This window comes from Amphibalanus amphitrite, unplaced genomic scaffold (genome assembly GCF_019059575.1).
Source record: "Amphibalanus amphitrite isolate SeventyFive unplaced genomic scaffold, NRLGWU_Aamphi_draft 001271F_arrow, whole genome shotgun sequence".
Lineage (NCBI taxonomy): Eukaryota > Metazoa > Arthropoda > Thecostraca > Balanomorpha > Balanidae > Amphibalanus > Amphibalanus amphitrite.
Genome location: NW_024882764.1, coordinates 1501 through 144577, shown reverse-complemented (window position 1 = coordinate 144577; position 143077 = coordinate 1501). Strand labels below are relative to the sequence as shown.

At 50.3% G+C, this 143077-nt stretch overlaps 6 protein-coding genes and 1 long non-coding RNA gene across 7 annotated transcripts; 3 read left to right on the top strand and 4 right to left on the bottom strand.

Annotated features, from left to right (window-relative positions):
- Positions 1 to 29057: 29057 nt before the first annotated feature.
- Positions 29058 to 32184, bottom strand: LOC122371716. Its single transcript, XR_006254774.1, has 2 exons — positions 32137 to 32184; positions 29058 to 29898 (listed from the first exon to the last, which is right to left on the bottom strand). It is a non-coding gene; the product is annotated as an uncharacterized LOC122371716 (long non-coding RNA).
- Positions 32185 to 36419: 4235 nt separating this feature from the next.
- Positions 36420 to 48287, top strand: LOC122371717 (carboxy-terminal domain RNA polymerase II polypeptide A small phosphatase 1-like). Its single transcript, XM_043348281.1, has 5 exons — positions 36420 to 36578; positions 43461 to 43708; positions 45014 to 45163; positions 46019 to 46204; positions 47170 to 48287. The coding sequence occupies exons 1-5, from the start codon at positions 36509 to 36511 to the stop codon at positions 47383 to 47385; spliced, it is 870 nt and encodes a 289-aa protein (XP_043204216.1). The 5' UTR covers positions 36420 to 36508; the 3' UTR covers positions 47386 to 48287.
- A 10-nt stretch (positions 48288 to 48297) lies between these two features.
- Positions 48298 to 54220, bottom strand: LOC122371715. Its single transcript, XM_043348280.1, has 9 exons — positions 53987 to 54220; positions 53521 to 53721; positions 52585 to 52768; positions 52309 to 52438; positions 51745 to 51936; positions 50418 to 50640; positions 50009 to 50204; positions 49680 to 49897; positions 48298 to 49290 (listed from the first exon to the last, which is right to left on the bottom strand). Exons 1-9 carry the CDS (start codon positions 54026 to 54028, stop codon positions 48298 to 48300), a joined length of 2379 nt encoding a protein of 792 aa, XP_043204215.1. The 5' UTR covers positions 54029 to 54220.
- A 716-nt stretch (positions 54221 to 54936) lies between these two features.
- LOC122371711 (pancreatic triacylglycerol lipase-like) lies at positions 54937 to 70842 on the bottom strand. Its single transcript, XM_043348275.1, has 10 exons — positions 70687 to 70842; positions 63866 to 64303; positions 62319 to 62599; positions 61475 to 61621; positions 59424 to 59649; positions 58860 to 59107; positions 58482 to 58614; positions 57196 to 57322; positions 56330 to 56530; positions 54937 to 55989 (listed from the first exon to the last, which is right to left on the bottom strand). The coding sequence occupies exons 1-10, from the start codon at positions 70703 to 70705 to the stop codon at positions 55665 to 55667; spliced, it is 2145 nt and encodes a 714-aa protein (XP_043204210.1). The 5' UTR covers positions 70706 to 70842; the 3' UTR covers positions 54937 to 55664.
- Positions 70843 to 78497: 7655 nt separating this feature from the next.
- LOC122371714 (troponin C) lies at positions 78498 to 83012 on the top strand. Its single transcript, XM_043348279.1, has 5 exons — positions 78498 to 78669; positions 80054 to 80231; positions 81231 to 81350; positions 81786 to 81917; positions 82367 to 83012. Exons 1-5 carry the CDS (start codon positions 78646 to 78648, stop codon positions 82390 to 82392), a joined length of 480 nt encoding a protein of 159 aa, XP_043204214.1. The 5' UTR covers positions 78498 to 78645; the 3' UTR covers positions 82393 to 83012.
- Positions 83013 to 92684: 9672 nt separating this feature from the next.
- Positions 92685 to 109744, bottom strand: LOC122371713 (acid sphingomyelinase-like phosphodiesterase 3b). Its single transcript, XM_043348278.1, has 8 exons — positions 109498 to 109744; positions 100541 to 100661; positions 99215 to 99431; positions 96658 to 96799; positions 96319 to 96459; positions 95553 to 95681; positions 94444 to 94630; positions 92685 to 93984 (listed from the first exon to the last, which is right to left on the bottom strand). The coding sequence occupies exons 2-8, from the start codon at positions 100650 to 100652 to the stop codon at positions 93305 to 93307; spliced, it is 1608 nt and encodes a 535-aa protein (XP_043204213.1). The 5' UTR covers positions 100653 to 100661; positions 109498 to 109744; the 3' UTR covers positions 92685 to 93304.
- A 235-nt stretch (positions 109745 to 109979) lies between these two features.
- LOC122371712 (mitochondrial GTPase 1-like) lies at positions 109980 to 113835 on the top strand. The gene is made up of 2 exons (XM_043348276.1): positions 109980 to 110035; positions 112497 to 113835. The coding sequence occupies exon 2, from the start codon at positions 112589 to 112591 to the stop codon at positions 113624 to 113626; it is 1038 nt and encodes a 345-aa protein (XP_043204211.1). The 5' UTR covers positions 109980 to 110035; positions 112497 to 112588; the 3' UTR covers positions 113627 to 113835.
- Positions 113836 to 143077: the final 29242 nt, after the last annotated feature.

Genomic DNA, 143077 nt, shown 5'->3' with positions numbered 1-143077 from the left:
CAAAACCCCGTTCACTTAACATGGGGAAAATGGAATCGCACGTGCCACGTGCCACGAGGTTTTAAGCGAGTAGCGACCGGTGCCATCAGTTAGATCGCCTCCGGGAGCCCATACACTGAACTTTTTACGAAGATTGTACATTTCGTCTAGGCCCCCGTCAAGATGTCTCGATTCGCGGCCAGACTTGCAAAACATAGCCCGGAGAACGACCGCTCCGGTTGTTTTTCAATAGAAAAACACAATTCTAACGAATAGTGTTTGTCTTTTCAAACAACCTGCGGTTACGTGGGTCCCAATTGACTTGTTCACGGCACTCTATTCGCCGGTTTCTAGCGATGTACCAAATTTGAGCTCAATCGGCCCAGCCGTTTCCAAGATCTGGAAGCGACCCCTACACGTGCGCACGTGCAGCTGCACCCCATCCGTGGCACATGAAAATACATACTAACTGACTTGTTCACGGCACCCTTCTACCCAGTCTCTAGTGGTATGCCAAATTTGAGCACAGTCGGTCCAGCCGTTCTTTAGATATGGAAGCGTCAGCCTGCACGTGCGCACGTGCAAACTGGATCCCATCTGACTTGTGCACGGCACCCTACTAACCGGTCTCTAGCGGTGTACCAAATTTGAGCTCAATCGGCCCGGCCGTTCTCGAGATCTGGAAGCGTCAGCCTGCACGTGCGCACGTGCAGTTGCACCCCAACCGTGACACATGGTAACACATTGCCCGGTGGGTACCTACATCCTTGTGTAGTTTCAGCAGAATCTCCTCAGGAATTACCGTGGTATTGTCATCACAACAAAAGTGACACCTCTCTGTTTTACACGTGTCACGTGCAGTAGGGGTCACCCGCTTGCATCGTGCATAGTCAAATACTTGTAAGAAGGGTATACGCTACCCAACACAAAAAACCTGAAGTGTATCGGTCCAGTGGTTGCGGAGAAATAAGTCCTGCAAAAACGTCCCCACGGCAGCCGGCCGCTAAATATTTAGCATTAAATTCGTGTCGCATCCTTCTTTGGGAGGTATCCCTGTCACCTGTTCGTAACCGCAGGTTGTTTGAAAAGACAAACACTATTCGTTAGAATTGTGTTTTTCTATTGAAAAACAACCGGAGCAGTCGTTCACCGGGCTATGTTTTCCATATTTGGCCGCGGATTGGGGCACATTGCTACCTGCCCAAACTACTGCAACGATTTTCGTAAAAATTTCAGAGCATGGGCTCGCGGAGGCGATCTAGCTGCTGGTACCGGTCGCTACTCGCTCAGAATTCTTTTGCGCGTGGCACGTGCGTTTCCATTTTCCCCATGTTAAGTCAATGGGGGTTTGGGGCACTTTTTGCGCCATCGCTAATGGCGGAAAAACGAGCCAAGAAAGGGCTGGTTTTCTTCCAGGCATTTAATGGCAAACACGTTCCGGTACACGCCAGTGTGTGCCGTATACCCGTCAGAATCTCGGAACGTTTCTTTGCACGAGGTCAAAGTTGGAATTTTGCTGTGTCCCATGTTAAGTGAATGGACAGTTTTGCAGAGATATTTTCATTCGCGCATTGTAAAAAATTATGTGTCACGATTTCGTCCAAACTTTCGAGAGTTGTTGAGAAAGGAGCATAGTATATGCTGTTGTGTTTCGTTAAGCTGTGCAAAATCGTTTTTTCTTTAAAAGCTTGTTTAAAAATTACAATTTTTAACATGGAAGGTCAATGGGAGCGTCTTTGTTGCTTAATAAGTTTTTACGTTGCAGATATATAACAGTGAAAAGTTCATACAATATACAACTTTCGATGCTCTTTCCAACGATGTATAGCCCGTCACTGCACGATGTGCCCTTTTTAAGAAAAGTTGTAAAAAAGCAGGGCTCGACTGTGACTTGAACCCAACCACAATGAGCATACGAACAGGTGACGGCGATACCTCCCGCACGGAATATATAGTCTACGACATGGAATGGACAGGAGCTTCGATTAGCATTGCCACGTGTGTAACCAAAAATCAAGGATTTTGCCGGATGAATATCCGGAGATCCGGAGGATGCGGATGAATTTCTTTTCACGTGGGTTTACATTTTCATATATTATCTTAACATTTCATACATTTTTTCTTAACAATCGTCGAATGATTCGTCTTCAAGGGCCAAGTTGTGACTGTGACTTTGAAATGGTAACCTATATTTTATTGGAAACTTTTAGCACACATTGTTACGGGAGCATTTATACATATTCATTGCATTAGAGTTTTAACATTGGTCTAAAATTAAATGAAATTCGATGAAATTCGTCTAAAATTTGATGAAGATGAGGAAGTGCGAGCACTCGCGCTCTACTTTCAGGGTCCCAGGATTATACATATATGGCCTTGGTCCCAGGGCGTATCGGTTCCTACAAGAACGGTACGTCCTTCCCCATCCTCGAACTCTGCGGAGGAAGATGGAAAAAATACGGATGCGACCTGGCTTTCATGACGCTATCTTGGCTCTCATAAAAGAGAAGTTCGCCGGAGCAAGTGCCAAGGACAAGCTTTGGGACAAGCTGTGCATCATTTCGTTCGACGAAATGCAGCTGAAACCAAGGTTGGCCTACCAGCGGGGTGATGACGTCATCGAGGGCTTCACTGATCATGGCTCTCTCTGCCGCGCCAATGCCTGCGCCGACCACGCCTTGGTCATGATGGTGCAGGGCGTCAGTGTCACCAAACGCTGGAAACAGCCCATCGGTTTCTTTCTGAGTTCCGGAACGACCAAGGCCGTTGTGCAGCAGCAGCTGTTAAAGAACAACCAGGCGACCTACAGACTGCTCGGAGCTGCGGAAACCGGCTTGTTCACCGTGGACGGGCACGAGGTTGCTGCTCTGTATGACGTGCCTCACATCTTCAAATGCATACGAAATGCATTAATGAAATACGATATTGAAGTAGACGGTGAAGTAGCCTCTTGGAGTCATTTAGAAACACTCTACGCACTGGAATGCGCTTCTTTCCCACGGGCTGCTCCAAAACTAAGCCATAAACACATCAGGCCAAACAGCTTTGAAAAATGAAAGTCAGCTATGCCCTACAGGTGATGAGCCGGACAGTAGCAGCAGCAATCACATTGCATGCGAGTCGACCCACGGCAAGCTCCCGCGCACTGCACACCCGACCAGGGTATATTGAGCTCCCGATTGCTACTCTCCTGCTGCGCCTCAACGACCTGCTAAACTCTTCCGCTCGGTTCGACCCCTGCTCAAAGCGACGCGCGATATCCAGCCTCCATCCAGCAACGGCGGGAGAACACATGCAATTTCTTCAGGAGAGCGACGCCTGGCTGCAGCGGTGGACGGTCGGTGGCGGCGCCAGCATCGACTCCATTCGAGGACTGCGACAAACGATAAAAGGCGTGGTGAAAATCTGGGACTTGTGTCAGGCTGCTGGGTGCACGTTCCTGTGCACTCGCCGCTTAAACCAAGATCCAAGCTACTGAAAATGAAAGAGTTTATCTCGGCAAAAATATATATTAGGCACATACACGGTGCCTGTGTACCTACTTATAATGAAGAAACATTGTGACAACGTTTGAAACGTTTAACACAACCCCTCCTCTAAATGCATTTATGAAACGTGAGTGGGTCAATAAAGGCAACTAGTTTTAACTGTAACAAAAAAGCACTTCTGGGCACGTAAATGGGTTAAATGTGGTAAAATGTGGTAAAATTCACCGCCCCATATCGCCTCTACCGGAAACCCGTTTTAACCCCCGAAGGACATTGGCAATAGAGCAGGATCGTTCATGTGTATCAAAACAGCCGGCAACTTTCTATCGCAGCGAAAGGTTGGCTAGGACGAGAGTCATTGCTTTCACTGACTATGACAAACCTACTCGAACGGATTTTCACCTAGGAAGTTACCAAACGAATGTTGAAAAATACATCAGCACCATGAAAAACCTTACCCACCATGCTCAGCAACGCCGCCTCCCGCCGGCGTCCACCGGAAAAGGGCGGCAAACGAGCGAAGCTTAAATTGTCAGAAGTGATTCCAGACAGCAACACCTGATTAGAATAAAATGCACCTTCTCATATTGCCCCGGTACCCCGTTATGCCCCACCTTCCCCTATTATAGGTCTGGCAACTATACTTTCATCCTCGTAAAGGAAGTAACCACAGCGAATCCGCACGACTAAATCATCAGGTCGCCAAAAACTCGGCAGTTACAGGAAATCTCGATCGTGTCCATTCCATGTCGTAGACTATATATTCCGTGCCTCCCGTGTGCGGAAGCGACACTGATTATTGCTAATTATTAGCCGTCGGCCGCTGCGAGAGCGCCTTTGCAAAGCTTATATCTCCAAAACTGCTTGACCGATTCACTCGCGGTCTTTTGTGTGGGACAGCTTCTTCCTTTCTTACACGTAGTGTGATATTCTCGATGCGTTTGGGTGACCCCTAATGCACGTGCCACGTGCAAAACGAAGAGGCGTCAGTTTGGTAACAAGTCTAATAACTCTGTAGTTAGTTTGCCGATTGCGCTGATACTTGGCATGGATTTAGGCACCCGCCGGGCAATGCATTTCCATGTGGCACGGTTGGGGTGCAGCTGCACGTGCGCACGGGCAGGGTGACGCTTCCAGATCTCGAGAACGACTGGGCCGATTGTGATCAAAGTTGGCACACTGTTAGGGATCGGCGAATAGGGTGCCGTGCACAAGTCAGATGGGACCCATTTGGCACGTGCGCACGTGCAGGCTGACGCTTCCAGATCTCAAAAACGGCTGGACTGACTGTGCTCAAATTTAGCATACCGCTAGAGACTGGTTAGTAGGGTGCCGTGCACAAGTCAGTTAGTATGTATTTTCATGTGCCACGGTTGGGGTGCAGCTGCACGTGCGCACGTGCAGGGGTCGCTGCCAGATGTTGGAAACGGCTGGGCCGATTTAGATTAAATTCGGTACACCGCTAGAGACCGGCGAATAGAGTGTCGTGCACAAGTCAACTGGGACCCAGGTTGCACGTGCGCACGTGCAGGGTGTCGCTCCCAGATCTCGAAAACGGCCGGGTCGATTGCACTCAAATTTGGCACACCGCTATAGACCGGCGAATAGGGTGCCGTGCACGTCAGTGCGTAGCACACCGACTCCAGTCTGCACGTGCAAGGCTCATCCTCTCGTTTGGCGGCGGGCGTTTTTGCTGGGTTTACAGAGGTGCTTGCTCAAACAACCTGCGGTCCCGCGATGCGGAGCCCAGCATCGCAGATGCTGGTATACTGTCTGAGTCAAGGCCATATATAGGTCTGAGCTCAAATCTCGGTAAAGTCGTGCTTTTTTACTAAATTTCTCAAAAGCGGCACGAAGCGCAATAACGTTCTATATATCATTGGAAAGAGCATCAGAAGTTGTATAACCTATCAACTTTTCACTTAAATATATCTTTATCGTAAAAAGTTATTAAGCAGCAAATACGCTCCCATTGACTTTCCATGTTAAAATTTTTCATTTTTAAACGAGCTTAAAAAGAACAAACGAATTCTGACAGCTTAACGAAGCATAACAACATGTTCTATGGTCTTTTCTCAACAAATCCTGAAAGTTTAAACAAAATCGTATCATATAATTTTGTACAATGAACGAATGAAAATGTCTCTGCAAAAACGCCCATTGACTTAACATGGGGAGCGAAAAAAGTTCAACTTTGACCTCGTGCAAAGGCACGTTACGAAATTCTGAGGGGTATACGGCGCACACTAGCGTGTACCCAAACGTGTTTGCCATAAAATGCTGGGATGAAAACCACCCCTTTCTTGGCTCGTTTTTCCGCCATTCCCGATGGCGCAAAAAGTGCCCCAAACCCCCATTGACTTAACATGGGGAAAATGGAATCGCACGTGCCACGTGCCACGAGGTTTTAAGCGAGTAGCGACCGGTGCCATCAGGTAGATCGCCTGCGGGAGCCCATACCCTGAACTTTTTACGAAGATTGAGGGATTCGTTTAGGAGAGGCTCAACTTGTACTGATTCGCGGCCAGACTTGCAAAACATAGCCCGGAGAAGGACCGCTCCGGTTGTTTTTCAATAGAAAAACACAATTCTAACGAATAGTGTTTGTCTTTTCAAACAACCTGCGGTTACAGCATCTGCGATGCTGGGCTCCGCATCGCGGGACCGCAGGTTGTTTGAGCAAGCACCTCTGTAACGCCGCAAAAACGCCACCCGCCAAACGAGAGGATGGGCCTTGCACGTGCAGACCGGAGTCGGTGTGCTACGGACTGACGTGCACGGCACCCTATTCGCCAGCCTATAGCGGTGTGCCAAATTTGAGTGCAATCGGCACGGCCATTTTCGAGATCCGGAAGCGTCACACTGCACGTGCGCACGTGCAAGCTGTGTCCAATCGACTTGTGCATGGGACCCTATTCGCCGGTCTCTAGCGGTGTACCAAATTTGAGCTCAATCGGCCCAGCCGTTTTTAAGATCTGGAAGCGACCCCTACACGTGCGCACGTGCAGTTGCATCTCCACCGTGACACATGGAAATACATACTAACTGACTTGTGCAAGGTACCCTATTAAACTGTCTCTAGAGGTGTGCCGAATTTGAGTGCAATCGGCCCGGCCGTTCCTGAGATCTGGAAGCGTCACCCTGCACGTGCGCACGTGCAAGATGGGTCCTATCTGACTTGCGCACGGCACCCTACTAACCGGTCTCTAGCGGTGTACCAAATTTGAACTCAATCGGCCCGGCCGTTCTCGAGATCTGGAAGCGTCACCCTGCACGTGCGCACGTGCGGTTGCACCCCAACCGTGACACATGGTAACACATTACCCGGTGTCTCTAGACATTAACACATTACTACATTCTTATTAGGATGTAGTTATTGTCATTACAGTCAAGTTGTACCGTGTTATTGTCATTACAACAAAAGTGACACCTCTCCGTTTTACACGTGTCACGTGCAGTGGGGGTCACCCGCATGCATCGTGCATAGTAAACTGCTTGTAAGAAGGGTATACCCTACCCCAAACAAAAAACCGCAAGTGAATCGGTCCAGTGGTTGCGGAGATATAACTCCTGCAAAAACGTCCCCACGGCGGCCGGCCGCTAATATTTAGCATTAAATCGCATCCTTCAATGGGAGGTATCCCCGTCACCTGTTCGTATACTGTTTGAGCCAAGACCATATATAGGTCTGAGCTCAAATCTCGGTAATGTCGTGCTTTTTTACTAAATTTCTCAAAAACGGCACAACGTGCAATAACGCTCTATTTATCATTGGAAAGAGCATCAAAAGTTGTATATCATATTAACTTTTCACTTAAATATATCTTTAACGTACAAAGTTATTAAGCAGCAAAGACGCTCCCATTGACTTTCCATGTTAAAATTTTTCATTTTTAAACGAGCTTAAAAAGAACAAACGAATTCTGACAGCTTAACGAAGCATAACGGCATGTACTACGGCCTATTCTGAATAAGTGTTGAAAGTTTGGTCAAAATCGTATCATATAATTTTGTACAATGAACGAATGAAAATGTCTCTGCAAAAGCGCCCATTGACTTAACATGGGGAGCGAAAAAAGTTCAACTTTGACCTCGAGCAAAGACACGTTACGAACTTCTGAGGGGTATACGGCGCACACTGGCGTGTACCGGAACGTGTTTCCCATAAAATGCTGGGAAGAAAATCACCTCTTCCTTGGCTCGTTTTCCCGCTATTCGCGATCGCGCAAAAAGTGCCCCAAAACCCCATTGACTTACTATGGAAAAAATGGAATCGCACGTGCCACGTGCCACGAGATTTTAAGCGAGTAGCGACTAATGCCATCAGGTAGATCGCCCCCGAGAGCCCATACCCTGAACTTTTTACGTAGATTGAGCGATTCGTCTAGGCTGCGACCAAGTTGTACTGATTCGCGGCCAGACTTGCAAAACATAGCCCGGTGAACGACCGCTCCGGTTGTTTTTCAATAGAAAAACACAATTCTAACGAATAGTGTTTGTCTTTTCAAACAACCTGCGGTTACCGCAGGTTGTTTGAGCAAGCACCTCTGTGAACGCAGCAAAAACGCCCGCCGCCAAACGAGAGGAAGAGCATTGCACGTGCAGACCGGGGTGGGTGTGCTACAAACTGACGTGCACGGCACCCTATTCGCCGGTCTATAGCGGTGTGCCAAATTTGAGTCAAGTCAGGTCAGGTCAACCGGTAGGGGTCGTGACGGGTATTCGTAGTACCTGTCATCCGCCTCTGACAGCTTCGTAACATGTTACGAAGGCACCAAAACTAACCTCTGTGAACGCAGCAAAAACGCCCGCCGCCAAACGAGAGGAAGAGCATTGCACGTGCAGACCGGGGTGGGTGTGCTACAAACTGACGTGCACGGCACCCTATTCGCCGGTCTATAGCGGTGTGCCAAATTTGAGTCAAGTCAGGTCAGGTCAACCGGTAGGGGTCGTGACGGGTATTCGTAGTACCTGTCATCCGCCTCTGGCAGCTTCGTAACATGTTACGAAGGCACCAAAACTACTTCGTAAACTTTCAAATGGTTGCTAAATTCGAATTCAGCTCCAAAAACTAGTCTAGATACATGTAAAACTCGAAAAAGTGAACCGAGGTCACCAAAGGTCAGTGACCTGACCTGACCTTCAGATGACCTTGACACCCACCCTAATAGACACCCCCTAGGAAGCAACATCATATCACATGTTTGGACGTTTGAAACCACGAAAAGCTTGCAAACGCGCGGCTAATGCGAGCCGACATAGGACGCAGAATCGCGATTCCGGCCAAATATGGTCTCGGAAAAGAGGTCACAGGTCAAAGGTCATTTGGGTCAAGGTCATGAAATTTTGAGGGTAGGTGTAAAATTGACCAATGCGAGGGTACTGAAAGTTTCGTCGCGATTGGCCGCTTTTTACGCGAGTTATTCGCGAAAAACCCTGGGGGGGGTGCATCAACCCCCCTCCCCTGTGCCGGCGAGGGTTAAGGTCTCATGTCAACTAGTGACCTCTGAGGTCACGTCAATTGACCCAAGATACGGGTTTGGTTTTCGCTAAATGACTTCGCAAAAATGGCCTCAGAGCAGCGATTTCTGCATCATCGTGCTTACCTTGCTAAGGCGCGTCGAATGATATACTTTTTGTTTGGTTGAGGTCAACCTAAGGTTGACCTGACCTGCCTTGACCTCGGGTCAAGGGCAGGTCAGAGCCCCTCATGTCATGAGGTTGGTCGAATGAGGTCATATCGCATATCAAGTTTCAGCACTTTATCGCCGGCGTGATTCGAGCTATCACGAAAAAACCATATGGGAGGAGGCGGGTGCTGCCCCCTCTGCCGGCGAGGGTAAATCAATATTGACGCAATGGTGACGTCACGGTCGCCGTCGACGTCACCATTCAAATCAGAGTCATTGACTTGTGCCGACTATCAAGTTTAATATTGATGCTTCAACGGATCTGATCTTATAAGCCGAAAACACATTACATTCCTTTTTACTCGCTAGATGGCAGAAGCGTCAAACGCCTGAATGTATGCTGTGCCGCAATGCCGGCTCTATTGTATATAACCGCCTAAATGAATGGCGGAGTAATGAGGGATCCGGGAAAACCACTATCTCTTTAGAACTGATGAGTGATGACTCGCACGAAACTGAATCTTTTGAAGACGATTACCGAGTGTGGTAAATGCGTCTGGCATTTCAGCCAAACATTTACTCGCTAGATGACGCAGAAGTGTCAAACGCCTAAAAGCAGGTTGCGCCGCAGTGCCACCTCTTCCGTATGTAGCCGCATGAATGAAGATTTAAAGGGACCCTCCCACCTTCCAAAAAGTTTATGAATTGGCATGAAAGTGATGTCGCTCGGTTCAGAAAGAGCGAAAACGAATATCTACCAAATTTCACCAAAAAATATTCACCGGTTTTCAAGATATTAGACTTTTACTTTTGTTTACTTTTTTGGGATCTCCGCTGTTTCTAGCGACTTTATTTTAGAAGTGCGGCGTTTGCGGCAGATGTTGCGCGCAAATAGCATATCCACCGCGTGCTACAAAACGTTTTAGTCAAACATTTAAAAATCGTTAGATATTTGCGCTGACGTCACACATTCAGAGGGGTATTCCTAAGCATTAGCCCCTCTGAATCAAAATGCTGCAATTTTGAAATTCAATATTTCCGATTTAAGGCATTTCTCGATGTTGTGAGTGCCGAAACCGGTAATTGTGAGCCAGGGACCCCATTTTGGCTATCTCAACTCAAATCTAATGTTAAGGTGGGAGGGTCCCTTTGCGCAATTGGCTCAGCCGTTGTCGCCAATGTGTACCTACATAGAGGTCCAACCATGCCGCTGAAATTGATCTACCATACAAAGCTTCATAACAATGCGCGTGGTAATTTTCTTAACAAACGCAAAAAAACTAATAGGTGTGGCTAAAAACGCCCCCGCCCCACTCGGGCGGAGGTTAATGTGTTTTGGTAGCAAACTCATTGATTGTTTCCTGGTCTAGTCTTCTATTTCTATTCGCGGCCAAGCATGCAAAACATAGCCCGGTGAAGGACTGCTCCGGCTGTTTTTTCAATCGAAAAAACACAATTCTAACGAATAGTGTTTGTCTAATGAAGAAACAGCCTGCGGTTTAACACCGCCAAACGAGAGGATGAGCCTGGCACGTGCAGACCGGAGTGGGTGTGCTACGAACTGACGAACATGACACTCTGCTAACCACTCTAGCGGTGTGCAAAATTTGAGTGCAATCGGCCCAGCCGTTCCTGAGATCTGAAAGCGTCACCCTGCACGTGCGCACGTGCAACCTGGGGCCCAGCTGACCTGTGCAAGGCACCATACTGCGCGGTCTCTAGCGGTTTGCCAAATCTAAGCACAATCGGCCCGGCCGTTCTCGAGATCTGGAAGCGTCACCCTGCACGTGCGCACGTGCAGTTGCACCCCAACCGTGACACATGAATATACATACTAACTGACTTGTGCACAGCACCCTACTAACAAGTCTCTAAAGGTGTGCCGAATTTGAATGCAATCGGCCCAGCCGTTCCTGAGATCTGGAAGCGTCACCCTGCACGTGCGCACGTGCAAAATGGATCCCATCTGACTTGTGCACGGCACCCTACTAACCGGTCTCTAGCGGTGTACCAAATTTGAGCTCAATCGGCCCGGCCGTTCTCGAGATCTGGAAGCGTCACCCTGCACGCGCGCACGTGCAGTTGCACCCCAGCCGTAGCACATGGAAAGGCATGGCCCGGTGTGTGCCTACATCCTTGTGTAGTTTCAGCAGAATCTCCTCAGGAATTACCGTGGTATTGTCATTACAACAAAAGTGACACCTCTCTGTTTTACACGTGTCACGTGCAGTAGGGGTCACCCGCATGCATCGTCCATAGTAAAATACTTGTAAGAAGGGTATACGCTACCCCATACAAAAAACCGCAAGTGTATCGGTCCAGTGGCTGCGGAGATATAAGTCGTACAAAAACGTCCCCACGGCGGCCGGCCGTTAATATTTAGCATTAAATTCGTGTCGCATCCTTCTATGGGAGGTATCCCCGTCACCTGTTCGTATACTGTCTGAGCCAAGACCATATATAGGTGTGAGCTCAAATCTCGGTAATGTCGTGCTTTTTTTTACCAAATTCCTCGAAAACGGCACAACGTGCAATAACGCTCTATATATCATTGGAAAGAGCATCAAAAGTTGTATATCCTATCAACATTTCACTTAAATATATGTTCAACGTACAAAGTTATTAAGCACCAAAGACGCTCCCATTGACTTTCCATGTTAAAAATTTTCAATTTTAAACGAGCTTAAAAAGAACAAACGAATTCTGACAGCTTAACGAAGCATAACAACATGTTCTATGGTCGTTTCTCAACAAGTCCTGAAAGTTTAAACAAAATCGTATCATATAATTTTGTACAATGAACAAATGAAAATGTCTCTGCAAAAACGCCCATTGACTTAACATGGGGAGCGAAAAAAGTTCAACTTCAAACTCGTGCATCTCAAGTTAACGAATTCTGACGGGTATACGGCGCACACGGGCGTGTACCTGAACGTGTCGGTCATAAAATGGTGGGCAGCAAGCCATACCTTGTTCCGCGATTTTTTCCGCTATTCCCGATCGCGCAAAAAGTGTCCCAAAATCCCGTTGACTTAACATGGGGAAAATGGAATCGCACGTGCCACGTGCCACGAGGTTTTAAGCGAGTAGCGACCGGTGCCATCAGGTAGATCGCCTGCGGGAGCCCATACCCTGAAATTTTTACGAAGATTGAGCGATTCGTCTAGGCTGCGACCAAGTTGTACTGATTCGCGGCCAGACTTGCAAAACATAGCCCGGAGAACGACCGCTCCGGTTGTTTTTCAATAGAAAAACACAATTCTAACGAATAGTGTTTGTCTTTTCAAACAACCTGCGGTTACCAGCATCTGCGATGCTGGGCTCCGCATCGCGGGACCGCAGGTTGTTTGAGCAAGCACCTCTGTAACGCCGCAAAAACGCCCGCCGCCAAACGAGAGGATGAGCCTTGCACGTGCAGACCGGAGTCGGTGTGCTACGGACTGACGTGCACGGCACCCTATTCGCCGGTCTATAGCGGTGTGACAAATTTGAGTGCAATCGACCCGGCCGTTTTCGAGATCTGGAAGCGACACCCTGCACGTGCGCACGTGCAGCCTGGGCCCCAATTGACTTGTGCACGGCACTCTATTGGCCGGTTTCTAGCGATGTACCAAATTTAAACTGAATCCGCCCAGCCGTTTTTGAGATCTGGAAGCGACACCCTGCACGTGCGCACGTGCAGCTGCACCCGAACCGTGGCACATGGAAAAACGTACTAACTGACTTGTGCACGGCACCCTACTAACCAGTCTCTAGCGGTATGCCAAATTTGAGCACAGTCGGCCCGGCCGTTCTCGAGATCTGGAAGCGTCAGCCTGCACGTGCGCACGTGCCAAATGGGTCCCATCTGAGCTGTGCACGGCACCCTACTCGCCGATCCCTAACGGTGTGCCAACTTTGATCACAATCGGCCCAGCCGTTCTCGAGATCTGGAAGCGTCACCCTGCCCGTGCGCACGTGCAGCGGCACCCCAACCGTGACGCATGGAAATGCATTGCGTGGCAAGTGCCTACAACCATGCCAAGTATCAGCGCAATCGGCAAACTAACTACAGAGTTATTAGACTTGTTACCGAACTGACACCTCTTCGTTTTGCACGTGGCACGTGCATTAGGGGTCACCCATACGCATCGAGAACAGCACACTACGTGTAAGAAAGGAAGAAGCTATCCCACACAAAAGACCGCGAGTGAATCGGTCCAGTGGTTGCAGAGATATAAGGTTTGTAAAGGCACCCCACAGGCGGCCTACTGCTAATATTTAGCAATAATCAGTGTCGCATCCGCACACGGGAGGTATCGCCGTCACCTGTTCGTATACTCTAATGCGGTTGGGTTCAAGTCACAGTCGAGCCATGCTTTTTTACAACTCTTCTTAAAAACGGCACATCGTGCAGTGACGTTCTATACATTGTTGGAAAGAGCATCGAAAGTTGTGTATTTTATTAACTTTTCACTTTGATACATCTGCAACGTAAAAAGTTATTAAGCAACAAAGACGCTCCCATTGACCTTCCATGTTAAAATTTGTCCTTTTTAAACAAGCTTTTAAAGAAAAAACGATTTTGCACAGCTTAACGAAGCACAACACCATATACTATGCTCCTTTCTCAACAACTCTCGAAAGTTTGGACGAAATCGTGACACATAATTTTTTACAATGCGCGAATGAAAATATCTCTGCAAAATTGTCCATTCACTTAACATGGGACACAGCAAAATTCCAACTTTGACCTCGTGCAAAGAAACGTTCCGAGATTCTGACGGGTATACGGCGCACACTGGCGTGTACCGGAACATGTTTGCCATAAAATGCTGGGATGAAAACCACCCCTTTCTTGGCTCGTTTGTCCGCCATTCCCGATGGCGCAAAAAGTGCCCCAAACCCCCATTGACTTAACATGGGTGAAAATTCAAACGCACGCGCCACGCGCAAAAGAATTCTGAGCGAGTAGCGACCGGTGCCATCAGCTAGATCGCCTTCGAAAGTCTATACCCTGAGATTTTTACGAAAATCGTTGCAGAAGTTTTGGCTGGAATCAAGTTGTACTGATTCGCTGCCAGACATGCAAAACATAGCCCGGAGAAGGACTGCTCCGGTTGTTTTTCAATAGAAAAACACAATTCTAACGAATAGTGTTTGTCTTTTCAAACAACCTGCGGTTATAGCCCGGAGAGGACTGCTCCGGTTGTTTTTCAATAGAAAAACACAATTCTAACGAATAGTGTTTGTCTTTTCAAACAACCTGCGGTTACACCTTTGTAAACGCAGCAAAAACGCCCGCCGCCAAACGAGAGGATGAGCCTTGCACGTGCAGACCGGAGTCGGTGTGCTACGGACTGACGTGCACGGCACCCTATTCGCCGGTCTATAGCGGTGTGCCAAATTTGAGTGCAATCGACCCGGCCGTTTTCGAGATCTGGAAGCGACACCCTGCACGTGCGCACGTGCAGCCTGGGCCCCAATTGACTTGTGCACGGCACTCTATTCGCCGGTTTCTAGCGATGTACCAAATTTAATCTGAATCGGCCCAGCCGTTTCCAAGATCTGGAAGCGACCCCTACAGGTGCGCACGTGCAGCTGCACCCCAACCGCGGCACATGAAAATACATACTTACTGACTTGTGCACGGCACCCTACTAACCAGTCTCTAGTGGTATGCCAAATTTGAGCACAGTCGGTCCAGCCGTTCTTGAGATATGGAAGCGTCAGCCTGCACGTGCGCACGTGCAAACTGGGTCCCATCTGACTTGTGTACGGCACCCTACTCGACGAGCCCTAACGGTGTGCCAACTTTGATCACAATCGGCCCAGCCGTTCTCGAGATCTGGAATCGTCACCCTGCCCGTGCGCACGTGCAGCGGCATCCCAACCGTGACACATGGAAATGCATCGCCTGGAAAGTGTCTACCTCCATGCCAAGTTTTAGCGCAATCGGCCCAGTAATTACCGAGCTCTTGCGCTTATTACAAAACAGGCACCTCTTGGCTTTGCACGTGGAACGTGCGTTAGGGGTCACCCATATGCATCGAGAGTAGCACACTATGTGAAAGAAGGGAAAAAGCTACCCCACACAAAAAACCGCACGTGTATCAGCCCAGTGGTTGCCGAGATATAAGTCGTACAAAAACGTCCCCACGGCGGCCGGCCGCTATTTAGCAGTAAAATCGTGTCGCATCCTTCTATGGGAGGTATCCCCGTCACCTGTTCGTATACTGTCTGAGCAAAGGCCATACGTTACGGTCCAAACTCCATAGTGAGGCGGACATACGAATTTACGAGAGTTTAGCGACGAAATGATTCACTTAATTGTTAAGTAATCGGTACCATTAGGTAGACCATAAATTTTATCTAGCATCTCACCGTAGATGCAGTAACAAGTGCTTTACTTTTCAATGTATATAAAGACTTGCTCAGCTCAATCAGTTCACTCTGTATTGGCTCAAGCCGTATCATGCGAACGCAATACAAACTAGAGCACCAGACAGCGCAGCGCTCCCCAACTCACTGCTCGCCCAGTCCACCCGGGCCGCCGCCACGACGGCCACCCGCAAGTAGGCATCCCGCACTGCAACGACAGCCGCGGGCGACCAGCTGACCGGCCAGCTGACCGGCCAGCAGCCGGCGGGCGGCAAGCCGCGGATGGCCGACCCGCCAGCGCGGCGAGGGAGGGGAGGGACGCAGCTGAAAGATCCGACTACATATATATCAAAGAAACATTATATGTAATCATCGATGACGCGACATAAATCTGCTTTATTGGGGTTAGCGGTGTAGTCTGTGATGCCATCACAATGAAAATAGCCTAGTTTTGTAGAGCATCAAATTCTGATTCCATAACGACTCGCGCTAGTCCATTTTCAATTGTAAATAAGCCTTTTATTGCGATGCAAAGTCCCGAAATGGTGCCGACGGCGGCCGGTCCCCCGATGGTACCATACCATAGATGGTAAACAGGTTAGTTCACATTCCCGCCGCTATGCGGGCGGCGGCGGCGCCACCTGTCCTCGTGTCCGCCTGACAGCGTAACGATATAGGTCTGAGCTCAAATCTCGGTAATGTCGTGCTTTTTTACTATATTTCTCAAAAACGGCAGCACGTGCAATAACGTTGTATATATCATTGGAAAGAGCATCAAAAGTTGTATAAAATATCAACTTTTGACTTAAACATATCTTAAACGTAAAAAGTTATTAAGCAGCAAAGACGCTCCCATTGACTTTCCATGTTAAAATTTTTCATTTTTAAACGAGCTTCAAAAGAGCAAACGAATTCTGACAGCTTAACGAAGCATAACAACATGTTCTATGGTCTTTTCTCAACAAGTCCTGAAAGTTAAAGCAAAATCGTATCATATAATTTTGTACAATGAGCGAATGAAAATGTCTCTGCAAAAACGCCCATTGACTTAACATGGGGAGCGAAAAAAGTTCAACTTCAAACTCGTGCAACTCAAGTTAACGAATTCTGACGGGTATACGGCGCACACTGGCGTGTACCAGAACGTGTTTGCCATAAAATGCGTGGAAGAAAATCACCTCTTCCTTGGCTCGTTTTCCCGCTATTGGCGATCGCGCAAAAAGTGTCCGAAACCCCGTTGACTTTACATGGGGAAAATGCAATTGCACGTGGCACGCGCAATGATTTTTGTTGCGAGTAGCGACCGGTACCATCAGGTAGATCACCTGCAAAAGTCTATACCCTGAAATTTTTACGATCCTAAACGCAAAACTCTAGGCCCCAATCAAGATGTCTCGATTCGCGGCCAGACTTGCAAAACATAGCCCGGAGAAGGACCGCTCCGGTTGTTTTTCAATAGAAAAACACAATTCTAACGAATAGTGTTTGTCTTTTCAAACAACCTGCGGTTACCCAGCATCTGCGATGCTGGGCTCCGCATCGCGGGACCGCAGGTTGTTTGAGCAAGCACCTTTGTAAACGCAGCAAAAACGCCCGCCGCCAAACGAGAGGATGAGCCTTGCACGTGCAGACCGGAGTCGGTGTGCTACGGACTGACGTGCACGGCACCCTATTCGCCGGTCTATAGCGGTGTGCCAAATTTGAGTGCAATCGACCCGGCCGTTTTCGAGATCTGGAAGCGACACCCTGCACGTGCGCACGTGCAGCCTGGGCCCCAATTGACTTGTGCACGGCACTCTATTCGCCGGTTTCTAGCGATGTGCCAAATTTAATCTGAATCGGCCCAGCCGTTTCCAAGATCTGGAAGCGACCCCTACAGGTGCGCACGTGCAGCTGCACCCCAACCGCGGCACATGAAAATACATACTTACTGACTTGTGCACGGCACCCTACTAACCAGTCTCTAGTGGTATGCCAAATTTGAGCACAGTCGGTCCAGCCGTTCTTGAGATATGGAAGCGTCAGCCTGCACGTGCGCACGTGCAAACTGGGTCCCATCTGACTTGTGCACGGCACCCTACTCGCCGAGCCCTAACGGTGTGCCAACTTTGATCACAATCGGCCCAGCCGTTCTCGAGATCTGGAATCGTCACCCTGCCCGTGCGCACGTGCAGCGGCACCCCAACCGTGACACATGGAAATGCATCGCCTGGAAAGTGTCTACCTCCATGCCAAGTTTTAGCGCAATCGGCCCAGTAATTACCGAGCTATTGCGCTTATTACAAAACAGGCACCTCTTGGCTTTGCACGTGGAACGTGCGTTAGGGCTCACCCATATGCATCGAGAGTAGCACACTATATGAAAGAAGGGAAAAAGCTACCCCACACAAAAAACCGTAAGTGTATCAGCCCAGTGGTTGCCGAGATATAAGTCGTATAAAAACGTCCCAAGACTCCCCACGGCGGCCGGCCGCTATTTAGCAGTAAAATCGTGTCGCATCCTTCTATGGGAGGTATCCCCGTCACCTGTTCGTATACTGTCTGAGCAAAGGCCATACGTTACGGTCCAAACTCCATAGTGAGGCGGACATACGAATTTACGAGAGTTTAGCGACGAAATGATTCACTTAATTGTTAAGTAATGGGTACCATTAGGTAGGCCATAAATTTTCTCTAGCATCTCACCGTAGATGCAGTAAAAAGTGCTTTACTCTTCAATGTATATAAAGACTTGCTCAGCTCAATCAGTTCACTCTGTATTGGCTCAAGCCGTATCATGCGAGCGCAATACAAACTAGAGCACCAGACAGCGCAGCGCTCCCCAACTCACTGCTCGCCCAGTCCACCCGGGCCGCCGCGCCGCCACGACGGCCCCCCGCAAGTAGGCATCCCGCACTGCACCTGACCGGCCAGCTGACCGGCCAGCAGCCGGCGGGCGGCAAGCCGCGGATGGCCGACCCGCCGGCGCGGCGAGGGAGGAGAGGGAGGCAGCTGAAAGACCCGACTACAAACATATATACCAAAGAAACATTACATGTAATCATCGATGACGCGACATAAATCTGCTTTATTGGGGTTAGCGGTGTAGTCTGTGATGCCATCACAATGAAAATAGCCTAGTTTTGTAGAGCATCAAATTCTGATTCCATAACGACTCTCGCTAGTCCATTTTCAATTGTAAATAAGCCTTTTATTGCGATGCAAAGTCAAAACTAAGCCCGAAATGGTGCCGACGGCGGCCGGTCCCCCGATGGTCCCCCATACCATAGATGGTAAACAGGTTAGTTCACATTCCCGCCGCTATGCTGGCGGCGGCGGCGCCACCTGTCCTCGTGTCCGCCTGGCGGCACCGTAACGATATAGGTCTGAGCTCAAATCTCGGTAATGTCGTGCTTTTTTACGAAATTTCTCAAAAACGGCAGCACGTGCAATAACGTTGTATATATCATTGGAAAGAGCATCAAAAGTTGTATAAAATATCAACTTTTGACTTAAACATATCTTAAACGTAAAAAGTTATTAAGCAGCAAAGACGCTCCCATTGACTTTCCATGTTAAAATTTTTCATTTTTAAACGAGCTTCAAAAGAGCAAACGAATTCTGACAGCTTAACAAAGCATAACAACATATTCTATGGTCTTTTCTCAACAAGTCCTGAAAGTTTAAACAAAATCGTATCATATAATTTTGTACAATGAGCGAATGAAAATGCCTCTGCAAAAACGCCCATTGACTTAACATGGGGAGCGAAAAAAGTTCAACTTCAAACTCGTGCAACTCAAGTTAACGAATTCTGACGGGTATACGGCGCACACTGGCGTGTACCAGAACGTGTTTGCCATAAAATGCTGGGAAGAAAACCACCTCCTTCTTGGCTCGTTTTCCCGCCATTGGCGATCGCGCAAAAAGTGTCCAAAACCCCGTTGACTTAACATGGGGAAAATGCAATTGCACGTGGCACGCGCAATGATTTTTGTTGCGAGTAGCGACCGGTACCATCAGGTAGATCACCTGCAAAAGTCTATACCCTGAAATTTTTACGATCCTAAACGCAAAACTCTAGGCTGCGACCAAGTTGCCCCAATCTCAGGCCAACTTTGCAAACATAGCCCGGAGAAGGACCGCTCCGGTTGTTTTTCAATAGAAAAACACAATTCTAACGAATAGTGTTTGTCTTTTCAAACAACCTGCGGTTACCAGCATCTGCGATGCTGGGCTCCGCATCGCGGGACCGCAGGTTGTTTGAGCAAGCACCTGTGCAACGCCGCAAAAACACCCGACGCCAAACGAGAGGATGAGCCTTGCACGTGCAGACCGGAGTGGGTGTGCTACGAACTGACGTGCACGGCACTCTACTAACCGGTCTCTAACGGTGTGCCAAATTTGAGTGCAATCGGCCCGGCCGTTTTCGAGATCTGGAAGCGGCACCCTGCACGTGCGCACGTGCAAGCTGGATCCCATCTGACTTGTGCACGGCACCCTACTAACCGGTCTCTAGCGGTGTACCAAATTTGAGCTCAATCGGCCCGGCCGTTCTCGAGATCTGGAAGCGTCACCCTGCTGAGCTCAATCGGCCCGGCCGTTCTCGAGATCTGGAAGCGTCACCCTGCACGTGCGCACGTGCAGTTGCACCCCAGCCGTAGCACATGGAAAGGCATGGTCCGGCGGGTGCCTACATCCTTGTGTAGTTTCAGTGCAATCAGCCAAGTAATTACCGTGTTATTGTCATTACAACAAAAGTGACACCTCTCCGTTTTACACGTGTCACGTGCAGTAGGAGTCACCCGCATGCATCATCCATAGTAAATACTTCTAAGAAGGGTATACGCTACCCCACACAAAAAACCGCAAGTGTATCGGTCCCCTGCTTGCGGAGATATAAGTCGTACAAAAACGTCCCCACGGAGGCCGGCCGCTAATATTTAGCATTAAATCGCATCCTTCAATGGGAGGTATCCCCGTCACCTGTTCGTATACTGTCTGAGCAAAGGCCATAGGTCTGAGCTCAAATCTCGGTAGTGTCGTGCTTTTTTACTAAATTTCTCGAAAACGGCACAACGTGCAATAGCGGTCTATATGTCATTGGAAAGAGCATCAAAAGTTGTATAACCTATCAACTTTTCACTTAAATATATGTTTAACGTACAAAGTTATTAAGCAGCAAAGACGCTCCCGTTGACTTTCCATGTTAAACTTTTTCATTTTTAAACGAGCTTAAAAAGAACAAAACGAATTCTGACAGCTTAACGAAGCATAACGGCATGTACTACGGCCTATTCTGAATAAGTGTTGAAAGTTTGGTCAAAATCGTATCATATAATTTTGTACAATGAACGAATGAAAATGTCTCTGCAAAAGCGCCCATTGACTTAACATGGGGAGCGAAAAAAGTTCAACTTTGACCTCGAGCAAAGACACGTTACGAACTTCTGAGGGGTATACGGCGCACACTGGCGTGTACCGGAACGTGTTTCCCATAAAATGCTGGGAAGAAAACCACCTCTTCCTTGGCTCGTTTTCCCGCTATTCGCGATCGCGCAAAAAGTGCCCCAAAACCCCATTGACTTACTATGGAAAAAATGGAATCGCACGTGCCACGTGCCACGAGATTTTAAGCGAGTAGCGACTAATGCCATCAGGTAGATCGCCCCCGAGAGCCCATACCCTGAACTTTTTACGTAGATTGAGCGATTCGTCTACGCTGCGACCAAGTTGTACTGATTCGCGGCCAGACTTGCAAAACATAGCCCGGAGACGGACCGCTCCGGTTGTTTTTCAATAGAAAAACACAATTCTAACGAATAGTGTTTGTCTTTTCAAACAACCTGCGGTTACCCTACCGTGGCACATGAAAATGGATCGCCTGGTAGGTGACTACCTCCATGCCAAGTTTCAGCGCAATCGGCCCAGTAATTGCCGAGTTATTGCACTTATTACAAAACTGACACCTCTCCGTATTACACGTGTCACGTGCAGTAGGGGTCACCCGCATGCATCGTCCATAGTAAAATACTTCTAAGAAGGGTATACGCTACCCCACACAAAAAACCGGAAGTGTATTGGTCCAGTGGCTGCGGAGATATTAGTCGTACAAAAACGTCCCCACGGCGGCCGGCTGCTAATGTTTAGTATTAAATCGCATCCTTCAATGGGAGGTATCCCTGTCACCTGTTCGTATACTGTCTGAGCCGAGGCCCATATATAGTTCTGAGCTCAAATCTCGGTAATGTCGTGCTTTTTTACCAAATTCCTCAAAAACGGCACAACGTGCAATAACGTTCTATATATCATTGGAAAGAGCATCAAAAGTTGTATATCCTATCAACTTTTCACTTGAATATGTCTTCAAGGTACAAAGTTATTAAGCACCAAAGACGCTCCCATTGACTTTCCATGTTAAAATTTTTCATTTTTAAAGAAGGCTAAAGACAACAAACGAATTTGCACAGCTTAAAAAAGCATAACAACATGTTCTATGGTCTTTTCTCAACAAGTCCTGAAAGTTTAAACAAAATCGTATCATATAATTTTGTACAATGAGCGAATGAAAAAGTCTCTGCAAAAACGCCCATTGACTTAACATGGGGAGCGAAAAAAGTTCAACTTTGACCTCGTGCAAAGACACGTTACGAAGTTCTGAGGGGTATACGGCGCACACTAGCGTGTACCCAAACGTGTTTGTCATAAAATGCTGGGAAGAAAACCACCTCTTCCTTGGCTCGTTTTCCCGCCATTGGCGATCGCGCAAAAAGTGTCCAAAACCCCATTGACTTAACATGGGGAAAATGGAATCGCACGTGCCACGTGCCACGAGGTTTTAAGCGAGTAGCGACCGGTGCCATCAGGTAGATCGCCTGCGGGAGCCCATACCCTGAAATTTTTACGAAGATTGAGGGATTCGTTTAGGAGAGGCTCAACTTGTCTCGATTCGCGGCCAGACTTGCAAAACATAGCCCGGAGACGGACCGCTCCGGTTGTTTTTCAATAGAAAAACACAATTCTAACGAATAGTGTTTGTCTTTTCAAACAACCTGCGGTTACCAGCATCTGCGATGCTGGGCTCCGCATCGCGGGACCGCAGGTTGTTTGAGCAAGCACCTTTGTAAACGCAGCAAAAACGCCCGCCCCCAAACGAGAGGATGAGCCTTGCACGTGCAGACCGGAGTCGGTGTGCTACAAACTGACGTGCACGGCACCCTACTCGCTGATCTATAGCGGTGTGCCAAATTTGAGTGTAATCGGCTCGGCCATTTTCGAGATCTGGAAGCGTCACCCTGCACGTGCGCACGTGCAAGCTGTGTCCAATTGCATTGTGCATGGGACCCTATTCGCCGGTCTCTAGCGGTGTACCAAATTCGAGCTCAATCGGCCCAGCCGTTTTCAAGATCTTGAAACGACCCCTCCACGTGCGCACGTGCAGTTGCATCTCAACCGTGACACATGGAATTACATACTAACTGACTTGTGCACGGCACCCTACTGATCGATCTCTAGATGTTTGCCGAATTTGAGTGCAATCGGTCCAGCCGTTCTTGAGATCTGGAAGCGTCACCCTGCACGTGCGCACGTGCAAGATGGGTCCAAACTGACTTGCGCACGGCATCCTACTAATCGGTCTCTAGCGGTGTACCAAATTTGAACTCAATCGGCCCGGCGGTTCTCGAGATCTGGAAGCGTCACCCTGCACGTGCGCACGTGCAGTTGCACCCCAATCGTGGCACATGGAAATACATACTAAATGACTGCAACCTACTGATCGGTATCAAGCGTTATGCCAAATTTGAACACAATCGGTCCAGCCGTTCTCGAGATCTGGAAGCGTCGCCCTGCACGTGCGCACGTGCAGTTGCACCCCTACCAAGACACATGGAAATGCATCGCCTGGAAAGTGTCTACCTCCATGCCAAGTTTTAGCGCAATCGGCCCAGTAATTACCGCGAGCTATTGCGCTTATTACAAAACAGGCACCTCTTGGCTTTGCACGTGGAACGTGCGTTAGGGGTCACCCATATGCATCGAGAGTAGCACACTATGTGAAAGAAGGGAAAAAGCTACCCCACACAAAAAACCGCACGTGTATCAGCCCAGTGGTTGCCGAGATATAAGTCGTACAAAAACGTCCCCACGGCGGCCGGCCGCTATTTAGCAGTAAAATCGTGTCGCATCCTTCTATGGGAGGTATTCCCGTCACCTGTTCGTATACTGTCTGAGCAAAGGCCATACGTTACGGTCCAAATTCCATAGTGAGGCGGACATACGAATTTACGAGAGTTTAGCGACGAAATGATTCACTTAATTGTTAAGTAATAAGTATCATTAGGTAGACCATAAATTTTATCTAGCATCTCACCGTAGATGCAGTAAAAAGTGCTTTACTTTTCAATGTATATAAAGACTTGCTCAGCTCAATCAGTTTACTCTGTATTGGCTCAAGCCGTATCATGCGAACGCAATACAAACTAGAGCACCGACAGCGCAGCGCTCCCCAACTCACTGCTCGCCCAGTCCACCCGGGCCGCCGCCACGACGGCCCCCCGCAAGTAGGCATCCCGCACTGCACCGACAGCCGCGGGCGACCAGCTGACCGGCCAGCTGACCGGCCAGCAGCCGGCGGGCGGCAAGCCGCGGATGGCCGACCCGCCGGCGCGGCGAGGGAGGGGAGGGACGCAGCTGAAAGACCCGACTACATATATATCAAAGAAACATTATATGTAATCATCCATGACGCGACATAAATCTGCTTTATTGGGTTTAGCGGTGTAGTCTGTGATGCCATCACAATGAAAATAGCCTAGTTTTGTAGAGCATCAAATTCTGATTCCATAACGACTCTCGCTAGTCCATTTTCAATTGTAAATAAGCCTTTTATTGCGATGCAAAGTCCCGAAATGGTGCCGACGGCGGCCGGTCCCCGATGGTACCATACCATAGATGGTAAACAGGTTAGTTCACATTCCCGCCGCTATGCGGGCGGCGGCGGCGCCACCTGTCCTCGTGTCCGCCTGACACCGTAACGATATAGGTCTGAGCTCAAATCTCGGTAATGTCGTGCTTTTTTACTATATTTCTCAAAAACGGCACCACGTGCAATAAAGTTGTATATATCATTGGAAAGAGCATCAAAAGTTGTATAACCTATCAACTTTTCACATAAATATATCTCAACTGTAAAAAGTTATTAAGCAGCAAAGACGCTCCCATTGACTTTCCATGTTAAAATTTTTCATTTTTAAACGAGCCTAAAAAGAACAAACGAATTTGCACAGCTTAAAGAAGCATAACAACATGTTCTATGGTCTTTTCTCAACAAGTCCTGGAAGTTTAAACAAAATCGTATCATATAATTTTGTACAATGAGCGAATGAAAAAGTCTCTGCAAAAACGCCCATTGACTTAACATGGGGAGCGAAAAAAATTCAACTTTGACCTCGTGCAAAGACACGTTACGAAGTTCTGAGGGGTATACGGCGCACACCAGCGTGTACCCAAACGTGTTTGCCATAAAATGCTGGGAAGAAAACCACCTCTTCCTTGGCTCGTTTTTCCGCTATTCCCGATCGCGCAAAAAGTGTCCAAAACCCCGTTGACTTAACATGGGGAAAATGGAATCGCACGTGCCACGTGCCACGAGGTTTTAAGCGAGTAGCGACCGGTGCCAACAGGTAGATCGCCTGCGGGAGCCCATACACTGAAATTTTTAAGAAAATCGAGCCACAAGTTTAGGCCTGACCCAAGTTGCCCCAATTCGCGGCCAGACATGCAAAACATAGCCCGGAGAAGGACCGCTCCGGTTGTTTTTCAATAGAAAAACACAATTCTAACGAATAGTGTTTGTCTTTTCAAACAACCTGCGGTTACGCAGCAAAAACGCCCGCCACCAAACGAGAGGATGAGCCTTGCACGTGCAGACCGCAGTCGGTGTGCTACGGACTGACGTGCACGGCACCCTATTCGTCGGTCTATAGCGGTGTGCCAAATTTGAGTGCAATCGACCCGGCCGTTTTCGAGATCTGGAAGCGACACCCTGCACGTGCGCACGTGCAGCCTAGGCCCCAATTGACTTGTGCACGGCACTCTATTCGCCGGTTTCTAGCGGTGTACCAAATTGGAGCTCAATCAGCCCCGTCAATTTCAAGATCTGGAAGCGACCCCTACACGTGCGCTGGTGCAACTGCACCCCAACCGTGGCACATGAAAATACATACTAACTGACTTGTGCACGGCACCCTACTAACCAGTCTCTAGCGGTATGCCAAATTTCAGCAGAGTCGGCCCAGCCGTTCTTGAGATCTGGAAGCGTCAGCCTGCACGTGCGCACGTGCATAGCGGGTCCCATCTGACTTGTGCACGGCACCCTACTTACCAGCCTCTAGCGGTGTGCCAAGTTTGATCACAATCGGCCCAGCCGTTCTCGACATCTGGAAGCGTCACCCTGCCCGTGCGCACGTGCAGTTGCACCCCTACCAAGACACGTGGAAATGCATCGCCTGGAATGTGTCTACCTCCATGCCAAGTTTTAGCGCAATCGGCCCAGTAATTACCGCGAGCTATTGCACTTATTACAAAACAGGCACCTCTTGGCTTTGCACGTGGAACGTGCGTTAGGGGTCACCCATATGCATCGAGAGTAGCACACTATGTGAAAGAAGGAAAAAAGCTACCCAACACAAAAAACCGCACGTGTATCAGCCCAGTGGTTGCCGAGATATAAGTCGTACAAAAACGTCCCCACGGCGGCCGGCCGCTATTTAGCAGTAAAATCGTGTCGCATCCTTCTATGGGAGGTATCCCCGTCACCTGTTCGTATACTGTCTGAGCAAAGACCATACGTTACGGTCCAAACTCCATAGTGAGGCGGACATACGAATTTACGAGAGTTTAGCGACGAAATGATTCACTTAATTGTTAAGTAATGGGTACCATTAGGTAGACCATAAATTTTATCTAGCATCTCACCGTAGATGCAGTAAAAAGTGCTTTACTTTTCAATGTATATAAAGACTTGCTCAGCTCAATCAGTTCACTCTGTATTGGCTCAAGCCGTATCATGCGAACGCAATGCAAACTAGAGCACCGACAGCGCAGCGCTCCCCATCTCACTGCTCGCCCAGTCCACCCGGGCCGCCGCCACGACGGCCCCCCGCAAGTAGGCATCCCGCACTGCACCGACAGCCGCGGGCGACCAGCTGACCGGCCAGCTGACCGGCCAGCAGCCGGCGGGCGGCAGGGCGCGGATGGCCGACCCGCCGGCGCGGCGAGGGAGGGGAGGAACGCAGCTGAAAGACCCGACTACATATATATCAAAGAAACATTATATGTAATCATCGATGACGCGACATAAATCTGCTTTATTGGGGTTAGCGGTGTAGTCTGTGATGCCATCACAATGAAAATAGGCGCCTAGTTTTGTACAGCATCAAATTCTGATTCCATAACGACTCTCGCTAGTCCATTTTCAATTGTAAATAAGCCTTTTATTGCGATGCAAAGTCCCGAAATGGTGCCGACGGCGGCCGGTCCCCCGATGGTACCATACCATAGATGGTAAACAGGTTAGTTCACATTCCCGCCGCTATGCGGGCGGCGGCGGCGCCACCTGTCCTCGTGTCCGCCTGACACCGTAACGATATAGGTCTGAGCTCAAATCTCGGTAATGTCGTGCTTTTTTACTATATTTCTCAAAAACGGCACCACGTGCAATAAAGTTGTATATATCATTGGAAAGAGCATCAAAAGTTGTATAAAATATCAACTTTTCACTTGAATATGTCTTCAAGGTACAAAGTTATTAAGCACCAAAGACGCTCCCATTGACTTTCCATGTTAAAATTTTTCATTTTTAAAGAAGCCTAAAGACAACAAACGAATTTGCACAGCTTAAAGAAGCATAACAACATGTTCTATGGTCTTTTCTCAACAAGTCCTGAAAGTTTAAACAAAATCGTATCATATAATTTTGTACAATGAGCGAATGAAAAAGTCTCTGCAAAAACGCCCATTGACTTAACATGGGGAGCGAAAAAAGTTCAACTTTGACCTCGTGCAAAGACACGTTACGAAGTTCTGAGGGGTATACGGAGCACACTAGCGTGTACCTGAACGTGTTTGCCATAAAATGCTGGGAAGAAAACCACCTCCTTCTTGGCTCGTTTTCCCGCTATTCGCGATCGCGCAAAAAGTGTTCAAAACCCCATTGACTTAACATGGGGAAAATGGAATCGCACGTGCCACGTGCCACGAGGTTTTAAGCGAGTAGCGACCGGTGCCATCAGGTAGATCGCCTCCGGGAGCCCATACACTGAACTTTTTACGAAAATCGCAATGCACGTTTAGGCCCCGGTCAAGTTGCCCCAATTCGCGGCCAGACTTGCAAAACATAGCCCGGAGACGGACCGCTCCGGTTGTTTTTCAATAGAAAAACACAATTCTAACGAATAGTGTTTGTCTTTTCAAACAACCTGCGGTTAGGTCATGACATGACCTCAAAAACAAGGTCATATCTCCGAAACCAAAAATCACAAACTTGAAATTTTCAGTGGACATCAAGAAAGGATAGAGGAGCAGCTATACGAAAAATCGGCCTTCTAGCTCTAAAAATGTTGAGTGCAGAGCAGAAAGACTACCTGGGGGGATGGGTGGCAACCACCCCCCCCCCCCCATGTGCGGGCGAGAGCAGCACAGGGCTCGAGAGTGTTTTAGAGCCCACCGGCCTTGACAGAGGTGACGGCCGACGTCCCGATGGGATAACGCTCTTCCCTTTCAGCCGAGGAATGAGCCTGATATGGGACGCCACCTGCTGCGACACCGCTTCTCTGCAACTGCTGTCATCAGCTCTGCCTTGAGCCCTGGTAGCGCCGCTCGCTTTGCGGAAGAACGCAAGCGCGTCCGATATGCCGCTCTCCGTAAGAAATACGTTTTCGTACCTTTCGCGGTTGAGACACCTGGTGTCCTGGGTCCAGCGGCCACACAGGGGGGGGGGGGGGGTCGGATGCGACCCCCCCCCCAGGCTGTCGTGGGTACGGAAATAGCCCAGGCGGTGCCGGGTTAAACTAATAGTATTACCGCAGGGAACACGACGCATTTATAGCCGATACATTTGCTTTTTTTCTTAAATAAGATTGAAACATTGCGAGTACTGGCTTTTCGCCTAGCAGTTGGGCGTGAGGTGAGTGACGATAAAAATTATTTCGCTCTCCCTTGCTCCTGCACCTGCGGAAAGTGGATGGATGGGCATTGGATACTTACTGGAAGGGTGTAATAAGGGCAATACACCACTTCATGCTCCGATAATTGCATTACGTCTATGACGGTGTAAAGTAAAGAATAAAGATGTGTGAAGAAATAGACATCTGACAATTGGCTGACTTCCCTGCCTCCCGGCCGCTACTCAGGTCCACCACTCGCCGTTGTCAGTGCACGGTTTTTCTAGCAAGCTCCAGCCTAGTATTGATCTTATTCAGTATTTACGGTACGAAGATTTGATAACGGAATGTGACGTTTCCACATCATGCTTGATGGTTGAAGTTTGCACCGTTAACAACTACCAAGTCAAGTCGCAGCCCCAGTCATCTGGCACGTCTCTGTCATCGAATAAAGCCAATGAACAAGAAAGTTATTATTTTCCAGCATAAATGAAAATATATAACACTGCTACAGGCGGTACGCGGATGTCATGCACATTACACACAACGATTCAATCGAATAAAAACTGGATTAACCATAAATCAGCACTGGATTAACCATAAATAATAACAGTACAGCACCAAACACTTGAGATGCACATTATAGTACTTTAGAATGCACAGAGGAGTAATGAGACTAAAAGTTTTAACACGCCCTATCTTAAAAAAATATTGAACGAGATATTTCCACAGTGCAAAAACAAAACCGAAATCCGACAAAAAACCGATTCCAGGTTCAATGTCCACAGATTTAAAAACAAAACTTTCAAGTGCCCCCATGGTAAAAAAAAAATGACCAAAGACGGAATTGTAACAAAGAATAAATAAAGATATGTGCGGCAAACGAAGGGCGGCACTGGACGAGCGTCTGCACAAAGTAGGCGCACAGAGTTACTCCTTAGCCCAGCGGGCAGCAGCAAATGAATTACAACCAAAGGAAGAATATGCATTAGTCTATTAAGGCTCATCGCACCATGACGAGGCACAGCTAGGATAACGCGATTCGCCTGCGTCCTCCAGGCGAGAAGCACCTCGAGTAGGCTGCCGTGTCTTGACCAACTGCCGCATCCGTCGTCCGCGCCGCAGGCCTCCCAGTAGTGCCTCGGAGTAGTGCCTCCATCGCATCGGCCGTCGACCGGCGTGGGGCCCGGATGTGACTAGTGCAGCTCCGTGGGGTGCCCTGCCGCGCTCTGCCGAGTGTGCAGAGAGCAGGTAGACTGGTGGCGGTGAAGAAAACAAGCAGTTATCTTCTTTCGGGATCTGTAAAGAAGCATTCTACTAAAAACTACATCCAAAACGTTTTCCATATTTTTTTTTTACAGAACACAATGCAGTAGCCAAAATAGATATGAAGTATGTGAAGACAACAGTCTACTGCCATTAGATAACTGATCCTGATGGACAAATACATTAGATACTAGTAAATCATAAGGTGGTTCAAAGGCACACTTTGCAGCTCCAGTAAAAAATCACTGTTTTTCATACTTCATACTGTAAGGGGAAAGGGTGGGGTGGGGATGCAGCCAAGAGTGCATCATATGGGGTTGTAGTGGTCGGACCATCTGGAGCAATAGCCTGTTTTTGCCGTTTTTAATGTTAACCCTATGGCGCACATGAGCACGCGCCACGGGCGCACCCCCGGCCGAATCGTGCCCAAAAGCTAATACGACCTGTTGAATTACATGACCCACGAGTCGTGAAAATTTCACCCTCGTGCGTCAATCGACGGCGCCGCAATATCCGTTTTGGGGCATCACGCCGCCTATAAGCCTCGCAAAAGCGTCCGCACGGCCGGCCGGCCGGCCGGCCGGCCGCTCATACTCAGAAATTTCCGTTAATCTAAGGAAAGACTTCGCTCGCTTCGCTCGCTCCGTAACAAAAGTGACACCTCTCCGTTTTACACGTGTCACGTGCAGTGGAGGTCACCCGCAAGCATTGTCCATAGTAAATACTTGTAAGAAGAGTATACGCTACCCCACACAAAAAACCGCAAGTGTAACAGTGTCCGTCCCCCTCCCCGGCGCCGTTTTCCTCCAGGGGAGGCGCCCCAGCCGCCGTACTGGGGCGTAGCGGAGTCCGTGCTTTTAGCACAGCAAAATATCCACCCAGGCTAGATTAACGTCACGACAACCTAGGATTAAGAGTGGCTAGACTTCAGACTTCATGCAGACTTAACATTGAAGTATTATATATGCAACTAAATGACACACATGGTGTTTGTTCTAACCTTCTCAACAGAAAGTGAACGTGTCAGGACAGCACCCCTTGGTGACCATTATATTCAAGGGGTGCAGGAACTGATTCCCCAGGGGTGAAGCGATAGAAGCAAAAACATGAGTCACTAGTTCCCTCCTGTGTCTTCCCTCCTGCAGAAAAAAAAATACATGTGTGATGCCCAATGTGACTGATAACTGCATATTATAAAGCTGGAAATATTGTACAAAGTTGTGACAACACAAGCAAACTATGCATGTCACTGCTCTTGTATAACTTTTCTATTTTTATTGCTATATGAGACCTCACAAGACACAAAAATATGCATGGTTAGAAAGTGGGTAACAATACATTTCAAATGAACTAAGCAGATTATTTCTAAGCTCCTTTAAGTCCCAATTTCTGCTATATTTCGCTTGTTGTCACTTCATATTTTGAACTCAAGGTGCCTTGTGGATTTACCTCAGGTATGTAGGTAAATCCACAAGGATTTATGGGCTTTACCACAGTTGAGTAGCTGCTCCCTCAATTTAAGTTTCTCGTTAAATTTCATTGAGGCGTTGCAAGATGGGCTGAAGCCGAATCCTCTTCCCTGTTTAGCTGATGCTCATAATACCTGAACATTTTTAATTCCAATTTTTATAGCTGTTAACAATTGGTAAAGGCCCATGTACCTAGACAACAATGACTTTACAGAAGAAACCCCTGGCTGTGTTTCATGGGCGCGCTGCCAGCCGCTGCCAGCGCATTCCGCGTGAGCTAGCGTCAACCTCCGGTAGTGTTGGAGGTATAGGCTTGTTGATGTCTCTATGGAAGCCAAAAGCGGCTGGCAGAGTGCTGTGATATGCTGTGATACACCACCCTTATTTTTGCACAATAATGCTGTGATAACTGTTCCTGCAAAAAATATAAGGTGAAGTGAAGTAAAATCAGGTCAAACATTAATATATACCCGAAAATAGCAGTGTTTGGAGTACCTATATTCACATTACCAATAATATAAAATCAGGTCAAACATTAATATATACCAGAAAATAGCAGTGTTTGCCGTTTGGAGTACCTATATTCACATTACCAATAATATGATACACAACAGGCCATAGAAAACCAGTGAATCAGAATGTTGAATTGTACCCCAATTTCAATATCAATATGGCACTTGGCAATAACAGTTAAACACACCGTTTTTGATGTTAAATCAACAGAGAAAACTCCTGAACATAAAAAATGATCAGAATGTATAATAAGGATAACAGTATAAATAAAAATCGACGACATCAGCACCTATCATCGCCGTTCCACATTCACCACTCCCCATTCCACGCACAGATTGTTTACTCCTTGGTTTACCCCGTGTTCGCAGTCTCCCTGACGACGGAGATTCTTTACGCCCACCGACCAATCACGTTCAAGATCAGCGGGGCTTGGCCGCAGTTCTCGAACGCTATTTGCCAGATTAAGCAGGACCTTCGTCGTCAGTAAACTGTGAACACGGCGTTACATATTTCGCTATGGTAACAAAAGCGCCAGAATTGACTACCAGAATTGGATCCGAAGGTCAAATGGGTCACGTGACTGACAAGTTCAGATGGACAACACCAGGAAAACGGAACAACGTGCAATAACGTTCTATATATCATTGGAAAGAGCATCAAAAGTTGTATAAAATATCAACTTTTGACTTAAACATATCTTAAACGTAAAAAGTTATTAAGCATCAAAGACGCTCCCATTGACTTTCAAAGTTAAAATTTTTCATTTTTAAACGAGCTTCAAAAGAGCAAACGAATTCTGACAGCTTAACGAAGCATAACACCATGTTCTATGGTCTTTTCTCAACAAGTCCTGAAAGTTTAAACAAAATCGTATCATATAATTTTGTACAATGAGCGAATGAAAAAGTCTCTGCAAAAACGCCCATTGACTTAACATGGGGAGCGAAAAAAATTCAACTTTGACCTCGTGCAAAGACACGTTACGAAGTTCTGAGGGGTATACGGCGCACACCAGCGTGTACCCAAACGTGTTTGCCATAAAATGCTGGGAAGAAAACCACCTCTTCCTTGGCTCGTTTTTCCGCTATTCCCGATCGCGCAAAAAGTGTCCAAAACCCCGTTGACTTAACATGGGGAAAATGGAATCGCACGTGCCACGTGCCACGAGGTTTTAAGCGAGTAGCGACCGGTGCCAACAGGTAGATCGCCTGCGGGAGCCCATACACTGAAATTTTTAAGAAAATCGAGCCACAAGTTTAGGCCTGACCCAAGTTGCCCCAATTCGCGGCCAGACATGCAAAACATAGCCCGGAGAAGGACCGCTCCGGTTGTTTTTCAATAGAAAAACACAATTCTAACGAATAGTGTTTGTCTTTTCAAACAACCTGCGGTTACATAGGCCGAATGACACATAAAAACACGACAAGAAACGACGTCGACATAGGATAGAAAACAACAATCAAACGCGTGGGAACGTGATAAAATACTATACCTAACAGGCGTGACAAAATATCTCGGAGCTTTACATCAGGAAAGATGGTGATAAATGTGCAGTAATTTTAAAAATAAAAATTCAGCACAATCATACATATTGTGTTGAATTATACAATCATACAAATATACAATTATTTAATAATGTGGTGTAGACTAGACAGTTAGTGTGTACGTGTATAGGATGAGTATGGTACAGGGTTTAGCAGACGCCAAGACAAAGTATTTTTGTTAAGAGCTGGATTTCGGTTCCTGATTTCGATACTCTGTGATCCTTAGATTTGCCTCATCTTTGCAGGTGTGGAGGATGCCTATACTAAAGTCACCATTGCCTATGTGTATGGTCGAGTGTTCAAAAAGTACATGATCCCCCAAGTCTGTGCCTCGCCTACTGTTTCGAGCGTCCCCAAGATGTTCCATGAATCTGGTGCGAATCATTCTTCGTGTTTTACCGATATACGTTTTACTACAAATTTTGCACGTTATTTGATAAACTACGTTTTTGAAGAATCAGATTACGAAGAATGATTCGCACCAGATTCATGGAACATCTTGGGGACGCTCGAAACAGTAGGCGAGGCACAGACTTGGGGGATCATGTACTTTTTGAACACTCGACCATACACATAGGCAATGGTGACTTTAGTATAGGTATCCTCCACACCTGCAAAGATGAGGCAAATCTAATGATCACAGAGTCTATCGAAATCAGGAACCGAAATCCAGCTCTTAACAAAAATACTTTGTCTTGGCGTCTGCTAAACCCTGTACCATACTCATCCTATACACTTACACACTAACTGTCTAGTCTACACCACATTATTAAATAATTGTATATTTGTATGATTGTATAATTCAACACAATATATATGATTGTGCTGAATTTTTATTTTTAAAATTACTGCACATTTATCACCATCTTTCCTGATGTAAAGCTCCGAGATATTTTGTCACGCCTGTTATAGTACTTTATCACGTTCCCACGCGTTTGATTGTTGTTTTCTATCCTATGTCGACGTCGTTTCTTGTCGTGTTTTTATGTGTCATTCGGCCTATGTATCTGAAGACGAGCCGTGCTCGAAATATTATACAACTCTTCTCTAAAATATATATTTCATATAGCTTACTCATGAGCATCAGACTACTATATTTATCTAACTTCACCATAACATGAATATCATACACATTCACTGAATCATAGGCTGTTACAGAACAAATGTTTCGGCAAAATTCGTCCGTTTAGCTGTTTGGCCTCTGTGGTACACAAGCCATAGACCCGAAGTTGTATCTGAGGCGATGTTGGCGAAAGAGCTTTAATTAAAAAAGCTATCGAATACGCTTTCTGTGTCGCTGTAGCTCTTATTCGTGTTTTACGGGTCGCTAAAGTAAAACGTTTACCAACGTAACGCTAAGGTATGCTTACGGCCCCTGATCGAGGTACCGGAGGTAGAGCTTTGCGGAAAAGCGAGGATGCTGCCCGTGATGAGAGAAAGCCCAATTTCAAGGTCTTGGCCGGGTCATCATAGGTCAACGCCCAAAAGTAGGAAAAATCTGGCCTGCTAGAACTTTGTAAGCCGTAGCTGTTATCGGGGTCCCGTCCCGAGTACGAGTTCTATGTTTGTTTTGAACAAAGATGATGACTCCATGCATTTGGGGTAGATCGGTTCGGGTCAGGTCAGGTCAACCAGCAGGCTTAATGCGGCCATCTATATAGAATGGGTGACAACCACCATTGATAGCTTTGTAACATGTTACATAACCACGATTTATCAAAACTACTTCTTATGTTCAAACGGGCCGCGGGCGCTAAACTCGAAATCAGCTCGGAAAACTACACTCGTAAGTGGAAGCAAATAAACCTAAAAAAGTGAACCAATTTCATCCATATTCGAATCAGGGCCAATAAATTTCTAGAGTAGGTATGTGTAAATTCATTAACTCGAGGGCACTGGAAGTGTCGTTGCAATATGCTCCTTTTTGTGCGTCTTATTAGGAAAGCCCGAGAGGGGTCCGCTATCTGACTTCGTTTCCCCTATACAGGCAGGTCCGAGGGTAGTCAGGGCTGAGGCTAGCTATAGGTACCTCGTAGTTACTGATGCGTCATTCATGATCCGACGAATCGACTGCAACCATTATTTTGAAAATCAGACGAACGATTGGGTCAGTTTTGGCTCGCTCACTCATTTGAGGGATAAAAAGGGACTAGAAAAGTGGCTACGTTAAAATATTGCCATGCTGATGTTCCACGTCCACAGCTTATTGACATATTAGCAATAGGGACAAGGGAGCTCTTGAAAGGATTTGAATCTGACTTTGTACCTATTTGTTGATGTTGCTGACGCCAACTTAACTGACATGATAGCTCAAAAACCCATACTCAGCATCGTCAAAAGTGGTCGACCCCCCGGTTCTGACGAGTGGTGGGGGTTCGCGACCCCCCGTCGGCGACGCCCCTGTGCTCCTTGAGTCTCTACCCCCCCCCCCCCCAGTGAAATTCCTGGCTGGAGGCCCTGGCATTCATGGAGTGACAATAAGGGGACGGTGTATTGTGTAATCAATCTATGAATTAGTATTATGCCCGCAAACTCAAAACCCGCAAGCTCGCAACCCGCATGCGAGGTCCAGTGTGGGGCGGCCTTTACTTGAAATTCGTGCTCGATGGCGCGGAAGGCTATGTAAACCGGTTGGTAATGGGAATGGGTACGTCAGGGTGGGTACTGGAATAGGTGTGAAGCGAATATTTTCCAAGTGATCTTCACCTGAATTCGAAAACATATAATTCGAATTTTTTTTCATTTGTTCTCTTTTTTATCTAGGAGGAAATCTGAGCTGATTTCTAGCCTTGTTTCTATGATTTCTAGGAGGATTTGTTATTATTTTTCGCATTGAATCACGGTAACATAATTTAGTGATGGCCTGCTTCTTATCCATTATATAGTTTTATTTATTTTGGAAATTTTACCTAAATAATTCAAAATAATTTTGAAAGTAATCATCAAAATATATCCTTAATTAGTTTGAAAATCATTGAAGAACGTTGCTCATTTTGTTGCTTGAAACGAATTGAAATTCCAAACAATCTTGCCAAAGGACGACGCCATCTTTATTCGTGGCGGGGTTGGGCTCGGGGTCAGTGTGGAATAATGGATTTGTGATCGATTTAAATTCAAATGGACCCTTCATCTGTGATTACCCAAGTTAGTAGAGAGGAAGAGCGGCTGAATGTTCAGCCAGAGAATGGTAAGTTTGTCCAAAAGTAGCTTTTCTTTGATTGTGACGTTTATGGCGCAGTTGTTTTGTGTTTACGTTGCACGAGATTCTGTTTTTATATTGAATTTTATGGAATAATGCTGTTTTGTCTCGATTCCATGTAGCTTATGTGCAAGGAATAAATTCTTGAGCATGATATCTGATTTCATTAGGGTTGGAATCAGTGAAAAATGATGATAACAATGGGTGATAGCAATTACAATTTGTTCACATCATAGACCAACATCAACATTGCCATCCAAGATATCAGATAATTTTACCGATATCAGCATCTGGGTTTGGTGCTGGAGATCATATGAATTATCATTTTTGTGACATATGCAGCAATGAAATTAATAAACATTTGTGTTGCCACAATTGCATAATTGTTCGGGCATTTATTGTCCTTTCAAGGTGGTTGTTCAGTTGGGCAAACTAGGCTTTTGAATCAAAATATGGAGGCATCTGATCTAATTTCTAATTTGATTCTGGTAAGAGAAGCCATGACCATATATGGGCATGAAATCAATCTTTTGATTCATTTTGGTACACTTAACTTCAAATGCATCATTACGGTTGAAAAAGGGCCCATGACGGTGAGAGTTGTGTTTGAACTTTGAATAGGTAGAAAAATGTAGCAGGCATGTAAAAAGTGTTACCTCCAAGCCAAGAAACTGTCACTTTGGCCTTGTGCCCTTGTGAATGGCAAAAAGACAGAGCCACTCTCCATTACGTCAAAGCTGTTTTGAGAAAATCTCCACAGTGTATGCTGTTTTTGTATCATGAATCTCATACATATCAATAGGTATTTGTTTAAAATAAAATTAAATTTTGAAGCCCTTACATTTAATTGTTATTATGCAATTATATTTATTGTAAGGGTTTTACCTGTTGCTTCTGTTTTTGTATTCTTGACATTTAAAAATTGTGAAATGTGAATTGTTATCAAATGTAGTGAAGGGAAAGAGCAACAAGGCTATTGGCATATGTTGTGATGAGAATGCTACTAAATGCAAGTGATAGCAAAATAAATGCTGTTTTCTTGGAAGCCATTGCTGCATACCTGTTTACATTACATGTGACTCAAAAAATTGATTAGCCAGCTGATGGGGAATCAATATTATGAATATCTGTTCACAGTGAATCAATTTGTTGATTGCCTTTTGCTACCTATATAATTCAAACTGTTATGATAGGAGCAATATTATTTTGCTTAGTAGATAGTTCCAGCATTTCTGTTCAAGATCAGGCATGCTCCTTGAAACACTCACTAATTTTTATATGATTGGTAATTTAGAAATGATCTGCATTTATGCCCAAATATGGTTATAAGGAATCAATTTTTTGATGCCTCCATATTTTGATTCCAAAGGTCTAGTTTGCCCAACTGTGTTAGGTTGTTGTTACGGAATGGTGGTGGTTGCTTTTCAAGGTTTCTTGTGTCCTCCAATAATGGAATGGAAGAGTAAGACAATGTATGTTCTGGAAACCTAGTTACAATATTAGTGAATACATTGAAAGTTTAATGTATGTTGAGTGTTACTTTGGTACTGTGCTCAGTTCCATTGAAATGTGACCTACTAGCTAGAACAGAGAGCAACTGACCTGTTGCCTGTGAATCCCTGTAATTTTCAGGTTTTTTTGTGAATTATCTATGCATGCCAACCTCATTTGAAAAACTCCGCTACATATTCATTTATTCGATGATTAACTGCTGAAGTGACTTGAGCGAATGCTAAGCCATTTGACTCAAGGCCGAAGTTATTGCAAAGCTGAAGTGTCTAACAATATTTTAGAGCATTCATTTCAGTGTTAGGTCAGTTTTGCTGAACAGCTGAAATAAAGCAAACAGTGCTAGGTTAGCAGTGTGCAAGGCCACTATATTGTCAAAATATTTTTTCCTATGGCTATGGCCAATAGCGGAATATGAGTGCAAAAAGGTGTATTTTGTTGTGCTACCTGCCTGAGGCCATTGGCTGTGGGCGTGGTCATTGAGTAAGAGCCTTTCGGTAAGGCCTGGTTGTATTGATTTGCTTTACCTTATTTGGTTTACCTCATTTATCTCTTTTACCTCATCTAGGTATGATCTAGCTGTACCTTATCTAAGTACTTTAATTTTTGAGCTCATTTTTCCAAAAGATTTCTTTTTGATATGACAGGTCATGTTTTTGAACCTGGGTAAGGAGCCCTGAAGTCTGAAGGTCTGAAGATCTTAGCCCAGTAAATTATCTGATTGCCCAGCAAATTACCTGATTACTCAGCAAATTATCTGATTGTAGCACTAGGACTAACTTTTGGTGTAAACTACTTTGTTTTCTTCTTGTTTGATAGCAGAAAAGTTGTTTATTGTTATGCTTCCAGGAACCGTAATTGTAAACATAACTCTGGCCTAGGTACCAAGTGATGATGAACACTTATGATGTGGTGTTTTCATGGTTATGAAATAAATATATTTTTGCATCTACTATTAACCCGCGCCCCGTAGGGCTACCGGCGGACCCTACCACCCGTAGGGTAGGGGGGGGGGGCGTTTCGGCCCCCCCCCCTAAGATCTCGGAAAGTTACCGGCCGATTTTCAAAATTCAAACGGCGTTCGATAGCCCCACCCGGGAACTACCTTGTGACCAAATTTCATTGACCTAGGTCAAACCGATGACGTCACAGGTCAGGTCAAAGGTCAGATTTTCACCGTTCACAGGCATTTCAAGAAATGTGTTGTGAAATCGAGTAAATTGGTAATTTATTGAAAACCATCGATGGTACATTGTTGGTCAAACACATACTTTGCTATCTGAGGTCACTGATACCAGGTCAGGTCACAGCGAGGTCAGGTCACCGGGGGTCACATTATGAAAGTGTCGTGTGATACATGTTTTATGGTCTATTTTACATGACAAATGCGATTATGTGGGTTAGGTAGCCTTTGGGGCCAGCCTAGGTCACGTTTTGGTGAAGGTCAGGTCAAGGTCAGGTCAAATTAGGTCAAATTTCAAAGTTGATATTTTTGCATAAAATGGGTATCGATTCGATGCAGCTCGTCACGGGGAGTCCAATGGTGGTCTTTGTTTTGCTCTACGAGGTCTAGAATTGCCAAAAATTGAGTTTGAAAATTTGACGTCATCATTTTTGAGCAGGTTTTTCGCTATAACTTGGCCAAAAAACGAGGTATCGATCTGAAATTTGGTTTGTAGATAGAAGGCGGTAGGTACTATCACTTATGTTCCGGTTTTTTTCGAAAATCAAAAAACTTTTTGGATTTTTTGGCTTATATATCCAAAAAAAATGCATTTTTAATTTTTGGGGGTCAAAACTCAAAAATTTCAAAAATCCGAGATAGCAGTTTTGTAGCCCTGTCAATTCTACACCTTTTGTGTCTTGATCATTTTTCTGTATCTTCAAAGCTGTAGGCCTGACAGGTCTTCTCGCGAAGGTCTTTTTTCGGTCGAAAATGACAGAACACGTCATTCTGACGTCATTTGTGGCCAACCTATCATAGCCTCTGGAAAATTTTTGGTCACAATGTGTAAAATCGATGCCCGGAGGGGTCCTGAAAGTTTGGTGGCGATATCTCCAGCCGTTTAGGAGATATCGACCGAAAAGGACAGGGGGGGGGGGGCGTTTCGGCCCCCCCCTACGGGGCGCGGGTTAACCCTCGCCCGTAAACGGCGATCTGCCACCTTCGCCCATGCAGGGGGGGGGGGTTGGTGCGACCCCCCCTTGGCGTTTGAAAACGGAGCGTCGTAGAGCTTAGCGGAAAAGACCAACGGATTGCTCTCGCCGAGATCTCGCGATTGGTGGTATATTTTTTGGTCCTAGGTCAACATTTGACCTACTTTTGACCGGTCAAAGGTCAAATTTTCGGAAAATAGACTTTTTCAAATTTTCCGCGGCGATTGCGGCAAAACGGTGGGAGATATCGACTTGAAACCTTCACTATCGTGTTCCTTGATCAATTCTCTATCGTTTGGTATGTATTTCGTTTCCCTAGCTCTAAAAATGGCGCGTTGGGAGCGCCGGAAGTCGGCAAGGTCACAGTCGGCGGCAGAAATTCGAAAAATCAAAATTTAAATTTTTGAAATCTGATTGTATTTTTGGATTTGGGATGTCCATTTGCTCCCTATAGAAGCTAATATTGCTGCATATTCCCATTGAGGTGACAAGAATTAGCAAAATAGTGGTTCGGGCGCTTTTCAAAAATAGTACCGGACGCTGTTCCCCTTGTGACGTCATAGCTCCGTGACCTGACCTGACCCGGTCAAGTTTCTGATACCATATGATAGCCAATACTTGCCCCAACATGCATGGGAAGTTTCATCACGATCCATCAACCGATGTCCGTACCACCGGCAGGAAACCTCGGGCGTTGGCACTCAGTTTGTGAAAATCCGGCCTGAGGCTGTTCCCTTTGTGACGTCATAACTCCGTGACCTCACATGACCCGGTCAAATTTTTTTTATTAAAAGATGCGCAAGGTTTGCCCCATAAGGTAGGTACCCAAAGCCGCCGTTTTTGCGCTATTTCCGAAAAACCTCAGGGGGGGGGGTTGCACCAACCCCCCCCCCCCCCCTACATGGGCGAGGGTTAAAGGTAGTGTGCCACCTTCCAATGATTTCTCATTTTATTTTTCCTAGGATAAGAAGCTTCTGTTTTTACCTAATATCACAAAAAAAAATCAAAAATGGGCCTAAAATAGTGCCTTTTTCGCCTAAAAGTTTATCGGTTTTTCGATATGTATAACAACTGTAGTGGGCTGACCTGTAAACATGCGTCGGCAACAATCGCGAATGCGGCGCACATGTGACAATAAGCATAGGTCATTATAGAGTTACGACGCACGGGAATGAGTTATCAGCTGTCTAATCGTATACAACACAATGTCGAATTTAAACTGTAAGCCTGTATTGGTATTTTTTCTTTAATTTGGCTGTCGAACATTAATTTATGGTTTGAAATATTATTTTATGTAAAATAATTGATATGAAACAGCCGTCTCTAAAGTTATGACCCCATCTCACCACATGAAAGTGGCAGAAATGACAATGATCAGCTGACACATTTTTCTTGGCCGAAGTCAGAGCGCGCGGCCCGACGCACCACCACCGCACCACAAAGTATGAGCAGAAGCCACCTGCGGTAGACCGCGCCCAAAGCCAGGGCCCCGGTAACGTGAGGTAGCCGAGTCGGGGCAGCGTGTGTTGGCCCAAGCCGGGGCCGCGGCTTTGGGCGCGGTCTGCCGCATCCCCGGGCTATCACATGATACCGGGAGGACGCGCGGCCCCGGCTTAGGTCAGCGCACGCTGCCCCGACTCGGCTACGTCACGTTACCGGGGCCCTGGCTTTGGGCGCGGTCTACCGCACCACCTAACAGGCGTGTTCGAAACCGCAGGAGATGATGATGAACGGGTTTATCGAAACTTGATTGGATGAGCCTATCGGTAATAGCGATTTCAGTGTGTGCATTTATTGTTCATAGTGGTGTGAAATGTGGTTGGGGTACGACCGACAACCCGTCAGGGCGAATTTCGCACTGGGGTACTCAAAATTTGAAGAATTTAAGACGTTTCCATGAGTTTTGAAGGTATGGATATTAAGTTATAAAAATCCGGTTCTTCTTATCTGGGCCATTAACTCCATACGGTCCAGGAAAGCTGGCACCTACCTTTAACTTTCATTTTCACTTGTTACTTACATGTCATTAGTTTAGTTTGGCAATTCCAAAATGCCTCAGCTGCTTATATACTTATATTTATGAATGTCTCATGCTCCTCATCAGTCATCTCCTTTTTGTATTCTTTTGTTTTCTTGTCTTTCCCCTCCTGGCTCATCCCTCTCCCTCTATCTATCACCCATTTATATTTCATTTCATGTTTTATTTTACTGTGTAGTTCCTTGATTGGGATATGTTGGAAAACAACAAAAATTGATATTGTGGCATGCTAGAAATGGGCACATAAAGGTAGGCTAAATATAGGTAAAAAAGAAATAAAAACAAATCACCACCATTAAAAATTCATGCTTCTGGGTGTATTTAACTATAAAATGTTTACCTTAAGACAGCCACTCCTTTTTTCCATTCAAACTCGCTAGAATATTTTCTTATTGAATTTTGGTCGATCAACTTTCGAGACTTGATGACAGTGGAATGATGAATAATCCATGCACTAATTGGTATTAACCCTCACCTTATTGGTGTTTAACCAGACTACTTGTCTACAACATGCCTTCTTATATCGGGGTGCATTGGTCGCCCCCCCCCCCCCCAGTTGTTCTGCTCATGGCAAGAGGAAGCCTATGATACCTACTCAGTTTTAAGGTCCTGGGTCATTTGTTGACTTTCATGTCAATGAGTAATGACCCCAAAGTTGGGATACTTGGGGTCTGCTAGAATTCTTACAGAGAAGCTGCGATGTTTTTTTTGGGGGGGGGGCTGATTTCATATTTTGTATTTGTGTTGATCAAAGATTATGTTATCATGCATTTGGGGTAGGTCGGGTTAGGTCAAGCCTTGCCAACCAGATGACAGCCCCCATCTGACAGGCCCCCACTGACGGCTCCCCTCTGACCTCTGACCTACTGACGGCTCCCTCTGACCGCCCCCTCTGACCTCTCCCCTACTGACGGCTCCCTCTGACCTCTCCCCCACTGACAGATCCCCTCTGACCTCTCCCCTACTGACGGCTCCCCTCTGACCTCTGACCTACTGACGGCTGACCTCTGACCTACTGACGGCTCCCCTCTGACCTCTGACCTACTGACGGCTCCCCGCTGACCGCCCCCTCTCTCACAGCACCCCCCCCCCCCCCCCCCGACAGCACCACTGCCCGCCCCTCTGCCCGCTCCTCTGACCCCCCCCCCCCCCCTGTCGGCCCGCAGGCCAGGTGCCGGACGCCCGGGTGAGTAAGCCGCGCAGCCTGCTCCGCTCGCTGCTCTGCTGCCTGGGACGCCGCGACGGCTCCCGCTCACCGTCCCCGACCCCGGCGCCCGAGGAGAATGGCCACGTGCCGGTGCCGGCCGGCCACCCGGCGCCGGGCGTGCTGCTGCCGCCGGTCACACACCACGACATGGGCCGCGTCTGCCTGGTGGTCGACCTGGACGAGACGCTGGTGCACAGCTCCTTCAAGGTGGGTGCGGCTGGACCGGCCGGCCGGGCCGCGTTATACTTCGCCGCACTCTCAGGCCCTGAAGCCAAGCTAAGGTGTTGAGCACAGGCCTGTTCCCAGCGTCCATTCCCTGTTGTATCTTTCGAAAAGTGTGCCGTCTGACCGATTGCGGGTGGGTGGGTGCGGCGCACACTCGAGAGCTGGAGGTATTGTGAAGTGTGGTAACTGTGTGACATTAGACATACGCTGTTACGGACGCTGTCGAGTGGGTGACAAGTTGATGGTGTTTGTCCGCCGGTCGGCGATATTTGTACCGCACGTCACTGACGGTCGGCGGCCGGGTTCGAGTACCTATGTCCGCTCGTCGGCCGGTTATCTCTCTCCCGGTTCACTGTGCGTCTCCCGGGTTAGTGTGTCCGCTCGTCGGTCCACTGTGCGTCTCCCGGCCGGCGGTGCGTCTCCCGGCCGGCGGTGCGTCTCCCGGGTTAGTGTGTCCGCTGGTCGGCCGGTTATCTGTCTCCCGACCCGCTGTGCGTCTCCCGGGTTAGTGTGTCCGCTCGTCGGTCCGCTGTGCGTCTCCCGGGTTAGTGTGTCCGCTCGTCGGCCGGTTGTCTCCCGGCCCGCTGTGCGTCTCCCGGGTTAGTGTGCCCGCTCGTCGGCCGGCTGTCTGTCTCCCGGTCGGCTGTGCGTGACCGGTGGGCCGGCAGCGGTGCCGCCGGCAGCTCCGGCCGGCCGGGCTGCTGCTGCCGTCAGCCGGTGACCGCTGGGCCCGGCTGTGGGTGATGGTGCCGGCCGCCCGCCCGACTTGGCCCGCCGCCCGGCTCTCCCCGGGGCGGTATGCGCACCGATACTGCTGCAGGGTGGCACGGGCCGGCCGGGCGCCGGGTACGGCCGTGTGTAAATAATGCACCACCGCCCGCCCAGCCGCCGGGACCCGTGGGAGGATGGCCGGGCCGCCGGCGACGGGTGAAGTGCGCTGTGGTAGTGGTCCCTCGTCCGCTGTTTACGTTTCTCCTGCCCTGGCCGTATTGTGCGTGCTGTGTCTGCGATATGCGTGCGCCGTGTGCGTTACCGACTGGTTTGCCGTGTGCGTTACCGACTGGTTTGCCGTGTGCGTTACCGACTGGATTTAACTGGATAGTTTCGCTCGTCAGCTTAGATGGTTGTTTTCGTCAGTCCACTGTCAGACACTTAAGATTTTGACTGCAGCTTTTGGCGTCCTCTTTGATGCCCCACTGGCGACCAATGATAACATAACCACTGCTCGGGTAAGGTGACCTCCGACCCCAGCCAGCCCTCTGACGTCTGCTGTGTTCCCACCCGCAGCCGATCAACAACGCCGACTTTATCGTGCCGGTGGAGATAGACGGCACCGTGCACCAGGTGTACGTGCTGAAGCGGCCGCACGTCGACGACTTCTTGCAGAAGATCGGACAGATGTTCGAGTGTGTCCTCTTCACCGCCAGTCTGGCCAAGGTCGGTCGGTGCGAGCCCGCCCGCCGGTGGTGGGGGGGGGGGAGGTGCACCCGCCGCGGGGGAGAGAGGTCGGTGGTCGCCAGGGACCCGCCTCTGCCCAGCAGCGGCGGCCGGGCCGACCGCCGGCTCCTGTTGAGCCTTGGCAGCAGGCGCCGCGATGGGTCAAAGTTTCGGCGGCGCTCCGTCGAGGGTTCTGATGCAACTGTCTGTCTCTGGCCGAACTCGAGCATGATGAACCAGGCTGGTCCCTCTGACATGTTTGGGATAATATTTATCCCGGCTGGTGATAACATTTATCACTGCCGTCTGCCGAATGCTTGACAAGATGTGCTCAGTAGTTCCTGAACTTTGCAGCTCCTCGCTTATTCACCTTAACGTAAGTCAGGAAGCTTTATGGTATAGTACTGCAATGTTGTGGGTCGGTAGTTCTTTTCTCGGGCCTTTCTCTGAACAGCTGCAATGTAAATACTATATTTGGCACATCGTAGCCTGGCAAGTAGCTTGAGCTCTGCGAAGTGTGCTGATACAATGGCCTACTTGCCGATCATGCGGGAATGGACGTATCCTGATTCCTGACCTGACCTGACCTGACCTGACCTGTGTGTGTACAGTACGCGGACCCGGTGGCCGACCTGCTCGACAAGTGGGGCGTGTTGACCTGACCTGACCTAACCTGACCTGTGTGTGTGTACAGTACGCGGACCCAGTGGCCGACCTGCTCGACAAGTGGGGCGTGTTGACCCGACCTGACCTGACCTGACCTGTGTTTTAGTACGCGGACCCGGCGGTCGACCTGCTCGGCAAGTGGGGCGTGTTGACCTGACCTGACCTGACCTGACCTGACCTGTGTTTTAGTACGCGGACCCGGTGGCCGACCTGCTCGACAAGTGGGGCGTGTTCCGGGCACGGCTGTTCCGCGAGTCGTGCGTCTTCTACCGCGGCAACTACGTCAAGGACCTGGAGCGCCTGGGCCGCGACCTGCACCGGGTGGCCATTGTGGATAACTCGCCGGCCTCCTACATCTTCCACCCGGACAACGCGGTACGTGGTGGACAGTGGCACCGGGCCGATCACTGCGGTCAGGCGGGCCGCTGACTTAGCGATCCGCGCTAAATGAACGCATTTTTTCATTGTTTTTCTGTAGGTTTGTCCTGGCGTCTCCTGTGAATGATTCTGCTAGCGTGTTTAGTACGTATTTACCTAAATTCTAACATTACCTCTGGTAGCTCTCTCCTCGTCTCACATTTAAACATCGAAATCCTGCAGACCTCGCCTAACTCGCTGTCTCCTTTTCCCTTTCCTGCGATAGGTGTGATCCCGATTCCTCGCCCTAGGCGTGGAATCCCCACCCGCGCTCCCGGGACGCTGGGGAGCTGCTGGCGGCTCTCGAGCTCCGTCGCTCCCGGAGCCTGTGTCACCGGTCCTGGATACAGAGTGTCACGACACCGGCCCGCCCACGGAGTGTCCCGGGACCCGCCCACGGAGCCTGCGTGCTGGCTCGGTCCCGCATCCTGCGTCCTCCGTCCCGGCTGCCGGCGTGGCTACCTGCCTGCCGGCCCGCCGCAATGTCTTCCTGTCCTCGTCCCGGACAGAAACTCGTCTTATGGTGAGAGCTCCTTATTATCCCACGGCGCCTTAATGACATTTGGGCAGGCTTGAAATATTTTTGTATTTATTGTTATTGTGATATACGAGTACAATTTTATGTTTTATGCATCGCACGAGATTTACGCGATTTGGGTTATACTATCTCTATGGGTCTTGTATTTCACTATAACCCAATGTAACCTCAATGTGATCAGATTTCCGGTGTTCTCCTGTTGTAGGTATGTTTTCGCTGTGTGCGTGTTGGGGTGGTGTTTCGCCGCTCGGCTTACCGTGGGCCGCCCGCCGCCGACCCGTGCGGTGGCGCCGGCCGCTGGTGGTGACCCAGGCGCTGGCCGCTGGGGGTGACCCTGACCCGGCCCGCCGGTGGTGACCCTGACCCGGCCCGCCGGTGCCCGCAGGTGGCCTGCAAGTCGTGGTTTGACGACATGAGCGACACGGAGCTGCTGGACCGGCTGCCGCTGCTGGAGGCGCTCAGCCGCGCCGACGACGTGTACTCGGTGCTGGGCAGGGAGCACTCGCCGTCGCCGTCACTGGGCGGCCCCGGCCCGGGGCCGGGACCAGGACCCGGGCCGGGGCCGGGACCCGGGCCAGGGCCCGGCCTGCAGCCCTCCTAGTCGGACGGCGCCCGGACGCGCCCCCAGACTGTGCCATGGCGGCGAGAGTGCGCGCGCCGCGCCGTGCTGCGCCGCCGCCGTGCCTTAGCGCGCCGCCCGCGCCCGCGCCGGCGGCCGCCCCCGCCCACTACGGGTTCGTGGCCCGCGCGCCGCCCAGATCGCCCGGCAGCTCGGGCGACGAGCAATGTTTTTAGTGCGAATGTGATACACACACACTGTTGTACCTAATTGAGCGCGACAGACTGGAGGCGCTATCTGAGGGGCGGCCGAGGGCCGAGCTCGTGCCAACGCGGCCCCGCCGGCCGCATTTATACGCTGGACTGTGAGTGCGAGTGTGCGCGCGCGTGTGTCGCTGTGGCCACTAACTGTGATGGCGGCGGGTCGAGAGGAGGAGACGACGGTCGGAGCGGCGCCGACCGGACGCCAGCTCCATCCATACACCACTGAATACTCGTCCCACCCGGCCGCCCGCCCGCCCGCCCGCCCCAGGCACGCCTGTTATATCAGCTGAAAATTTTATTCACCCTGTTGTCGTTGGAGGATTTTGTACGAGCGCGCGCGCCGCCGTTGTTGCTGCTGCTGCCGCCGAGGGTGGCCGGCCGGGCCGCCCGCTGACAGGGCGCCGGCCGGCCGGCCGACTGAGAATCTGTGTTTGATATAGACTTGTTACTGACCGTGGAATAGTAGCGTTACACAGCCGTTTTAGGTGGGCGCGCGCTGCCCCAGCCGCGCCGCCGCTGTGCTGGCGACTGGCCAACCGAGTGGCGCTGTTTGACCATTCTGTGACACCCCGTTTGTAGACTATTGAACTATGAGCTGATCTGTGAGAGCGAGAGAGAGAGCAGGCACTCGGTGACCTGACTGTGGCCTTCCATTGTAAATATATCCCATCAGGAGTACAAGCTCGGCTGGTTACTGGCGGCTCGGGGGCCGGTGTGCACACGGCTGACTCTGCGGCTGCTGCTGGATGGGCGCGGTATGGTGGCCGCACGGCTGGCTCGGCTGCTGGCTGGGCGCGGTATGCTGGCCGCACGGCTGGCTCGGCGGCTGCTGGCTCGGGGGCCGGTGGGCGCACAGCTGGCTCTGCGGCTGCTGCTGGCTGGGCGCGGTATGCTGGCCGCACGGCTGACTCTGCGGCTGCTGCTGGATGGGCGCGGTATGGTGGCCGCACGGCTGGCTCTGCGGCTGCTGGCTGGGCGCGGTATGGTGGCCGCACGGCTGGCTCGGCTGCTGCTGCTGGCTCGGGGGCTGGTGGGCGCACGGCTGACTCTGCGGCTGCTGCTGGCTGGGGGGCCAGTGGGCGCACGGCTGACTCTGCGCCGGCTGCGTCTGAAGGTCACACTGCTGGTCGCCGCCGTTGGTGGCCGGTGTGGTGGGACACGGCGGACGGTCGTCCGGCGGTGTCGGCCTCAGGAAGTCGGCGCCGCAGCCGGGGTCAGTCCGCGGCAGCCGTCTGCCGTCCGTCTCCAGCGCCGACTCGGCGAACCGCAGCTTCCTCTCGCCGTCCAGAGATGGCGGCACAGTGGCCAGCTGGTCGGTGCCGCGGCAGGGCCTTCTCTCGGCCACTGCCCTGACCTCCTCCAGGCCGGCAGCGCACAGACGGCCGTCAGGGGCCGGCTCGGCGGACCGCTGCTGGGCCGGCCCGGCGGGCCGCTGCTGGGCCGGCCCGGCGGGCCGCTGCTGGGCCGGCTCGGCAGGCCGCGGCTGGGCCGGCTCGGCGGGCCGCTGCTGGGCCGGCCCGGCCGGCGCCGGGCAGCAGCTGCGGTTGGCCTCGTCCAGGACGTCCAGTACGCTGGGGTCGGGCGGGTGGGCCCGGCGCGCGGCGGCGTAGAGCGCCTGGAACTGGCGGTAGTCGCAGACGCCCATGCCGCACAGCAGCTCCATCAGGAACGCCTCGCTGCGCGGCTGCAATACGGGCAGAGGGGGAGTGACGAGTCATACATCGCAGCCCGGCCTGGTAGTCTAGACGAGCTAGCAGTCGGAGGCAGGCCAGGGGGCCAGTACACAGGAAACGGGCCACCGGGGCAGCGCGAACTATGATAAAATGTAGACCCTCTCGCCGCTGATAAGAACTATGCCTTCGGTCCTTCATCATCAGTTTTACTACACACGTTATCACTACCCTGCACTCATCAGTCAGCCTCCCTCTCGCCGCAGTCACCCCGACCAACGCCACCAGTCAGTCCTCACCAGTCAGCCCCTCTCATCAGTCAGACCCTCCCACCATTCAGCCACTCCCACCAGTCAGCTCCTCTCACCATGGCTAGTCCCTTCTCACCGCCCCCGCTTCTAACCATGGTGAGCTCCGTCTCGCGCAGGCCGGCCTCGATGAACGGTGACGGGGTGACCACGTCGACGACCCTGTCGCGTCTCGGGCCGGCGGCGTTCTCCGGCGGCTCGCCGGGTCCGGAGCTGCGCCTCCGCTCCACGGTCCAGTCGGGGGGCGGCGGCGGCAGCTGGCAGCTGGTGCTGGTGCGACACTCGGCCACCGGCCGCGGCTCCTTCCGCAACACTGCCGGAGGTGGGGCCGCCGGCCGGTCACAGAGAGGGTGCACAGGGCCGTTCACCGAGCCAGTTCCTGCCTGAGCTCCTCTCCCTCCCCGTCCCCTCACTGGCCACTCACGGTCGAGGTGTCCGAGCGTGAGCCGGTCCTTCCAGTTGAGTGTGGCCACCAACAGTGAGTAGATGACCAGCCGGCGCGGTCCCTCGGCCAGGTTTAGCCGCTCGACCAGCGCGCGCAGCTCGGCAGTGGCCAGCGGCAGGCACTGCTGACAGCAGGCGGCCAGCACCGCCTCCAGCGGCAGACGCTTGGTGCCCAGCTGGCAGCCGCACCGAGCGGGCAGGGACGGTCAGGGACGACAGTCACTGGGGCGGACAGAGCACGGAACACGGCAAGAATACAGCCCACAGAGGGGCACGGAGCACGGTGCGATGCGTTACACAGTAATACAGAACACGGTGTGACAACCTCAGTGGAGTACGTTTTAATCGGTTGGTGACCTCAACCGTACCGCCGCGCCCACCTACCCCACCTTGTCCATTTTCTTCATGGTCTGCAGCAGTGCGATGAAGCCGGTGAAGCCGGCGGCCTGCAACTTGCGGCGCGTGACCAGGATCAGGTCGAGCCGCGCCAGGTCCTCGGCGGGCAGACTGCAGCTCGTCCGAGCCGTGGCGATGTCCAGCGCCCCCGAGAGCACGTGACGCATCGGCGCGCCGTAGGTGAACGTCGCCGGCAGGTCACGTGTGCACTGGTACCTGGCGAGAACGCTCCCGGGTGAACAACGTTCTGACTAGGCATAAATACTGCATCGATTGTTATCGTATGCCGCCGTGTTGCCTAGTTGTACACATTTTTATCGCTAGATGGCAGTACTAGCACGCGCCTGAAGGTATGCTGCACCGCACTAACCACCCGCGTTAGTTCTATTCCTATCGCTAGATGGCAATACCGGCGTGCGCCTGAAGGTATGCTGCACCGCACTAATCCTATTCCTATCGCTAGATGGCAGCAGTGGTGTGCGCCTGAAGGTATGCTGCACCGCACTAGTTCTATTCCTATCGCTAGATGACAGCAGTGGCGTACGCCTGAAAGTATGCTGTACCGGACTAGTTCTATTCCTATCGCTAGATGACAGCAGTGGCGTACGCCTGAAAGTATGCTGTACCGCACCAGTTCTATTTCTATCGCTAGATGGCAGCAGTGGTGTGCGCCTGGAAGTATGCTGTACCGCACAGCGCGCTGGTTCTATTTCTATCGCTAGATGGCAGCAGTGGTGTGCGCCTGGAAGTACGCTGTACCGCACAGCGCGCTGGTTCTATTTCTATCGCTAGATGGCAGCAGTGGTGTGCGCCTGGAAGTACGCTGTACCGCACAGCGCGCTGGTTCTATTTCTATCGCTAGATGGCAGCAGCGGTGTGCGCCTGAAAGTATGCTGTACCGCACAGTTTACTCGTTTTCGAGGTGCGACGTGCAATTAGGCATGGCGGCAAGTCACAGGAGCATTTCTGATGGTAAGATATCAATTCACTGACTGAGAAGTGTCATTGAGAACGAAACTGTCGTAGCGGTGACAATGTCAAGTGATTTCAAGTCCCAGTCCCAAAGCATTAAGTTGCCATAGTGTGGGAGGAAAGTGCATGCTGTCGTCACGGTGCAGCATCGAACAGAAAAAATACGTAATTTGGCTAAAAATATGGATTTACAACAAAAAAAGTAGGCACCCACCATGACTCAGGCTAATTTTTTTCTGCATTCACTCCTGCAGCTCCCGTAGTCCCCCTAGTGCGTGCGCCGACTGAGCCGACTGAGCCGGCTGAAGCCGGGTTCACACGGGCCACTGACTACCGGGTCGGCCTTACCTGTCGAGCGGCTGTCCGACGCGGTCCTGGTGGAGCTCGCGCCAGCTCTCGGCCCGCCAGCTGCAGACGGCGCTCAGCGGTTTGGACGGACCCGGCCAGGTGACACACTCCTTCACTCGGCGACCCGTGTGGTTCTCCTCGTTGTAGGTGGGTACGCCGAACTTGGCCTTGGTGTTGAACCCCTGGCCGTAACTGCCGGCCACCCGGGTACCCGGGAGAGTCAGTGAAGGGACTCTGACTTCTGACCTTAGTGAATAGCCGTATCGTCAGTCCCGCCACTCCCAGGTATAGTCCCCCACATGTATCCGCTGTCAGTGTCATGTCGGTCGGTGTCGACCGGTGTCGGTCGGTGCCGGTCATTGCCGGACGGAGCAGTCGGTGTCGGTCGGTGTCGGTATCGGTCGGTATCGGTCGGTGTCGGTCGGTGTTGGTGTCGGTCGGTATCGGTATCGGTCGGTATCGGTATCGGTCGGTGCCGGTCAGTGTCGGAGGGAGTTGTCGGTCGGTGTAGGTTATTTCGGTCAGTATTGGTCGGTGTCAGTCGGTGTCTCTCCACGGACTGACCTGCGGTGCGTCTGTTCGCCGGGGTTGGTGTGCCGGTGGGAGCGCCGGTACAGGTCGGTGCCCTTACACCAGTTGGCCTGGAACTCCTGGGCCGTTCGGTAGGGACTGACACACTGGGCCACCGTGTCGCCTGTCCGACAGCACACACCAGTGACTCACACTTCACAGCCCTGTGTATCAATCACTTCCATATCACAGCGGCGACAGTCCCCACAGTTCCCCACCTGTCGTCACCGGCTCCCCGCTCCCAGCCAGGTGTGCTCGGTGAGTTCTCACCATACTTGGTGGGCAGGCCGAAGGTGGCGGCGCCGGCGCAGGCCAGGTGGGGCGGCACGGCCGGCTGGCGGAGCGGCGCGCAGCCCACCGGCCGGCGCAGTGTCGAGTCGTAGGTGAGACGGCGCGCGGCCGCCAGCAGCCGGTGGGGACGGGCCACCACCGGAGGGTTCACCACGTCACCGGCCTGACAGGAGGCGGGGCGGGTCACAGAGGCACAGGACGGGCCACCACCGGAGGGTTCACCACGTCACCGGCCTGACCGGGGGCGGCAGGGCGGGTCACAGAGGCACAGGACGGGCCACTGCCGGAGGGTTCACCACGTCACCGGCCTGACCGCGGGCGGGACAGGCCACAGGACAGGTCACTGAACACTGTGAACAGGGCAGGTCTCAGGACAGGGAACAGAACAGGGCACCACCGGAGGGCTCACCACGTCACCGGCCTGACCGCGGGCGGGACAGGCCACAGGACAGGTCACATTACGGATCACAGGGTCACAGGACAGGTCACAGGAAGGACCACAGGGTCACAGGATAGGTCATAGGGTGGGCCACCAGGGCAAGATATAGGAGAAACAGGTTCTTGTTCAGGAATATGTCGGCTTTTGTAACTGCTGTGCAGTAAGAGAGCCTCAGACACTGAATAAAGTTAAAAGTACTTGAAGACGTAACATAGGTATATGTTACGCCTTCATTCATTACATATGGTCGATGATGATTTTTTTTTTTCAACATATCTTCTATAATTGCAATGTGGAATATAATGTGCGTTTATGCCCATGAATCATCAATGGATTACCTATCATTTTCGAATTTACGACGTGCTACGTTTCTGCAGTATGATTCAGAACAATGTACCGAACGTTGGACGGAGCGAATTACAAACAGCACTGGCGTTATAATGGGATCAAGAGCGTGTGACTACTCGAGCACATACCAGAGACTTGGTGCCGAACTTTGTGCCGTGAACTTGGTTGGGCTTGTCGTTGGGGTCGTCGGCCACTCCCCAGTGGTAGGTCTTGGCTCCGGGGTCGGCGTAGTGGGCCCTGCGGAACTTGCGCACCGAGTCGGGGGTCGGGGGCCCTCTCGGCGGGTGCAGTAGCTCACCCACCAGGTCCGAGTGGATGGCATGGTACAGCTGCCGGCCAAACAACGAACGGTAGATTCATACTGGACTCGGTGCCAATAAATAGCTATCGACTCCTTTTGTAGAAGTGACGACGTTTTAAGACATTTCAAGCGTTTCAAAACAATATTGAAAGATTCAAGAGTCTGAGCAAATATAACCTTTGCATACCAGTTAGCTAATACAGGGCGCATTCCCTGTTATCTGCCTTTGATATGCATAGGTACTGGACTGGTTAACAATCTACAGTCCTTCCTACCTGGGCAGGGAGACTTACGTTTGTATCAGCCTGATTGTAATGCGATGTATCCGATGTCATGGTAAAAGACCGCGCCGTTTCTGCTTGGCTTCTTCCAATACGTCGTTCATGTTCGCAGCTTCATGTCGGTTCTAAGCTGTTTCTGAATTAATAAGCGATCGATTTTATTTACGTAATGATAAAAGCATGCTGACGTCTGGTCTATCGTTTAATCAAAGTTAGTAGGCAACTCGTAAAACAGAAACTCATAAATTTCGTAAAACGTCTTCCAGTGAAAATAACACCTTTTGATTAGATGTTAATAGATTGCACGTGCGCATTGCTGCTGTTGTCTCTCGAATATCTATCCACAACGGTGAGCGCTATCGCACGCACATACGTTCCTGAACTGAACTGAATCAACTATTTCATGTATGTATAGCTCAAGTCAGTTAGCTACATTAGGTAATTGGCATAATTCCCTGTGACTGTTAAGCGCTGATCCAACATTTGGCTTAGCTCTTGGACCGGAATTAAAGGTTAATCGTTAAAGAAACGTTCCACAAGAGATGTCGCTCGCTGCCAGCAAGAACTTCTCCTAGTCCTACCTCAGCTTGGCGTAGAATATGATGCTTATTGCTTTCGATGAGAAAATATTGTGTCGACAACATAAGATTCACCACGTATCTCTATCTATGTACCTCAGTGCTATATGTATAAACTGAAGCTGTTACATGACCTACAGGCATTGTTTTGTACGTACGTGAAGTGCTCAAATACCATGCACCGTTCATTGTGAAACACTGACTACACCGTCGTATTTACTTGACGTATTAAACGGTCAATAATTGAAATTACTACTCAGCTGGAAGATTATCTAAAACTCGAGATCCAAGTTTCCACTGGTCCCTTCACTAAATTTGTTATTTATTTATTCTATTTATTTCTGCATATTACCATACACCATGTTTTCGAAAAACGAATGAGCATTTTGCTGAGAAAATATATATATATTTCGAACCGTGCAAGCGTTCAGTATCATATGAGCTCATAACAAAATAACCGTCATGTTGGATGTGCTGTATACAGTGTAAACGTGCGGCGGCTGTACGTACGTGATGCAAAAACAAGCATTCCCTACGAACACTGTATCGCTGTGTATCTTTTACGCTACGCCACTTTCACATCGCGTAAAACTGGCATACTGATGGCGATTTTCTATTCTAGATTTGCTAAGTGACCGACGAGGGTAGGCGATTGTAGACTGGTGAGGCGCAGCTCCGAGGAAAACAGCGCAAACGTAAATAAGTAAGCATCATGCAGCTCCAAGAATGGTGGAATTAAAGGCGTTTTTGAATTATGAGGCGTCGCGTTTGACTTGACTTCATGTTGTGATTATTTCAAAAATATGTACAAGTAAAAACGAAGACGCAATGTCTACAGGTTACACTACACTGAGCACACACTGAACCAACAGAGCTGCTCACAGTGTCAAAAACATCACAAACCAAGCAGCTGAACAAGCGTGAAAATAAACTGCTTGAAACACCTCCTGAATATGTAACAAAAACACCATATCCGAAGGTAAACTGGCACAACGCTTCAGCTATTGCCTAGCGTAGATAGCTGTCTTACTATCATTTCCTACATATGACGTACGATTGGAAACTTTCCGAATAAAGTGTATTTTCGGAAAATGTCACGGTACCGCTAGAGTTCAAAAGTTTTCAACGAGCCTGAGAATATGCTGGAGCAGACCGCCTCTGTTCTCGGTGGGCTGCCGGACGATGCGGAGGAGTCGGGGTCGTTCCGGCTCTACCGTCCTCTCCCGGAAGGTGAGCCTCTGGCGGTCGCCGCCAGGTGTCACTGCGCTGAGCGGCCGCCGCCGGAAGGGGGGAGCGGCGCGCAGACTCGGCGGGGCCGCCGCCGCGCGGCCGTCCACGCAGCTTGTCTGGTTGTAGAGCGTCACGCGGTCCTGGCCGGATTTGATAAGCACCGGTGCGGCGGCCGAGGGACAGAAGGTCTGGCCCGCGTCGTCATCGCTGAAATGTGACGCAGACGTCAGCCGCGAAACAAGCACCGCAGTTCCAGCAGAGCTCGAACGTTCTCTCTGTCCTCAGAATCGACACATCCGCATGAAAGGCGACGGAATCGACTCAGTCACTGCGAAACACCAACCGATGGTCGGCTCAGCCTCATGTCTAGATCTAGTCCCGCTTCCTGAAATAACCTATTCAAGCATAACAAAACATTAATCTCAAAAGCTATCGCGTAAGATTTAATCCCTTATTCTTGATTTGATATAGATATAGATAGTTGCAGTTAGCGCCCCTCCCTACTGTCCGCCGGAGGACGTCCCGCCGTTTGCCGCGTCTGACTGACCCGTCCGGCAGGTCCATGTCGAGAAGGGTGACGTGCGACACGGCCAGGCTGGTGTCGGGACACCAGAGCAGGCAGGGCATCTGCAGCAGTGAGCCGCGCTGGCGGTCCCACGAGAGCTGCACGCGGTGCACAGGCCCCAGCGCCACCGTCGTCTGCACCAAAAAACTGTACGTCTGGCCGTGCTTGAGAGTCAGCGAGTCCCTGCCGGGGGAGAGAAGCACTCAGTTAGATCAGCGCCGACACAAACGGCAAGAGTTGAAAAAATCACGTAAGCCGTTTTCACAACGGTGTATCCGGCGGGCGGCGAGTGCACCTAATTTGACCAAATCTGCACCTAATCTCTTTTACAGCAAATATCTTCATTTTATGAATTTATTTCATTGTTTTCATCGTTGATGCTCGCTGATAATACGACAAAGCAGGCATATAAGCAATTAGTGTAGCCCTAGCTGATAGCTACTAAGAGACACACTGAACAGTAGCGGCGGAACACCTTCAATTAAGGGGGGGGGGGCACTGCCGACTTTTTGTCCCATTCTTTCCATGCAACACCCATAGGGCTAGTGTTGAAATACCAAAATCAAAGGGGGGCACGGTGCCCCGGTGCCCTACCCGTTCCGACGCCTATGACACTGAACCTGATTTGACCAAATCTGCACCTGATCTGCACCAGATGTGCACCAAATGTGTACCGGATGGCCGTCGTGAAAACAGCTACAGTATCCTAAATTTTACCGATCTTTGTTTGGCTTATTGCTCATTCAGTGCCTGCGAAATGGTGATGTTTGTCACACATGTATAACTATCCAATGATGGTAATAAAAATTGCAACTTTTGTTACATACATAAAGTAGTTATTTTCTCACTTTTTCGGCAGTCGGTACCTCTCCAACCGGCCCTTTGGGCCGTACATGGAGATCACCAGGTGACCTTTGACCTCGCGCTGGTCATTGTCCGGGTCACCCAGCTGAATGTTGATCCGATAGTGCCGCACTGAAACCAGAACATGACGAATAACGTACGAAACTAGGGCATGTAGCATCCGAAATAGAAAACGTGACATGCACAACATATGAAGCCAAACTATGACACTGATAAATGACGCAACTAAACTCAGAGATTTGTTGTGCATTAGCCTGTCATTCCTGTTGTCGCCTCTAGGTACTGGTTTGTAAGGTCTCATACTTCCAGCTTCACTGATGGGAGAACATTTGTCGTCAAATACATTGTTAACCCTCGCATGTGTAGGGGGGGGGGGTCGGATGGACCCCCCCCATGGTTTTTCGCGAATAACTCGTGTAAAAAGCGGCCGATCGCGACGAAACTTTCAGTACCCTCACATTGATCAATTTTACACCTACCCTGAAAATTTCATGACCCTGACCCAAATAACCTTTGACCTGTGACCTCTTTTCCGAGACCATGTTTGGCCGGAATCGCGATTCTGCGTATGTCGGCTCGCATTAGCCGGGCGTTTGCAAGCTTTTCGTGGTTTCAAGCGTTCAAACATGTGATTTGATGCTGCTTCCATGCATTAGGGTGGGTGTCAAGGTCACCTGAAGGTCAGGTCAGGTCATTGACCTTTGGTGACCTCGGGTGACCTCGGTTCACTTTTTCGAGCTGTACATGTTTCTAGGCTAGTTTTTGGAGCTGAATTCGAATTTAGCAACCCTTTTGAACATTTAAGAAGTAGTTTTGGTGCCTTCGTAACATGTTACGAAGCTGTCAGAGGCGGTTGACACGTACTACGAATACCCGTCACGACGCCTACTGGTTGACCCGACCTGACCTGATCCGACCTGGTCTAAATGCTTAAAGACATCATCTGTGATCAAAACTAACACGATTTTCGTGATCAGCACCCCGAAAAACCCATTAGCAGCCACACTTAACGACTTTCTAACAGGTCCCGATTTTCCCGACTTTGGGTCATTGACCTGACCTGGAAGGTCAACCAATGACCTAGGACCTTAAAATTGGGTATCATCGGCTTCCTCTCGTCACGGGCAACACGCTCGTTTTTTCCGCGAAGCTCTAGCTCGATCAGGGGCCAAACGGCAAGGGGGGGTCCAACCGACCCCCCCCCCCTACACATTAAAAGCTGGCAAACGCCGCACACATGCGAGGGTTAACTCTCAGCAGTGTGACGTACAGCAGTATGGAGCTCTCGAGGACGTCGTTAGATAAAACGGCACCAGCGTTTTGTTCTTGTAGATGTATTTGTCGGCGTGATATCCCATTGACGCACAACGTTCGCTGTTCTTGCCACAGGTGCTACATTTTCCCTGAAATGGAAACGGTCTCATTTTGATCAATAACAATATAGAAGCACAATTATTTGTACATGGCGATCGCAGCAGTAATGCATAAAATGTCAAACACAATTTCGTCGTGGAGCTTCACAATGAAATGCCAACCCAGACTAAAGTTAAGCACTCACCTACATCTATCTCCAATCCCAATTCATCTCTGACTCATCCATGCCCGCATCTTCGAATGCACATCGCGACATTCCCTGATCCTCCCTCACCTTCATGAAGTCGCCGAAGTCCTTGCACTCGTGGCTGACGAACGAGCACTCTGGCTTCTGGACGATGCTGTCGGTGAAGATGCGCACGGCCCGGATGTGCCGGCAGGCGAGCAGCTCGCTCTCGAAGTCGTCCAGACTGCCCTCCAGGAAGGCGGCCAGCGTGTGCGTGTAAGAGTTGCATCCCGGCTGGTCCTTGCCGCCGTTCGGGTAAAAGTCCACGTGACCGCACGGCTGGAGCATTCCCAGACCTGGATGGGAAGGTGGGGTCAGACGTCCTGTCATGGACTGACAAAATGACCTTCTGCAACGACCAACAAACAGCCTTCCCTGAAGGGTGACTGACCCCCAAGTCACAGGACGAGATTAATTAAGCTCCTGGCGACTTGTGGATCACCAAGCACCTCCCCCCCCCCACACACACACACTAAATGACTTGACCCCCGTCCCTCACCGGACGACATTAAGCTCCTGGCGTCCGAGTGGATAACCTGACACTTCCCCACACTGAATGACCCGACCCCCCTGAATGGCCTGACCCCCTCCCCCTTCACGCCCGTCCCTCACCGGACGATATGAAGCTCCTGGCGTCCGAGTGGATGACGTCGACGAACTGGGCGTCGCTTGGGTCGAGCCGCACCTCGGGCGCCATGTACTGGAAGCCGGGCTCGGCAGGGTCCAGGCCGGTGATCCGGCCCAGGCCGGGCACCCGCGCGCCCACGTAGCCAGCCGTCTGGGCGCCCAGACTGTGCCCGATCACGTGCACCCGAGACACGTTCAGGCCGTGCGCCGTCTGCGACAGGGTGCAGGAGTGTCAGACAACTGACTCAGGGCGAGGGAAGGGAACACACGGGTGTAAGGGCGCCGTCTGTGGAAGGGTCGGAGTGTCAGACACCCGGCCGAGGGCGATGGAAGGGAGCAGAGGGGTGTGAAGGCGCCGTCTGCGGCAGGGTCGGAGTGTCAGAAACCTGACTCAGGGCGAGGGAAGGGAACACACGGGTGTAAGGGCCCCGTCTGCGGCAGGGTCGGAGTGTTAGAAACCTAACTCAGGGCGAGGTATAAAAACAGGAGGAGGCTGGTAGATTTGCCGTACTACTTACATAGAACCACACATATAAATGGTGAATACGATAACCTGTAGTGGAGCTTGTCGGGACTCGGGAGAGCTATATTTATTAAATGTTCCCTCAGTTGAACTTTGATATAGTTAAATAAGTTAATATCTTTGATAAGTTGAACTTTGTTCGGTACTTTAGCACCGAGTCATTCATTCATTCATCCATTCATTCATTCATTCATTCATTCATTCATTCATTCATTCATTCATTCATTCATTCATTCATTCATTCATTCATTCATTCATTCATTCATTCAATCGTTCGTTCGTTCGTTCGTTCGTTCGTTCGTTCGTTCGTTCGTTCGTTCGTTCGTTCGTTCGTTCGTTCGTTCGTCTGTCCGTCTGTCCGTCCGTCCGTCCGTCCGTCCGTCCGTCCATTCATTCATTCATTCATTCATTCATTCATTCATTCATTCATTCATTCATTCATTCATTCATTCATTCATTCATTCATTCAATCGTTCGTTCGTTCGTTCGTTCGTTCGTTCGTTCGTTCGTTCGTTCGTTCGTTCGTTGGTTCGTTCGTTCGTTCGTTCGTTCGTCTGTCCGTCTGTCCGTCTGTCCGTCCGTCCATTCGTTCATTCATTCCTTCCTTCCTTCCTTCCTTCCTTCATTCATTCATTCATTCATTCATTCATTCATTTAGTGTGATGATCTCCTGTCTCCATATAGCATGGATTTTACTATCAACAGTCAATCAATGCAATGCAATAAAAGCATTGAAAGCTTGTTTTATCCATCGGCCCCTAATGATAAGCATAGCTCATGGCCTCCCGGTGGACTCTGACGTCTCATACAAGTTTAACGTCTTTAAAGTTTTTACGGGATAAGGCCTCCTTGGAAGCGGAAACACGAGGAGCGCGGCCGGCGACGCATTCCACATCGCCCATTTAGATAGTCAATCCTGCGCACTGATCGAGTCCGTGAAGTTTCAACCACTGCTGCCTGTAACACTGGCTGACAGACAGACGGACTGACAGGCAGACAGACAGACAGACTGACTGACAGACAGACAGACAGACAGACAGACAGACAGACAGACAGACAGACAGACAGACAGACAGACAGACAGACAGACAGACAGACAGACAGACAGACAGACAGACAGACAGACAGACAGACAGACAGACTGACAGACAGACGGACTAACAGACAGACAGACACCCGGGGCTGATAGGCGCCGCACTGTGGGGTGACTGATACAGACCGGAGCGGATGGCGTTACTGCCGGGACCGGTTCCCAGAGCGACAACCGGTTCACCAGCGGGCCATACCGCGCTGGCGGCCCCACACGTGATGTCACGTGTTCAGTGGGCACTACTACCGGAGCCGCGGTATGGACAGCTAGTGTCCGAGTGTCTGTAACACCGACAGACTGTACAAAACAAACAACAGACAGCAAACACAGATTAGAGAAACTCTGTGAACTCGCCACATTGTACACACGCTGCCGACCGCACAGCTAAGCAGCGGCTCTGTTACGTAAGCATTGAGCGCTCACCTGGAGCCACCTGATGAGGTGGGCGGTCTCCATGGCGACCAGCTGGGTGTTGGACAGCGCCTGCTGGTACATGGGCAGTGAGCCGTACCGCCAGTCCACGGCGATCACGTTAAAGTCGCCGTAATCCAACAGGCGCTGAGCCATCTCCTGAAACCAACATAAACAAACAATTCCGGTCAACGAGTGAGAATTGCTGGGTAATGATAGGTATACTTAAATAATACCCTTATAGCCAGAACGAAATTAAAATGATCAACAAATTGCTCAATATGTAACGAGCTGCATTGTAACTAATGCTGCATCTAGTATGTAACGAGCTGCATTGTGTAGTGCACAATGCCTTTTTGATCGGAGCACTCACTAATACGCGATCACCAGGCAGTTTAGCTATAGGGTCACCCCATTCACTTCCCATTCACTTTTTACCATCTGTGCCTGAGTAGCATTGCATCTTCTAATACGCGCCAATAGAATTGCTTTCATAATAAACCTTCTCATGATCTCTCGTTTTGCATCTCTTCGCTCATTCACCTCATCCAACCTCATATTCACCTCATATTATATTCCACGTATAATGTGAAGCGATCTATGCAGTTAACATGAGATATGAGTCGCAGCTTGTTTCGTTTCACATCGCAGCAGAATTCAGCCTTTTATCTTTCATGCGATTTTTTTCATTTTGCGCGCTGTCATCGGTACCCGGTAACTCACTCGGACCCAATTACCCGGACGCAGTCACCGACTCACCAGTCACCACTCACCCGAACCCAATTACCCGGACCCAGTCACCACTCACCCGAACCCACTCACCCGGACCCAGTCGTTTGTATCCGGACCCACTCACCCGGACCCAGTCGTCGGTGCCCGTGTCGAGGAAGCCGTGGATGATGAACTTGGTGTCGCGGTCGGCGCTGAAGTCGGCCCGCTCCAGCGCTCTGTCGTCCCCGGCCGAGATGGTCAGGTTCGAGTCGGGCCGGGCGCGCGTGTGCACCCAGAACCGGGTGGGGATCAGGCGCCGCTCCAGCGGGAAAAAGTTCACAGGCCGGTACAGCGAGTGGAACCACGCGTCCGTGTAGTTGACGCACCCGATGTCGTCGTAACACTTACTCTTCTCGTGGTCGTCGCCTGGTAGTGAGAGGCATTGGAGGTGAGTTGAACAGAAGAGGATGTCTTTTATCTGACGATTGGTTATGATATGTCAACATTCATATCGAATAACGTCCATATATTCTTTATGCATTTTAGATTAACCCGCGCACCGACGGGGGTCTGCGCCAACTTCGCACCGACGGGGGGGGGGGCGGATGACCGCCCCCCTGAGATCTCGAGAACGAAGCAAGATAGCGACAAGCGGTAAACGGCATCGGATACGCACGGTTAAGATCCACAATTTTTACTACGGTCATTTTCAGGTCAGGTCAAAGATGACGTCACAGGGGTCGAAAAAGTCAAAATGGCGGCGCTAGATATGGAGAGAGTTTTTCTCGAATAACTTTCGAATTAGTCAAGATAGGAACAAACTAAGGGCATCATCGTGATCCTCTCGTCAATCCGCATCGAATGATATATATGTTGACCTCGAAAGGTCAAGGTCAAAGGTTGACCTCAGGTCACGTGACCTTGAGGTCATCATGTATATCATTCGATGCGTCTTGACGAGCTGAACACAATGAGACCATCCACGCGTCTGTATCTTGTTCCTGTACGGAGTTATTGGCCAAAAACCTTTGGTGACCTTTGATGACGTCACATGACCTCACAGCTGCCCAACAGCAAAACAGACCTCAAGGTAGTGAAGGTTGATCGTATATGAAGTCATGTATGGCATATGGGGCCATTCCGACCCGTTTTAGTGGTAAAAACTGGGAGTTGATTTCCCCCCCCCCCCCCCATTGACTTATAATGGGGAGGTCGCGAAATTGACCTGACCTTAGGTCACCGATATCAAAATTCCGAGATATACAAATTGTAGCTACTAATGACCTTATAACATCCTGCGACTTTCAAAGGCCTCCGACATCTACTGTAGCTCTGGCACGGTGACAAAGTTGCAAAAAAGTGACTTGAGGTTGGGTCATTCAAAGTGACCTGGTGACCTGACCTTGAAAGGTAGGAGGTTCAAACTTGCACACCATGTGTAAAATTGATGAGGGAACAGTCATACCAAATTTCGCGGCGCATTCGCGAAAAACCTCAGGGGGGGGGGCGGATATCCGCCCCCCCCGTCGGTGCGCGGGTTAATGCCTATATTCAACAGCTGGCCGTAAGGACAAGTTTCGAATGCTGAGCCACATTATAATGGATGCGTCTATATCTGTCCAATAAGAGGAAATTAACAGCTAGCAAACAGTTCCTACCGGAGACAACACGCTGCGCTCGGGGGTGACTCACGCATGATCATGTTGGCCGTCTGGTTATTCCAGAGGTTGGACCAGTCGTACTGCGAGATCCTGCCTATGGTGCCGCCGATGGAGCCGCCGATGCCGCGGATCAGCGAGGGCAGGAAGCCGCCGGCGCCGCTGAAGAACCCGCCGACGGAACCGGAGCCGGAGCCGGAGCCGGAGCCGGAGCCGGAGCCGGAGCCGGAGCCGGAGCCGGAGCCGCTGAAGAGTCCGCCGACGGAGCCAGAGCCGGCCGGGACCGCTGGCACAGAGGCCGGGGTCGACGGGTAGGACGGGGCGGAGGGGGAGTATGTCGAGGGGGCGGAGGGGGAGTAGGTGGAGGGGGAGTATGTCGAGGGGGAGAATGTGGAGGGGGAGAATGTGGAGGGAGGAGTGGGCCGGTCGGCCGCCGACGCACACACGGCCAGCACACTCAGCAGTACGGCAGCTGTAACATACACAATGAAACCGGTTTGATGAAGTTGAGGTTGCATCAACAGTTACATCAACAGTTTATGGCCTAAATGTGAACATCATCGTTAACTATCGACCAAGGACCACACTTTCTTTAACACTCTTTATTGGTGGTAGGCTTCCGGCTAAGTGTCTGTCCTACTGCATAAAGTATGCATGTACAAGGATCATATAAAATGTCGTATAAATTTTCGCCAGAGCTATCGGTTTTCTACATACGCCCCGACCAAGGAAGGAGGAAGGGGACTAGTTAGGTACGCTTCCGTTGCCGTTTCACCCCTAACTGCCGCAAGAGTTGAGGAACCTAAGCCCCGCAAGGTTTAGACGGGGACTGAGGGAGCATCTGCTGGAGAAACAGCGCTCCGACTGAGACGGGACGCCGGCTCCGAGAGATTTCACTGTGTTCACTGTGTTCTGGTGTCAGTGATCTCGTGTTCGTGTGTTGTGTTATGATACGTGTGCACTGTGCGAGTATGTTTGTATGCATGTGCGTAGTCATCCCTTCATCATTTAATGACTCGAGGCATAGAATAGCCGCTGCTTTCGGTTGATGTGTCATTCGTGGTGAAATAAATAAATGAATAAATAAATAAGTAAATAAATAAACAGATAAATAAATAACTGAGTTGGCCTTTTACTCAGTTTTGGTAAAAGCTCGCAAGAAATGGTCGCAGATGTATCATTTAAGCACCATCGCCGTTCATGCTCAGCCGCCTTCAGTGCTATACTTTTTGTCTTGAAAACGTCCACCTCAGTGTCAGGCTTATCGCCAGGAGCCCCAGCGGGGCGAAGGCTAAAGATTAGCTTAGAAGATAATTATGTTCCCATTTTTGTTCTTAACTACGCCTAGCACCATAATAAATCTTTTTTTTATTTGTGACTACTTGCTACAAGTCCTTGCACACATTGCATAGTTTTGTGCACCGACTTATCCTGTTTTGATAAGGAGCGTTTCATGCGTGCACGTTCGGCGGATTTAAAGCACTTTCCGTTTCGTTAGGATCCAGTTTTGTTACATACCTCAGAGCGTCTCTCTGAATATTTGATTTTGAACTGCTGAAACAAGATTTATAAGGAAAAGTGGAGTCATGCCACTTTGAGTACAGTTGATTACAGAGCGATGTTACGGGCCTCTCAAGCGATCACTTGACTGGAAAGTTTCCTAGGTGAAGCCGTTAATCATGCAATTAGGCATGCCTTTGGCGAGCTCTGGGTCACTGGGAGAAGCTACGTCACTCCGCAGGTGTAATGCGGCACAGCCTATCGATCCAGGGGCCTGATTGCTTATGAGGAATGAAACATCATTCTGTAGTCAACTTGTATATACGAACATATATGTAGTTGTGCACGCTGATGATCCAAAGGCATGTTTCTAAATTTATTAGCGAACTGATTATTCCTCGCCAACTGGGGTGGGGGTGGGGGGTCGTTGGTGCCACTCAGCGATTTTTGCAACTGTTCAGAACGCGTTAGAGACAGAGAGCATAAACCAACCCCAGTTGTAGGTCAGGTCAGGTCAGGTCAGGCTTGGTCAATGATCTATGACGTCATAAGTGAGCTTCTACTTGGTCCAAAAATTTGGCGACTTCGCAACGCCCCCAGAGATAAATATAACAACACAGCTATTAAGAAAGATAAACAAGACAAATGAAGAATAAAGATGAACTACAATGCCAAAAGAAAACAAGCCATTCACTCTATGTACGGTAAATAGCAATGGAACCCGATTGTAAAGCATCAGACTATCAGGCCAACCGGGGACCCCACAGCTCAGGTCAATGACACTCACTTGTTTTTTTTTGGGGGGGGGGGCGGATAAAAGCAAAACTGTCGATGACTAATGATATCCAAAGAATGGTTGCATTACAAAATAATGCAACCATTCTATGCGTGCTCTTCTCGTATTTGTGTCAATCAGTGCAGTTTTTTTTTAGAAATGACGACGTCAATGTTAATCGCAGGTAACCTCGAATGACCTTGGATGACCTTGACACATGAGCGGTCATGAGAGAAACATTCAGGGCTCGGGAGCGCTGATTGACATCTGGCATCTAACATCAATTTCGCTCGAAATCATTATTCTGAGGCTCAGGATTCGAGCCTCAGAATAAAAAAGGAATTAAACAGTAACACACCTTCTGTTGTCGCTTTTCACCACCATGTGTTATCTTGCTTCAGCAGTGCAAAAGCAGGCCCCAGAAGGCGGAAGCTCACAAAGCCGTTAGTTTCGGCCGAATGTGACATGGCATGCGACCTCACAGCTTGGCAACTGATCTGATATTAATTTTAATTTTTCATGTTTCCCTTTTCAGATATTTTTGTCATTTTGTCATTTTTTCAGATATTTTTGTCATTTATGTTTTTTTTTTTGTCAATGAATACATTTACATAAAGCTATTTCATATTACGGGCAAATTCTTCTCGAATCTCAAAGTCTAGGTATGTGTTCTGCAAAGGTATACATGCGAAAAGCCCCTGTGGGGATTTTGCAACGGCACAGGGGGTTGCATCAACCCCCTGTGCCGACTTAAGTCCGGCGCTAAGGCCACAATCGTGGCGTGCACAGCTGACCTCCATTCTCTTTTCCATCAGCTGTCTCTGTGCGTCTCCTCTCCGGCAGTTCGTTCCGCTCAGTGTCCGTCTCAGTTGGGCTGCGGTGAGCCACTTTCACCCAGTAACACGCGGCTCCACCAATGGAAGCGCTCCCGGCACGGGTGGAGATCGCCGGGGGAGGGAGGGGCCGGGGAGGAAGGATAGACGGGGAGAGAGGAACGGACAGAGGCACGGACACAGGCAACACAGCATCGGACAGAGCAGTGGGTGAAGGGCGACAACGATGGGATTGACGTAACTACACGCATGGTGGCGGAACGGGTCTATGAACGGAACGGAAGTGTATCGGATGACGGGAGGAGCGTAAATCGGAAACGAAGTAAAAACGGAATCGAACTGGAACGGAAACGGAGCGGAAGTGGAACGGAAACGGAACTGAACTAATTACAACAGAAACTGATCGAAAACGAGCGATTTGCATTGTGCATGCAGGATATAGACGGATTGAGAATACATGAACTATTGAAAGGGATGGATAACTACCGACTGATAAAACTAGAATGTTGTTGATCGAAATCGAAGCAAGATAAAACAAGAAGCTAATCAAGAATGAAATGAAACGCCTAATGCAACTACGGATTGTCAGAGCAAATAGCGAACTTGAATAAGCTATTTATTATCTGGGGTTGGATGGAATGAGTTGAAATTAAATGCACTGAAGACCATGACCGTCACATGGACGGGAAATAGCTCCGATCTTGTGGCGCTCTGAATATTTTGCAAACATTTGTTTTTTTATAAATTTAGCTCGAGTGTTTGAATGGACGGTTGGACAGAGCCGGAGCCCACGCTAAGCAGAGCTTGTTGCGCGGACCCCGACCCCTACCGACCGATCGCGCAATTCCGGGTAACGGGAGAATTTAGATGCCAAAGTTTAACGTGCCCTTCAAATCCGGACACGGCCTGTCCCACTCAACTGACTTCAACTGGCTGCGGATGCTCCCACCAACCGCAGACCATCCCCGTCAGGAGTTTCAAATATCGAGCGCAGGAGCGACTCGAACCCGGGCTCTCACTACCGGGAGTCCAGCGCTCTAACTACCAACTGAGCTATGGGATAGGCTCAAAACACTTTCAACAGGCTTTGTTGAAAGTGTTTCACGAAAAGCTTGCTTGTTTAGAAAAGATATCTTCATTATTTATGCAGTTGGGTGTGAACATGTCTCATCGAGTAGAATGTTGAATGCTGGACTTTGGCAGGTGATCGCATGCACAACACATTAAACACGCTGCCGAAGAGTGTTGATTATTTGTGCATGCCGTCTGGTGCCAAGGCTCATTGGCGGACCATCTGGACTGGGTGAGGCGCACCCAAGTCACTAGTCTGGTCTGTAACCCTGACTGGGTGAGGCGCACCCAAGTCACTAGTCTGGTCTGTAATCCCTGCCACTTGACAGCCGGGAAGAATGAATCAACTACGTGAGCTTGGCTCCGTGAAGTAAAATGGCGTTTTTAAAATACAATATTCATCTTTTGCAATCAGGGCAGCATCCAGCTCACTCGAATAGGCGAGCCTATTTGATGAGGTAGGTAGTAGGTAGGTACAGTCCACCGCAGAACTAATGCGCGGTTTCAGTCGTGGTTATGCTTTGCTTCTGCATCTTAAGAACGATTTGCCAAACCACAATGAAACTTGAAATGTAGTCGTTATCTTTGCAGTTGCAGCTTTATATTTTGCTGTCTACTCCTGGATCAATCCGTATTAAAAAATTCAGTCAAAGTCATCTGTTGGGATAAGTAAAACTGCACATTTCTTTATCTGTGGGCCGTTCATAACAGCTACCTTTTCAAAAGTTATTCAAAGAAATTTTATGCGCGTTCTCCGCTGTCTTCAAGTCCACCGCTACAAATTTCCCAAGTACAAATAGGATAATGTGATAGCTGATATCATGACATTGTACTGTGACCCAGACCCGTTCTGACCATTGTTTTTACTAAAGCTTCTATTGCTGTAGCAAAGTGAGGCAACCATATCTTCCATGTTGCACGCCCAGGGCTTTTAGCATGCACTGTTGCACATCCGGCTGTTTTAGGGTGTTATTGTCCAGTACTAGTAACCAACCTACGAGCAACAAGATATTGCTATTGCAATCAGTAGGTGGGTATATGGTCGCTTGAAAGAGCATATTACACTCTTTGCACCCGGTACCAGGCATGCTTTTGACTATGTGTCGCAACTGTAGAGCTTCTTCAGCTAAGCTCAGGAGCTCATCCACAGCCCCTGGATGTTTTCCTCACCAACCTTGATGGCGTCTGACCCAGTTTTTACTGACAAATACTTTCGCTGCCCCTAACACCTCCTGGGCGTCAGTGTTCTTGCCTATTAGCATAGGTCGCCCCGACACTGGCGGTTCACATAACCACGCGAGGTGAAAGTAACCATCATACAACTCCACGGCACCTTCCGTTGGGGTCTGAAAAGCCTTTACCCAGGCGTGAAAGGTTGCCCAAGTCTGAAAATTGGAGCCCTTTGTGGTAGCTTGCAAGGTTTCGTTTCATCTGGTGGTCCAGCTGCTGTTAGCTTCTTCGAATGTTATTATTATGTACGAGCTACATAGCAAGCTACATATAAAACGATGGCTATTGACTCTCATCGATATGAATGTGTTTTGAAATGACACGAACGGAGCTGTAGATGCGACTTTAAGGGAATGCCAATTACCGATGCCAGTGTTATGTGCTATGCACTATGCAACATATGTTGAAAGGCATTAAATGAAAGAAACAGATGAAAACGGCTGGCCTTAAGGCTATTTAAAACCGCTTCACATTGCTCGCTTCATTTCTAGCTTTGGCTGAACGTTATTTTACATGCTAGACAAACAGCATTGCACGCTTAACAGAAGCAGATGCGTTACATTTTTATTACGGTATTAGACCGATCTGTCGACATTCTACAGAAGTATACTTGCAGCCTTGCTATGCATATGCATAGGTTCAGGTATAGGAAGTAGGAACACAATTTAGGCCGGCGCCCTTACAACATAGAATGAAGCCATAATACTCGCTGTCGTATATGTATACTATATTTTGTCACCACAGCAAGCATTACGATATTTCTTTACCTACTCCTTTAGCACCGGCTAGTCTACGCTGCTTATGAGGTTGTGATTCTGAATATAGCAATGCACGTACAACACACATTTATCCCTATAACCTAATGGATATCTCATGGTTATTGGCCATCCGGATCCGTCACTGTACACAATTAGCATAAATAAAACAGGTATTTATATGTGCAATGTGCGTTGTAGGCAAACATGTGCATTGTGCATCCATCACAGTTCAGACGTAGTACGACGTGATTAAGAAAGTAAGGGAGACTCATGCCGATTTGATAGGTCACCAACTTCTTATAACTCCCACGCTGTCCTTCCATACGACCAGAGAGCGTGTGTGCCACGTAACTTATACGGAAATCACACCCGGGCATCTGATTTAGGAAAGAAAATCCCACCCCATGCATAGACTGCAAATAGGTACTGTTTACCATCCGACGCATTCAATATAGGCAATGCGCTGTTTACTTGTAGGGCACATTGGTTTATTTTACGCCTATGACAAAGTGCGTTTATACACCTATGCTTATGGTTAGCACTTGGTTCACGGGAAGGTAGTGTGTAATCCATAGCAAGACCGGGTCTCCAGAGAGCGAAACGCTTTGGTTCACGGGAAGGTAGTGTGTAATCCATAGCAAGACCGGCTCTCCAGCGGGAAAACGCTGCCGGTGAGCTCGTGACTCACCTCTCATCGCCGCCCTCATCGTGTCGTTTCTCTGGCACACTGGACCACTCAGTCCCCGCGGCGCCCTCCGAATGGCACCAGCACTCTTTGGGCGCACCTCGCTGCTGCACGTGCGGCCGTGCAGTCACCACTGACGGCGGCGGCGGCGGCGGCGGCGGCGTCCCTTTCCACGGCGGCGGTTCACGGTCCACGGTCCACCCTCCGCGGCCCACTCTCACCCGGTACAGTCTCCGGCACAGCGGCGGTCACCGCTGGCCGCCGATCAGCACACACAGAGTTGGCTCCCATCCGTGTAAAACCCGTATAATACGTAACCGGCCCGACCAAGAGCCGGTACAGGTAGGAGAGGAGCGCGAACCGACAGCCCATCGCGATAGGCTGTCGCGGCGCAATGAAATAGCCCGCCCAGCTGAGAGATTATCTGCAATCCGTCACCTGTTACAACCGTGTCCTTACTGGACCTGAGATGGCCGATTGTAAGTTTTTTGTCACATGTTACGCAGCCACTGACATTCTAACGATTCGAAGCAGGTATTATCACGATGTGCAATAAGTAGAAAGAATATTCACAAGTCTCATATTACGAAACAACTGCTTGACGTCCGGTAGGTAGGTCTGTTTCAGCCTTCTGCTAAACAAAAAGCTGTGGCCACATGATAAACAGCAAAATAGGGTTAATATTTCAAAATGATATAGGTAAATATTCCACCAATCAATCATGATCAGAAACAAAAGGGCTTCTATTCATTGTTATGCTTCTACCCGCGCCCCGTAGGGCTACCGGCGGACCCTACCACCCGTAGGGGGGGGGGCGTTTCGGCCCCCCCTATGATCTTGGGAATTTACCGGCCGATTTTCAAAATTCACACGGCGTTGGATAGCCCCACCCGGGAACTACCTTGTGACCAAATTTCATTGACCTAGGTCAAACCGATGACGTCACAGGTCAGGTCAAAGGTCGGATTTTCACCGTTCACAGGCATTTCAAGAAATGTGTTGTGAAATCGAGTATATTGGTAAGTCATTGAAAACCGTCGATGGTACATTGTTCGTCAAACACATACTTCGCTATATGACGTCACTGATACCAGGTCAGGTCACAGAGGTCAGGTCACTGGGGGGTCACAATATGAAAGTGTCGTGTGATACATGTTTTATGGTCCATTTCACATGACAAATGCGATTATGTGGGTCGGGCAGCCTTTGGGGCCAGCTTAGGTCACGTTTTAGCGAATGTCAGGTCAAGGTCAGGTCATATTAGATCAAATTTCGAAGTTGATATTTTTGCATAAAATGGGTATCGATTCGATGCAGCTCGTCACGGGGAGTGCAATGGTGGTCTTCGTTTTGCCCTACGTGGTCTAGAATTGCCAAAAATTGAGTTTGAAAATTTGACGTCATCATTTTTGAACAATTTTTTCGCTATAACTTGGCCAAAAAACGAGATATCGATCTGAAATTTGGTATGTACATAGAAGACGGTAGGTACTATCACATACATTCCGGTTTTTTCGAAACTCAAAAAGCTTTTTGAATTTTTTGGCTAGTATATCCAAAAAATTGCATTTTTTATTTTTGGGGGTCAAAACTAAAAAATTTTAAGAATCCGAGATGACAGTTTTGTAGCCCTGTCAATTCTACACTTTTTATGTATTGACCATTTTTCTGTATTTTCAAAGCTGTAGGCCTGACAGCTCTTCTCGCGAAGGTCTTTTTTCGGTCGAAAATGGCAGAACATGACGTCATTCTGACGTCATTTGTGGCCAACCTATCATAGCCTCTGAAAATTTTTGGTCACAATGTGTAAAATTGATGCCCGGAGGGGTCCTGAGAGTTTGGTGGTGATATCGCCAGCCGTTTAGGAGATATCGACGGAAAAGGACAGGGGGGGGGGCGTTTCGGTCCCCCCCCCCCTACGGGGCGCGGTTAACACTCTTTCGTTCACGCCCTATATTACTTACATGTTTTGTCTCTTTTTGCTCTTTTCTTAACCTATTTATACTTTTGTGTTTAAGTCAAAAGTTCTATTCGCTGGTCCTTGCTCTTCACCCGACAACGCCCAAAAAGTTGCACGGTCATCGTAAAAGCAATGTGTTTTCAATGATCCATCTGGACGATGCCTTCTATCACTGAAAGCTCTAGTGAAGACCTTATCTCCACGCAAGGCTCCGCCTGCGTCGTCTCGTTCCCAGCATGTAAGACGGCTACGCAACAGGCCCCAGGGCGCCACTATACTCGTGTCGTAATGCACTCACCGTATGGTTAGCCTGCATTCTGATCCAATAATAATAGCTCGTGGCGTTTTCGAACCTGCTGGCTAGTTATAAGGACCAAGGAACGTTACAACTAACGCCTGCTTTATGTGACGGACGACAGGTCGACCTTCGGTGCTTAACAGGTTAACGATTGCATTGTATGCAGATTACAGCGATAATTCTCGCCACGAGCAAAATGTTCTGGCCATTTATGCAGATTTTTTACTTTTGAGCACAATACTTACTGCTTACCCATGCATTTTACCTTGTAGGTAGAAGTGTAACTTTATAAATAAATCTAAGGATCCGTTAACATAAAACTGCCACTGCCGTCAATGTGTAATGTATATGTTGCAAGCACTTTAGAAAATCAGTCATTTTGTAAAATGCCTAGGCATTTTGCAAAATGCCTGATTTTCCAGGCTTTTTGCAAAAAGCCTAGGCATTTTACAAAATGACTGACTCTCCAGTCATTTTGCAAAATGCCTAGGCATTTTACAAAATACCTAGCCATTTTACAAAATGACTTAGCAGCGTGTTGTAGATACGAGTACCTAATTATATACGTTTTGGTAGCGTGTAGGTGGACCGAGGAGTCCAGCATTATGACCAGAGGAGTCCAGCAGTGGGAAGTCCATACCTACCTCTATTTTGAGAAGTGCAGGCCCGCGACATCTCCAACCCCCACGTCAGCGACGCTGCTGGATTTAAAATGATCGATCTGGAGCGTCAACAAACGACTGGCTCTATGCCGGCCTGTATCTGTAAAACTGTCAGAGGTCGCGAGGATTCGATCCCACACACTTAGGCGTGTCTTCTGAAACCAACGCTCTCGTCCTACGCCAAGCGACCTGATGATTCTCCCGATGTGGAGCTTGATATTTTTAACTGGGACCATGCAAGTAGGTACTCAAAGCTGTTGCCACAAAACAAAATTAATCGTGTTTTGTTAATTATTGCTTTAATATTCATTGTGATCAGAGAGCTTTTTTATTCCAAAGGAAAGTTAGGAAGAAATAAACAATGCTTTATGCTACAGCCGAGTCTGCAACTCAGCCTGGTCGCTACTCAGCATTGTCGTCATCACAGAGCTTCAAATCGATCAGCTACAGGCTGAACACGTACAGTCCACAGCAGAAGTAATGTGGGGTTTCAGTCATGGGTATGTTCTGCTTATGAAGCTTAGGAACGATTAGCCAGACTACAATGAAACTTTGAATGTAGCTTATATGTATCGTCACCCTTGCAGCGGCAACTTTAGCTATTGACATCTTCTTTTCGATCACTCTGCATTTAACAATCGCCAGTCAAAGCCAACCGTTGAGATTGGTAAAACCCTACATTTCTTTAGCGGTGGGCTGTACCTATAGGGTATAGGAAGACGTCCAAAAACTGTTGGCCATAGTATCTGTTGTGGGATCTACGTTCCATGCTGGTCAGGCATTTTGCAAAATGCCTAGTCATTTTGTAAAATGGCTAGCCATTTTGAAAAAAAGCCTGGTTGCGTTCAGTCATTTTTCAAACAGCCGTCTTTTTGTAAAATGCCTAGGCATTTTACAAAATGACTGATTTTCTAAAGTGCCTGCAACATATAGGTATATATTCAGATTCGACAGCCTGGTTTAGTTCAGCTACTGACCTATAATTACACTCGGGTCACTGTCGGCGCAGTTCGGCCTATCTCCCATCTTTCCGCTGGGTGCACCCCCCCCCCCGCCGGTCGGGGGGGGGGGTGCCGGCGTTCCCCGCCCGCTCTGACGGACGGCTGTTGTTCATCGGCGTCCGGCCGGGTGGGCCGTGTTTGGGTGCCGGTGACGGTGTGGGGCCGATGTGGGGCGCGATAAACACTCTGACCCAGTGTATCCACCAGCCGGACCGTCTGCCAGCAGAGACGGCAGCCGAACGACGCCCTCCTCACCCCTCGGCCTCGCCATTCCGCGAGCCACCCGGACCCGGGCAAATCAAACGACGCCCTGCAGGCACTGCTGCGGGATCACGCTGGCTCTGTCGGTTTTTTAACGCCAGCGTCGCTGGCTAGCGCGTCCCGTGAGTGGCTGCAATTTGCATGGGTTCTCTATTGCTATTTTTGCTTTAATGCCAATTACCATGATCGTATCATTAAAATTTAAAACCATGCTTATTGTTAACCATTCGACACTATGCGAAAAGGTTTTGCTCGCAACACCTTAAATTTTGAACGCATGAAATGCGCAGCTCGTGTAGCTTGCCTCTAGCCACCCCACTCACTCAACCAGGAGGAGCATAGGGCCCTGCCAAGAGCGATCACCGGGGCAAGAGTCGCTGCTGATAGCTCGGCTCATAACTAGGCTCCAATTACCTCCACCGCCTGCGATTGGTGGTCGCTCCGCGCGACTGACCAATCAGAGTGCCGGTCCGGTGACGCCGGGTCACGTGACCCTCCTCCGCCCGGGGCGGGGTGGGCTGGCGGCGGCTGGAGCCGGGCCGGCCTGCGGTGTCGCCGCACGCCACCTGTCCTGTCCGACAGCCCGGCCCGGCGCCGGCACAGCAATTGTGTTGGCACAGGCGGCCCTCTGTGCCCCTCTGTGACCGGCAGGCCGAACGGAGGAATGCGAGGAACCCCCGAGACACGTCCTCGCAGGAGCGATTATAGTAGAGCCCAGACACGCGGGAGACAAATGGGGGAGAGGTGGCGTGCTGTGGGGCCTTTGGGAAAATGTGTAGGAAGCTTAATTGTTACTGTAAACAATAATCGAAAGAAAATCCGTTCAACTGCACGCAGTCGACATTGACATTACCAAATTGTATTTCTGAGATTCCGCGTATATTTATATTTAACGCTGCTAGTGATGTTGTTGCTGTGAAGTTACGAGGCGCCGACATCCTGTCCGTCATCGCCGACATCGTGTCCGTCATCGCGGCCACAAAACTGTCACCGACGCCGGCCGTCCATCGCTCGACTCTGCCCGGGTAGTAAAGCACCCGGAACGGGGCCTGTTTTTGTTCCGGCCGTCTCCCGCGGGCCGCGGTCCACCGACCACTCTCCGTCAGTCACTGGGGCTTGCTGTGCGCCGGTCAGTTCAGTGTCGACCGGGCCACAAATAGCGCCCCGGGCTGGGAGCGAGCCGTCCACACACCTGTGTGGAGCCGCCCTCCCGGCTGGGACTGCTGCCAACGCGACTGGAACGGGCCAGCGCGCTGCGTCCAGGGCCGGCCCGGGGTCGGGGCGGGGGCCAGCGCGCTGCGTCCAGCCGGCCGGGGTCGGGGTGGGGCCGGGGCCAGGGGTCAGGAGAGGGGGCCCGGCGCGGCCACCGGCAGCGGATGACGCCCATTCGTCACCCCTGGCTCACAGCGAGTGTCGGCTGGCGGTCGGGTGTTACGGAGACGTCACGATGAATTTGTGAGACGGAGCGGCGAACAGCGGGGTGACAAACGACAGCGCCGTCCAGAAACACGGTCATAGAACGTCACATAACAGTTTGGAGGTGTCATTAATTAACAGTGGTAGGCAATGATTGACAAATCGTATACATACACTATTACTTACTTCTACTTAGGCTTAACCCTCGCGTGTGTGCGGCGTTTGCCAGCTTCTAACGTGTAGGGGGGGGGGTGGACCCCCTCTTGCCGTTTGGCCCCTGATCGAGCTAGAGCTTCGCGGAAAAAACGAGCGTGTTGCCCGTGACGAGAGGAAGCCGATGATACCCAATTTTAAAGTCCTAGGTTAATGGTTGACCTTCCAGGTCAGGTCAATGACCCAAAATTCGGAAAAATCGGGACCTGTTAGAAAGTCGTAAAGTACTAAAGTGTGGCTGATATAGGGTTTTTCGGGGCGCTGAGCACGAATATCGTGTTAGTTTTGATCACAGATAATGTCTTGAATCATTTAGACCAGGTCGAGTCAGGTCAGGTCAGGTCAACCAGTAGGGGTCGTGACGGGTATTCGTAGTGCATACGTGTCAACCGCCTCTGACAGCTACGTAACATGCTACCAAGGCACCAAAACTACTTCTTAAATGTTCAAATGGTTTCTAAATTCGAATTCAGCTCCAAAAACTAGCCAAGAAACATGTAAAACTCGAAAGTGAACCGAGGTCACCAAAGGTCAGTGGCCTGACCTAACCTTCAGGTGACCTTGACATCCACCCTAATGAATGGGAGCAACACCAAATCAAATGTGTGAACGTTTGAAACCACGAAAAGCTTGCAAACGCGCGGCTAATGCGAGCCGACATACGCCGAATCGCGATTCCGGCCAAACATGGCCTCGAGAAATAGGTCACAGGTCCAAGGTCACATGGGTCAGGGTCATGAAATTTTCAGAATAGGTGTAAAATTGATGAACTCGAGGGTACTGAAAGTTTCGTCGCGATCGGCCGCTTTTTTGCGCGATATATTCACGAAAAAACATGGGGGTCCATCCGACCATCCGACCACATTTGACTTCGGATCATCGGTACGGGCTTACGGGTATTTCCATGGGCAGCCTAAGCCCTTACAAGGCACTGATCCGGATCAGTGGTGCCCATGGAAACGGGGTCATAATGGCCTGCCAAAATCAGATGATATAGGTTCACTATGACCTCCTTTGACCAATTTTGTAGCCTGCGTGGCTTTTGGCCTCACATTGACTGATCTAAAATCAACACCCTAAGTGGATCTCTCACAAACCATAGTCCATACTCCATACCTATACCTACGTATCATTCGACGTGCTCGAGCATCAAGCATGTCAAACACGATGGTTTTAAAATTTCTAGACTGCGATCATTCTTGCCAAGTTACTCACAAAAAAAAATCAGGCCCCTACCTTGGATAGTTCGGCCTGACCTTAGAGGTCACTGGTTGACCTAAGACCTTAAAATTGGGTTCTTCCAGTCGCTGCGTCTCGTAATGGCGTGCTTTTTTTGCCGCGAAGGTTCAGGGGCCGTATTCACGTCGACTTCGTAAGTCGATTTTCTTTCGTAAGTATAATTTGGTATTCACGTCGACACTTCTTAAGTTTTTATCGATGGAGTTCAGGTGATTAAAAAAATTTACTTAAGAAGTAGGTCAAACTTAAGAAAATTCTTACGAAAAAGATCGACGTGAATACGGCCGTCAATTAGGGCTGAAAAGGTAAGGGAGAATCCATCCGCCCCGCCCCCAGCCCCTGGCCTCGCCCGGAGCGGGTTATTGAAAACCCGATAAGCCGGTGGGGATAAAATTACCTCAATTATAGAAACACCACTTGTCGCATTTGCGTTAAAATTCTACCGACTTTTACGCAATCTTGAGGCTTGAGCAATTGCTCGTTCTTATCAAATAAAATCACTTAGCCCTTTGCCTGATGTCACTAATCTTATGGCATTGTCGGCTATTCTTACAGGCTACAGCCGTTTTGTTTTCTTGAGCATTGAACGTGCTCCAGGCACCTGCTTCCTTCCGCGAACCGTCGGGCTCTGCCACTTGACCCTGGCACCTGGGGCGGACGGGGGGCCATTTGGGTCGAGCACGGGGCCAGCCACTCTCCAGTTTCAGCGCGCGGCGGCCCGCCGAGCAAGCGACTGGAATCGACGACACGCCCGATGGCACAGGGCGCCGGAAATAGCCGGAGCAGCGGGGCGGGGCGGGCAGCCGGGCACAGAGCTGCTGACCGGGCGCCGGGACCAGTCGCCGCCGGCTGCCCGTGTCGCCCGCAGGTCACTCCCCGGACCGCCCGCCTCACCCCACACCTCGGAACGCCATGTCAGAGGACGAGCAGTATGCGGTAAGGACGGGATGGAGGGGCAGGTCGGGCGGCGGGGGGGGGGACGCCCCGTGATCACCCAGCTCCTTACTAGTGAGCGATGGACCGAGACGGGCGGCTGGGGTGGAAAGGGGGATGGATGACTAGGAGACGCCCCGTGATCACCCAGTCCCTCACCAGTGAGTGATGGGACGAGACGGGCGGCTGGGGTGGACAAGGGGATGGCAGAAGTGATACCCATAGGTGATGGACCAGGCGACAGCTCGTAACTCGAGCTATGTGGTAAGACCACATAGACCATCTACAGGTCGTAACTCCGGTAAGACCATATAGGCTTATCTGGTAAAATACTCACTGCGCATTCAAACGTAAAATTTGTTATTTCAGTTGCGCAGGCTGAAGGCTCACTGAAAGGCAAAATGAATTTGAGGAATTTCAGCCAAATATCAGCCGATGTTGACGTTCCCAGTATATGATCAATCCGTCAACTCTAGGATGCGCATTTGTCAGCACCGGTACCATTAGGTATAAGAATGCCAGCAATTCTGCTCATAACATAAATTGGAAAGGACGGCACTTCAAAACATTTCCTAAATTAAACTAACCAACAGTTATTATCATAGGCGGCGGAACGGGGAGGGCACCAGGGCACCGTGCCCCCTTTGATTTTGGCATTTTAACATTAGCCCTATGGGCGTTGCATGGAAAGAATAGGACCAGAAGTCGGCAGTGCCCCCCCCCCCCCCGCCCCCTTAATTGAAGGTGTTCCGCCGCTACTGGTTATTATTTACAGTTCTGCGAAATTAACTACTTGCACACTACTTGTGTCTCTTTGACTGTGACTTGAGAACTATGCATAAAAATAGTTAGATGATGAAAGGCTGTGACATCGACTGTCACCGTTTGTAGGACTGCTTAGGACTGAATGATTAAATTGCTGTGTGACGGGCTGTGTGATTATTATTTATTACTGTGTGACTACCGACTGTGACTATATGTGAATATGAGCGTGTGACTGTGACTATCCCACTGACAGCATATGACTGTGACTTTATGTGACAGCGGGATTGAGACTGTGACTGGATGTGACTGTGACCGTGTGACGGTGTCTCATACATTTGTGACTGCGTGAATATCGGCTGTGACTGAATGTGAGCGTCTAACTGTGACTGTGTGACTGTTACTATGTGATTTTGACTGTCTGGCTGCTCCTGGTCACCCGCTAGGAGACTGGTCTAGAAAAGGAGCAGATTGTTGTCCTGTGTGACTGTGACTGTGACTGTGACTGTGACTGTGACTGTGACTGACTGCCCCCCCCCCAGGAGGAGACGAGTCTGGAGAAGGAGCAGATTGTCGTCCTGGCTGTGTGACTGTGTGACTGACTGCCCCCCCCCCCCCCCCACAGGAGGAGACGGGTCTGGAGAAGGAGCAGATCGTCGTCCTGCGGAGGGCGTTCGACAGCTTCGACCGCGACAAGAAGGGCTACATCTCGCCGGAGACGGTCAGCGACATCCTCCGCATGATGGGCATCAAGGTCTCCTCCACCTCCTTCAAACAGATCATCGAGGAGATCGACGAGGACGGTCAGTGGCGGCACAGCGACAGTGGCCGTCACCGGCGACAGCGGACTGACCTAGCACACCAACACAGCTAGCACACAGCGACAGTGTCCGACACCGGCGACAGCGGACTGACCGGATAGCTAGCACGCCAACACAGCTAACACACAGCGACAGTGTCCGACACCGGCGACAGCGGACTGACCGGATAGCTAGCACGCCAACACAGCTAGCACACAGCACCAGTGGCCGTCACCGGCGACAGCGGACTGACCGGATAGCTAGCACGCCAACACAGCTAGCACACAGCACCAGTGGCCGTCACCGGCGACAGCGGACTGACCGGATAGCTAGCACGCCAGACACCAGATACATACCGTACAGAGAGCACGCCAAACAACAGACACATACCAGACAGAGAGCACGCCAAACACCAGACACATACCGTACAGAGAGCACGCCAAACATCAGACACATACCAGACAGAGAGCACGCCAAACATCAGACACGTACCGTGCAGAGAGCACGCCAAACACCAGACACCTGTACAGAGGCCATCAGACACATACTGCACAGAGAGCACGCCAAACACCAGACACGTACGGCGTACCTACCGTACAGAGAGCACGCCTCTCACTGGCGTCCGCCTTGTAATAATGGGCGGCACTCATACTGAGTTCACACGACTGTTTACCAGCAGCTATTTTTGGAGTGTAGTAGCTGGCTGAGCGGCCGTGTTTTATCAGTAAACACGTCTAACTGCACCTCATTCATTCGTTTCCGGCCTGGTGTTGATGGAGAAACATAACCTTTGGCACAGGTTTTTCACAGCTTTATCCGTCTGTCAACACGCCAGAGCAAACTTATCAATCCATTTACTTATAGTATAACTGATGGACATTCTTAATCTTAAGAAAAGGCTTGCTTAGCTTAAGTGTGTAACACCGATACGGATGAAGGGCTACGTCTGAAGATGGCATCCGACCTCCTGTCCAGGCTGACCTATCGTGACCCTGTCGGCAGGCTCGGGTCAGATCGAGTTCCCCGAGTTCCTGCAGCTGTCGGCCAAGTTCCTCATTGAGGAGGACGAGGAGGCCATGCTCAAGGAGCTCAAGGAGGCGTTCCGCCTGTACGACAAGGAAGGTGAGTCCGCCGCTGTCCGCGCTGTGGCCGGTGGTGGCCAAACGGGCCTGGGAGGGGCAGGGTGAGGAGCCCGCCCGTCGCACCGCGGGTGGGGATCAGTCAGTTCATTGACGATGGGAATCGAACCTATGCAGCTTGTTTTATGTTTCGGTGGTTCTAGAAGTAGGCAGCTATAGTAACTATATTGTATTTAGGTACTAATGACATTAAACTAGCAAATATCTTTGCGAATAACCTAATTTTCATGCCTTTGTTGATATACATCAAATTTTTCTTCCACATTTATTAAGAGCAACTAACAGATAGTCGATTTTCCTCGCACTCGGTCCGGCCATTTACCGAGTCTGAGCAGTGAGCAGTGAACAGTGAGCCGTGAGCAGTGAGCCGTGAGCAGTGAGCAGGCCGTTCACGCTGCGCTGTCCCCCCGACCGCCAGGAAACGGCTACATCACCACTCAGACTCTGAAGGAGATCCTGCACGAGCTCGACCCGCGACTTACCGAGGAGGAGCTGCTCGGCATCATCGACGAGATCGACGAGGACGGCTCCGGCACCGTCGACTTCGACGGTGAGCCGCCGCGCGCCGCACTGAGGGGGAGCCGCGGCGCGCCGGACCGAGGGGGCGCGCGGGAGGAGGGCGTGGCGGGAGCCGCGGCAGCACGAACTGCAGCCGGACTGAGGGTTGTGCCGGGATGGCGGATCGTGAAAAAACAGCGCAATTCCTATCGGTTACTGATTCCGGGACAAGCAGTGATGCACAGCTAGTGCACCAAATGACATCCAATTTCATATGAGATGATCTAAGTTGATATTGTACTTAATGTCAGGGTGCCCGCGGTAGCATCTGATCTAACAGAACATTTCTATTATGAATTGTATGATTGTAGGTCATCTATCATTATACATGAATAAATCAATACGTTGTTTTCGACGACAGTCAGCTCGTTTTCCAATCCGAACCTATACACTGTCGCTGGCACTGACCTCCGATACTGACCTGTGACCTCGTGTTGCCAGAGTTCATGGCCATGATGACTGGTTAGACGGCGCCGGCGGCGCCCAGCTACCAGTGACCACGCGACTCCAGCGGCCGCTCATCTCACCCCGCAGGATCATCCAGCACTCTCTCCATTCACTCCCCACTCTACCTCTGCTGGATCTCCACCGTGCCACCGACTCGCGCTGAACACGTGAACCCGTCAGCAGCGCGAGTTGAGACACTGGGAACCATGCCGACTCCCCCGGCTGCCTGTTAATGCGCGCCGACTCTGTCTGTCGTCTTTCCGTCTTTTCACTACGGCCGAGCGTCTTTCAGCTCCATAGTTGCAGCAGTTTGTGTAGTTTTCGGTCGCGGCATTCGGCCGGCGAAGTCACCCCACGCGTCTCTCCTGTCGCTTATTGTGATCTCACCGCCCCTGGGCATCAATGGATGCCGATTCCTGTGCCGTCTGCTCCGGTGGAAGCCGATTCCTGTGCCGTCTGCTCCGCCTCCGGTGGATGCCGATTCCTGTGCAGTCAGTTCCGGGACAGGTCCGGGTATATTAATATGATTTTCGCGAGTCAGGCATCCATAGCATGTGTAAAGCTGGCGATCAGAAGATCAATTATTGCTTTTCACCTCAACATCTAAGGTTTCAATACAAATACACGATGCCGAAGCTGATAATTTCTTTGGATGTAAAAATATCAATATGGTGTTCTAAGAATTCAAGCAAAGATGACGGCGTTATTATATAACTACCAGAAGGCGACAGAATACACCAAATCATGTCTGATTTTTTACGTTCAGCGATGCATGTACCGCACTACAGCCTCAGAGTGTGGCGACTGTGGTAAAACGAACTTCTGGTAGGTAGACTACCACACTACACGCTCCTAATGTGTGGTTTTACACGGTTCTCTGGTAGGTAGACTGTACTACACTGCACTCTCATGTGTGGTTTTACATTGTTCACGGGTAGGTAAGACTGCACTGCACTATAATATCAGTGTGTAGTTTTATACGGTTCACTGGAAGGTAGACTGTACCGCAGTACGCTCTCAGTAGGTACCTATGTGTGGCTTAACCCTCGCATGTGTGCGGCGTTTGCCAGCTTCTAATGTGTAGGGGGGGGGGGGTCGGTTGGACCCCCCCTTGCCATTTGGCCCCTGATCGAGCTAGAGCTTCGCGGAAAAAACGAGCGTGTTGCCCGTGACGAGAGGAAGCCGATGATACCCAATTTTAAGGTCCTAGGTCATTGGTTGACCTTCCAGGTCAGGTCAATGACCCAAAGTCGGGAAAATCGGGACCTGTTAGAAAGTCGTAAAATGTGGCTGCTAAGGGGTTTTTCGGGGTGCTGATCACGAATATCGTGTTAGTTTTGATCACAGATGATGTCTTTAAGCATTTTGACCAGGTCGGGTCAGGTCAGGTCAGGTCAACCAGTAGGGGTCGTGACGGGTATTCGTGGTACGTGTCAACCGCCTCTGACAGCTTCGTAACATGTTACGAAGGCACCAAAACTACTTCGTTAATGTTCAAATGGTTGCTAAATTCGAATTCAGCTCCAAAAACTAGCCTAGAAACATGTAAAACTCGAAAAAGTGAACCGAGGTCACCAAAGGTCACTGACCTGACCTGACCTTCAGGTGACCTTGACACCCACCCTAATGCATGGGAGCAACATCAAATCACATGTTTGAACGTTTGAAACCACGAAAAGCCTGCAAACACGCGGCTAATGCGAGCCGACATACGCGGAATCGCGATTCCGGCCAAACATGGTCTCGGAAAAGAGGTCACAGGTCAAAGGTCATTGGGGTCAGGGTCATGAAATTTTCAGGGTGGGTGTAAAATTGATCAATGCGAGAGTACTGAAAGTTTCGTCTCGCTCGGGCGCTTTTTACGCGAGTTATTCGCGAAAAACCATGGGGGGTCCATCCGAACCCCCCTACACATGCGAGGGTTAAGGTTCATTGGTAGGTAGACTGTACCGCACTGCAATATCAGCGTGTAATTTTATACGGTTTGCTGGAAGGAAGACTGTACCGCACTACATTCCCAGGGTGTGTGGTTTTACACGATTCACTGGTAGGTAGACTGCACCGCACTTAAGTATCAGTATGTGGTTTTATACGGTTCACGGGTAGGTAAGACTGCATTGCACTACAATATCAGTATGTTTGGTTTTATACGGTTCCCTGGAAGGAAGACTGTACTGCAGTACACTCTCAGGGTGCGTGGTTTTATACGGTTCACGGGAAGGTAGACTGCACCGCACTACACTCTCAGGGTGTGTGATTTTACACGGTTCACTGGTAGGTAGACTGTACCGCACTACACTGCTCTCAGTGTGCGTAGTTTTACATGGTTCACTGGAAAGAAGACTGCGTTGCACTACAATACTAGCGTATGGTTTTGCATTGTTCACGTGTAGGTAGACTACCTGCACCGCACTACAATATCAGTGTGTAATTTTACACGGTTCACTCATCACTGGAAGGTAGACTGTAGTCTGTACCCTACCGCAGTACGCTATCAGTGTGTGTGTGTGTGTGTGTGGTTTTGCACGGTTCACGGCCTCACGGGTAGGTACCTAGACTGCACCGCACTGAACTCTCAGGGTATGTGGTTTTACAATGTTCCTTTGTGGGAAGGAAGACTGTACTGCACTGCACTCTCGTGTGTGGACTGTGGCAAACATATCCTTTGCCTTATGGAGAAGCCTGAAGTTGGTGCCGCACCAGCCACTACGTAGGTATTTACCCGCAAGAAACGGCGCATTTTTAATTCATCCGTCTGTCTACATACTTGACTTGTTTTTTACAATGCCAATTTGAAGTACCTAACGTCATAGGGCAGACATCAGGAGTTAGCGAATCTACTTTATTTATCAGCCAATTTGCCCAGTGAAACGTTCCTCAAATGCAGTGGCGCGGGATCGGGAACTTCTTCCAGACTGGGGGGGGGGGGGGGGCTGAGCTGAACCATAATAGAGATCAACCTAGGGTAACCCTCAATTCCCAAATCTAGTTTTCTCACCGGTTTTAGGCTACATATTTTTCAGACCTTTGCCTTTTTCAACGAAAAAAAAAAACGAAATATTTGCAAAAAAGTGAGGTATTCTGTCTCAGCTGAGTGAAGAAACTACCGTTTTGGCAACCTGAAATAATCCTTAGGTGTTGTTTTTATCCGCTGGGACTGAGAACGTGAGATGATGTTTTTCGTACTCCAGCGTAGATGGGTAGCCATACGGCTTCCACGGTTGACAGTGATGACATCAGTCATCTTTTGCAAGCTCGTTAAAGATTTGGGCTGTACGGGGATTCGAACCCCGGGCCTTAAGGTTTTAATCTGCCAAACGAGTTGCCGAGACAGTGAAAGAGGTGGAATTTTCACTTGCATGCTTTCTTCCGTTAGGTATATTGTGTATAACAATATACACAATACACAATATAACGGAGCTGGAGCCCCCCAGCCGAAAAGCTGGAGGGGCTCAGCCCCCGCTAGCCCCCCCCCCCCCCCCCCGGTTCCCGCGCCACTGCTCAAATGTAATAAATGCTAGCCAAGTATTTTGGTTGTATTGTAAACCTTTCCAAAGTGCGTGCACATTTCCATTCTACGTTAACCCGCGCCCTGGTGGGGTCTGTTTATAACATGACCTGGTGGGGGGGAGGGAGGGGGGCTATTTTTTGCCACCCCTCATATCTCCGAAACTACTGGACGGATCCACAAAATTCAAACGACGTTCGAAAGGCCTGTCAAATTTGTCGAAGGAAACCAAATTTCATTGACCTCGGGGTCACCGATGACGTCACAGGTCAGGTCAAAGATGAAATGTTTCAGCGATAGGGCGTCAGCTGCCTAGTACATATGTTGCTATTACAGGTCACTGACAATACCAGGTCAGGTCACAGGTCAGGTCACCAAGGGTCAACACATGAACCCAACTTTACTAACGTTGTGCAATGCATGTTTTATGGCCAATTTTTCATTTCCAACTCAATGGTGTTGGTTATAAGACCATCAGGTACGGCTTATGTCACTTTCTAGTTTCTGGTGGTCAGGTCAAGGTCAGGTCAAAAAAGGTCAAATTTTGAAGTTGATGGTTTTGCATAAAATGGGTATTGATTCAATGCAGCTCGTCACGGGGAGTCTAATGGTGGTCTCTGTTTTGTGCTGTACGAGGTCTAGAATTACTAGAAATTGAGTTTGAAAATTTGGCGTCATCAATTTTGAAGTTTTTTTCGCTATAACTTGGCCAAAAAAGAGGTATCGATCTCAAATTTGGTATGTGGATAGAAGGTGGTAAGGACTATCACATAGAAACCCTATGTTCCGTTTTTTTCGAAATTAAAAAAATGGGATTTTTCGGCTATACCTATTCAAAAAATCTATTTTTTATTTTTGGGGGTCAAAATCCAAAAATTTCAAAAACCAGAGATAGCAGTTTTGTAGCTCTGTCAATTTCACAGGTTTTAAGTCTTATCATTTTTCTGTATTTGCAAAGCTATAGGCCTGACAGCTTTTCCCGCGAAACCCTTTTTTGGGTCGAAATTGGCAGAACATGACGTCACTCTGACGTCATTTCCGGCCAGCCTATTATAGCCTTTGGAAAATTTTGGTCACAATGTGTATAATTGATGTCCGGGAGGGTACTGAAAGCATGGGTGTCGATTTGTATACCTTTGGGGGTGCTGCAGCACCCCCAATGCTCAAATGAGCACCCCCAATGGTTTTCCGGGCACCCCCAATGGTTTTGTCCCTCAATAACTCTGCTTGAGGAAAATAATTGTTCTGCAGTAGTTCACTACTAAAAATAAAACAATTACGCAATTTACAAGGCATGAAATAAAGATGTAAAGAAAAGAAAATTTAGATTTAAGAAGAAGGGCGAAAAAAACGTTAAGTTGCAAAGATGGTGTGGGTCCGTCGTACACGGGTGTCGGACCCTTAGAGCTGCTGGCGCGTACCCTTTACAAGCCGGCAGGGGGCTCCAGAGACCGGCGACGGGCCCTCAGAGGCCGGCAAAGGGTCATCAGAGGCCGGTGGTATGTACCTTCAGAAATCCTGTGGGGTCATCTTTAGAGACCGGAACGGGCTCAGGCGCTGATGGGGCCCTCAGAGTCGCCGGTGTGGGGCCTTCAAATGTCACCGGTGGCAGGGTGGCCGTCACATGCGCACTTGTGGGGCCTTCAGAAGCTACGATGTTGGGCCCTCAGAGCCGCCGATATAGGGCCTTGAGGCACTAGTGTGGGGCCCTCAGATATGGCAATGTGGGGCCCTCGGACTGGAGGCGCCGGTGTGGGGGCTCTCAGAGACACTGGTTTAGGGCCATCACAGGCGCGCGTTGGGCCCTCAGAACTGCTGTTACGGAACGGATCCTTCATAGGCCGACAAGAAGATATCAAGAGGTCACCGGTGCCTTCAGGAGCCTTGTGGGGTTCTCAGAGACTGGCATGGTGCGCTCAGACGCCGCTGGGACCCTCCATGTCACCTGTGTGGGGCCGTCAGGGTCGCTGGTAACTGTCAAGGGCCCTCAGAACCGCCCATGTAGGGTTTTTAAAGGCATTGGTATAGGGCCTCAGAGTTAGGGGTGTGGGGCCCTCAGAGACGCCGGTGTGGCGCTCAGGGGCGCCGGTGAGGGCCCTCACAGTCGCCGTTATAGGGGCCCTCAGAGAAATGGGTGTGGGGCCATTACAGGCGGGTGTGCAGCTCCTAGAGCTGGCCCCCTAGAGGGCGGTTAAGACCCCCAGAGGCCGGCAAGTGGCCCTCAGAGGCTGGCTTGGGGCCCTTATGGAGATCTTAATGTTAGTACTTTTGGGCCCATGAGGTGTTCTTACGAGCCCTGTGGGGCCCTTCTGAGTCCAAATATAGCCAACGTGGACCCTCAGTGGCCAATTGGCGCCGCAGTGCCCCTCAGGCCCGAATAATCCGATGGGCCCCTGAACCTGATGGGGCGGGGGGGGGGGGCTCACGGGCCCACCTGGCTACGCCACTGAGGAAAATCGTAAACCCATAAATATCGAATTGCAATCACCTGTTATTTTTTCAGCGATTATTGTGATCGTCTGATAAACGCCAGAGCCTCGTAGCTATACCGTTGCCTCCCGCGCAATGTCCGCCCCTGCGGACCGCAGGGGCTGCTGCACCGGTGCTAATCGCGGTCATCGGTTTCTGTCACCTTATTACAGAGGTGTCGGGGCTGCTGCCGAGCTGCCGGCAAATGTACGCGTTTTTTTCGGAAAGATGTTTATGTAATGAGGTAGCCAAGTACTAGGACGAGCAGAATGATTTTGAAGAACGTTCAACCTTTGGGAAATATTAGTGGAAATCCCGGGATTATCAGTACCTTATGGGGATACACAACCATGCCTTGTAGGTACGGTTGTGCCCCATGGCAAAGCTACAATCTTTCACCCGGTGCAGGGGTTGAGCACCCCCAACCATTTTGAAAAATCGACACCCCTGACTGAAAGTTTGGTGACGATCGGCGCAGCGGTTCTGGAGATACCTATATCGAAAAGTCTGGAGGGGGGAATAGCCCCCCCCCCCACCAGGGCGCGGGAAACTATGGTGATAAGACGAGTGTGCCGAGTTTAACCGCCGAGTTTAACCAAAGGTCGGTTTGAGGCATCTCTCTCTCTCTCTCTCTCTCTCTCTCTCTCTCTCTCTCTCTTTCTCTCTCTCTCTCTCTCTCTCTCTCTCTCTCTCTCTCTCTCTCTCTCTCTCTCTCTCTCTCTCTCTCTCTCTCTCTCTCTCTCTCTCTCTCTCTCTCTCTCTCTCTCTCTCTCTCCGGTACTCTATGCTAACACGCTTCACTCTTGCTTCATGCTCCGTCGGTGAAAAGCTGCGATTGTATAGGGTCTGCTCTGTATTTGGACAGCGACCATCGACTCGGCATTCAGCGCGGACAATACCCACCCCCGGTCCCAGTGGTCGGCCGGTCGGCTGGCGGAGCAACTCAGTAACAGCTCCAGCCGCCTCGCCGACAACTCCCCACCGACCAGTGAGGGGGTCAGCAGCACACACCGCCCCACCGCAGCGGGGCACAGACACCCTCCGCCCCACTACAGCGGGGCGCAGACACCCTCCACCCCACTGCAGCGGGGCGGGGCACAGACACCCTCCGTCCCACCGCAGCGGGGCGCAGACACCCTCCGTCCCACCGCAGCGGGGCATGGACATCATCCGCCCCGCTGCGGACTTCGTCACATCACTGATCCTTCGCATACATGATTGGATCCCCCCCCCCCACACTGCGTAGGGGTATAACACCTTGTAGCCTCGAAAGAAAATGACAAACCACCTACAGCGTAAGAAAATTTGAGCCTCTGATCTGCCAATCACTTTTCGCATAGGAAGAATCAGTCCGCAGATCTCCAGCACACACTTATTTACGACCACTAAAATTACGACACTGGCGAAACACATCTGTAGTTGCATTCCTTGGGATTCCATTGAGATTACCTAACTGCACCGATAATCGCCGCAGGCGTGAATCAGACACCAATACTGTAGGGTCGTCCACAATGCTAAGAATATACGTCAAATCGCCGTTCAGCGCAGGCAAAAGGGAAAACTGAGCGGGGGTGACAGCAACACCCGATCGGAAGACCAACTCGCGCGTCCTAAGATACAAACGGCAACGAACCGAGCCGCAGTTGACACAAAGAGCTAAGCAGCAGCCGCAGAGTAAACCTGCACAGTCTGAACACAACGTTATCACTCCACATGGGAACAGTTCTACAACATTGGCACAACCACGATTGGGAGTTGCAATATGTAACCAGCGCTACTAGAGATGCCCCAAATTTGCAATTTCATTACCCGCCCCGCCCCGCAGCTACCCCTTGCCCAACCACAACTACCCGCAAGCTGATTTTGTCTGAGCCGAACCCGCAAAAAACCCGCAATCTTAAAAACATACTTTTGCAAGAAAAAAATACAGCTGAGTCAATGCTAGAGCTATATAAACCTTACTTGCTTCATTGCTGTGCAGAAAAAGACAGCCAAACAAATAGTAAGGACTTGAAATTGCTATGCTAAGTCCTCAGGAAGTGCACACTGGATAGTGGAAAATGAATAATGCATCAATACATTTGAAATTCCTTTCTGAAGAGTTCAGTAAAATCTTTCTCTCACCTTACCCTTCAGCATTGGCTGAGGATCAAAATTTCACTCTGGCTCCCTCTCAATGTTAGGCCTCTGGAATGATATTGTTATCAAAATGAATGTTGATATAAAAAGATATGCGATTTCCAGTTAAAAATAAATAGTGACACAGTGAATAATGAGTATCCAGTCGATCTACACATAAAACAAATCATGCAAAATCCCAGCAAAAACCAACTATAATAACATATATGGCCTTGCAACTAACCACCAATGAACCACGCATTTCTGGAAACATGCGTCAGAAGCGTCACCAACAGCTGATGAAGGAATGTTACAGCGACTAAATTATTGCGGCCGTAGTTAGTCGAACTTGTTGCGAAAACACTGTTGTATAATGCATATTCATGTGCCATTCTGATTAAATTATTTTACACAACAGCTAAAGTTTTACAATTTAGAGGTTAATCACCGGTTTAGAAATAAAGAGACAGTAAATACTAAATTAAATGTAATGATTTTATAGATGGTCTTGGTAATGCTCTCCGGCTGGTCATCTGTCGGCATACAAATGATAAGGACGTAAAAAGACAAAAGAAATAAATGCGACCAGCTACGTGGTTTTGTAACATGTATAACTGCTATTTTGAGGCATTCAAAAACCAAGACAGAAAAACTGATTGAAAATTATTGCGTCATCAATGACAGCTTTCCTTCACCTCAGAGACCAAAATTGACGCAGTCAAATGCCCATCCTTGTCAGAATGTCGGAAGTGCGCCAGTATTGTATTGCGTTATGTTTGGGCCGGCCAGTCTGGGCCAGTCTATATTTTGATTTTTTGTAAGGGTGATTGGTGTGTTATTTTCGTAATATAGGGTGGAACAGAACATAGAGTAGGATAGGTAATCAATGAATTTGCATCAAATTTTGTTTAGCTGATAGCTCTTTTTTATGCCGACCAGACGCAAATAAAGTAACATGTGGCATTTGCTCTGATTTTCAACATCTCATTTAAGTCTGGGTTCTTCCATAATGTATATCTAGTGCACACTGCACAGTGCACATAGACTTCAGTTCAGCTTCCTATAAGTTTGCTTTCAGGGTCTTTTATGTTTTATGGAATGCTTTCATCAGCATTTATTTATGCTTAGTAGTTTATTGCTTGTACCCTGGTTTGGTCATTGCCAGACTGTGGATGCTATTGCTGGTTGTTTTCAGTTTTGCATTTGAAATGTGCTTCCTTGATATATTTTTATATTTGGTTCTGTTTTAAAAGTTGTTTTGATGAATGTTGTATTGTTAACCTGAGCAAATGCACTTGGCATTGTGTTTTGCATCTAAAAAAAAAAAAATTAAAAAAATTATAGGTTCTTAAGTCTGACCGCCAAATACCCGCCACACGACAAGTTTTGCTTCTCAAACCCGCCAAAAACCCTGCGGGTTTTGAAAACCCGCAGAAAGCGGGTTCGCGGGTTCAAAAAGGGCATCTCTAAGCGCTACACCTGATTCTGTGCCTCCTCCGCGCGCCTGGCCGCACCGCTTCAGCAGTCGAGGTGGCCCGAGTTACGACCGGGGCGGTCGAGCTCCAAAGAGGGCGCCCGAGTTACGACCGGGGCGGCCGAGTTACCACCGGGGCGCCCGAGTCACGACCGGGGCACCTGGTTTCCCACAGGGGCGCGCAGAAGGCAGCAACATACTCAGAGCAGCCAGCCGCCAGGCCCTCGTCCCTCCTCCGCGTACTCTGTTCACATAACGCTGGCGTGTCTAAAGCGCGGGGCACACCGACACATTGAACTCAGCAGGGCAAAACACACCGGTCGGATAGAATACCTACCTGCGTAACAGGTCTTTGCTGTAAATGCATTCAGTTGTTAAGTACTCAGCGTTGTGAAGATCATAATAAGTTAAGTAGTACGTATCAGCGGAATTAGTCCTGCAACCTAAGTGCGCAATGATCCCTCCTCCGGCTGTTATTGTTTATCACAAAACTAGCGTGATTAGGCATAAATAGTGTGCAACATGTAGGTATTTGGTAGGAGAATTATGCAAGATCTTGAGCGGCCACTTGCTAGTCTTACATATCGCAGCCTCGAGCAGAGCATTATTGTGAAGAAAGAATTACAGCAACAGGAACTGGCGCTCCCTCACCAAAGCTGCACTCATGTCAAAATATGAAATAAGAAAGCTAAAGCGATCAAAAGGCAGTGTTGCTGTCAGCAGAATGCACCACCAAGCCATGCTCAAATACCTACTGCTGTAATTCGAAAAAGATAAATTCAGACAGAAACTGTATAAGAAGCTGATGGATATGATAGAGATAAAACAACTGAACTGCTACCGCTAATATCAATGAAGGTAAAATCACGTGTATCGAAGAACGAGGAGTCTCAGATAAAACTGATGACAATAATATAATCAAAGTTTCACTAGCTTCACCACACAGCCTGAACTATCCCTTGGGCCGAACTAAGTTGATTTGCCGCGAATTCCGCCCGATCATGTCCTTACGCTACTCGGCAAGAACAGAGAACGGGCATCCATGACGAGCCTGGCCTATCTACAGGGCGGTTATATACGTCCAACGGGAGCGGCCGATTGCCGTCAACATGTCGATAAAGTTTCACTCATGCCCCGAATCGTGTGTGAACCACGTCTAGTCCCGACCCTAATCACATCTAGCGCACAATATCGTTCACGAAACATCCTACACGATACATCTACTGATCCACAGCAGTAAAGCTCACTGTGACTGCAGTGTTCCCTGCGCGCCACCTACCGGTGCGGAGGCCGTCGGGCCGCCCAGTGCCACCTGTCGGCGGCGGCCGGAACTGCAGCCTCGGCGCCCGCCGCCATTCGCTGCCTACGTCATCGTCTCGTAGCCCTGGCTGCCGACAGAGACGAACGAGGCCACGTTGCGCAGCACCGTCGACGGCGCCGACGGACGCTTCCGCACGCGCACCACGACGAACGCGACGAGCGCGGCGAGCGCCGCCAGGCCGGCGATCACGCCGAAAAAGACGGCCAGGAACTGGGAGGGCCGGCCGGATCCGCCGGCCACCGGCGCGCTGCCCGGCCCGCCGGCCGGCCCGTGCACCAGCATCTCGCCAGAGATGATGGAGTTCATGGTGACCACCGAGTTGAGGCAGGTGGCCATGGCGTCGGTGCGCAGGTGGCCGATGGCGCACAACTGGGAGCGCTTGCAGGGCAGGTCGCAGCTCTGTCCGGCCGGCGCCCCGGCCGTGTTGAGCCGGTAGTAGGTGTCGAACAGGTCGGGCTCGGCCACCAGCCGGCGGTACAGCGCGGCCATCGACTGGACGCCCAGGTCGGGTAGCGAGTAGGTGTCGGCGGCGGCGTACAGTCGGCTCCAGGCGGCCGCGCCGGCCGCGTTCGAGGCCGTCAGGTTGAGGATGTACTGCGAGTAGTCGGTCAGCACGGTGGGCGTGTACGAGTAGAGGCGCACGCCCGGGTTGGTGCCGGCGGCCGGCACCCAGGGCGTCACCGACGGCGCCAGGAACATGGCCGCCTGCAGCTGCAGCTCGCCTGGAGCAGCGAGAGGGAGCGTCAGACGGTCAGAGGGACACGGACCGCAGGGGAGGGGGGACGGGCGGTCAGGGGACGGTGAGGGGACGGTCGGGCGGTACGGGCAGAAAACGGTAAGAGACAGATAAGGCTCAATGTTTGCATTCAGCAAATACCTATAGGTATTCATAAATGTTCCTACACGACATTAGCACAATGGAACAAACCACAACAGCCGGAAGACCACGTGAACCCTCCCTACTATCCGCTCTAACTCACCATCAGGCTCCAGCTGTCCGAGCACCCGGCTCCCAGAAGCTGTCGGTGTGCCCCCTGTCCCCTGCCCTTCCTCACCGTCCGGCGCCTCTTGTCCGAGCACGGGGAATCTGTCGGTGTGCTTCCCCTGTCCCTCATTAACCCCCCCCCCCCCCCCCACCGTCAGGGTTGTGCTGTCGGTGTCCCCAGCTATCCCTTCCTCACCGTCTGGCGCCTCCTGCCCCAGCACTCGGAAGCTGTCGGTGTGCTCGTGGCCGTACACCTGCGCCAGGATCACGTCCGAGTACTGGCCGATCAGCGCCAGCAGCGCCTCGTTGTAGTTGTCAAACATGAACGTGTCGTCAGTCTGGCGCTCGAAGAAGCCGGGCGCGATGTGAGCGCCGATTATCACCTGGCCGGGAGGGAGGCGGGGAGGTGAGACGGGAGAGAGGTCAGTGAGAGGCGAGGTCAGATGTGATGCTGGTGAGAAAAGAACACGACAAAAAACCCTGATTCTGACTATACTAAGATTCAGCTGTTATCTACATCTAATCTGCATTCCTCAACGCTCGAATTACGTGAGCTTCTGCTTGAATCTAAGAGGTGATAAAAAGGGAAGACGTGTGACCGCATGCCTGAGATAAAATAACCATATTGATATAGTGTTGGCCTGGTACCCAAACACTCCAGTCTTTATGTGGCCGGGACGTGCCGTTCGTTACCTGTCAGTCTCCATGACGCCCCTCTCAGAGGGACACAGGAATGCAGTGGTCTGGACCGTACCATAGACGGACGGCGCCGGCCCACCAGAGAGCCAGCCAGGGCGGCCCGGACTGGATTGGGCAGTTCAGGAGCCGCCAGCGGACGGAGCGGCCGCACGGCGGTGCAGGAGGAGGACCGGTGTCACGGGAACAAACTGGAACACAGGAGCAGGACTGGTGTTACGGGAACAGACTGCAACAGTTGACAGAACGGGTGTTAGGGTGTTCAACTGCCCTGGAACAGAGGAAAGCAGTGAGGAGTAGGCTGCTGCTGTAAGGGAACAGGCTGGAACAGTGAACATGATCAGAAACAGACTGCTGTTAGAAGCAAGAAAAGCAACAGAGAAACAGGAAGAGGAACACACTGGTGAGGTAAAATATTAGGACGGCGGAAATATCAGGACGGAAACTACGCAGTAGGCAAATACACAGCGGAGCTTGGTGATGTGACGAAATTTGGCTTTAAGGGACGTACGAACTGCATAGGCCGAGATAACTTTAGACCGCCGTTCCATGAAACATGTCACCCAGCAATGTCGGAACCCGAACACCATGAGCCGTCACGCGGCTGACCTTGTACCCCTCGGTGCTGGCGTTCTTGAGCTGGTCTCGGAGCCAGGAGAACTGCTGGCCCGGGTCGGCTTCCTTCGGGTCGATCGCCTCGTTCGGACGGTAGTAGATGTTTGTGTTCAGCGAGATGATCTGGAACAGGGCCCGACTCGCGGTCAGGGGTGGGAGGGGGTACATCGCGACACGAGGTCAGCGGTATGAGTGGGGGACATCGCGACACGAGGTCAGGGGCGGGAGATGACCGTGTGTAGGGGAAGGAACGGGGGACATCACAGCACGAAGTCAGGGCGCGGGAGGCGAGATTGGGTGCACGTCGAGGGATAGCACTATCGTAGTACTGATACATAACCGTATAAGAACAGCGAACCAACTGTGGTCACATACTTGGAGCTGGCGAGTACAAGTGTCGCCTTAGGTCATAACGGCTCCATCCGTTAGGTGGCAGTGCGCACCAAATAGTAGAGTGAATGCTCCTTGGCTCGGGGTCTGGACGGACCATTGAAAGACGTCCCCCTCCCCAGGGAGCCCGCCTTCGACGCCCCGTCTACAGCCAGCCCTGGTTACTGGTACCCCCCCCCTCCCCTTCCCCCTCCTCCGGGGTCCCTCAGAGCTGAATGCCGCCCCGCAGCTCTCAGTTTCAGGTCGGCACGGCCCGCCCGCTCCCCCTCCCCCTCCTCACAGTCAGCTGGTCTCTGAATACCGCCGTCGTTCGCCCCTTCCTCCCCGTGTCTCTCAGAGCTGAATACCGCCGCCCGCTCCCCTTCCTCACGGTCAGCTGGTCGGTGAGCCGGCGCGCAAAGTAGCCGGCCGTGGCGAAGGTCCTCTGCTCGTCCTCGGACAGAAGACGCGACCAGCCGCCCTCGGTCAGGTAGCGCGTGTAGAACGACTTGTTACCGCCCGGGTAAAAGTCCTGAGGGACACAAACAGGGGTGAGACAGGTCACAGGTCACAGAAAGTCGCGGTGGAGCTACCAAACACAAACTGAAACAATGAAATGCAATGCCAAAGACAAAATGTCAGGTGCCGCACCTTGCTGTATAACAAAACGATTTCTTTAATATAAGATACATGCTAATTCTGGTCGCGGATGAATGTTCAGATATCTCACCGCGGGGAAGCTGTCGTGGTTGCCCAGGCAGGGCACGATCGGCGTGTCAGGGAACGCCTCCTCCATCACACGCGTAATGTTGTCGATGGCCGAGAAGATCTGTTTGAACTCGGGCCCCTCCTCCCAGTGCGGCGCGTTGTCCCTGAGGGCGGGGGGGGGGGGGGGGGGTCAGCCGGGCGTCACCGCTCCGCACAGTTACCGTCACGGCGCGGGCAGCACCGTCACGGCGTCACATGAGCCGGCGTCACGGCGTCCATGGTCGTTACTGCGTCACACACGGAATCGGCGTTACACCGTCACACGTCGAAAACAGACGGCAGACGGCGGGCCAGCTCCGACTGCGGTGACTGAATCACCTGGGGCATTCCACGTCAAATCGAACAAAAATCGGCTGTTTTGCACCTTACCATCAGCGATTTCATTATAAATTTGTGAGCGAGTTCCTGTGTGGCCCCGGACATTACATTGATGTTTTTTGCACATTCTGACCACAGGTTTTCTAAATATAGGGCATGAAATTTTTATAAAATGTTGCATCTTTATATTTTTGAACGACCATAACTTTGGTTGTACTTGTTTGATTTGAATGAAATAAACTTTGCTGTTTAGGTAATTTCTTAAGCATTTGTTTAGAATTACACCTACTTAAATATATGACCTTGAAATTTGCTTAACTCTGTTCTTAAGCACAAATATTGAAATAGCAAAAAACACGTCACCTTCGATTTGCCTCATTTTCATATATTTTATTGCCTACCATATTCTTAATAACCTGTGAAAAAATTAGAGTGGGCCATTCATAAGTTTTGAAGAAAATTGCACATATGCAAACGTATGTTAGCACGCGCAGTGGAGGGGGAAGAGCGAATTTCGCCCACCCCTCCTGTTTTTCGCCAATATCTCATAAGATTAATGCGAAATTAATTATGGCTACCTGTCAAGAATTGAATTGGACATCTCATCGTGCAAGCAATAAGAAAATCGGTTCACAACTGTTCTAGTAATAGCGGTGTAAAGTGAACATCCTGTCGCCGCAGCGACGCGGCGACTCGGCAGCCGGCGCCGACCGCTACGCGCCGCCTGAATTGTAGACTGTGCCGGGACGGAACGGAACGGTTCCGTCTTTACATCGCGCTCCCTACCGCTGATTACGTTCGATTCGCGTCAAATTTTGTGAGAAGACTAAGAAATGTACAGACAATCTTATGGGGAAAGCATTTTGAAAATCAGTTGGTAAACAATTGAAATATGAACGTGTAAACACAAAATTGTGATTGCTGCGTTTCCCGCATCGGCCGAGCCCGCCTCAGCCGGCGACATGTTACTCTTAGCAGGCCTCTAACTGCCATATTTATTATTGGATTAACTAGAAATTCCCCATACATACTAAAAAAATGTATGTTCTTTCGTATAGTGAAGATCAAAAGACGTGAAGATGTCGTTGCGTGATAATGTTTTCGTTGAATTTACTTCATGATGCATTTCCACACGGCTCAAAATTCACCGCAAAATACCGTTTGCCTGAGACACTTTTACTATGGAACGTGAATGCTTGACTACGATGACTATGCATTTCCATTCTCGCAGAGTTTGGGATATCACTAATCAGCAATCATTCATTTCAGAAAGTGTACACAAGCAGGCATGTCTTGACTCTGTCTTTCAAGGTCACGCGCGGTTGCGTGATGTTGATGCATGAAAACGGCGTTTGCCGCGAAAGTTATGAATGGCCCACTCCAATTTTTTCACAGATGGTTAGGAACATTATGACGGACATAATATGTAAAAATTACCCAAATCGAAGGTGACGTGTTTTTTGCTATTTAAATTTTTCTGTTTTAATTCAAGGTCAAATGCATTTCAAGGTCACTTCAATTTAATTTTATAATTAAAAATCAAAGCCTTATCAATTGCCTATAAGACCCTGTTAATATCATTTTGATACCAGAAAAGGAACCAGAGTTATAGCCATTTAAAAAATTGATGTGTGGCATTTTTCGCTATATTCGATGACCTATATCTCAGCGATACGTTATCAAATTTCGAAAATATTATACGTAACTCAGTTTTGAACCATGCCCAGTCTGCCTACAAATTTTCAGAAAAATCGAAGGGGATGACGGATTTCGGTGTTTGATTTGACGTGGAATGCCCCACCTCAGCAATATACCATCTGATCATATGGGTGATGGCCTCGTCCGGGTCATCACCCATTATTGATTATTCCTCGTCCATAGCCTAAAACAAACGCCTTCTTACTAGGTAAATGCGCTCCGCAGGTCCAAATGGTCCCTTCTCACGCTTCCAACCATTCATAAAACATCCTTCTCCAGTCTCCACCTCTCACCAGTTCCCATATCCCACACACAACACCAAACGCCCAGTAACTGAGCTCCGACGGCACGCTCCTTTCCGCCGCTCACCCGGTCCAGATGATGAAGTCGGGCTGCGGCTGCACTTGGGTTATGCGCCGGACGGCCAGTCGGGCCGCCAGCCTCACCCAGACACCCGCAGCTCACCCCTCCAGAGGCACTATTCCCTACCCCCAGCCGCTCACCCTGTCCAGATGACGAAGTCGGGCTGCGGCTGCACCTGGGCCATGTGCCGGACGGCCTCCTTGACGAGCACCCAGGGCGCGTCGCAGCTGTAGTTGCCGAACAGGCCGTTGTCGGCGGTGGGGTCGGCAGCGGCGCCGTGGCACCACGAGGAGACGTCGCCGGTCCGGTTGTACGTCCAGTCCCAGTGAATGTCCGTGATCTGCCAGAACTGGCCGGCTGGCCGGGAGCGGGCGACAATCAGCCGGGGCAGAGCCGCCGGCGACAGAAAAGCAGACATCCCCGACACCCATACACTGGTCAAGGTATCGCGGGACGAGGAATTGCTTGGACTGTTTTAGCAAAGCGTTTTTGTGAAGGTAGGGTATAAGATCAATTCAGATGTGACTCAAAAAACAAAACAGTGGTCGGCAGAGTCAAGGACGCTTGCAGCCGAAAAGTCAACGTCCAACCAAAAGATAGATGCAATATAATTATAGAAGTAATTATCACTTGAATGAAGTCAGAAAAGGTGAAATGCAGACAATAGAGTGAAATCAGCACAAAATAGATATACAGAAATGGTACACAATTTCCCGATGCGGAGCAATTTACAAATAAGGTTTTAGGTTAATCGTCCAAGGACAACCGAGGTCACTTGAACTAGGAGTGTCAGTCGGCTTGATAGACGTTACCGCTATCAGAAACTCGACAAGAACAATGCAGGAGAGGCGGGCTTTCCAACACGGACCCGATAGCAGCTCAGCCACCGACGAGTGCCGTGTTACTTCAATAAAAAATAGGTCTCGGTAAATGCAAATTCGTAAGGAAGCGACATATAAATATAAACGAGATATTCGCATATCTTAAGTGTAGGTAATTTTGATCTGAGGTCAGTGAGTTGTGAATAATAAGGCTGGACTCCATATCCTGTGGAACATATGCCTATCGGCAGCATCACGCTGCTCCAAGCGGTTAGGAAGCGCAAAAAAATCGTGCAGTTCACCCGTGAACTGATCTAGGATGAAGAGATCTAAATGCGACGAGTTGGGCTGAGACCAAACCCCTTTTCCTGAACTCATGTCACGCACATTAACCCAGATCTCACAAAAGTTAAAAACAACAAGATGCCCATTGAATCCACACAGTCAGGCATATTGAACGCAATGACACAATACGGGTCTAACCTACGTCAGTCCCAAGACCGGACGGGGTTTGAAGCAGAAAAAAATAACACTTTAATTCCTATCAATAAACTTCGTCATTCTATCCAATCATTTATCTAATACCAACACATTAGTGTGTGGCCCAGCACGAAGCCCATATTTCCCCACAGTGCCCATATTTACCTGTGGCTGTTAGCTGAAGCGGCGGCTTGGTTTCAGCAGTTTGCAGCACCATCACCAGTGCCAGCGCCACCAGCACCAGCGGCGGGGTCACCAGCCGCGGACGGCGGCCCATCTCGGAGAGCTGGAACGGGACCGGCGCACAGTCAGACCTTCGCGGGACCTCCCCCCTTCCGTCCGTGAGCGCACAGCGGCCGCCCAGTCAGCCCTCCGTCTGTGAGTGCTCACTGCTCAGCGGCCGCGACACTGCCTGTCTCCCGGCCTGACTGTCCCCGCGGTGTGTATGAGAGTTGGCGACTGTGGTCACCGGCGGCCGACGCGCGGCGGCAAGGTCACGCGCTCGCCGGGGCGGGGGACGGCGGGGGGGGGGGGGGTCTGACCCCGCCCCGGGCGGCCGGCGCCAGCCGATAGGTCGCCGCAGATCGGACCACAGCTGCCGACACCGAACGGACACCGGGACACTGACCACAGCATGCCACGGCCGGCGTGAGAGACCCGCGCCGGTGGCGTGTCGGCCAGAGTCCGGCTTCTATTTATCTCGTATCCGCCTTTTTCGGCGGGATCCGTGTGCTCGTTAGAGCCCCGGCCCTGTGACGGGACGGCAGAGATAGGACAGCCGCCCCACCGCTGCAGGACCAGTCGGGGCTTTGACACATTGGAGGTGTCAACTGTCAATTACAGATAGGGAAAAAGAACCAATGTTTGGTGTGAAGCCTTTTGCAGCCGCACTGCAGAGTGCCATTTCCGAGCAGATCTCGGTGACACGCGCCCGTTCGGTCGGTGTGGTGCTACTGCGGTTCTGCGGGGGTTTCACGTGGATCCGCCTCCTCCCCCACCCGAGACGACGCCGCGGCCGCGGTACGGTCGGGTGCACGCTGACCGATAGGGGCTCTTCATCCACAGGTTACCTCAGCACTGACAGCAGCCGCCTGGTACTGGAGGTAGACTGTGCCGCTCAACTGAGCGGCATAGCCCACCCGCATCCACGCGGCCGTATGACACCGGCCCGGGTCGCCGGATAGAGCACTCTGTAGGCCGGCCGTGAAGTCAACGCAGCGGTAAAAGCGACCAGCCGAGATTTCATAAAACTTGAAAGTAATTTATATCACGGTGTATTCTACGCCCAAGGACACTGCACCCTCTTGCGGTGAGTAGTTTCATGAAGTTTGGAAAATGGAGGGGGTTATCATGCGCTGGTGGTAGGTATGTTTTTGTCTGTTTTTTGCCGTATTAAACTACACCCATTTCTGAAATCATAGACAAAGAGTCCAGGAACAGGTGTGTACATGAACAGGTGCCGTCGTCGGTCGAATTTTCATAAGTAAACAGCAGTTTGCATACGTTCGTCAACTGTACACGAACACGGCACGGACGCAGATCAAGCCCCCTCCAGCTATTTTGCCCCTAATTGAGCTAGAGCCTGATGTAACAAACGAGCCCGTGCGTCGTGACCGTACTTTTCTAAAGTTCTCAGGTCAACCGGTGACCTCTGGGGTCAGGTCAAGTGACCCAATGTGGGGGTTTGGTATTTGGTGAATAACTTCGCCAAAAATGGTTGCAGAACCGCGATTTCAGCACCATCGTGTTCGACTTCACCATTGTCAGACAATACACTGCCATCGTATGGTTTTGGCTAACCGTCTATTTTGATGGTTTCACCCTCTGTGGGCAGATTTGACCTGAGGTCAAATCTGAGGACATGTCAGCAGTCAGCGAGAGAGCTATCAAACGTGCTTTCCTGTGACTCTCTAGCTCTTTTGGTTCACGAAGGTAAGGCATGCCAGTTTGTGAAGAAAAAAAAAAATGTTGTCAAACAGTCAAAATAGGGATCTTTTCGCGATAATTTGTGTTTGGTGACCTTCAGTGACATCAGCAATAAACTGATCGAAAAAATGACTTTAATGCTTCTGAAAGGTCGAATAGTAAACTTTCTTCTGCTTTTTCAGAAGCTTTCCAACTTTCTTGTTTTCAAGATAGTCGACACGTCCCCTCCCGCACCCCCCCCCCCCCCCTACCATCGTGAGGTTGGCTAAGACCCCCACCAGGCAAGCCTGCAAAGTATGGCGATTTCCACGAGATCTCGTCAGTGCGGACTCCGCCGGTGCACGATGCAGTGCAGATTTACTGAGGTCTGGTGCTGAGTTTGTGCGGAATGGTGCTGGTCCGTGGTAGTAGGTACCGTGCTGTATTGTATATTGTATTTACGATCATGGGCGATCCACACATGGCGTGGCGATTACTGCCCAGAGTCTGAGTCGGGTATAAGCATGCAGGAACAGAGACCAGTCGAACAACAACACACACACACACACACACGCACACACGCACACACAGGAAGACACTATATGCTACAATTTCTAACATACCGTGTACTTATATACCTACAAGACGAGTGCCTAATTCAGGCCATCACGAAGGTCTATCGTTTTTTCCACAGAGACTTGACAGCGCGTGCGAATTTAGAGGGTGGCAGCTGTGAGAGGTCGGGAGGTAGGTCGTTTAGGAGCTCGGCCGCACGGTAACTGAAACGCCGCTTACCGGTTTCTAGTCTGGGACGCAGGAGTTGGAGAAGGTTATCCTGACGTGTATTTCTATTTCTGGTTGAGGAGTCCCGGTTTTTGGCAAACATAGAGGCAAGTGCTACCGGTTCGCCGTAGTGTATCGCCTTACGTGCAGTGGCCATGGTTTGAAGTTTGAACATAAATTCGGGCGGCATCCAGTTGAGTTTCTCGCGCAGGTCAGTGACGTGGTCGAATTTGCGGCGGCCAAAAATAACTCGAGTAGCGAAGTTCAAGATCTTTTGGAGTCGATTCAGGTTCTTTTTTGTACCATTTCCGTAAACTGAGAGGCAGTAATTTACTCGGGAGATGACTAGAGATGTGACAATGGTTTTGATGACCCCATCGGGAAGACAGTGCCGCACATGGGAGAGGCCAATGAGCAGGCCCATACACCTCCTGCTGAGCTCGGATACATGGGCTTCCCAGGTCAGACAGCTGTCTAACACCACGCCGAGGTTTCCTGCCTGCGCACATGGTTCCAGCTCCGTGTCACGAAACGATACGACGACTGGGGGCAAGTGTTTTAGATTTTGACGGCTGCCGAAAATCATGAGTTGCGTTTTGCTCGCGTTGACCTTCAGGGCGTTTGAGTGGAACCATTTGTTCAGTGCTTCTAGTGAGGCCTCCATGCGCGAGATAAGGGCACTTACATTGTTTTTTGGGCCACTCACTAGAAGCTGGGTATCATCTGCATATTGGAAAACGCATGCGTCATCGGCGTGAAGCGCCAAATCGTTTGAGAAAATCGTGAATAAAAGAGGACCCAGGGCCGAGCCTTGAAACACGCCCATAGTGTTAGGGAGTGGTCGTGACAGTACCCTGCGCTGGAGTCCATCGGTCATTGAAACGCTTTGTGTGTGACCTTTTAGATATGCTTTAAACCAAGGAGTTTCGATGCCGTACAGTGCGAGTTTGTCGAGAAGGAGTTTATGATCTATGACATCGAAACATTTGCTGAGATCGATAAGGCATAGGAAAGATATATCTCCCCTGTCCGTGGCAGCTAGGATGCGGTCGGTGACGGACAAAAGTGCTGTTTCAGTTGAGTGTTGGGGTCGGAAGCCATGCTGACTAGGTGCCAAAAGGTGATTTTGAGAGAGATAGTGTTGTAGCTGCTGCTGGATGACTCGTTCAACAACTTTCATGATAACTGGTACTAGAGAAATGGGTCGAAAGTTGCTGGGGTCAGATGGGTTTCCGGATTTGAAAATGGGATGGACTATGGAATGCTTCCATTGCTCGGGGATGTCAGATTTCGAGATGCAGGTGTTTATGATGTGCTGTATGACGCTGCCAATAGCCCAGAAACTGGTTTTTAGCATGCGGATGCACACACCGTCCGCTCCGCAGGCGGCTGAGTTCCGCATACTGCTGGGACACCGTGCTGGTGCAGCGGTGCAATCCCACACTGGAAAATATTCATACACTGAGCCGGACGCGCGTGACACCCTCTTGCGCCGAAATTCGGCGCAAACGATTTTGTGCTGAGATTTCTGCATGATTTGCGCCGAAAATTGGGTGCTTGTTTGTGCCAAAATTAAGCCACTTATATTTAAAGCACATGTGCACATCTACCGACCAAGGCTATATCAACCTGATATCAACCAGAGTCCAGACAGAGCGTTCCGGGGCCTTCGACGCTCTCCCATGTTTGAGCGTCCGAATAAGTTTTTTATTTAAACCCTACACCTCAATACGATTAGCGCCCTGTAGCGTCGTGCCGTGAAACAAGGCCGGAGCCGGAAGTTCCGGGCCACAAAAAATCGGCGGAGCGGTGTGTTCGAGGCTGGCGGGGGCCAGCGTGGGCCCGTAAGCGGAGCAGCACGTGCCCCGGCACATCAGCTTCTTCTCGGCACAAGGCGCAAAGCGCCGCGCGACACTTGTTTCGCCGCTTGTTTCGCCAGGTCGTCAGCGCTCTCATTCCCTCGATACCGCAGTGGGCGGGAACCCACTGCAGTATTCGAGGCTCGGCGATGTTTAACAAGGTCTTCCATACCAATACCTATTTCCACGCCGAGAATGGAGGCCTCATCTGAGCACCCGTTCCTCCGCTGGGTAGACTCAGGCCTCAGGGCGGCTCGCCAGTTCGAGCACGCGACGACCGGGGCGGGGACCTCTCGTCCCGAGACCTCTCCAGAGCCGCCAGCACGGCGAATCTGCTGCTAGTCGCTAGATTGACCAATATGCCCCGAGATTGACCAGCGTGCGGACTTAATTCGGTGACCATCTTTCGGCAAAAAAATATGAGGCCGCCCTGTGCCGAAAAATTCAGCTACTGCCATGCACTGAATTTGGCGCACGGCAGAGTTACCCCGGGCGGTGATCGGTCGCAGTTTATCTGCAGGCTGCGAGCAATGAGCATTCGGTTATTTCTTGGCTCCTCATCGGTCAAATTCACGTGGTATCTTCATTTGACCAATGAGAGGTCAAGAAGTGCCAGCAAGAACTTCCTTATATGGGAAAAACCGACAGCACACTGATATAAAAACAGTGACAGAACAGAGCTCAGGACGTGCAATGAAATTGTTGGCGCAATCCCGCCACTACGCCATAATCGGCATAACATCAGTCCCACGCACAAGGGGGAAAAGCTCAAATTATTGAGCGCTCAAAATATTGAGCGTGTGACGTCAGAGGCTCCCATAGGCGTAATGCTGAGGGCTCAAAAAATTGAGCCGTTTCAGGAACACGTTTTGCAAAAGCAACTCGCAACACCTAGGGAGAAATCGCAACACCCTAGGAGAATCACTAATGATGCAAAACAGATTAGGCTTTCATATTTTTCACTGCTCAAGCTTCAATGATTGGGGGAACACCAATTTATAGGTCGAAATCTTACGGCATACCAGGATGCCTTAAAAACAGGCCAATATTTATGTCGAAATAAAAGTTATTTTTTGTCCATTCACGTTTTTTACTAGGGTTCTGTTGGAAAGAGCATTTTTCATACTACCCAAAATGATTGCGATTCAATTTCACATTACCCATATCGGAGTATATTTTTCATTTGGCGGCGCCGTTTGTTTATTTCGTCGCGACGTCTCCGGTAGCGTGGTTGTCGTCGTCCTTAGGGGTGTTCACGGGCACCGCACACTGCTGCGTGCGGTGTGTGCGGTGCGTCCAGCAGGCGTGGGGGTAGGGGATGGGTAGGCGGTTCTGACGTCACGGCTGCGTGCGGTGGACGGTCCGCTGTGGCCAGTCCCGACCGGCCACAGCGATCGCTGTGTGCGGTGACGGAAGGCTGACGTAGGGACGCAGTGGGCGGAGCTTCGAGGCTGTGTGCGGTCCGACCGCACACAGGGCCCGTGAACAGCCCTCTTGTGTTGAGGGTAAGTTTTTATCGTTTTAGTTGTACTTAGATGTTAAAAGGTACACTGAAAAGTTTGAATATGCTGTGATTTTAAATTTGGAAACACGTAAACGTCAATCAATTCACGTTTTCCTCGATTTGCGTGCAGATAAGTAACTGTCGACGAAAGTGGCGCCATCCGATATGATGTTTTGAAGGAAGGAGACACAACATATTTACGTGAAAATTTTTGTTTTTTAGTGGTCTAAGTGCTTCAAAGAGGCTGTGAATGTTTTCTTCACACAATTTTTCATTAGTTATGATGAGGTAAAAGGTAGTTTCAGTCTTAACTTTCATATAATTGACATTAAAACATATGATAGTCCACTGCTATCAGTGATTGAGTACCTTGATATTTGGCATTTCTTATTAATTTGAATGTATTCTCTATCCATATGTCCTGATAGTAAGTGACAATACTCTGCCAATATGTTTCCATAGTTTTCACATTCATTTTCCAGTCCTTTACATAACATCACAATTTATAATCAACAAAACTCAACTCCTTCATTACTTCACAACACTGACAGCATGACAGACTGACAGTCAACTATTGTGTGGGTGAATGCTGAAACAGGATAGCCACTTTGCTGACTGGCTCGCTCATATGAAATAAGATAAAAATGATCCTTTATATCATTTCCATCTGGAGGATCGGAGTCAACGGAAAAGGAAGGCCACTTTCAAGCCTCAAGGTCCAGGCCGCCAGACGCCAGTCGGCAGTCACCACCAAATTTATAATCAATTAATTCATTATTATACTTTGAGACCCTTAGGTCACTGGATCAGCATCACATTTTCAGTTTCAATATAGTAAAGGTTTTTATTTGTATGATGTGAAATATTTTCCTGAATCAGAATTTAATTATCCCTAGGTACCTGGTAGAGGTTTTGGATTTAATGCTCATTGTTGGTGTGCAGTCAGGATTTTTTGACAGGTCCAGATAGGGAATCCTGAGCAATTTTATAGTAAAGTGGTCTCCTTATAATCACCACACATTTTATCAAAAGCATTTGCAGAATTCATTCAATGAAGAATTTTATCAATGTTGCACCCATTTCTTAGACGACCTAGGCTGCATCTCTTTTTTAGTTCCTGTTGTGTGACATATTTTCCGTTTTGTTCCACTGCATAAAGAAAAAAATCGTTTGAGATCACCAAACAGCTTTTCTTTTTCTGGCAGGTCTGCACAACCAAGCGGTCGCTGGCGAGGACGTCGGCCGTCTCTGTGGGTAAGGTCATCTGCTCAGCCTTTGTGGAGATCAGCAAGACGTCACTAAGATGAAGACTTCGCTGGAGCAGAAGCCGCTGACCCGTGTCCGATCGGGCAGGTCATGCTCGACGGCACGAGCCACAACTCGAACGACTCGGGGACATCAACAACATGGTGGAGCAGGTGAATGAGTTTGGCGACGTGTTGTGCGACTGCAAGAAGGGTTGTCTGCGTGTTCTGGCCGGCGGAGCGGCGACGCTGCGCAGTCTGTGCTGGCGGTGAGCAGCTGGCCGTGGTGATCGCGCGCGCCCACATGCGCCGACAACCTGTGCGGCTTCGACGGCCCGGGACAGCCCGATGCCGCCCACTATGCGACGCCGACCGCGCACTGTCCGCACGGCCACATGGAGGTGTGCCCGCGCCTTTTGCCCGCACGCCGCTACCTCGCAGCTGGTCTGCAACCACGCCGTCGCCGCCTGTAGCCCGATAACAAAACGGCTGTCTGATAATGCCGCGTGTTCTTTGTGATGTTGCTACTGTGATCGTTGCTACTGCTGGTCTGAGACTCGATGTTTCCATTCGTCTTTTACATGTTAAGGATTTGATAATGATAAGCTTAGTCCGAGCTTAGGTCGTTTATATCATTTGTTATATGGCATATTTTGGATCAAAGCAGTACGACACTGCCTCCTGCTTTTGTGATGTATGCTGGCAAGACGCAGGTTCCGGTCGCAGGTCACCCGGACCCGGTTCCAATGTGGTCGGGCTGGCATGCGATAATGTGATGTTGTCTTGCTCGTCTCTGTTCCACACTTGATGATGTTTGTGAATCTAACCCACATTGTATAGTATTTTTGTTTGTTTGCGGCCGATGGCCTTGTAAGTTGTAACCGTGGCAATACAGTTTTTCCTGCTATAATTCTCCAATATTCAAGGGTGGGTGGATATCTCTGTATTCACGTATTCCCTTCTCCCAGTACAGTCAGAGAATATCAATTACAGTATTCATACGGATTATTCAAGCCTTGTATAATTATTTAAGGTGTGCCGAATCCGAAAGACCGATAAAACTATTAGCGGAAAATGTGACATGATGCCATGGGTTTGTGAAAAGTTTAGGTACCACGTAGCATTCAACTTCCTGCATTTCTGTTTCAACTCAGTTTAACGTATTTCAACGAACATAACATCAAAAATGGCAGCCAGTACCGGCTTCACCTGTCACGGAGAACGCTCAAAAAATTGAGTGTAGATGCTGGCCGGCACTCAATTTTTTGAGCGCCAGCTGACTGTCGTCTGTCGTGGCGCTCAATTTATTGAGTATCGCGGTCCCGAACGACAAGTGGCGCTCAAAAAGTTGAGCGTCTTTAGGGCATTTTCTTTCCAAAAACACCGATATAAATTATCACGGCGAGTGTTCGAGAAGAAACCTTGTTGCTCTCTCTTGCCATTGATACCTTATTTGGATACGATATTTGCCGTAGTGTGACGCTAAAGGCATTGTAAAATACCATCGTTTCGCCTATTCCTTCATAATGGGGCCCGCTCAATTTTTTGAGCGCTCAATTTTTTGAGCTTTTCCCCCTTGTGCGTGGGACTGACATGGACTCTATAAGAATACCAATTCATCAACACCAATATCTAGGTACTTCATCACCAAATATAGGTAGAGTTGAATTCTGCACAATCAATCAACTCGAACTCGCGAGAGATCCAAGAAAAAGATAATGTTCTGGCTTACCTACTTCCAGGGTAGAAATATTACTTTTCCCACAGTGTATAAAACTACTTTTCCTTTCAGACCAAATCTTTTCCAATCAATATCCTGATCCCCACCTGCTGTTGTTGCCGTTGTTGTCGACTAGCGCGCTCCTCAACGAATGCTGCTGGTTGTCCTCCTTATTGTTGTGGTTGTTTTGGTTGTTTTTGTTTGGTTTTTGTAATATTGTTGAGCCTCGTTCGAGTTGTTTTGGTTGTTTTCTAGAATCCCCGCGCCACAATTGTATTTGGAACAAGCTGAAACGAATAACGATTTTAATAAAATAATTTGTTAATAATTATGTCTTTGATAACAAAACAAACTGCATGTAAACTGCTGAGTCTTTTTTATGTACGTAATGAAATTAGCTATATATTGCCAGGTTTCACTTAAACGAACTTATTATAAGCTAACCACAGCATTAATAAATCGAAATAAAACTGAGTTGAACCCTTTTTTCCAATCTTTCGACTCTATTTTCGAATTCTAATGACGTCATCAAATAGATGAGTAATCTACCTTTATTCTAGTTGCCTTCTCAAAAGCTGCTTAGCTACACACACACAAGTACACTAAATATTGATATTGATATATTTATATACACTGTGCCAATAGGTAGGTATGTGGTTTTGGTTAGTGCTAATTTTTCTAATCCTTGTGGTTGGACGCAAGAGCTAAGCTCAAGCTGCTATGCGCCCTAACCCAAAACAACAACAACAACATCTAATCCTTGTGAGGTTGCTGTCACAATTTGAATTTTGGTACCTGATACAGCTGTGACCTTTTTATTGGTGGATCACCTGCTTTTATGCAGTTTTATAGGCCTAATTTTTTCTTTGGAAAACATACGTCAGTATTCAGTACGTTCCAGTTCTGCTGAACCATACTGCAAAGTATGGCTCACAGGCCAATGGCCTGGGCAATAGGGTGCACCATCCCGAGTTCAAAATCGCACTAACCCTCCAATCATAGCTGGAAAGTCTGCCTTTAAGGACGAGAGGGGCTGAGCTGAGGGTCCGGAAAGTCTGCACCAAGTCCTTAAGTGACCAGTCCAAAATCTGCACTCACACTGAACTCAAAGTAATTAGCCCGCGCCTTGCATGCCAGTGGTGTCGACTAGCCTCTACCTGGGTCACAGCAGGGGATGACCTAGGTATGTGATTGATGGGACCACCAGTGCTTGCTGGATGCAGAATATCACTACCATCAAAATAAGCACACAAATCTATCTTTAAGGAGTGGGCCAAGGGGGCATTGCTACTCTTGGCAATTGTATCAAGTGACCTTTTGGCCTGACCTTGAGCTTGATCCATGCTTAGTAGGACATTTATGCTCATGGAGTATTTTCACAGCACCTTTGACTTTTGAGGTCACTTTGGCTAGGCCAATTGTTAAGCAAAAGCCACTGATTTCGCCAATTACAACCTTTGTGCAGATAACCCAGAATTTGACCTTTGGCCTGATATTTACCCAAAAATTGACCTCAGTCTTAAGAGTCAGTATTCAAGAGTGCTTTGGGAAGGACTCGTGGCGAGCTCTCAAACGCTGCCTCGTGGGGCTTGAAACAACCTTTTCTTTGTTATAATTCGGGTCTCCAACAGCTTTTTTACGACTTTTGATGAAGACATGCTAGAGCAACGAAAACACATTGTACGTGTTCCTCGACGATACGGATCGAATGCTATGCAACATGACCTTTTTAGGGTCAAATTATGTTTCATTCGATACGTTTCGATGAGAGGATCACAATAGCCGCAAGATCAATGTCATGTCAGTTTTGAGTCAAAAGTTATTGCTGAAAAAAAAACGTAAAAGCGTAGCTTATAAGAATTTGTTTACTCTTGATAACCAGCGTGGCGGGGTCGTCTGAATATAAAGTATTCTTCCTCAATATAACGGAAAAATCTCAGCATGAGCGGCCCGGCCCGGACCAGCCTGTAACGCTTTTGAAAACTTACATATGTATATCTTAGCAATCGCTGCACTGGGCTGATTGCGGTTTGTTAGGTAGCCTCGTCCCTTTTACCCCGCAATTGACTACTACCTATTGATGCGTCTAGCCTCTAGGTGACCGTGGTGGCACGTGCCACCTGAAAAGTCAAGGATGTTCAAGGTGTTTTGCTGAAGCATCACTTTTGAGAGGCCTAAATCTTAGCAACCGCTGGTCCGCTGGGGTGATTGAGCTGAGGTCATTTTTGTTGGGTAGTTGCGTCTCTTTTACCAGATATCGGATGCTCTCGATGCGCGCGGATGACCCCCATTGCACGTGCCAAATGTAAAATGTAGAGGTGTCAGGTTTGCTCTTTAAAATAACTCGGCACTTACTGGAGCGATTGTGCTGAAGCTTGGCAAGCATGTAGATTGTAGGTACTCACCGGGCAATGCATATCCATGTCACGGATGGGGTTCTACTGCACGTGCACACGTGCAGGGTTCGTTTCCAGATCTCGAAAACGGCTGGGCCGATTGCGCTCAAATTAGGTACACGGTTAGGGACCGGCGAGTGGGGTGCCGTGCAAAAGTTAGTGGGCCCAGTTTGAGCGTGCCATGGTGCCGCTTCCAGATCTCAAGAACGGCTGGGTCGATTGTCTTCAAATTTGGCACATCGCTAGAGGCCAGCTGCTAGGGTGCAGTGCACACGTCATTTGGAAGTACCCCATCCCACTTGCGCACGTGCAGGGTTCACTGTTCCGCTCGCTCAGTCGTTTGTCGCCCTAAATGCATCTCACTGATGCTAAGCCTTTTATTATATGTCAATGCTGAGAGGTTTCCAGAAAGGGCGTTAAAAGAGCTATCGAATGCGCTTTTCCGCGGCGCTAATCGCCACGCTATGTGTGGGTCGCTCTTGATTGTAAAGGTGTGCATACATACATGCATACATACATGCATATATGCATATTGCATGCATACATACACACATACATACATACATACATGCATACATACATACATAAAGATAGCATTAGTGCATCAATGCTCTCATTTGCTATGCTTTCTTACTTATACGTGCTCAAGTTGGCAGTGTGTGCCTTCTCGTTTGCACTGAGTTCCTGATGCCGGCCTCGTTTTCCCACAGCTCTGCCAATTCGAGTACAGCGCCACACTAGTCGGCCTGTGAGGAGCGTTCAGTGCGCCACCGGCGGCGTCTGAGGGCGGTGCTGCCCAGCCATGGCCGGTCTGCGCGCGCTGGCAGAGGGTCTCCGGTGGCGGCGGCCCGGCACCAGGCCGCTGGCCACGGACTCACTGCGCGTCCGGCAGCAGTTCGAGCCGCCGCCACCAGAGGCGCTGCAGTGGTTCCCCGGACACATGCGCGACGGCTGGCACCAGATGGAGGCCAAGCTGCGCGCCGTCGACGCCGTCATCGAGGTGCACGACGCGCGCGTGCCCCTCTCCGGACGGAACGCGCGCATCGCGCAGGCGCTGGCGGCCCGGCCGCGCCTGCTGGTGCTCAACAAGGCGGACCTGATCTCGGCCGAGGCGCGCCGGCTGGTGCGCCGCCGGCTGGAGCGCGACTCGCCCTGCCCGGTGCTGTTCACCTGCTGCCGAGACCAGGCCGACGCCGGACTGCGCGGTGTGGCGCGCGCGCTCGCCGCCCTCATCGCCGGACAGGAGCGCGCCGCGCGCGCCGACGCCCGCGAGTTCAACTGCATGGTGGTGGGCGTGCCCAACGTCGGCAAGTCGTCTCTCATCAACGCGCTGCGCAGCGTGCACCTGCGGCGCGCGGCGGCCACGCCGGTGGGCGCGCGCGCCGGCGTCACGCGCTCCGTACTGACCCGTATCAAGGTGTCGGCGCGGCCGCTGATCTACGTGCGCGACACGCCCGGCGTGCTGGAGCCGCGCCTGGAGGGCGCCGAGGCCGGCCTGCGGCTGGCGCTCTGCGCGGCCATGCAGGACCACCTGGTGGGGCCGCGGCTGCTAGCCGACTACCTGCTCTACTGGATGAACCGGCGCGCTAACCACGCCTACGTGCCCTACATGGCCGTGACAGGGCCCACGGACGACGTAGACCGGCTGCTGGCCAGCAGCGCCGCGGCGCGCGGACGCTACGTGCGCGTGCGGGACGTGGCCGCCGGCGGCGTGCGGCAGAGGCCGGACGTGCGCGAGGCGGCGCTGCACATGGTGCGCGGGTTCCGCAGCGGCGCCTTCGGTCAGCTGCTGCTCGACGATGACGTGTTGGAGGAGCGAGCGCCGCCGCCGGCCGGCTGACAGGGACGCGACCCTCCGGTGATATGGTGCCTGCGTCATAATGACTCATGTGCAATCAGGTCAGGGTAGACTGGGCATTGTCTAGCGCGAGTTTTGTACTGTACTTTTGTGATGTTGTTTATTGTGTATGCTTGTTCTGCTTGAAGTGAATCATGACTGTACATGGGCTTGGAACCCTGAAAATGTACTACAATATAACGTCACTTGCATTTTAGCGTGTTGCCTACGTGCGCTTTTGCAATGCAACTTGATATCACAAAACCACAGCGTAAACATGCCTTTTATCTCACAGATACGGCTCTGTCGCACACGGCAAAGCAAACACCACGCTATCTCGTTCCGCGATACGAGGCGCTGTGGTAACGTCAGCCGCCGATTGGTGAATCGCTCGTTCGCCGCTCCCCCTATAGATGGCAGCAGCGGGCGGAGCGGGCTGCCGTGCTGGGATCGATTGTCGCAACATGGCAGCGCCCTGCGAGCGGCGTCGGACGCCGGCCGACGGTCAGGGGCGCGAATCGTCCGCCGCCACCGCATGGTAGTGCGCCGGCCGTGCTCTCCGCCCGAGTGGGGACATGTGAGCGGCCTGCCGGCCGGCAGGGGACAGCGTCGAACCAGGTGGGTGCCGGGGCACCGCGGGGGGACCGGGGGCGGGCCGGCCCAGCCGCCGGGGGACAGTGAAAGTCGGTAGCTGCCGGGGCTCCTGGGCTGAAATGGTTGGCAGTTTTCGACCGCCGATCTGTGACGCTCATGGCAGTCGGTGTATTCAGGGCTAGTGTAACTGACGGGGGATCGGTCGTACCGCACCGACTGTCCCCCCGGGGCAGGCTGTTTACTCGTGGTGCAAGGTATTGACCGGTCGGCTCAGAGTACACACCGCGCCGCTCCACCGCTGTGGGCCCTCGCCCGTACCTAGCAGCGAGCGATGAGGGCTACTTGTCCACGCTGGGTTGGTCAGGATACCCATCCCCATAGCGCCGCTCCCCGGCTACCCTCCCCTCCCCTCCCCATCATCGGTGTCCAGCTGGTTTGCGGTGAACCGCTCTCGCCTCGTCGGTCACGGCGAGTGACGCTACCCGTGGCCTGTTCGGGTCCCCCTAGCTGATGGCTCCGAGGCGCCCAGGTAACAAAGTCTAAGCTGCGTCACGTTCCACCGTCCTGGGTCCCACAGTGTAAAATCCCAGATCCCACAGTCCTAGGACCCCTGTCTTAGACCCCACAGTCCCAGGTCTCACAGTGAGGTTCCCCGTCTCAGGTCCCACATTGTCAGGTCCCAAGTCCAACAGTCCCAGGTCCCAGAGTCCCAAAACCCATAGTCCCAGTCAGGTCCCACAGTCCTAAGACCCACAGTCCCAGGTGCCGTAGTACCTATCACATCCCACAGTCCTAGGTCCCACAGTCCCAGATCCCACAGTCCCAGGTCCACAGTCCCAGGTCCCACAGTCCCAGGTTCTATTATACAGTCCTAAGACCCACAGTCCCAGGTGCCGCAGTATCACATCCCACAGTCCTAGGTCCCACAGTCCCAGATCCCATAGTCCCAGATCCCATAGTCCCAGATCCCATAGTCCCAGATCCCATAGTCCCAGATCCCATAGTCCCAGATCCCATAGTCCCAGATCCCACAGTCCCAGATCTTATAATCCCAGGTCCCACAGCCCCAGATTCCACAGTCCTAAGTCCCACAATCCCAGTTCCCACAGTCCTAAGTCCCACAATCCCAGTTCCCACAGTCCCCGCTGTCACAGTATTACATCCCACAGTTCTAGGTCCCTTGCCCGTGGTCCCTCAGTCCTACGGTCCCAAGTCCCTCAGTCCCAGGTCCCACAGTCCCAGGTCCCACAGTCCCAGGTTCCACAGTTCCAGGTCCCACAGTCCCAAATCCCACAGTCCCAGGTGCCGCAGTCTCACGTCCCACAGTCTTAGGTCCCATAGTCCCAGGTCCCATAGTCCCAGGTCCCATAGTCCCAGGTCCCAGTGTCAAGAGTCCCAAGTTCTTCCAGTAGCTGGTGATACCGAGTCTGAGTCCCCCAATGGTTAGCCCAAGTCTGTGCACTGTGCAGTGTCAGCTCACCAGGCACAATTGCACCAGACGGGACAGCGAACGCTGTCGTAATAGCACTCTCGGCTAAATCGAATTTCCAATTATCGGGTAATGATGTTGAGCGTTTAGCTGGGCTCGGCGGCACCCCAGGGTTACCCGGCCGCCGGCTGCCGGTGAGCGCTGAGGTCCATTGCTCGTTAACCGCCGCGGCCGCTCTGTTGTTTTTTCCGCCCGAGCTCTGGTCAGTCGGAGCGCTGTACCGTGACGAGCTCACCTGACCGGGCGGCGGCCGGCGCGCGGTGCGTGCCCGGACGTAGCGTGCAGGTGTAGTATTGACTCCTCCGCCGGCGCCACCCGCCGGGCGCCGGGCGCCGCGGCTGGCACCGACAGGTCGATAGCACGCACTGGGCCGACCCCACTGACCCCGGCCGGGTCACAGGGATGGTCACAGGACTGACCCGAGGTCAGGTCACAGGGCTCACCCTCTAACGGGGTCACAGAACTGACCCGAGGTCAGGTCACAGGGCTGACCCGAGGTCAGGTCGTAGAGCTGACTCTCTAACTGGGACACAGGACTGACCCGAGGTCAGGTCACAGAGCTGACCTTCACCTGGTCACAGGACTGACCTGAGGTCAGGTTGCAGGGCTGACCCGAGGTCAGGTCACAGAGCTGGCCCTGGCTGGGTTACAGGGCTAACTCGAGGTCATGTCGTAGAGCTGACCCTGACCGGGTCGCAGGGCTTATCCTGGGCGGGGTCGCATAACTGAACCGAGGTCAGGTTCCAGAGCTGACCTTGACCTGGTCACAAAACTGACCCATGACTGGGTGACGGGACTCACCCATATCTGGTTTTGACATATCTGACACCAGGTCATATCCCAGACTTGTCCCGAGGTCAGGTCACAGACCTGACTCGAGATCAGGTCCCAGAGCTGACCGGAGGTCAGTCCGAGAGCTGACCTTGGCCGGTTCACAGAGCTGCCGCTGCCAACGGGTCACACTTCACAGAAGCCCTGGCAGTGTCACTGTCGGCGGGACCGCCCGCGGCACTGGGGCACTGAGAGGAATGGTCGCAGAAGGGACCTTAGATGGCTTCATGTCACCGACCATGGACCAATTGACCGTAGGTCGTACTTTTCTAAAGGTAGGGTTGACCTTACTCGTAGAGTGGGCCCCACATCTGACCCTGGTCGAGTCACAGGTCGTCGGACGAGTCGAACGACTGAGTTGACTGAGTCACAGGGCTTACAGCTGACCGTGCCCCCCCCCCCCCCAAGCCCTAACTTGCCCTGATCAGTGCAGATGACAGCTTAGAGTCGCCGAAGCCACTCTGATCATTGATCAATTCTGGTGGGTGGGGAGCTCGCTGTTTTGCGCTGTATGTTATACTCATTACTCAGATCACAGTATGCTGTTGGGTTCGTTGCTGACGGGTCAGGGCCGGGACAGGTCAGTAGGTACTCTTTTCCGACATCTGACCGCCTCATGTCCCCTTTCAGCTAACGGTCGGCCGGCGCGCGGCACGTGACCAAGATGGCCGCCTTCGTGGCGAAACAGATGATGGGCAGTCAGCTGAAGGCCGTCAAAGGTGGGTTCGAGGCGGGGATGGATGCCGGGGGCAGCTGAAGGGATTTCTCGGAATCCCTCGGAAAAGTCGCACAGTGTTCCCCAAAAGCTCATGGCAATAACGCATTACTGAGGAGTGAGGAGCGCGTTACCACGGGGGTCTTCACCCCCGGGCGCCGGCTAATGCAATGAAGTCGTGACTTTTATGCACCCACCCTTCAGTAAAGCGGGAAAAAGAGTACCTATCCAGAGCTTATATACCTACTCGTTGTAACTGTTTCATTGTTCTGACGGCCGGGCCAATAGGTTCTATATTTAGATGCATCGGTGAGTAATTAATAATGCCAGGATAATGCATCTTATTCAACCGATAACCGATCTTGAACAACCTTGCTTCCGTCCTTCCATAAGTGCAGGTTGCTATCGATGGTTTTATATGGACCATTGGACCATATTATAAGCTAGTGACAGCTAATATATTTCCGCCGCCGTGAATAACCCTAAGGAAAGTGGAAACAAAGACTAACAGCTCGTGACAGCTATTGGTATCGGCTGAACGCGTTGTCGAGCTGCCGCTATTATTCTGACTATCCCGCCGGTAGGTATTCGATGCCCATAGTCTGATGTAGGAGCGCACTCGAGCTGGTATTCAGAATATGGATGTTCACCTTGGGGCTGCGGTCTCGGCTGCGTTAGTGTGGGACCTCTGTCGCCGTCTGCCGGCTAGTCACCACCGATCGCGCTGCTGTGAACCACGTTCTTCGCTGGCTCCTGTCGCCTCTCCCTTAGACCCCTATCGGCGCCCCCCCCCCCCGACCCTTGGCCTTGTCGGCCGAGGCGCGATATGACGTGCCGCCGGTCCGTCCGTGGGCCGATGTCGCCGCCGGTCCGACTACGGGCCGATGACGGTCTGTCGGGCCGATGACGGCCTGTCGGGCCGATGGTGGGTCGCCGGGCCGATGACGGTTTGTCGGGCCGATAGCGGGTCGTCGGGGACGCCGGGGACCGCCCAGGTCGGGCCGGCCGACCGTCCTGGAGGGCGGCCAGAATCGATGGCCGCCCCGGGGCGGGCGGGCGCGGTGGACAGGGACGCTCGCTGTGGAGACCGGCCCGCTGCGGGAGGACCTGCAGCACTCAAACAGAATCAGGTCACTCATGGTCTTAGCAAAGGATTCGCAAATCACAGGTCCAGAAAAGGCTTCAGTAATGTAGAGACATGATGTTGAAATATTAAATTCGACATAGATGTCATCAGTGACCTACTGCATGTGACAGCACTTCGAGCCACATTCCTACTTACGCAACGTGCAAGGAATTTACGCGGTCTGAATCTGGACGTGCCTATTGAGGTCTGCAACACACGCCCTCGGCTACAGAGTGCGATTGGCGGCGTTGAGCAGGTCAGCGCCTGCTGGCTTTATTGCTGCATCTGACGTGGCGGGGTAGGTCAGCACTACATATGTGCCGCCGGCCGGGCGGCTGCAGTGCTGGCACCGGCTGTCCGACGCCAGCGGTAGCTGGGGTGGTTCGTGTGGCACTGCGCGATCGTAAGGGCAAGGGGCAAAGGCAATTTGCAATTTGCAATTCTACAATGTATCTAAATTGCACGTATTTATGGCGTATTTCTGAATGTTTTTTTTATAATCAAATTATCGAATGAAAATGCAACATCGACCAGCATTTCTGAGGCGTGGGACAACATGCTGTCCAATGTCAGTCCTCGCTTATATCCGCCCTCTGCTTTTGTTGGCCCGCCCTCCGCTGATGTTGTTCCGAGTTCCGCATTATGTTGTTAATCTCTTTTGGCTGTAAATCATGTATGGGAAACATCTGCCAGCCCTTGTGCCAATAGATAATTTAATAAATTTTACCCTAGCTTTTAACAAAGGCGCTGCGCGTCGAGCCTTTGCCCTCGATGTTTTTATGAGACAGCCGCGGTGAAATTTATCGAATTTCCCCGGCTCCGACCACGAAAATGTGTATCTTCAGACCGAGACAAAATCAGCTTGCAGGCATATAGAGATAAGCCTCATTATTTCATTGGATCTGCAGTTAATCTGAAGATCCTTAGACTGCCTTTAGTGTCAGACTGGCTCACCATTAAATACTTTAATGAGGGATAAAAATGAATGCTAAAACTTATCATGTGTGCATTCAAATAAGGATGAAATACCATAGTCAAACAAACTATATTGTAACAAACCAGCAGCCCACGAAGATTAAGCCTTAACCCTATTCCTGGCGGGCTCCGCCGGGACAAGAAACTGGCGGGGGGGGGGCCGATTCGGCCCCCCCTTCAGATCTCAAAAACTACACATCGCAGCGACAAACGGTAAACGGCATCGGATATGCACGGTCAAGATCTACAATTTTTACAAAGATCATTTTCAGGTCAGGTCAAAGATGACGTTACAGGGGTCAAAAAAAGTCAGTCAGTATGTGCCAGAATATGTCGCACGTAACTTGCACCCAAGATAGGCGGAGTGATAACTGGCTGTGTTTAAGCCATCACGCACAACCTAAAATGCTCTCTTCGAAGATACTGGAGTCGATCCCCGTTGCAGCTCAAAGTGCTGGCGGACCTTACAAAGGGCCGCCTGCACCGCCTCTGCCTGTGGCACCGGAGCCGACACTTGCTCAGCGAGAGAGGTCACCTGCTCCCCTGGCAGTGGTATCGGAGCCGACATCGCCTCTGTCTATGGCATCGGAGCCGTCCTCTGGCCGGCTAGAGGAGTCAACTGCACCGCCGCTGCCTGTGGCACTGGAGCCGACCCCAGGCCAGCCAGACAGTTCACTGGCACCCCTGGCAGTGGTATCGGAGCCGACAACGTCCCTTCCAGTGGCACCAGAGCAGCGAGAGAGGTCGCCAGTTCCGTCCCTGCCCGTGGCAAATGTGCCGGCACCGCCCCTACTAGTGGCACCGGAGCTGACCATTGGCGAGCCAAAGGGGGAGCTGCCGAGATCTGGTTCAGGGGACAGGGAGCAAGTAGAACGGGTAGAGGGTTATAGTGGTGGTTGGGTAGGTGATGTGTTTGACCGCGTTGCCTCTGATACTGCAACGGATTTTACAGGGCATACTGTCCATAATGCTCACTCCGATTCGTTACCTGGCCCATCGTTCTTAGGCGTCACACTGATGGACGTTATGGAGGCCATTAGGCTCATGCAATTCAGTATAGACCAACTTAGAAATGAAATACGGGATATTAGGATGAGACAAGAGGGTATTCGTAGAGAAATTGCTCATAAGAACATGTCGACGGTAACAGAATGCGCAAATGGGAACGATGAGTCACCAGGTGAATCGTTGCCTGCTGACAACCAAGTAGATCGTGAAACATGGGTAGGGTCTGAAGGTGCTACCACTGATAAATGTTTGAGACCAGGCCGGGAATGCACCGGAAAGGATCTGAATGTCTCCAATGTTAGGTCCAAAGGAGAAGGTAGAAGTGAAACGGAGGAACCAGAGGTTATGGTTTATGGAGACTCCAGGGTTAAATTCATGGACAGAGCCTTTTGTGAACGTAACCGAGACAAACGCATGAGGGTGTGCCTGCCGGGCGCGAAGCTTAAAGACTTATCGGACAGGCTCCCTGAAGTAATGCGGGGTAGTGGACCAAACTGTGTCGTTATTTTGCACGGTGGAGTTAACGACGTCGGTAGCACCTTTTCGGAGGAACTTATTGATACCTATAGGATGGTGATTACGGAAATGGTTAAATCAGGCAGAAAAGGCATAATAACTAGCATTCTCCCCAAACTTGGTGCTGGAAAAGAGTGGTCATCTAGAGCCATTGGGATTAATACAAGGGTTAAAAAATTGTGCAAGGAGAACAACATAGGGTTTATCGACTGTTGGGATGATTTCTGGGACAAACAAGAACTGTATTCGATAGATGGCTATCACTTAAATAGAAAGGGCGTGCTCCTTTTGAGCGAACTCTACGAAAAGAGGGTACAACAGGGAAACTAAAGAGGTCTAAAGGTGAGGAAGACAAAAAAGCAAAGGCCATTGACACGTCTCTAAAATGTTTGTACACAAACGCTAGGAGTATAAGAAATAAATTTGGAGAGCTGCAACTTTACATGGATTCTGAAGAGCCTGACTTAGTGATTTTGACCGAATCGTGGGTTAGTGAAGGGTTGTTGGGGGATCGCATCAAAGATTATGAGGCAGACAATTATAATCTGTTCTCCTACCAAAGAACAGCGAAGGTAGGAGGCGGAATTCTTATATATGTGAAGAGGAATCTTAAGGCTATTGAAATAGACCGTTTTGTTAAAAATACTAATATTGAGGCACTCTGGATAGACATTTCCGTGGATGATACTTCAACAAATAAAATCAGATTAGGTGCATTCTACAGACCCCCTAATCAATCGAAGGATACAGATTTAGCTATGATAAAGGAGATAGAGAGCGGAATTAGTCAAAGGACAATCATTATAGGAGATTTTAATTTGCCAAAACTTATGAGTACAAATGCAAACTGGGAATCGAGGCTTTTCAGGGAAAACTTTGAAGAGCTTTTTTTGACACAGCATGTTGTCCAGCCAACTAGAAATAATGAAATACTTGACCTAATTTTGACTAACGGCGAAAACCTTATCAGAGACGTGAATTCAGGCGAAAGCATTGGAAATAGTGATCATGTGCTTATCAGATTCAGCATACAGGGTCAAGTACAGAAAAGAAAGGTTACATTACCGATCATGCCCAATTTTGCCAGAGGAGATTATGATGGAATCAGGGCATTCTTTCAAACCATTAAATGGAGAACTATGTTAGAAGGCAGAAATGTTCACGGAATGTGGGAGTTTTTCAAGAAAACACTCACTGAGGCTCAAAATCAGTTTATTCCTATGAAAAAGCAGCGTGGAGGGAAGTCCGCAACACCTATTTGGTTTAATAGCCTGGTACGACAACATTTCAGTGAAAAGAAGGGTGCGTTTCGCAAAATGAAAACCAACCCATCACAAGAAAATAAGGCTAGTTATATTTCAGCCAGAAGGAGACTTAAAAGGAGTATAAGAAAAGCAAAAAGAGCATCAGAGATAAATCTAGCCAATGAGTGTGGAGGTGATTTGAAAAAGTTCTTCGGTTTTTATAAATTTAATAAACATGATTCAAGGATTGGACCAATAGAAAGTCAGCATCAGGTTTACCATGACGATGCCGACAAGGTTAAAATATTCAATGACCAGTTTTCGAGCGTTTTTACTGATGAGTGCCTCAGGCAGTTTCCTATAAATGTACCTGAATCGACAACACACCCTAAACTTACAACTATTTACCTGTCTGAGGATGACATAACTAAAGCTTTGTGTAATCTTAAAGCAAATAAGACAAGTGGTCCAGATAATATTAGCACTAGGGTCTTAAAAGAAGGAGCAAGAGAATTATCTGTTCCACTTTACATTATCTTTAAAGAGTCATTAGAATCAGGTGAAATTCCTGGATTGGAAGTGTGCGAATGTCATTCCAATCTTCAAAGGTGGAAACAAAACTGTAGTGAGCAATTATAGACCAGTAAGTTTAAGTTCGGTCGTGTGTAAAGTGCTAGAAAGAATCATAAAACGTCAAATAGTTGCTCATTTTGAGGAACACGAGATTTTACTTCCATCTCAACATGGTTTTTGTAGTGGACGCTCCTGTTTGACAAACTTATTAGATTTCCTTGAATATTCGACAGACCTTTTGGACAGGAGTAACAGTGTATCAGTAGTTTATTTAGACTTCAGCAAGGCATTCGATAAAGTTCCACACAAAAGACTCTTGATCACATTAGAGCGTCATGGTTTAGACGGTCCTCTTCTCAAATGGATAGGGGCCTGGCTAGTAGGTCGCAGGCAGCGAGTCATTCTAAATGGCCATCAAGCTGACTGGAAAGCTGTCAAGAGTGGTGTGCCTCAGGGAACTGTTTTAGCACCATTGCTTTTCATTATTTTTGTAGATCTTATAGACTCTGACTTAACAAGTAACATATGGAAATTCGCGGATGATATCAAGATAGCTAAAAATATTACTTCAGATGACGATAGAAGAGCACTACAGGCGGACTTAGATGCTCTTTTAAAATGGAGCAAGGAATGGCAGATGGAATTTAATGCTGATAAATGCAAAGTTCTTCATCTGGGAGTAAAAAGTAACGATACATATTATTTGAATGGAACTAAGTTGGCAACTGTGAGGGAAGAAAAGGACCTGGGTGTTTTGGTGACAAATGATCTGAAGTTCAGTGGCCATTATGTGCAAGCTCGAAAAAAGGCTTTAAAAATGTTGGGGGTTATAAATAAAAATGTATCATATAAAAGTAAAGAAGTAATGAAAAGACTCTATTGTTCATTAGTTCGGCCTCATCTTGAATACTGTGCGCAAGCATGCCACTCGTCTCTAAAAAAGGATATAAAACTTTTGGAGCGTGTGCAGAGGAGGGCAACAAAGATGGTTCGTGGGCTGGGTGAAATGAGCTACAGAGAACGCCTGGCTTCCTTAAATATGTTTTCACTTCATTACCGCAGGATAAGAGGGGATTTGATTGAACTTTTTAAAATATACAAAGGGATTGATAAGTTAGATTTTGGGAAGATGTTTACACTCAATACAAATTCCACGAGAGGAAATGGGTGCAAACTAGTAAAGAAATTTTCCAGAACCAAGTTAAGACAGTCCTTTTTTACCAGTAGGGTCATAGAAGCTTGGAACGGTTTACCTCCTAGAGTTATCAATAGTTCCTCCTTAAATAATTTTAAAAATGAGTTAGACTTGTATCATAAACAGCGTGGGCTAGTGTTCGATGAAATGGTGTAACTGTACCGTGTTTTACATACAGTGTTTGTTCATCTACCTGTAACCTCGTTGGGCCCAAGTGGCCTGCTGTTACATGGAATACATGTTATGTTATGTTATGTTAAAATGGCGGCGCTAGATATGGAGAGAGTTTTTCTCGAATAACTTTCGAATTAGTCAAGATAGGAACAAAATAAGGGCATCATCGTGATCCTCTCGTCAATCCGCATCGAATGATATATATGTTGACCTCGAAAGGTCAAGGTCAAAGGTTGACCTCAGGTCACGTGACCTCGAGGTTATCATGTATATCATTCGATGCGTCTTGACGAGCTGAACACAATGAGACCATCCGCGCGGCTGTATCTTGTTCCTGTACGGAGTTATTGGCAAAAAACCGCTGGTGACCTTTGATGACGTCACATGACCTTACAGCTGCCCAACAGCAAAACAGACCTCAAGGTAGTGAAGGTTGATCGTATATGAAGTCATGTATGGTATATGGGGCCATTCCGACCCGTTTTAGTGGTAAAAACAGGGAGTTGATTTTTACCCCATTGACTTATAATGGGGAGGTCGCGAAACTGACCTGACCTTAGGTCACCGATATCAAAATTCAGAGATATGCAAATTGCACATACTGGTACCCTAACTAAAGCCTGAAGAGAAGAAATTGATCGGTCAAAAACTCTAGCTCTGGCGTGATTGCAAACTTTTCTGAGGTAGGGTCACCAAACCGCCTCTGGTGACCTGACCTGAGGTCAGATCAACTCAAAATTTTCAGACCTGTTGCGTAGAAGCCTTTTAGGAAAAGTCACAAAATTTGAGCTTCCTAGCTCAACGCGTTTGGGAGAAATAACCAAAAAACCTCAGGGGGGGCTCCTGAGGCCCCCCCCCCTTCCCGCCAGGAATAGGGGGGGGGGGGGGGGTCGGATGGACCCCCCCCCCCATGGTTTTTCGCGAATAACTCGCGTAAAAAGCGGCCGATCGCGACGAAACTTTTAGTACCCTCGCATTGATCAATTTTACACCTACCCTGAAAATTTCATGACCCTGACCCAAATGACCTTTGACCTGTGACCTCTTTTCCGAGACCATGTTTGGCCGGAATCGCGATTTCGCGTATGTCGGCTCGCACTAGCCGCGTGTTTGCAAGCCTTTCGTGGTTTCAAACGTTCCAACATGTGATTTGATGTTACTGCCGTGTGTGTCAAGGTCACCTGAAGGTCAGTTCAGGTCATTGACCTTTGGTGACCTCGGGTGACCTCGGGTCACTTTTTCGAGTTGTACATGTTTCTAGGCTAGTTTTTGGAGCTGAATTCGAATTTAGCAACCATTTGAACATTTACGAAGTAGTTTTGGTGACTTCGTAACATGTTACGAAGCTGTCAGAGGCGGTTGACACGTACTACGAATACCCGTCACGACGCCTACTGGTTGACCTGACCTGACCTGACCCGACCTGGTCTAAATGCTTCAAGACATCATCTGTGATCAAAACTAACACGATATTCGTGATCAGCACCCTGAAAACCCCTTAGCAGCCACACTTTACGACTTTCTAACAGGTCCCGATTTTCCCGACTTTGGGTCATTGACCTGACCTGGAAGGTCAATCAATGACCTAGGACCTTAAAATTGGGTATCATCGGCTTCCTCTCGTCACGGGCAACACGCTCGTTTTTTCCGCGAAGCTCTAGCTTGATCAGGGGCCAAACGGCAAGGGGGGGGTCCAACCGACCCCCCCCCCTACACATTAGAAGCTGGCAAACGCCGCACACATGCGAGGGTTAAGACATAAAAAGACATAAAGGGAGGACAGAGAAGAGTGGCATTGGGGGCGAGCTGAAAATTAGTGGTCGCAAACTGCAAAAGTGCATAACTGCACTCACTTGGCTATTCGAGTGAGTCCGGTCTAGTGCAGGTCCAAATATAAGTGCACGTCCAGTATGGTGCAGCTTCAGTACAGTGCAGGTCCGGTACAGTCAAATTTATGTACCTATAGTCAGCTTCAGTACAGTGCAGGTCCGGTACAGTCAAATATATGTAGTCAGCTTCAGTACAGTGCAGGTCCGGTACAGTTAAATATATGTAATCAGCTTCAGTACAGTGCAGGTCCGGCACCGTGCAAGTCCAGTACAGGGCAGGCTCAATATACATTAGTGCAGGTTCAGTACAGTGCAGGTCAGGTCCACTATATGTAGTCAGCAGGTTCGGTACAGTGCAGGTCCAATATATGTAGAAAAGGTTCAGTACAGTGCAGGTTCGGCACAGTGCAGGTCTGGTGCAAGCAGTTCAAATATATTTAGTACAGGACCGGTTCGGTACAGTGCAGGTCCGGCACAGTGCAGGTCCGGCACAGTGCAGGTCCAGTACAGTGCAGGTCCGGCACAGTGCAGGTCCGGCACAGTGCAGGTCCAGTACAGTGCAGGTCCAGTACAGTGCAGGTCCGGCACAGTGCAGGTCCAGTACAGTGCAGGTCCGGTTCACTGTTCCAGGTGCGGTGGTCCAGGTGCGGTGGTCCAGGTGCGGTGGTCCAGGAGCGGTGGTCCAGGAGCGGTGGTCCAGGAGCGGTGGTCCAGGTGCGGTGGTCCAGGAGCGGTGGTCCAGGTGCGGTGGTCCAGATGCAGTGGTCCAGATGCAGTGGTCTGAGCTGTACTAACGTTGGAATGACAGCGGTTCTATGAAGTAGGTAAAGTAATAGAATGCATTGCCGCTTAGGTAGGTACCGTATTTCGGAAACATCGGTTCGGCTGGTTTGGATGCATTTGCTCTTGTTATGTGGCTCTTGTGAAGTGCAGAGGCCCTTGTGAATGACACGGGTGCGGTTTGGTCTGGTCGGTGCACTTTCAGCAGTCAGACTGGTTGGTATCGGTGTCTCCGCGCGCGTACGGGCTCTGCCTGCAAGGCTTGGGTACGCCGCCCGCGGTCCGGGTGCCGTGTCAGACGAGGGGCTGCTTGTTTAGGTGGAGGTCCTTATCCAGTACTGAGGTGAATTATTTACTTGCCGCAGCTCTCGCCGCTCGGCCCATTTACTGGGAACAATAGACCTCGGCCTGAGTTCCAGTGGGCGCTCGAGTTCCTGCGTCTGAGTGCCGGGCCCAGGTCCTGGGTTCTGACGGTCGGATCTCCGATCCCCGGTCCGCTAATGATGTCCGTGAGTCGTGGGTCCAGACGCCGCCTCTTGGATCCGCGTCCGTTAGTCACGGGTCTAGGCGCCGCCTCTCGGCTTTCTGTCCGTGAGTCCTGGCTCGTGTCCGTGAGTCTCGACTCACTGTCCGTGAGTCTCGGGCCTCGGCTCCGTGTCCGTGAGTCGCGGCTCCGTGTCCGTGAGTCGCGGCTCGTGTCCGTGAGTCTCGGCCCGTGTCCGTGAGTCTCGGCACGCACAGACCGTGCGCGCCGGCCGCCGATTTCGTCGCACACATTCATGTTTGATGCGTGGATCGATGGCTCCACCGACGGTGCCGGCGGGCGGCGGCGGCGGGCCGGGCGGCGGGCGGCCAGTCGTCCACGGCCCGCCATGGCTCAGGTACGTCCCGTCCCGTCCGCGTCCGTCCCAAACTGCCCCGTCTGTCTCAGCTGGGCCCGACTGAAGACTTGTTTGTTGGGAACGGTGACTGTGCCGGCTTATTTCGAGGTGTCATCGTCGTGTGACTCCGCCGGAGCTGTAAGGTTGTGACAGAGCTGTGACCACGCGAGCTGGTGCTGGTGTCCGGTGATGCTAGTACCGTTGTCCGGTGGTGTTGCCGTAGTACACAAACTCAGCGTAGAATGGTGTTCTGGTGGTGTGGGAGCTGTGCGGTATGTCTTTCCTCGGTTTGGCGGTCTGTTGTGTGAGGCACAGTACGTTTATCAGTTGGTCGTGAGTGTGGTCTCCATTTTCCTCCATAGCACAGCGTTCTGTTCTTGCTTTTATGCAGGTATTTGTTGGAAGTTGTGAGCTTCTGTGAGTATGCGTGCGTGCGCTCGGTGTGTGCGTGCTTCTGGAGTGTGCGTGGATGCGTGCGTGGGCGATACTTTAGTTAACAATAGACAAACAGCTGAATAGTAATATGCACTGAATGCCCGCTGAATATAAATCGATTAACTGCTGAGAAATAACTGGTCGATTAACTGGTGCGCTGGAATCAAATGCCCATTGAAGACATGGCAGGAATGCTCTTGCAGAATACGTTGGATCACTTGTTCGTATTGTCACTCCTAATCAAATCATTTTTGCGCATTTATTTACGTGTTTGTTGAATAGAAAATGAACAAATTATTGCCCACACCCAAAATACTATAACGCGAAGCTTAATCTATTCGCACTGGCAGGCTTTCACGAAACACAATATCCAGGCACCGTGATTACTAACTGGCTGATATTTTGACTCATCTGCTGTATGTTATCCCTGTTTAGCAATAAACAACAAAAATAAAAAACTCTCATTCGAAATGCGGTGTAGTATTCGAAACATTTCTCCAAAAGATGCATTTAGGTCAACCAATGACTGACTCACTTCAGTCGTTTTTCACTTTCCGGCTATTGGACTCGATGGTCATATGCCAATAACACTGATATAGATTGACATAGATTGACATAGATTGACATGATATAGATTGACTTATATTCACATCTTTGACAATCTAAATGGTAATGCAGGAAAAGTGAAACTGAGCAGATTTACGGCTGAACTTATTTTGCACGATCTAAAAACTAGAAGTGCAAAGTGAGAAGCGACGGGTGTGAAGCATTGCTATTTGAATTTTAATCTGTGCCGCAAACTATTTTGACAACTTTGATGTTTAGGCGAATTATTTACATTTTATTTTGTCTTTATGGCTTGAAAAAGATTTATATCGAAACACATGTGTAGCCAACTTAAAGTAATATAACCAAAAACGTTCCCATTGTTTTCCACTTATAATCCAATAACACTGTGATGATCAGCCGCGTTCCGGGCGCCTCTGTAGTGCTATGGAGTGTCCTCTGTAGTGCTCTGAAGTGTACTCGGTCTGTTGTGCACTGGAGTGCACTCCTGCCTCTGCCCCTCCTCCCTCTTCTGTCCTCCCCCTGGAGTGCACTCCTCCCTCTGCCCTTCCTCCCCTGGAGTGCACTCCTCCCTCTTCCCTCCCCTCCCGCTGGAGTGCACTCCTCCCTCTGCCCCTGCCCTCTCTGAAGTGCACGGGGTTGCTCTCTTTCCGGGTGATGACGTTCGAGAGCTGTCGGTTGTTACGCTTATTGGAGCGCCGCACGCTGTGATACAGGAATCGGCTGAAGCGCGGCGGCGCTTCAGCCGCCGCTGCACTGGCTCTGTCTGTCCCATGGAGCGTGCATTGGGGCGGCCACTGGTAGCAGGGTGTAGGAAGTGCCCCCTTTCGTACTGAGCGCACCTTGGATGGCCACTGGTAGCAGGGTGTAGGAAATGCCCCCTGTCGTACTGAGCGTGCCTTGGGGCGGCCACTGGTAGCAGGGTGTAGGAAGTGCCCCCTGTCGTACTGAGCGCGCTGGGCTGACGCCGATGGAAAGGTGTAAGGAGCGCCACGCTGTGTCCCGCTGAGCGTGCCGGGCTGACCCGCGCTGGCGGCGGCCCGGCTGCAGATTGATGGGCTCTCGTTGGACGTGTCCGGCGTTCAGGAGTGCGGCGCCGAGCGGTGGTTGGCGCCGCGAGCTCGGCCACTAGTCAATCATTGAGGGCCGACCGGCGATCGTCTGTGGACCACCCACTGGGAGAAAGGTCTGAGGGCAGGTCGAACTCTGAGCCAGAGCAGTGCTGCTCAGAGATGCGTCCTATATCGTCCAAAGCTGGTCTATTGGCGTGCGTTTCGTTTTATGTCTCCCCGAACGCGTTTATGGCATCGCGCCCCGACCGATAAATCTCCAGTAACATGCAGCCGCACTCGTTCGTACTTCGTATGCACATGAACGGTGGCTGCTGAGTGGTCTGCGTTTGCACACATTTCTGGTGTCGCTGACATTGAACTGGCTGCAGCTATTTGACCTTGGAGCAGCCACCCGACCTCCGCCGGGCGCCGGGTAGAGAACAAGCCCCCTGCCGGGACACGCTCGGCGAGACGCAGATTGCATTGCCCACCGGGCTTTCTTTTATTTGTCTGCTCCGGCTTCTTGTTTGCCTTTTTCCTGCCCTGGTGCCCTTGGGAAATAATCTCTTTGCGACTGCTGCTAGGCCTACTCTACTGAGGTTATAGAGGCAAATACATACGGTCCGAACCACCGGATTTAAACTATACAGCTTTATCCTTTCAATAGATACGTGTGGCGACGCTAATAAATTCCTCAAATAACTTGTCTTCTTCATCGGCTGGCATATTCATGCAATCTCTGCATTTCAGAGGATGAGTACTCCGAAATCACTTTGTAATGTCACACGAAAATCTTTCTCCATTGGCGATTTCACATTAAACTCCATCACATTTTAGAAACTTTGATGTTTTGATATAAGGCTCGTAAGATAAATCTGGATTTTTTTTTGCCGCATGCTGCACACAATTACGATATGCTTTTGGGGCAATTGCTGGAGAGTTACGAAGATGACTGATAAGTAACCGCCGTATTTTACGGCACTTGGAATCCGTCCAACATCCAACTCTGGCTTGCCGTTGTCCTTTTGATGTCCTTAATTGCCGCCGCTACCGGTATGTTTTCCTTCAGAGCTGAAAGCCGGGCGGACTTTGCACCACAAAGCCGTCAGCCAGACCGCGGCTTCCTCGGGTTCCAGAGAGCCTGTGTTAATGAATCTCCATTTCTAAAGGTAAATTGAATGGTGTAAGTCGTTAAGTGCCTTTATTCATAAATGATTAAAATATAATCAAATTAGTGACTTTGATTAGCAAAACGCCTCGGGAAGGACGAGTGTGAGTGTACTGACGAGTGGCGTCAGTTTCTATGACTGACCACGCCCTTTTAACTGGTAATGTGTAAGTTCGGTGCTTAACCCGCGCCCCACTGGGGTCTGTGTATAACACGCCCTACTGGGGGGGGGGGGGGCTATTCATAGCCCCCCCCCTCCTAACTCCGAAACTACTGGGCCGATCGTCAAAATTCAAACGGCGTCTGATAGCCCCGGAAAAACTGTCGAGCGAAACCTAATTTCATTGACCTCGAGGTCACCGATGACGTCACAGGTCAGGTCAAAGTAAAAATTATTAGCACTTTGGCTTGTTCACATTTTGGGCTCTGGCCGCCGTCTTACAAGTCAGATCAGGCTCATTTTTGGTTTCCACACTCGTGAACAGATGCTCTAGATACCTTGAGGGTACCAAACTTGTACTTTGATTTTCAGGTCAGGGTCAGGTCATCACAGGTCACGAAAATATTATAGCATGCGTCGGTCACGTGACACATGTTATATGGTCCATTTAGGCCATAGATTTCGAATTTGATGTCGTCTTTGTCATTCGAGGTCATTTTGAGTCGAATTTAGCTTAGGTCAGGTCACTTTCAGGTCAAAAAAGGTCAAATTTTGAAGTTGAAATTTTTCAACAAAAAAGGTGTCTATTGGATGCAGTTTGAGCTCAGGAACACGATGGTGCCATTTATGTTGGTGTACGATGCCAAATACGTACTGAAAAATTGATTTGAAAAATTAATAATTGTGAATTTTTTGCAATAATGCGTATAACTTGGCCATTTTTGAAGATATTTAGCTACAACTTGCTAGAGTTAGTCATAATCATGCGTTCTGTCACATATATTCCGGTTTTTTTTCGAAAAGTCAAAAACTTTTTGAAAAAAAATATAAAAATATAAATTTTGAATATTATTATATAAAATTTTCGAAATTTTCAAAATTTTGAAAATCCGAGATAGCAGTTTGATAGCGCGGTCAATTCTGAGTTCTTTCATGCAAAGAAATTGGATCTAGCTTAAAAACTGAGCTCTTGGGAGCGATTGCCGTGGTTCAATGTTTTGCGTCGAAATCGGACGAACATGACGTCACTCTGACGTCATTTCCGGCCGACCTATGGTAGCTACGAAGTTCAAATTTTGACACAAGGTGTCAAATTGATGCAGCCGAAGGTACTGAAAGTTTGGCGTCGATCCGTCAAGCGGTTTGGAAGTTATTGCAGAAAAACGGGAGGGGGGGCTATAAATAGCCCCCCCCCCCCAGTGGGGCGCGGGTTAACTACAACTCACTGATATTCCATTATAAAGCATGGACAACGTCGGCTTAAAACTGTTTGTTATATCTAGTGCAACATGTTCAAATGGGAACCTTCTTTTTATGAGAGAGTACGTAACGATCACACTATTATATTTGCTAATGTCTTTTTATTTTATTCATCGTTTCAAGACATACCTGAGTCTGGGCAATGGGTATATTGCGAGCCCGGCACGGAAATGCACCCACCTGGCTGGTAGGCGGCTCAGTGGTCCTGAGTGACCCGATGGCGTTCACCTTCACTGATGTCCCCCTGTAGGTCACTGCCGAGTGCCGAGTGACTGAGGCGGCTGCCTCCTAATCGACGATGTTTGCCATCTGACGAGCAGCTGAATGATGGTGCACTCTGTTAAGGAACTAGGCGCAGGCGGCGTCAAACGGGCCTCTTTCACTTGTACGGCTGGAACCGCCTCACCTATACCTTAGGCAGAGGCCGTACGTGATTTTGGTGCTAGCAAAGTCTGAACGTGTTTATAGTGGCTCTCACAGACGGCTGGTTACCGTTTGGGACTGAACGGCCAGCCTTCTGCGGCTGACTGGCTGTCATTTCTGTATCATAGGCGGCCTGTGAGCGGGACTGACCGTCAGAAAACTGCTGTGACCTGCCGGCTGCCAAAGTCCTCAGCTGAGCTTATCTGTGCCGGATACAGACTGAATGCAGCCAGCCTACCAGAACTTTACGATTATCAGCTGCCTCGTAACCAGTGTGACCGAAAAGTGTGAGACATTGTCCGGTTTAGTGTACGAGTGGCTGGTGCAGTTTGGAGATGTAAGGCCAGGCGGCGGGCGTGCCAGCCAAACGGGGGCACAGAAGACAACGAACTATGGAGCGCAGGACTGATGTGTACCGGTACCCACTTAGGGAGGCTGCAAATATTGGCATGGTTCGTGGTTTGCTGCTAACTATATGGCTCGTGTCTCATCAGGTCTAATATTTACATGAGAATATGCCTGTGATTAACCAATAGCCAGTCACCCAAATAGGCGATATGAAAAACAGGGGCAATGAACATTTCCTTATTAGGAAGCCATTGTTAAAGATAGGAATCAGCCAGAGCTGTTGCCTTTTCCATCAGTCGCCTTTCCCAGTTGGACGATTTAAAATCGTTTTTACACTGCCGGGGCTCTTCAAGTTTGCGGAATTCACGAAAAATCTATACAGCTTCAGCTAATGCTTTATTTCGTCGAATATATTCCCCTCAAGTACCTGGAGTCAATAATAATGTCCGCCGTGCATTGTCAGACGATGTCTGTCTCCAGCTGAATAACTAAATACCGACGTCCACAGCGGCCCCATACCATGGCGCTATAGTGATAATCGATCTAACGAGGTCCTGTGCTGGAAGGCGTCAATGCTTTTGGCCGTCATTGGCGCTAATTGAGAGGTGTGTGGGTACCTACAGATTGTGACCTGATTAGGCAGATGAGCGGTAACTGCTAACATCTACTCCAGCGAGAACCGAGGTATCCAATCTGGAGTAAACTGGGTCATCTTCACGATACCAGCCTCAGGCCAATGGTTTCCTTAAACCCATCATCGCATGACCCTCAAAAAGTCTCAATAGAGTCAAAAGGGCCTACCTATAAACTCAACAAAATAAGCAAAAGTCATGGTTTCTTTTATCCTCCATTATCGGATACGGCTCACCATGCTAACGTCATGGCATACTCACAAACTATCACCTTCAGAAAGTCTCAAGTTTCTGGCCGAGTCAGCCTTTTGACACGCCATAACCGCCTGTCGGTTTGTGAAGGAGCCGCCAAATGTCAGCTTCATCGCGTTCAAAAGACACTTAACTTCGCTGCCAGACAAGTGTCCGGGCAGTGGCGTTCGACAACATGCTCGCCCACTCGAGTCCGCCCGGCCGAACGGAAAATGGAGGACCGGCTGCTCGTCTGCGCGAATCTTAGGAGAGTCAACATAGTGTGATCTTCTCACTGACCAAGTTTTCAATTACATTGTGCTGAAGTTTTGGCTAAGCTTGTTAATCATGTGTAAATTTTGCTATCCATAGGCACCGGCACCACAACGGCAAGACTGGTTGCTGGTCTTATGAGCTTTTAGAACAGCTCTAGCACAGTCCCTTAACCCGTCCGAGCCTAGGCGCAGGCCCGATAACCTGCCTCCGGGGCTGTTTTCCTCCCTCCCTATCTAGCTCCGTTGATAAAGAGGCTATATGGAAACAGAAGCGGTACCAACAAAAGTCTTAACCTGACCATTTTAAATGATCTCAAATTTTAGATTTCAGTCAGATCAATTTACAAGATCAGGGTTCCATGTCAAAAGTAAAACCAGCTTGTGTAGTGATGCTCGAGCCATTGTCCATTGTCAGAGGATAGTAGGGCCGGGGCGCACTTAATTGAACAAAACTGGAGAAAAATGCTTATATGTTACACAGCCATGTTCGTAAGTTGTCTTTATCTATAAAACTCTATTTTTGGCTGTTGTTTGAAGATTATATCTGTCCCGTGGAACTTTGTCTTGTAAGGTCTAGAAAAATCGACTCTGTAACGTGCTGGGAGGGGAGGGCGGCTAAACTCAGTTTTACTCCAGGAGATGTCAAAGTCATGTTTGAAAAGTTCGAGCTCTTATTCAGGTGTATTATGAAGCTCTCGGAAACATTCGTCAGGGGTAGACAGTAAACTCCATCGGGCCTACGAGGGTAGGCTCTACAAACACCTTTCAAAAAGCGTCTTTGGTAGATGTTTTGCTAGTCTAGTTTGTATGTTTGTTTGTGTGAGTGTTAGGTGTGGGACATGGATGCGAAGACGGAATGTTTGGGAGCAGGGAGAGAGAGAGAGAGAGAGAGAGAGAGAGAGAGAGAGAGAGAGAGAGAGAGAGAGAGAGAGAGAGCGAGGGCGAGGGCGAGGGCGAGAGCGAGGGCGAGAGAGCGAGAGCGAGAGCGAGAGCGAGAGCGAGAGCGAGAGCGAGAGAGAGAGAGAGAGAGAGAGAGAGAGAGAGAGAGAGAGAGAGAGAGAGAGAGAGAGAGAGAGAGAGAGAGAGAGAGAGAGAGAGAGAGAGAGAGAGAGAGAGAGAGAGAGAGAGAATATGTTTTGGTGGCTTGTATTGATGTTTACACAAGGTGTGCGTAATTGTTCATCGCTAGGTTGTGAGTGCTGCTAATGTGAAATTGCCGCGCTTCCTTCTGTGTTTACATGATGCCATTGCCCTTGTGCTGTGTGTGCAGTTTGTATTTATGTGTACGGACTTCTTGGGTGTGTAATAAGGCACATACATCATATACATAATTTAATAAGCTTATCCCCCAACTGTGTCTATCAACGATCAAAATACCTAATTATCGAAATACCGTTTATATGGCGATGGCCAACTAAACTCGGCCAAGCAACGAGAGATTGTCTTGCGTGTGGGCTCAAGTTTATACTTTGCAGTCGACATGCCATCATTCACTGAAGCCATTTGTAGCCAGAGGCTGTGATGGCTGTTTCGGTGGTTAGGTCGAACCATTTGTAGCCAGAGGCTGTGATGGCTGTTTCGGTGGTTGGGTCGACCTGCCGCCGTCCAGTGAGTGTGTGCGAGGTACCCCCGTCTCCGTGCGTGCCGTCCGGCGACGATGGCCGTCCGGCTGACGATCCGCCGTCCCTCTCTGTTGCAGTGTTGAGAAGGATGCTGTGACGTGGCCCAACTTTCTATCTGTTCTTTCTCTACAAAGCGCCCCTGCGACCCTGTCCCTTCACTGCCGGTCGCCCCTCCCTTTCTCTGTCCCTCTCCTCCCTCCCTCTCTGTCTGTCTCGCTCCCCGCTCGCACCACTCGCGCTCTGCAAGTGATCACCGGTGACTCGGCGGGCCGATCGTCCTACTTCTCTCCACTCGAGCGCCTCTGCGGCCGGCCAAACTAGCCAGCCATGTTCGGAATGCTCAACCCAATGAGCGCCGTCACCAGTAAGACTCGGCTGTGCGCCGCCCGGTCCGAGCACCAGCTCCGACTGGTAGTGCTCGACGCGATAGTTTTTCGGAATTTAACCCTCGCATGTGTGCGGCGTTTTCCAGCTTCTAATGTGTAGGGGGGGGGGGGGGTCGGTTGGACCCCCCCTGCCGTTTGGCCCCTGATCGAGCTAGAGCTTCGCGGAAAAAACGAGCATGTTGCCCGTGACGAGAGGAAGCCGATGATACCCAATTTTAAGGTCCTAGGTCATTGGTTGACCTTCCAGGTCAGGTCAATGACCCAAGGTCGGGAAAATCGGGACCTGTTAGAAAGTCGTAAAGTGTGGCTGCTAAGGGGTTTTTCGGGGTGCTGATAACGAATATCGTGTTAGTTTTGATCACAGATGATGTCTTTAAGCATTTAGACCAGGTCGGGTCAGGTCAGGTCAGGTCAACCAGTAGGCGTCGTGACGGGTATTAGTATTACGTGTCAACCGCCTCTGACAGCTTCGTAACATGTTACGAAGTCACCAAAACTACTTCGTAAATGTTCAAATGGTTGCTAAATTCGAATTCAGCTCCAAAAACTAGCCTAGAAACATGTAAAACTCGAAAAAGTGAACCGAGGTCACCAAAGGTCAATGACCTGACCTGACCTTCAGGTGACCTTGACACCCACCCTAATGCATGGGAGCAACATCAAATCACATGTTTGAACGTTTGAAACCACGAAAAGCTTGCAAACGCGCGGCTAATGCGAGCCGACATACGCGGAATCGCGATTCCGGCCAAACATGGTGTCGGAAAAGAGGTCACAGGTCAAAGGTCATTGGGGTCAGGGTCATGAAATTTTCAGGGTAGGTGTAAAATTGATCAATGCGAGGGTACTGAAAGTTTCGTCGCGATCGGCCGCTTTTTACGCGAGTTATTCGCGAAAAACCATGGGGGGGGGGTCCATCCGACCCCCCCCCTACACATGCGAGGGTTAAGTACCTAAACGGCATGGTCTGCACTTGTTTCTAGAATGCAACTAATGCACGATCCACAAACACCCAAGGCTAGCATTAGTTTAAGGGGTTGACACTTCACACTTCGAATATGCTCAACATAGCTTGGCGACTTTACTAGATAATCATGCTAGATAATTCATGCTAGAAAAGGCAACTTTTCTGAATTCCGTCAGAGTTGTCTCATGTCTGCTCGTCAGTTTTAGCCTTGATATGTTAGAACTTTCGAAATGTTACATGAATCAAACTTAGAATTACTGACACATTCATCCATCTATTTTACACGTCTTTTCCAAAGCGGCTCATTCGTGCATTCTGTTTCTCCTTTCACACGTTTGTCCCATTCTGTCCACGCCCCTCCCCTGCCTCCCTCCCTAGTAGGTCCCGCCGGCCGCCGAGCAATGCCAGTCCGGCGATTGGCCCCGAATCGAATTAGGATGCCCTATCAAGTCGGCCGGTGCCGGGGGGGGGGAGGGGGCTGCAGCTGCGTGCCGCATGCGGCGACTGGCCGAGCGGCGGTCCCCGGCTACGTGACGTCACTGACAACCGTCCGGCCAGCGATACACAGGTCCCCAGCGGGCAGAGATAGTTACCCGCCTGCCTAACTTACCAACGGGCAGCTGGACGGATAAGCCGGAGACTTCTAGAAGCTGATTTTAACTTGTAGCGCATAGCTGTTGTTGCCGACAAACTGCACTAGGTAGTTGGTGTTGCGGCTCATTTCGGCTCTGATCGTAGCTGCCGGGCCGGGCCGACTCGTGATCCCGGCCGGCGCCGCTCCACGCCGCCGCCGCCCCCATCCCCCTGCCATGCCGCCGGCAGATGGGCCGTCCTCGAGAGAGTTTATGGCAGTGATCGGGTGACGGGACGCTCCTCTCTCCCTGCGACCGTGTTCTACAGCTGCAGTTGTATGAAAGGATGCGCTGTTACCGGAGGGACTGACCCGGGGGGAGGGGGTGGGCTGGCGTAGCGTCGCACGTGGAACTGTGTCCCCGGCGGGCCGGAGCCGTTATGCCGACATGTGCCGACCGCGTGGTAGGGTTACCAGGACGCCGCGTAGTGTGTAGCTTCTTTGTTATTTCATCACTTCCGTCGCCATCTGTGTCCTCCCGACCCAGTACATAAACGGGGCGGGAGCAACCCTCGCTCTCACTTCTTTACTTTTCGGCGCCGAGAGAGCACTGCCTCGCTCTCTCTGGCCAACTCTTCTTGTCAGTGATACTGTGTTGTCATCGCCTATTCGCCATCTGCAATACTCACCAGTTCGGAAGAATCTTGTGTTTGTGAATGGTGAAGAGTGAAGTGCAGCGGCGGATAAGAGCACGGGGAGAGTGGCACACAGTCAGTTCGCACAGTCTTCTATTTCACGGTGACCGGGTCTACTTATCATTCCTTTCTGATTCCTTATTTTCCTAATACCTCTTGCTCTCTGAAACGAGGGTTCCTTTGTCTCTCTGTAAAGAGGGCTCTATATTTCGGTCTTAACATGCTCTCTGTAAAGAGGGTTCCTTTGTCTCTCTGAAAAGAGGGCTCTGCATACCCTTTTAGGTCTTAACATGCTCTCTGCAAAGAGGGTTCCTTTGTCTCTCTGAAAAGAGGGCTCTGCATACCCATTTAGGTCTTAACATGCTCTCTGTAAAGAGGGTTCCTTTGTCGCTCTGAAAAGAGTGCTCTTAAACCTTGATCCAAAATTATATCCATTCATATAGCATCCACTTCTTATATTATAAATTCCCAATTTCGCCTCATTACCATATCAACCTATATCCTGTCAGGCCCCGGTCGCCACACCAAATGATGCGAGACGTCAACACACACACACAGTTATACAGTCCACTGAGTCAAGTTGAAGAACGTCTACAACATTTTCTGGTCCTCCGGGCCGGATGATCCCGGCCAGAGGTGAGAAGTCAGAGGAAGAGGCCCAGAGGCACAGCCCGCAGTAGCAACCCTCGCCAGTGTTCGTCAAGTTGTATCAACTCGCCCCCATGCAGGATCTAAGTGAAGACTAATGGAAGATTCAAAGGAGGGAGAAGACAGAGAGATGATGCTACGGAGCGGCGACGGCGCTGGAGCAGAGAATGGACGTGTTGCTGGAGAGTTGGGAGCCCTGACGCCTCAAGACTCAACAGAGGAAAGTACGGGAAGGCGATGCCGCAGAACAGGGTCGATGACGGAGTGAAGGAAGGAACAGTCACCAGTGAGCTGAAGGTCCTGAAGCTGCAGCGTGGCCGCAAGGCCGCCCAGTTCACCCGTGCCTGTAACGCGGCTGAGACACAAATCACTTGCCGTGCGAACGAAGAGGAACTAAGGAAGCGGCTTGAGGCCCTGAACACGGCGCTGGACGGCGTCCTGAAGATAAATGATGATTACGCGGAGAAGGTGCAGGAAGTGAGTGAGATAGAAGAATCAGAAGAGTATGCCACCCGGATGACTGCCAGGCGCGCCTCAACAGTCAAGGCTATCGAAGATGCCATCAAGTTGAAGTCCTCAGGCTGCTCAGCGTCCGAGACAGAGGGGAAGCCGATGTCGCTCGCTCCACGGCGAGACGGAAGTAAGGTCAGTGGGTCCCGGGCTTCAAAATGCTCAAAGGCCTCAACAGTGGCAAGGGAGGCTGAAATAACTGCAGAGATGAAGGCCCTCGAGCTGAAGCATCTCAGGGCAAGAAAGGAACGAGAAAGGCAGAAGAGAGAGCAAGAGGACATGCTGAAGCGGCAGAAGAAAGAGCAAGAGGACATGCTGAGGAAGCAAGAGGACATGCTGAAGAAAGAGCAAGAGGACATTCTGAGGAAGCAAGAGGACATACTGGAGGAGAAGGCTATGGAGGAAGAGGTTGAACGAGCGCTTGTGAAGGCACGTCTCTGCAAGGCAGCTGAGAGCGACCTTGAGTGGGAGAGACGGCACGATTTCGATGGCGAGAACGTCGCTCTGGTCCCCAGGGAGTGCAATGTGGCGGAGGGTCCAGTAACGGTCGACCTGCCTCAGCGTAGACCACCGCCACAAGAACAGCGCCGAACACTGCAACCTGAGCAGCAGACAGCCGCAAACAACGCCGAGCTGCCGAGCAGCAAGAACGAACAGCATCCCGCTAACTGGGTGACAGATGTTCGCTCTGAGCAACAGCCTTTGTTTCATCAACAATCGGCGTTTGTGAAGAGCATCCCACGTCTTACCCTGCCGACGTTCCGAGGAAGCGCTCAAGAGTGGCCACGCTGGATTGGGCTGTTTAAAGCTTTGGTGCATAATCAGCCGTCGTTGTCAGACTCCGAGCGCATGGCACACCTTCAAAACGCGGTGGAGGGACCAGCTGCCCAAGCCATCAACGGCATGCTCTTCAACGGGGAACTCTACCAGGAGGCTCTCAAGACCTTGCAGGAACGCTTCGGCAGAGAGGAAGACATCATACAGGCCCATCTGCGAAAGATCTTCACCTCCACCCCGCCATCTCTCATGGACCTCCCAGCCATGGAGCAATTCTACTCAGTCGTCCACAACACGGTGACAGTTCTTCGCAATCTGGGCTACTCAAGCGACCTAGCGAGCAGCGAAAACCTGAGAAGAGTGGTGGAGAAGCTACCAGTCGAGCTTGGTCGAGAATGGGGCCGAGAAGTGCATAGGCTCCGACCAACTGACCCACCCTGGAGGCGTTCAGCTCATGGTTGAAGACAGAAGTCGATGTCCTTAGCCACTCTGCCAGCCAGTCTATGACGAACGACAGAAAAGGAACAGCCAAGTCCAGAGACGGAGGGACGGCAAGAAAGTCGGCATTCGCGACAGGCGCCACTCCTTCGGCAGACCCAGAATCACAAAGGGCATGTGTGATGTGCGAGGGCATGCACAAGCTCCCAAACTGCCCGACGTTCAAGGCCAAAACTACTGAAGCCAGACTGGATATCGTGAGCGTCGAAGGGCTGTGTTTTTCGTGTCTTGGCAAAGGACACTGGAGCCGGAAGTGCAGGATGGCCAGGAGGTGCGGTATCGAGGACTGCAAGTTCAAGCATCACCCGCTGCTTCATGACAACAAAGGACAAGCGGTAGCCGACAAGCCTCACAAGGAAGAAGGCAGTAGCAGCGCACCGTTCGTAGCGGCGTCACTGAACGAAGAGACAGACACCTTGCTTCAGGTAGTTCGGGTCCAAGTCCATGGCATCAGAGGCTCGAAAGAGGTTCTTGCGCTGCTCGATACCGGGGCGCAAACATCCCTCTGCAGTGAAGACGTCCTACGCGACCTGGGGATCGCTGGGCACCGTCGCCAACTTCGAATTCAAAATGTGGAAGGAAGTGGCGTCCGGAAGCCCTCGCAGCGCGTCTCACTGACCATAAGCACACTGGATCCTGATGGAAGGAAGAGTGACATCCAAATCCCTGAAGTGTGGTCCGTTCCAGCTCTCAACGTGACAGCCCCTGTGGTAAAAGGAAGCCAGCTCGAGGGATGTGAACACCTTCACGGACTTGAGTTCCCACAGTACGACGGTGGGCAAGTGGAACTACTTGTCGGAGCGAACGTCCTAGAAGCAGTCCTGCAAAGAGAGACGCGTGTCGGACGCCCGAATCAACCAGTAGCAGTGAAGACCGACCTCGGATGGGCACTGACAGGATCGGTCTCGGCCACCGTTCCCAGTAGCTTGCGACAAGTCATGTCCACGAAGCTGCTGCTGACGGAACAGGAGGACGAGCGGTCTGCTGCTGTCAGTCAAGGGCAGTCTAGCGAGCCTTTCGGGACTGTGCGCTGCCAGACTAAACCCAGGTCAAAGGAGGGAGAAAGAGTGGTCAAACCGTTGGAAGAGAGCACAATCAGAAGTCAAGGACGATATAAAACCGGTTTGCTGGGGGCTCGATCGTCACCAGGCATCGCCAACTATGTCCTCAAAGAAACGCCTCAAGAGCACTGGAATGAAGGATGGACAGCGCCTCCGAGAGAACCCGAGCAGATCCAGCAAAGCTTCTGCATGGATGACTTCTTGCTGCATGACGCGGATGTGGATACCGCCAAGCATCGGAAGCAAGGAGCCATCCGACCCCTCTCTGATGGGTGGTTCAAACTGACTAAATGGAAGAGCAGCCGGCACGAAGCTCTGGAAGGCACTTCGACCAGCGATCTGGCCTCCGCCTGGGTGCGCCGATGGCTGCAGCGGAGGAAACCTCAGGAGTCGTCTGGAAAGAGAACCTTCAGCGGCACCAGACGGCATGTCCCAGAAAAGATGAACACGGCCGATGACTGCTCGAGAGGACTGGCTGCCTCCGAACTCACGTCCGAGAGCCGGTGGTTGAGCGGCCCAGCGTTCCTGAGCGACGACGAAGAGAACTGGCCGGCGCAAGCGCCACCACCACCGCTGACGGACGACATGGAGGAGGTGAAGTCAAACATCCTGGCCAGCGTAGTGAAGGGCGGCGACCAGCCGGAACGTCTTCTTCAAGGAGCGGACTACTGCCGATGTCGCCGTAGAGCAGTGACGTCGGTGTGATGATATGCAGTTAGTGGATGTGCCGGAACGTTTGTCGTCTCCTGGGTATGTGTGTTTAGAATGCATATCTAAACACAGGGGGGAGTGATGTTGCCGACAAACTGCACTAGGTAGTTGGTGTTGCGGCTCATTTCGGCTCTGATCGTAGCTGCCGGGCCGGGCCGACTCGTGATCCCGGCCGGCGCCGCTCCACGCCGCCGCCGCCCCCATCCCCCTGCCATGCCGCCGGCAGATGGGCCGTCCTCGAGAGAGTTTATGGCAGTGATCGGGTGACGGGACGCTCCTCTCTCCCTGCGACCGTGTTCTACAGCTGCAGTTGTATGAAAGGATGCGCTGTTACCGGAGGGACTGACCCGGGGGGAGGGGGTGGGCTGGCGTAGCGTCGCACGTGGAACAGCGTCGCACGTGGAACTGTGTCCCCGGCGGACCGGAGCCGTTATGCCGACATGTGCCGACCGCGTGGTAGGGTTACCAGGACGCCGCGTAGTGTGTAGCTTCTTTGTTATTTCATCACTTCCGTCGCCATCTGTGTC

Coding starts and splice junctions, on each gene's coding strand:
- LOC122371713 (XM_043348278.1), bottom strand. CDS start 100,652: ATGGGCCGCCGTCCGCGGCTGGTGACCCCGCCGCTGGTGCTGGTGGCG. Junction 96,800..99,214: donor GACTTCGTCATCTGGACAGG/GTGAGCGGCTGG, acceptor CCCCGCCCTCAG/GGACAACGCGCCGCACTGGG. Junction 96,460..96,657: donor ACCACGACAGCTTCCCCGCG/GTGAGATATCTG, acceptor TGTGTCCCTCAG/GACTTTTACCCGGGCGGTAA.
- LOC122371711 (XM_043348275.1), bottom strand. Junction 61,622..62,318: donor GCACCGACGACTGGGTCCGG/GTGAGTGGGTCC, acceptor TGTTGGTTTCAG/GAGATGGCTCAGCGCCTGTT. Junction 59,108..59,423: donor CAGGAGCTTCATATCGTCCG/GTGAGGGACGGG, acceptor CTTCCCATCCAG/GTCTGGGAATGCTCCAGCCG.
- LOC122371717 (XM_043348281.1), top strand. CDS start 36,509: ATGGACCCTTCATCTGTGATTACCCAAGTTAGTAGAGAGGAAGAGCGG. Junction 36,579..43,460: donor GAATGTTCAGCCAGAGAATG/GTAAGTTTGTCC, acceptor GTCGGCCCGCAG/GCCAGGTGCCGGACGCCCGG. Junction 45,164..46,018: donor TCACCGCCAGTCTGGCCAAG/GTCGGTCGGTGC, acceptor CCTGTGTTTTAG/TACGCGGACCCGGTGGCCGA.
- LOC122371714 (XM_043348279.1), top strand. CDS start 78,646: ATGTCAGAGGACGAGCAGTATGCG. Junction 78,670..80,053: donor CAGAGGACGAGCAGTATGCG/GTAAGGACGGGA, acceptor CCCCCCCCACAG/GAGGAGACGGGTCTGGAGAA. Junction 81,918..82,366: donor CGGCACCGTCGACTTCGACG/GTGAGCCGCCGC, acceptor TCGTGTTGCCAG/AGTTCATGGCCATGATGACT.
- LOC122371712 (XM_043348276.1), top strand. CDS start 112,589: ATGGCCGGTCTGCGCGCGCTGGCAGAGGGTCTCCGGTGGCGGCGGCCC.
- LOC122371715 (XM_043348280.1), bottom strand. CDS start 54,028: ATGACATCGGATACATCGCATTACAATCAGGCTGATACAAAC. Junction 52,439..52,584: donor CGGCCTGCCCACCAAGTATG/GTGAGAACTCAC, acceptor GCTGTCGGACAG/GCGACACGGTGGCCCAGTGT. Junction 50,205..50,417: donor CCATGAAGAAAATGGACAAG/GTGGGGTAGGTG, acceptor TGCGGCTGCCAG/CTGGGCACCAAGCGTCTGCC.